The sequence below is a fragment of the Parasteatoda tepidariorum genome, chromosome 8, assembly GCF_982258835.1.
Source record: "Parasteatoda tepidariorum strain Cologne lab strain chromosome 8, Ptep-v5.0, whole genome shotgun sequence".
Taxonomy (NCBI): domain Eukaryota; kingdom Metazoa; phylum Arthropoda; class Arachnida; order Araneae; family Theridiidae; genus Parasteatoda; species Parasteatoda tepidariorum.
In genome coordinates, this window is record NC_141762.1 from 3,772,592 (window position 1) to 3,898,242 (window position 125,651).

Genomic DNA, 125,651 nt, shown 5'->3' on the forward strand with positions numbered 1-125,651 from the left:
AATCTGAGCGAAATCTGACGAATAGTACTCGAGAAATCGAATTTTAAAAATTCAATTTCTCAGTAACTATTTAACCGATTTCGTTAAAATTTTGTATTTTGTTATATAAAATTTACAGTCTTTAAAATTGTATATCTTACCATTTAATTTTTTTTATCACTATTAAATAAAATAATAAAAATTATGCAATACTTACTAAAACTTATTTTTGCATGGAATTATCTTTAAATAAATTATTTTTATAATTTCGTGCAAATTTTTTTAATTCACTTAAAAAGAGTTTGTGAAGTATGGTTAAATGCTCAAAAAGTTTGATTAGCATTAAGGGTTTCAAAATTAGAACCCCTCTCCTAAACAAACTATAGGACCCTATTTTCCAGATTGCGGCTTCCTCCTATATTTTGGGTGTCAGAAATCCAAATCAATCTTTGAAAAGGTATGTTTATTCGTAGATAGTGCTTTTTTGTGTCCGATTTTGTTACTTAAAATATCGTGTGCACTAATTAATTAGCACATTTAAGATCTCCCTTTCGAGTGATTGAGTCCTACAACGTGAAGATCTCATCATTAGATCACGGTGATCCGTTTTTTATTTTGCGCAATGCTCATTGATTAGTTTGCATTCATCAATTAAATTAAAAAATAAACTATATATTTGTTAACATGTAATTTTAAATTTATCCGATAATCTAGCCCATACGATGTATTAAAGAATGTGAATTTTTCTAATGTTGACTGATTTATTTATATTTATACAGACTACGTGTGATAATTTAAGTATCTTCTAAACGTTTATTTTTAAAAAAATATAGAATATTTTTGTCTATTTTAATTATTTATCCAGAATACATTTTAGTTTTTATTTACATTTGTTTATTTGTACCTGATGAAGTTTCTTAAAAGGTTTTATTTTTATAATACTTAATATAGAATTTAAAGTTATATGATTTTTTTTTAAATTTTATAAAATGCACTAATTACATAATTATCTCAAAATGTTTCTAACAGTAAATAATGCAAAACCATTTTAAAGCTTCCACCTTTTCGTTTAATAAGGCAGAGTAAACATTGAAATATCAAATATTATACATAAAATATTAATAGTAAAATTTAATTAATTTCGACACTTAAATATTGATAAATTTTCCATTTTTAATAAACCTCGTCAAAATTTTAACTTCTTTAACGACATTTATCACAACAATTTAAATCATAGATTTTAAGATTCATGCTCGAGAGGGTTAAGCTATTTGTTAGTTATGAAAAAAAGAACATGAAAAAAAAGTCAATAAAAATAGAATATACGAATTAAATCCGTTTTTAAAAAGCATAAAACTTTTTTTATTTATGCAAAATATAATAAATTTATCTTACAATACAGCGTAAGTGAAATGAATACTTCTTTAATTTATAGAAATTCTGCAAATTAACACAAATTGAAATATATAAGAAATTTTAGCGGGAAAAATCAATTATTTACGTAGTTCATTTTCCCCTCTAAAATTTGTTATAATCGTAATAGCTACAAAGTTCCTTTTCAATAAGTTACAAACAATAAATATTGTAAAAACATTATAGTTCATTTAAATCTTTTCGAAATTTTAAAAACTATATGTATTATTCAAAATTAGGAAATATAAATAATTTTAATTCATAATTAGTTACATCCTTGTTGTCCGAAGCTTTTCTGGAGTTTTTACACTATTGAGATTTTTTCTAATTCACTTCAAGGTATGGAATTCGTATTTAACAAAACTTTAATTTACAATTTCACAAAAATAGCATTTCAGTTATGGTAAAAATTATAACTATAAGCAGGATACTGGATGTTAAATAATCTCAAAAAAACTAAAGCGGAAATATATACTTGATATGAAGGCTTCATTTTCTTGAGGAAAAATCAATCTGAAGTTGATTGCTCTGTAAACAAGATTCAGCTAAGTATCTAAACACCAGAGACGTGGTGGCTCAGAGGATAGAGCTTTCGCCTTCCAATGAGGCGAGCCGGGTTCGAATCCCAGCGATAGCTGGTCGATACGAATTCCGCACCCGTCTTGCACCGACCACAATGCTGACGTAATATATTCTCAGTGGTAGAAGGGTCATTGGTTAGAGTTAGTTTCATCAAAAAGTCCTTCATGAAGGCTGATTTGTACCAATACTTGATCCATAAGGCCGGGATAGCCAGGTTGGTAGAGAGCTGGGCCCATGTCCAAGACTTCGTGGGTTCAATTCCCGTCGGCCGAAGTCTCCCCGTGTAGTAAATGGTGACTGATGCACGTTAAATCTGTCGAGTCGCAAAGTCCTCCATGTTCCCATAACAAATCAATACCTCTGGGGGTACTGATCCAGGAATTTCCTTGTCTTCTGGATTGGTTGAAAATGACAAGGCTATGGAGTTGAACATTAGTAGTCGTAAACCCAAAAATTGGGTCGGCTGTTCAACGACGGATATAAAAAAAAGTACTTGATCTAGGTGTTCCCTCGTTTTCTGGATTGGGTTCAAAATGACAAGGCTACGGATTTGAACATTAGTATCTCTAAACCCTAATATTGGGTCGGCTGTTCAACGACGGTAATAAAAAAAGTATCTAACACCAAATGATGATAGAGAAGTAAAGAGACAAACACGTGTAACGAGGATTAACCAATAGGAACAAGATAATGAAAATGAGAAGATAAGGAGACTTCCGAATATTGGTTAGATACTAGAAAGATCATTTACTAAATAATTATAGTATTTCAAATATGGAATGACTCCCAAAAATCAATACTGTTTATCGGCTTCACTTCTCCCCGTAACTAATTAAACCATACGTTGGCAGAACACGCACAGTAGTTAGTGTTAACTCACATGAGGAAAGTCGTAAATTTTAAAAATTTCTTTATTACATACAGTACCAGCCGGTATAAACCTTACCGGCACTTGTTTACCGTTCTTCTAAAATGTGTTCAAATAGTTATCTCCTCAAGAAAGAGCTCCTCTACATTAAAGCTATCTCTGTAGACAGCTGTTTTACTATTCATGTTATTGATATCATCTATAGAAAATTAACCTCGCAATCAACCAAACTCTCTGTTGTTGTTGTTGTCGTAGATCATGGCAAGCAGGGGTGCGATTGCTCTTGTTTTCTAGTGGAGCCATCTATAACCAAGAATTCGCCTTCTGCCACACTTGTACGTCACACCTAGTATATAGGGCAGTATTCACAGATCGTAATTTTGACTTGAACCAGAGAACAATCAATCTCTAATCCAATACCCTCAGAGGTATGATTTGTTATGGCAACATGGAGGACTTTTTGACCCAACAGATTCAACGTGCCCATTTTTCTAAAAGGAGAGTCCTCGTCTGTTCTCCCGTTCTCACGAACGTGAATCCAATACCCTGTCAACCATCCCCCGAACTTATAACGAATTTGTTCGTTTTACTTTATTCGTCAATCAGTTCCCAAATTGCTAAAATTCGGAATAAATTTGAGTTTATAATCCCCCTGTAAGTAAATTAAATTTCACCAACCTTCATTGCTGATATTAATAGTGAGTTACTGTGTATATTGGATAAACTAAACCTTAACTTCGATTTAAAGGAACACGAAAGATATATCCAAAATTAGGACATTAACCGGTCTTCCATCGCTCTGCATAGTTGGAATTCTACTCACAGATTTGATTTTTTATCTTTTTATTTTACTAAAATCATTCAATACTATCTGTGCCGATAATCAATGATTCAGTGTTTAGACTCTGAGGAAGGTTCTTATTTATATTTCTGTACTTCATTTGTGCTTTATTTTTATTTATTTTGCTTAAATAGCACGAAGGATGTTTCAAGGCTCCCATTCTCAAAACTTACCAGATGCGGAAAAAAAGCAATTTGGAAAGCAACGTATAAACTAAAAAGAAAGATAAAAACAATGCAACGTAATGAAATTTCAAAAAAAGCAGACGCTAGTTTTACTCATATTTGCTTGCTAATTATCAATAACTATATAATCGTCATCCTACCCTCTTCGTTCATTGGATCCAAAATTATAGAATTTTTTTCTTGTTCTTGTAAACCAACTATTTTCGTACTTATGCAAACAGTTTCTGGATACAAACCCAAGTGATGGACAAATATCTATATTGCAAATGACACATTTGTTACCACCGAATTGGTTGGTGCGTGCGTACACTATTTTGTTTTTTACTTCCAAGAATTGTCAAAGTGCGACCTGAAAAGATTTCAACCTGAAAAGATTTTCGTTGAAGAAATCGGAACACAAATGACATGGTTTCCTGTTCTTTGTTATTCTGCATATGTAAGAAACACTTATGTACTAATGTCTACGTTTTACGTGTTAGTCAAAATAATGCTAGAAATCTTTTGACCGTTCTTTCAGTTAAATCAATTCTGTTGTATGATTTTTATGCAACATAATAGTGAGTCCGAACACTGTTAAATTAATAGCAGGTTCCAGTATTTGTGTGTCGCTATTCTTACGCTCTAAAGATTTCGGAGTTTTCTAATTCGTGATTTTCAAATCTTTTTCTTTGGTTTAAACATTGATTATCTCCAGCGCCATCGGTCGAAAAAAGGTTTGATTTAAAAGCAGAAATTCTGAACTAGATAGGCTCATTAAAAAAAAAAAAGAGTTCAAAATGTTCGATTTTTGTCTGAAATATCGCTATGTAAAATGAAATAACATTGAAAATTTTCCCTCTGATCAGGCGGGCTTTCATTTTGTTTTCCGGTTTTTTTCCCCCACCTATAACAGTTCGTAGATGAAAGCTTTTCTAACGTAAACTAAACGTAATAGAAATGTAATTTTAGAGATTATTCTCAAATGTATTTAATTTATTATAAATTCATTAAGCTTCCAAAGCGGGGAAAAAATTATGAGTAAAAAAGAATTGAGACTTGATTATTAGGTAAATTTTATTATTTTATAAAAACAAATTGTTACATGATACAAACAAAGTAATTGTATGAATACAAAATTTCATATGAGTAGATTTAAAATTTTTGACAAATGTTATAGGATGAAATGCAACAAACATTTCTTATAGTTCACATTTATAAAATATTTAGGAAAATCGCCGAAAATCAAATAAGAATTTCACTTTTATTACTATATTTTAATAGAGGGGAAAAAAAACAAATTAGATTCACTTCACTTGAAAAAAAGGAGTCCTGTTTTATATCTTCTAATTTAAATTTATACTATGAAATTTTTAATTCACAGGATGTTCGGTAATGATCATTTTTAATATAGTGGGAAAGAAGTGGTGCATCTTAGACAGCATGAGTGTACAGCGGACAACCCCAAATAATTTTTGATTTAATAATTGGACCTTCACCTCTGAGGACTTAATCTTAATGATTCGAAGAGTTGACTTCAAATATGTTTTAATTAGTTTCAATGATATTTTAAGTTAAGAAAACATACATAAAAACGTACTTTCTCTGAATATACATGCCTTTAGTTCAATGAATTAGGATTACTAACCCTCAAAATATCGGGGGGGGGGGGGGTAGCCGCAATCTGGGAAGTAGGGTCCCCATAGTTTAACCAGGAGAGCGGCCGAAATTTTGGACCCCTTTATGTTAATTTTATTTTTGGCGAACTTAAATAGTTGATCAAAACTTTTTTGCCAGCAATTAAAAAATTCGTTAATCCAAAGATCATTCACATGCAAAAAATAGTAAATATTTATTATTTTTTTACTTAATAACAGTCGAAAAAATTTTGAAATGTAAGGTAGACAATTTTATACATCTATTTTTATTTTATACAGGATCTAATTTCAGATGGTGAAATACTAAATTTGAGCGAAATCGGTCTAACAGTTTCTAAGAAATTAAATTTTTAATTTAATTCTCTTTTTAAATTAGATTTCTCAGGAACTATTTGACCGATTTCTCTCAAATTTTGTATTTTGTCATTATTCAGAGAAAGTACGTTTTTGTGTCCGATTTCGTAACTTATACTATCGTATGCGTTAATTTATTTGCATATTTGAGACCATCTCCTGGAATCATTAAGATTAGTTCTAGAACGCAAAGAGTCGACCATTAGATAAAAACTCATTTAGGGTTGTCCGTTAATTTTTTTCACGCACTGTGCAATGAGCAAAATAAAAAAGCACACGTCCTGAATAACTTTAGATCCAACGATCGGATTTCCCGTTATATAATAAATCAATTTGAATCAAACTCAAAAACATGCTTTCTCTGAACCTTTATTCGATGGATTTGGATTATTGACCAACAAAATATGGGGGTTAACCGTACTATTGAAAATATAGCCATTTAAAGTTATATTTTTTATGACGTTGTAAAATCGTGTGTACCTTATAACTCAATTCTTTTACTATTATTAAATGAAATAATAAGAAATAATTATTGAAATTTATTTTCATGCATGGAATTATCTTTGGATAAACAAATTTTATAATTGTGTGAAAAAAGTTTTCGATTTGCTTTAGAAGTTCTCGAGGTATGACGAAATAAGCAAAAAAAGAGAAATCAACATAAGGGACCCGATCTCTCTCTCTCTGGACCTAGCTACTGAGACCTCATTCTCAAGATCGAGGCTATATCCATTATTTTTAGGGTTAAGAATTCGAATAATAGGTATGCTTTTTCAGGGAAAGTAACTTTTTGTCTCTGATATCGTCTGTATTAGTCACTCAAAATATATTTCAGGTTAGTCCTTCGAATCATTAAGATAAAGTCTTGATACGTGAAAATCTTCTCATTAGAACGAAAGTTAATCAGGGTGTTTACTTTTTTCTTTTGCTCATTTTTTTCGGATTGAGTCTTTGCACACAAGATGATTGGATTTTGTAGAGACAGACCTCAAGACAAAAATCAATCGTTGGCGAACCATAGCGTATAATATGATTCTTAAAGGGGGAAGTTTACTGAGACGGTTTTGGCCCATAGTATTTAAAGAAGTATTTAAAGTAACTTGTGTATTTAAAGAAGAAGCAAATCGAAATTTAATAGGATTCTTAAAGAAAGAAGGACCATCCACTTTCGATAGATGATAACATGCGACCACATATGTCCAGGATTTTCTAGAAAGTGAAGATATTCACCGGATGGATTGGCCAGTCACATCTCCAGACCTGAATCAATTGAGAATACTTAGGACTACCCTGCTTTGATACCACTTCGATGGTGGTTACCCGAGCTGGAGAAAAAGTTGCTTCATGGGTGGCTCCCCTTTCGTCCCGACAACTTAAATGGAAACATTCAAAGCTGATGACATCATTTCAGTGCATTACTTACTTTAAAATATTTTTAAAAAAATTTCAGAATACTTTTTCAATAAAACTTTGATAAATTTTTTTTCTCTTAAAAAGGATTTCTGGGGAAAATTGTTTTTTCGTGATAAGTTATTTTGGTGCTTACAATTATATGAATTTCTGTATCGTATTTAATAGAGAGTTGTTGAGAAGACATTTCATGCCTCTATGTTCATTCATTTTTAAATTAGACTCAGAAAACAAGATGTACCTTAATTTTTTTGGAGAACAATGTACGTGAACTATTATATTCTGATATAAAATTCAATGTTAAAATTGGTCCAACATACAACACTCTCCCGTATATATATATATATATATACAGTACAGAACCCGTTATCCGGAAATCAGAAAACCGGAAAACCAAAAAACCGGAACGAAATTCGATAAATTTTCCCGCAATTTTAAAAAAAAAATTTTTTTTTCCTCATAGGATTTTAGGATTTTTCTTTCTTTTTTGAAATATATTTACCTTACCATCATTTCAGAAATAATCATTAGTGTATTACCTCATCGTTTTTTCTTATTTTTAAGATTATTTCCAATTATTTTTTTTTTTTTAGTTTAGTTTAACACTAAAAAAACGGCTTTTTGTAGCGATTCAGAAAACCGGAAAAATCAGTTATCCGGAATAGCGATAGTCCCGATCGTTCCAGATAATCGGTTCTCTACTATATATATATATATATATATATATATATATATATATATATATATATATATATGCCTAGTTTGTCTATGTAACAAACTCTCCTTGCCATTCTTCCGGAGTATCGGCGGTGACCATTGTTACGAGGTTTAACCACTTCAAGTAGGGGTGTTGGGTCATTATTTTAGACAGGCCCGGGTTGGCGAGAGAGATGGAGTCAGGGGAGAAAGACGCTCCCCTTTTTGAAATGCGCTACTTCTTGTTTCCATAGCAGCAGACGACCTTTGACTTCGTTGCTAGGGGAACTCTTTATATAGACAAACTGTAGACAACTGATCTGTTTGGACAGTTTCCTAGTTAACTATCAAAGAAGCCGCCATGGTATTCAGCGAAAACCTTTCCTCAATCAAGCTTAGTAACTACAGAAGAAAGTTTGATATTGATGTGTAAATTCAAATGATTTTATCAGACTTTTCTTGGTTACCTACCAACGGAGAGGAATTAGATAAAATTTCACCTGAACACTTCCATCTTTGACAAGACGGACCCTAAACATGACAGAAAGCTCCCAATAGAAAGAAGAAAAGAAGGACAAAAAAGAAGAATTAGAAACATTTCCCCAATTTTCCTCATCAATATTGGATATCCTGTAGTTGCTAAGCAACCAGGAATACTGATAAGAAATTTTTCGCATTAGTAATCTTGACTCAGACTAACCTTGTAAGTTAGATTCTCGATTAACGTTTCGTTGTTTACTGGAATTCCCATTTCGAGCTTTTCTTTTGTTTGGGTGGGGGAAGAAAAAAACAGCCTCAGGTCGTAAAATTGTGAGCTATAAATCTGGCTTACATGTTAAAATTGGACGACATAAGTGATGGTTTAATCACTAGCAGTAGTATGTTTCAAACGAGAAACACCCTTAAGAGAGAGAATTACAGGCGTACACTTGTTGCACATAAGAATTGCAATGTCATAACCTTCGTGTGATAATGCACAGTCGTAAATGTTGAAGTCTGCAATAAATGTTGCAATGCACGCACCTGCAGAGAAAGAAAAAAAAAACACAAATAAACATGATACACCAAAATTCAGCTTGAAACTTAATGATTTCATAATCTTTTGCGCTACATCATTTTACTGAAAATTTGTTTACAAAGAATTGTTTAATTGGCGTTAGCGACAAAAATGTTATACAGTATTATAAAATGGAAGGAAAAAAAATTTACATTTTCCGAGAAGTCTGTGCTAGAAATTTGTACTTGTTGGAAATTTGTTACATGATAATTATGATATGAAATAAAATGTCTTTCAAAGTCTAGAAATTTAAAGAGAATTAGGCTATTTCAAATAAATACACAATTTATTATTTTTTACAAAATTTATTTTACAACTCGCGTTGGATTTTTTCCGTATTTTATATTGATGGTTTCCCATAGCAGGAATGTTGGGATTTGTCACAGAGTTATCTAGCCATGAAAATATGAAAAACCCAGGCATTTTGGATGGCACCCGCTTTATATTAATATTTTTAACATTTATAAATGATTTTAAATCAAGACTACAAAAAGAAAATTATTGCATGTTTTTACGCAAAACAATTTCACCATATGAGCTAAAAGATACCTTCCAACCTACACACACAACAGCCACATACGTTCCAAAATCTTAGTAACTCCTCTACTTTCTCACTTTCTCTCATTAAAAAAAATCGATGTTATAAAAACTTTTAACAGTGACAAATTAAACGTAAATTTTATTTCTAATAATGAAAAAGATTTTATTAAACATTAAAATGTTAAACCAATGAAATATTTTGTTTCGGTCCTTAAAGATAATGATCTCTATAAGCTTCAAAATACTATTAAAAACTTTTCTTTTACTAATTTACGCGGTAAAATTCTTTGTTTCAATCTTATAAAAGCCAAAATGAGCCAAAATTTATTTAACCTGCATTTTGTTATTAGTTTTCAAAACCCTATTTTTGATATGTTTAAATTGTATAATATATTTCACAATTTAAAGAATTTGTTTTCGTTAAGAAATGAAACATAACTTAAAGCTATGTATCTAATAAAACTCTTGGTAAAAACTATTTTTAATTATAATGATATTAGAAAAAAATTTATGGAATATCCTATTATGAATGTCACTGTGCGGAAGAGAAATATTTTGAATTTGTTGATAAACTTCATAAACGTATTATTAATGGTAATTTAAATATTATATATAACCTACAACGGAGGAATTTAATGTTAATAGTCTGAAAGTTTAGACCAATTATATAAACCGATCAAAATTACATCAATTATATAATGCAATCTTATATAAAAATTCTATGTTGAACTTTTAAATAAGGTGTGAAAATAGTAAACATTTTAAGTTTAGTAATTTAAATAATAATAATATCTTTAAAGAAATTTTAGTGATTAGAGGTTAAAATTTAAAATTAAATATGCAATTATATACAATTTCCATACTTAATTAGTCCAATATTTCATAGAATTCCTATTAAATTTAAATCAATCACTTGTGGGTCTAATACTTACTAAACTGAACCTAGCACTATTTTCTCTAGCTACTTAAATAAAATTATTAACAACACTAAAGAAGGTTTTTCTTGGATTATCACTAATAGTCAACCTATTTTAGAATTTATTAAACCAAATAAAATTAATTCAATGGCGACTTTTGATTTCCAAAATTTCTTCGATAACATTCCCCTTTCTAAACTAAAAGATGTTCTTTGAGTTATTACTACATAATTATAAAAATATCCTTAATTGCAATATTGGTTATTGGGAAATTCTAATTAATATTTGTCTTTTTAATAATTATTTTTGTTCAAATAGATGGAATACAATAGATATCTATTTTTTCTTCACTTTTAGCTAAGTTATATTTACACTTTTTGAAAAAATCTATATTCTTAATATTAAATTTGTTTTTAGATTTATTGCTGATTTAGTTATCTTTCATTTTCAAAAGGAAACAATTTTGGTAAATAACATTTACCGCCCAAGGAATTAATCTTGCTTCGTAATCATGACGATAATTATTAATGTTTAAGTATCCAAAAAGTAGTAAGTTTATTACTGTAAGGTAAGTGATGTTTATTTATCAAAAAAAAAAAAAATCCAAAATTTGATTTTAAAAAAATAGATATCCCAACTGATATAATTAAATTTTGAATTAAATCATTGAGGTTAATTCCATGTTATAAATGTTAATGAATTTACTAAATGTCTTTGTTAACTAAATTTAGATTTTTACCAATTGCAAATCCGATTATTGGCTAAAAATCTAATATTTAATAAAGAGTTTTTTTCAATAAATGTTAATAATTTTCCTAAAAATCATCAAAATTAAAACGTACAAATTAAAATTTGAACTTTCATTAATTATAAACTTTGAATGATCCAGTATAATATAAGTTGGGCACATCCAGTTTCGGGACAATCCAATGTAACTGGCCAATAAAATGCAATTCTGTACTTCAGTAAGAACGCCTCATAAAATAAATTCCACTATTCTCTATTTACGTTTTTATTTTCATATTTTGAAATCTGGCAAACTCATTTTCCCTTCTCAAATCATTTTTTAAAGATGCCGGAAAATGTAAAGACATTTGAATTTACAACTCGCTGTACAGTTAGAGTTTTACTGTGCATTTTTCTTAATTTTTTTTTTAAATTTCTATTACTTGCTTGATATGTTTTATTTTTGTTTCATTACTTCTGGTGCTTCTCACACTCTTTATCTTGTTTTCTTTGTATTTTTAACTTATTTTATAGGTTCAATGTATTTGCAGATTATGCGCACTAAATAAAACTTGGAAGAAACTACAGAACAATGAAAGGAGAAGAAAATTATTGAAATAAAATAAAATAACATAATAAAAAAATTCAAATAAAAATCCCGGAAAAAAAGATGCAATCTCTTCATCAGTTCACACGAATATATATATATATATATATATATATATATATATATATATATATATATATATATATATATATATATATATATATATATATATATAATACATACCCTCCAACTGCTACGGAATTTCCGTAGTTTCAGAAATCTTCTTTTCAGGCGGTAGCAAAATTAATGTCTTAATATTTAAAAAAAATTAATTTTAGCGTAACTTGTCCACTATTACTTATAAAAGTGCAGGCCATATGACTAGATTCTTAAGTTCTGATAAAAGTTTTATGAGAGATCCATTTGCTTTAAAAATTTCTACTTTGGTTCGCTACCACTAGAAAGAATTATTTTCAAAATCCTCATAAGTTGGAGGGTATGTATATATATATAAAGAGAGAGAGAGAGAGGGAGAACGAAAACGAAAATGGGGGCATATAAAATAATGAGACTCTTACCAGTCGTTGTGTCCCACAATTTGAGACTCCTGTCCTGAGACATTGAATCCCAAGTTAGAAATGTTTTATTCACTGCCGTTTCAATCCTACTCACATAGCAGGAAGGATCAAAAATCGAAAACCTTTAAAAAATATAATAAAATACAAAATATTAATTTTTAAAAAAACAAACCTGAATACATTTAAAGCAAGCAATAACACTGAGTGTACCAAATTTCAAGAAAGAAGTAGTTTTGATTGAAAACACAGATTTTTGATTAAAAATTTCGATTTTTTTATAGATTCATAAAGCATAGCAAGCAGTGTAGGGTTATTTATGATACAACGCATGTAGCAAATGGCGTCTACAATTTCGCAGGAGCGTGCTAACTTTATTGTTAAAATTTGTAATGACCTTTTTGCATGAACGTGGCTGAATTTCCTTCATGCAAACTTCTTTGAGTGAAGTTGTGGATGGCATAATATTTTTTTATAGAATTCTCGAGAAAAAAATGTGGGCATTAATGGTCGCCAATTAATATTCAAAAAAGAAAATAAATTAAACTGGTATAAAAGAATCGTGATAGCTTAGGGGATAGAGAGCTCGCCTTTCAATGACGTGAACCAGGTTCGAATCCCAGCGATGGCTGGTCGATACGAATTCCGCATTCGGCTTGCACCGACCAAAGTGCTGACGTAAAATATCCTTAGTGGTAGACGAATCACGGGTTAGAGTCCCCTTGCAGTCAGGCTAATCGTATCAAGTTTTCGTGATTTTCCTCTCTATGTAACGCAAATGCAGGTTAGTTCCATCAAAAAGTCCTCCATGAAGGCAAATTTCTCCCAATACTTGATCCAGGAGTTTCCTTGTCTTCTGAATTGGGTTCAAAATGACAAGGATACGGAGTTGAACATTGGTAGAGATCACCAGTAAGATTGATCCAATTAAACTTAAGATCGGAGTCAAGCGTGTCAATAAGATTAGAAATGGTGGGCATTATTGTGCGGGTAAGCGAGGAGGAGGAAATGGAAAAACTGCGAAACGAAATTGAAAGAGGAGACCTGGGAAAGGACTTTACTTGTGGTAAGCCTAAGAAATGGAATCCAAGAATTATACTATATGACGTACAAGAGGAATTTACTAGGGAAGCATTGATCGAAAAAATTAAGGAACAAAACCCAGCCCTTGAACACGGAATCATTGACGTTAAATTTTCATTAAGGGCAAAGAATGGTACAAACTGGGTTATCGAAACTGATCCAGATGCATTCAGGGTAGTTTTACGATTAGAAAAAATAAACTTGGGTTGGTACAGAATTAGAACAAAGGAATATATACGAGTCATTCAATGTTTTAAGTGCTGCTTCTTTTGGCCATATAGCAAAAAACTGCAAAGAAGAAGAGGCATGCGCAAACTGTGGCAGTAAGGACCGCAAGATTGATGATTGCACTGCCAAAAGTAGGTGCATTAATTGTAAACAATCGAATCAGAGATACAACTTAAACCTTCCTACAAACCATAGCTCACTCTATAAATACTGTGAAACCTATATCTGGGAGAGAGAGCAGATTATTGAAAGAATAAATTATGGATAAAGATATTCACAAACTTTAAATAGCTCATATTAATCTTAACCATTCCCATTTTGCTAATGCTTAACACTCCGCAGATTTTATCTCTAAACAGATTGCTGTAAGTTCATTAAATGAACCCTATTTCAACATAGATAATAAAATTACAGAATTTCAGACAGGAATAGATATAATTGCTGGTGATCATAGGCCAAGAGCGGCAATTCTCATAAATCATAAACTAGCTGACTTTTTACCTATTACTACTAAAGGAGTCTTAATAATCAGTGAAATTAGAATACGGGATTTCAACTTTTACTTTGTGAGCATCTGTGTTCTTCCTTCGGTGGCGATTGCACCATCACTGGATGAACTTCAAATGCATCTTATGCAACTTCCGACCTTACCAATTGTTATCAATGGGGATTTCAATGCTAAGAGTTACTTGTGGGGCCCTGTTGAGGATGACAGGAGTCGAGAATTGGTGGAGTTTGTTATCCTAATGGATATGAATAATGAAAATGACTCTAACTCTCCTCCAATCTTTGACGCAATCACGGGCCGAAGCTGGATTGAGGTCACACTTACCCGTGCAGACGTTGATGTAACAGATTGGCAGGTATCTGACGCGGAAACAATGAGTGACCATAGGCTCTTAATTATGTCAATAGCTTTGGAAAAAACACCCTCTTTAGCTTTGAAACACATAAACTATCATGACTTGAATCTCTTTACTTTCTCATCATCTTTTAAGAGACTTGTGATGGAGACGAAAGACGATCTAGCACAGATAACCACTACATCTTAATTGGACGATTTTCTTGAAGATGTAACTCAGAAGATTACCAATATTTGTCATAGCTCAAAAAAGAAAATCTGTAGAGCCATAAGCATAGCCCTAAATGGTGGTTGATTGACCTCTCTATACAAAGAAAGAAGCTAAGAGCAAGAAGAAGACTTTTTCAAGCTGAAAAGGATCTTCAACTTAGAATTAAAAAACAAATTTAATATAAGAAAGAAAAAGTTATCTATAAAAGAAACATTAAAAAAAAGGAAAAAGGAAAGACTAAAGAATTATCTTAAAAATATTACAACCCAAGAATGCTTTGGTCTTGGCTATTTGATAGCCAGGGACAAGTTTAATAGCCATCATGACTTTAAACAGATACATAAATCAGATGGAACTATCCCCACCACTGAAAAAACCACAATCGAAGCTATCCTGGAAGATAATTTCCCATAGGACCAACTCCCCTCTCCTTTGCCGGAATCTGAAAGTTGTAACAAAGATCAACTATTTACTAGGAATGAAATTACAGCTGTTGTTAATAGTATAAAGAACAATAAAACTGCTGGTTCCGACAACATCCCCCCCGAAGTCATTAAATCCATTTTTTACTTGGAGCCAAAATGGTTCATTGAAATCCTTAACAAATGTCATTCTCTACTGGAAAGGACTTACACCAACCTGAAAACTATCGTTCCATTTCTCTTCTGCCGGTTTGGGGGAAGGTGTTGGATAAATTAATAACAAATCGATTAGTCTTTCACCTTGAATCTAATAACATTCTACGTACAGATCAACACGGTTTTCGGAGAGGTAGATCGACTACCACAGCTATGAAGTCCTTACTTGAGAAAACTAAAAAAATAAAGGATAATGAACATCACGTACTGGGTATTTCCCTTGATATCAAAGGTGCATTTGATGGCGTCCTTTGGAACAAAATTATAGAAGAATTGAATTCCTGTAACTGCTCCTATGACTTGGTTAAGTTGATTTCAAGTTTTTTTGGACAACAGAAGGATTCTGTTTAATATCCAGAATGAGAAGTTGGAGAGGCCTTTAGCAAGAGGAGTCCCACAGGGGTCAAGTCTTGGACCGATCTTATGGCTACTTATAGCGAACACTCTCTTAAATATGAAAAGGGAATTAAATGAGCAAATAATCGCATACGCCAGTGTTTCCCAAAGTGTGGTACGCGTACCCCCAGGGGTACGTGAACAGTTTAGAGTGGGTACGCGTTCCTATGCGAAATATCTTGCAACAAACGAAAATTTCGCAAAATTTTATTTGAAAACAAGGCTATCCATGAAAATTTGCGATAACGTATTTTTCTATTGGCTATTTTTTGCAGAGTTAACAGTTAATAATTAGGGGTGTCAACAGCCAGTTGTGATTTTTAACTTTTGAGCATTTTTTATAGTAAAAATTACATTCATTTTTTTTTAGTGGTGCATAGCGTTACGAAAAATTTAGAAGGGGTATGCAGAAGACATAAGTTTGGGAAACACTGGCATACGCTGATGACTTCCGATTACTTCTCAACGGAACATTTCTTGATAGACTTGGACCCCAAGCCATTGTGATTTTGACCAAATTTGAAAATTGGGCTGCGTCTCACAATCTCCAATTCAGTACCAAAAAAACTGTCGCGATTGTATTCCCCAAGGGCAAACGGGTCTCAAGACGATCAACTATAAAACTCTGTGGAGTTAACATTGCAACGAGGGAAAACATAGATTATCTGGTATTTAGATTGCATTATCAGCTTTCCTGGTTGCCCCACCTTGACTTTATCTATAGCAAAGTTACAAAATTTCAAGCTAAACTAAATAGAATCTCTGGGGTCGACTGGGGGTTTTCCCAACAGGTAAGAATCATCAATAGATTGAAAAAAATGGAAAGAACTTCGTTACTATCTATCACTAAAGCATACAAGACTACATCTACTGACGCTCTCCAAGTACTTGCTGGGACAATCCTTTTAGATATGGCAGTAAACGTAGAAGCTCAACTTAATAATATTTTCCAACATGAAGAAGAACGCATAATCTATAAACCTATACCTACACCTTATATTTACCATCCGGTTGAAGAAGTTTTACTTAAATATCAACTACATTTACCTACTTATAATGGACTAGAATTATTCACAGATGGAACGAAACTTTTAGTTAACAATGAATTTAAGACAGGATGCGCTTTCGTGGCCTATCTGGAGGAAGAACATGTTGAAATAAAAACCTTTCGCATCTCTGATCACGTTTCCGTGTTTAAGGCTGAATTATGGTTCATTTTCTAGTCGATTCGTTGGATTAAAGAGCAAAGAATCACAGATAAAATTTCAGTTTATACCGATTCCCTGTCTAGCCTGCAAGCTTTGGAAAACAGCAATTCTAAAGAGTATTTAGTCCACTTAATTAAACAAGAATTCACAAACAAAATCGTCTTACATTGGATAAAAGTACATGCAGGCCATATGGGCAACGAGGAGGCTGATAGGTTAGCCAAATTAGCCTGTGAGAGATCAACTGTCGATATGTTTGAAGATCCCAGCAGGAGGACTGCAAGAAAAACTTTGGAACGCGAAAAATTGATTTCATGGCAGGAAAGATGGAGTGACAGCTTTGCAAAGGGAAGGCACACATTCGAGCTCCTCCCGAAAGTTCAAACGAGGAAAATCATGGGAAATTTCTTTTTATATCAATTCCTAACTAATCATGGCTGTTGTGGACAACAGCAGGCCAGACTTTTTTGGAGGAACTCAGCTGTGCCGTACCTGTCAGCTTGTTGAGGATTGGGAACATATATTAATCCATTGTCCAAATTTCAAGCACGTTAGAGATAAATTTCTTCATTCAAAAACCACCTATGAGTTTATAAAGCAGCATTGGTCAAACCCTAAAATAAAAAAGGGAATTGGGGAAATAGTAAGAAATTTGTTTAGTAACAAGGCTCCTCCCTGAATTCTGATGACCTCTCGCTGCCTATTGTTAGGAAACATATACTTTAAATCTCTTATTGATTATGTTATGGTTTGATTTTTACTTGAACTTTCTCCTAAACTGTTTTTTTGCGTTTTAATTTCATGCCTTTTGTCAATCTCTGCCCCTATGTGATTCCTCATTGAATTTTTAATCACTCGTGTTCCTAGAGTATATATATACTGGTCTTTTTTTTTAAATCCTGGAATTTGATACCTTAAGTACTGTTGTGCCAGCTGTAATTTTATTCTGAGTTGCAAACATCTTATATTTAACACTGTGAAATTGTTTCCTTTTATTAACTTTGCACCCCTACTGAAGATGCGACATCAATATCTCTTCTGATTGATACTGTTTATATTCTTTGTTATGTTTGTTTGTATTTAGTTTACTTTTAAGTAACGCTGTTTTCTGAATTTCATATTTAATATCCTACCTGTTTGTTAAAACTCTAATTTGAAAATTTTGAATATGTTTGCTTATGTGATTGAACTGTTGCGAGCACTTCGGGGCGGGTCAAGCTAGTTATTGGTAGTGGTAAACCCAGAATTGGGTCGGCTGCTCAACGACGGTTATAAAATAAAAATAAAATGAAATGAAAATGTCTTGAATGACGAAAGTGGGATGAATAATATTAAAAAAAAATGGATTATTTGAGAGCATTTAAACTTTCAGTATCACTTAAGTTCATCATCGCTAAAAACAGAACTCAAATTTTATCTCACGTTATAATTTAAGACATTATCTTATTAGCAGTTGAAAACCAATTAGTAGCATTATTCTTTTTAAATAATAAAAAATATCCTAATGTTTTTTAACTATGTGTATAAGAACTCCTTATGTATTAATTTAAAACTCCCATGAGTAGAGTATTTTTTACATCATTTTAAAACTCTACATGAAAGGTGGTGATTGCAAAACACGTACCCTTCTTCTCCAGTAAACATGTCCCATCCGTAAATGTCACCTCTCTCTGTCGTCACAATGACTCTTTCACTTTCTTGACACAATCCTATGGCTGTAATATTACTGTCAGGTTTTACGTCCCACATAATACATCCCGTAGTTGTATCATAGGTCGACAGAAAACTCGCACTCGGCGTCAATAAATCCTGAAAGAAATATGTATTCATACGATAAATATGATTTAAAAAAATCATTTGAAAGTAGGAATGTCAAAGAACTGCACAATTAGCTGTGTTCTGTTTAGGAAACAAGTTGCAATTTCGCCTAAATTTTGAAATAAGTTTTAGAATTCATCAACAGGTGGCGCTGCTAACTACGAAATCTATGAAAAAATGTTTTTAGCCACGTGGGAGACCATTCTAATTCAAATATAAAATGAGCGTCATTAAATGAAAAATTAAAAAGAAAATCTACTTTTATGATATTAAGACCTATAACATTTAATGGTTAAAAGTTCATGGTTCAAGTTAATTGTTCAGTTTTTAAGATATATTGTATCATTAAATAATTAAATAATACTTTTTAGATTGAATACTAATTATTAAATAATACTTTTTAGAATACTTTTAAGAGATTTATTTCTACTGAGTAGCAAACAGAGTGTGCCAAACATTGCTGTTCTGAGAGACTCAGGATGTGAAGTTGACTTTTTTTAGGATCAACTTTGAGAAATGAAACTTTATTTTGATCAGTTAATCAATAGTACTTGGATCAAATTACTAACTGTTCTTAGTTCGTTAAGGGAATTTAAAAGCTTTCTTTGAGCGTGAATTTAAAAGCATTCTCATTCGTAGAGCTTTAACAAATAAATAGTTACATTGAATGACTGATCCTCACACGGCAGAAAAGGTGAATTTTTTTTCTAATAGCAACTATTATTATGTTTTCAAATTTCATTTTAAACACTGATTCCAACTGAATGGCTTCAACTAAATTATGCATACAACTTTTTCAGGTGACATCATAAAATCGAAATTTTTATCGAACAATGAAAATCGAGTGACTTTTTCGTTTGTTAAATTTGATTTCATAAATATGTGTTAAAAAACAATAGCTGAAAATGATGATTATTTATAAACTGAATTTAATGCTATATATATATATATATATATATATATATATATATATATATATATATATATATATATATATATATATATATATATATATATATATATATATATATATATATATATATATATATATATATATATATATATATATATATATATATATATATATATATATATATATATATATATATATATATATATATATATATATATATATATATATATATATATATATATATATATATATATATATATATATATATATATATATATATATATATATATATATATATATATATATATATATATATATATATATATATATATATATATATATATATATATATATATATATATATAAGTTCAAAATGAAGAAAAAAACAAAGAAAAATTATAGACATATGAAAAAAAGGGGGTGGGAAATAAAAAGTAAAAGAAATAACAAACAACATTTTATATTAGCTATTTTATATTTAATATTAGCAAAATGATACTTATTGTTTTTCTTAACTTTCTTAGTGTTTTCTTGTATTTATTTATTTATTATATATATATATATATATATACACAAATTAACATGAAAAACATGAATAAAATAAAAATAAAAAACTAAATGGTAGAGAAACAAGAATGGTATAAGCAAATAGTCGTTGTCAAGACACATCTAATTGCCATAAATAATGCGATATTTCTGAATAAAGAATAATTATCCTAAGATAAAAATTATTCTTTATATGTGTCGATATCGATATATATATATATATATATCGATATATATATATATATATATATATATATATATATATATATATATATATATATATATATATATATATATATATATATATATATATATATATATATATATATATATATATATATATATATATATATATATATATATATATATATATATATATATATATATATATATATGTAACAGGCTGGAAAAAAAATGCCATCATGGTTAAAGTAATCAAAGAATCAAAGAACAAAGAAATGAAATCCTTATTATCTATATTTAAAGAATTATAAAAATGAAAATTAGGATGAAAGATATCAAAGAAAATGTACAGTAAGTAAAACAAAAAAATAATAAACGGACCACCCAGAATAATTTGTGATCTAGTGATCGGATCTTCATGTTTTAGGACTTTCTCTCAATGATTCGTTGGGGTGACCTCAAATAGGCTAAATAATAAGTGCAGACAATATTTTAAGTTACGAAATCAGACGGCTCCCCATAGCTTGCTCAAAAGAGCTGTTCAAAGTTTGGACCCCTTGACGTTAATTTTACTTTTTGCGTATATCTAGCAAACTTTCTAAGTGAATTGAAAAGTTTTTGTACACAGTTATGAAATTCGTTTATTCAAATATAATTCCATGCAAAATATAACTTTTGATAAATATTTATTATTTTGCATAATTTTATTTAATAATAAACTAATACTTAACAAAAAATGAACTAAATCAATCGTGGGAAATCAAATCTGAAATAGAATCCTATATATAAAGTTCAATTTCTCAAGAACTATTCGTCCGATTTCGTTTTAATTTTGCATTTTGCTATATAAAAGTACACTGTTTGAAATCACGTAAAAAATTTTATATTTTGCAATTCCACACTGTTTCGACTATTATCAAATAAAACAATGAAAAATATTTACTAAAAACTATTTTTTGCATGGAATTATATTTGAATAAGCGAATTTTATAATTGTGGGCAAAAATTTTCAATTTGCTTAAAAAGTTCTCGAGATATGGTGAAATGCGCAAAATGTTAAATTAACATTAAGGGTTCGAACTTAAAACCGCTCTCATGACCAAACCATTGATAAGAAGGTATGTTTATTCAGAGAATGTACGTTTCTTTGTATGATTTCGTATTTTAAAATATCGTATGCACATATTAATTAGTATATTTGAGGTCAACCACTCTAACCATTAAGAATGAGTCCTCGAACGTGAAAATCCGATCATTATGTCAAAAGTTACTCAGCGTGATCCTTTTTTTGGCGCATTGTTGTACATGACAAAAAGCAAATTTAGTGGTACACATATAAATGTTTATACATATATCAGTTTTATATGTTGTACTAAAAGTTTCGAAGCAGTCAAATTTCCATCGGATCAAAAAAAAGAAAAGAAAATAGAAGCATTCAGTATTTATTTTTTCTTTAAAATCAATCACCAAGAAGATAGTAATTGCAATGTTTGATATCAGCTTTGTATCAAAAATAAGGCCCAGATATGATTCAAATCGCAAATTATAAATGACAAAGTCTTAGCGACTGTACCCCTTATGAAACAAAGCAGGTTGTAAAAACATTTTCTGCATTCATAGTTGTCGATAGCCACAATGAATTCAGATTTGAGGAAAAAAATAGAATTATAATTTTTAAGGAGAAACTTCTTTATTTTTTTGTTTCACATTCCAAAAACATAAAACAGAAATTGAATTTTGAAATCTTTATTTAATAAATTACAATAAAAAATAGCTTTTGTTTTAAAATTTTCTAACGCATTACTAATAATGAATGTCTACAATGGGTAAAAATTAAAGTTGTTAACGAGACGTTTACAAACACGTGATTTTGGCAATTTCGCTGATTTTCCCCATTTTGAATATTTGGAATTGCGCTAGAATCCGCTATTATCGCCACTCTTATTCACGTGATTTTAAATATCAAACATTGATGTCCGTATTTACCTAATTTAAAAGTTATACGTTGCGATTCGTATTCACGTAGTTTAAAAATTATACATCGCGATTCGTATTCACGCTATTTGAAAGTTCAATATAGAGATTTGTGTTTACGCTCTTTTAAAATCAATTTCGCGATTCGTATTCACGCGAAGTAAAAATCCAAAGTCACAATTCGTATTCATGCGTTTTTAAAAACCAATACCGCGATTCTCTTTCTCCAGATTTTAAAATCTAATATTGCGATCCATATTCATGCGATATTAAAATCCAACATCGCGATTCATTTTCACGCGATTTTAAAATGCAATATTGCGATTTTTGAAAGAACTAAGAGTTTTCTTAAATTCGTTACTATAAAGGTGCGATATTCTTTACTGGTAGGTAATTTAATTATAAATTTTAACTCTAAAAATTATGTTAAATACGAAACATGTATGGTATATAAATTGATGCATCGCACATTAAATTTTGATGGTTTTTCACTTTCAAAGGTGACATTGACCTTTTTGACATTAAAACTTATGATTTTTTGTACAGAAGAAAGGCTTTATTTCTAAATAAATGAAAGGCTGACCTTTGAAAGAGCGAAGAGCAGTCTTCCATCGTAGTTGATCTTGCTGTTCCTCGTCATGAACTCGTGGTGCGGAAGAGAGATTTGTCGTAGGAGAATTCCCGTCTGATGAGAAGAGGATAGGGCTTCTGAAAAGTGTCGCCACAAACACACACTTCCCCGTTGTCACTGACAAGTAGGCAGTGCAATTGCCTGTGTACAGAGAAGGACTCATGTACCTATAGAACCATAAGATCGCACTTATAAATGCAAACTGAAATGAGTGTCTACTGTCATCAACCTTTCATTCATATTTTGATTCATGTTATGTTATTTTAACGCGATGTAAGATACCTAATTCTACACGTGATGCAAATCCCTTTTTAGATAAACATAAAATTGTGTGAATTAAGGATATAGAAAATAACTAACATTCTACCAACATTAAGCGACCATCTTTGGCCACCTTTCAAAATGACGATGGATTGTTTCTTAAGTCAGGGCCGTTTGAAAATAAGAACCAAACTGAAGGAAATTTTCATGAAACAAATTTATCTTTTGATTCTACATACGTTTCTCTTTTTTTCAAAACAGTTGCCAAGTTTTTTTAAACACCTATCATACATTACAACTAGAGTTAGAATATTCTGTTCATAGTAACTTGCCGATTGCTCCGATAACCAAGAGGTCACTTGTTTTCACTTCTTTGTCATCGCTGTACTGGTTGCAACCAAAGTGATGTTTGAAACAAAGAGGAAAATCACTTAGCGCAAGGTCTGGGGTGCATTGAGGGTGGTCGAAAACTTCCCAGCCTAAAGAGTCCAATAAAGCTCGGGACTGGGCGGAGGAGAGAGTCATGAAGTATGCAGCAGGTTGGTTTTTCTGCCAACGCATTACTGACCGTATCTCATACGCATTTCTTTAACTTGAACATTTTAAAGACTCAGAGCTGACAGTACAGGTTACCTACACAGCTGTAACTGAGCACAGTTGTTCCCAAGGCATGTTAAGATACGACGCAACCACTCGTTGCGACGCACGATAAAGCGGCCCTTACTTTAAAATAAAAAAAACAGCATAGTACTTGTACAACATAGAAACGTTAATGGTAGCCCAGAACAGCACAACTATATTTAAATATACTATTTTTAAGGAAATATTTCATTCTTCAACCCCTCCTACAATCCGGGCACTTTTAATTAGTTTTAAGCAATATATTATTTATTAATTTCACCGTCTAACTGTTGCCTGCCAAGTATATTAATTTCAATTTTAACTAATATCAAGAAATGTCTGCAATACTATCAATGTTCTTCAAGAATTGAATTTTAGTAATGAGTAAAAATTTGTCCGTCAGCCGTTAAATGACACAAACCACCGTTTGGGATACTTCAGCATAATAGGCAACAGAAATATTAAAACAATTAAATACGAAAAATATTAATAAAGAGGAAAATCTTGTAATATATTCTTATACAACTGAGAAGGGTCAAAGGCATGGAACAGGTGTTCTCCTCAGATTCAAACGTTGCGAATGGGAATTAAGATTGGATTGCGTTAATTTATTATCAGTGTTTCAAACTTTTTTCATATTGTGCATTTATATAGAAAAATAAAATTTTCTAATCAATTTCATATCTTTCATTCTATTTACTGTTGTTTATTTCAGTTCGAAACAGAGAAAACAAAATATATAAATGCTTTACACAATTAATTTTTTAGTTTAAAAAGAATAATAATATATGTAACTTTTAATATGTATTTCATTCAGTATTGAAATAAATTTAATAAGAAAAAAAATAAGAAGAAATTAAAATATTTAAAATAAATCGTAATTTACTTTGCAAAATGCATTTTTGTTTTCATTAATAAACGACTTTCTTAACGAATTTAATATCTTTGCATTTCATCGAACTAAATAAAACAAATGACCAAACGGTTGTAAAGAGCTTTATAAATTCAATTAGAAATAATAAAAGAAATCGATAAACTTATCATTGAATCAATCTAACCGACAGTTAATCTTTTTACCGTACGTGGCGCTACAAACGATAGGGCCAGAGTGTTGCCATTTAGACGCGCAGTGATTAAAAAATGCGTCATCTTTATATATGCTCTAGCATCGAAGCAAAACCTCTTTATATATTTCGCCGTAATAAAATCTTAACGTATAACTAACTATTCAGATCTACTTAAATTATTACTTAAGACAACCTAACAAAATGAATGTTTGTAAATAAGTTTGTTTATATTGTATTGTGAATGTTTGTATTTCTTATAGTACTTAAATTATTACCTAAGACAAACTAACAAAATGAATAGTAACTACAGTGTTGCCAATCGATAGAGAAATACGCGAGTTTATGGCGCCACATAAGAAAAATATAGGTATGTATAGACGATTCTTATTAATGAGCTTGTGCTATTACAAAAATAGTAAGAACACATTGAAGATACGTGAAAGAAAATATTAAGTGAATTATGTAACCCTTTAGTAAGTCTTTAACTCTTTCTCATTTTGATTCCAGGTATTTCCTGATATCTTGGACATAACTTTAAGTATTTTCCTGCTTTTGTTTAGTTTTCTTCTAAGAGAGAAAAAAGCGTGTGATAAATTTGGAAAGTTAGGTAAATGATTCACCTTCGCAACCTCTGAAAGTGAAAAATTTGTTATAGGTACAGTTCGTTCATCAGGAGTTGGCACTTGGCTCCATATCCTCGGATACAAAATTCATTTCAGTGCGAGAGAAGAAACATCTCCACGCTTGAAATTAAGGCAACCCTTGATGCGCGCCAAACACAAACAGTGAATTCTTTTTCAGTCATTTACTTCGCTTTGTCATCTGTTAATTTTACCTTTCCTTACTCTAGGTAATTAAATATATTTTGAATTTAAAAACGGCTGCTTTTCCAGCAAAATGTCTCAGAAAAGACAAAATATTCTCTCAAAAGAGAGAAACATCATAAAAAATGCAACCAAATTTTGAGAAGATGTAGCCAGAGCGGGAACGTTTTCAATTCCGATTTTACAAAATCAGAAACGTGCTGCTACAGCTACTGACGCTTCGTTTCGAACAATTAAGCCAACTAAAAAAGAAGATATCTCCAGTTATCTTCACCGGGAAAACATCGTTAGCTGCGTCCTGGTTGTAGAAACGCAAATTTTAGACAATTTTGATCTCTGTGTTCTTCGAAACACAGTGAATGAGTTTTATGTTAAAAAAAAATTCCATCTTTATCCCGATTGCTTTCAGAACACAGGCAGAGAACACAGGCATATATCAATGGAACGATCACACATTGTAAGATGGAATTTCTCAGAGAAATAAGAAAATTTCGAGAAGAAAAAAGGAACATCATTTATTTAGATGAAACATGGCTGGACAGCAATCTTTCTTTCGAAAAATGTTGGACAGATGAAAAAGCTGCTGTTACTATCAAAGATAGCGCAGGATATCGCCTGATTGTGGAACATGCTGGCTTCAAATCTGGTTTCATCCCGAATGCCGGCTTGATATTTAAAGCGGGAACTGCTTCTGGAGATTGCCAGGGACAGATGAACTTTGAAACTTTCGAAAAATGGAGAAGCTGTTACCAAGTATTCCTCCGAATTCGATCATCGTTATGGATAATGCAGCTTTTACCAGACAAAAGTGCTGAATCTTGTACCAACAAAAAGTTCAACAAAAGGTAAAATGTGAGTCTGGTTAGAGAAAAAGCAAATTATACACAATTAAAAAATGCAAAAAGTTGATTTAAAAAAAAAAATAATTACAGCAAATGCACCAGCGGGAAAATTTTTTGCATTAAAGAACTTTTATAAGAACAAGGCATGATGTTTTGAGACTCCCCCCTTAACATTGTGACTTAAATCCCATAGAATTAGTTTGATATATAACGTTAGTTAGAGAAAGAAATGTGACCGCTCATATGAGCTTACAACGTCTTTAAAATCTTGCTTCAGAAGCCATGCAAGATATTGGGATTGAGAGATGGAAAATGCATTGCACACATATTGAAAACATTGAAAAAAATTATTGTTAAATTGACGGAATTGTCGAAGAAGTAGTGGAAAATATTCTTTTTCCATCGATTCTGATTCTGGCACTGAGAGAAATTCTAGTAGTGATAGTTTTGACGATGAAATTTAACTTCACCTTGTACCTCGTAGATAAATCATACATTCTTGCAACGTTCATTTGACGATGGGGTCTTTTGGATCTGGTGTAGGCTTTCTTACACCAGGAGGATGAGTAACAACAACGCTCATTTTTAAGCAAAGCAAAGTATGTGCTGAGCAAAGTATGCAAAGTATGTACTGAGTGTTTTTTCTCTCCATTTTTTAAATATAAATAAGCTATAACATAATTAAGCAATTCAAATAAGTTTCTAATTGATATTTAATTTTTTACAATCCATGCATTGAAAAAAAATTAAATTTTTATTAAATAATATTTTTATTAATGAAATAATTTAAACCAGATTTCTTCATTATTAGGAAAAATATATCTTTCTTTTAATATATCATATTTATTTTACTGAAGAAAATCTTAGTAATAATTTTTGTAAGTAGTACGTAATGTTAATGATGATTTATATTTTTGTTTTTAAGAAGCCTTTATAATTTGTTAAATCTAATACTATTAAAAATATCTTTGCAGGAGTTTTTTTTAATTGTTTTTGTTTTTGTGCTTTACTATTTTCTTAAAATTTAATAATTTTAGGCAAATTTTAATTTTAATTTAAGTACAGTAATTTTTTTTGTGAAAATATAGTTATTAAATAGGGTACTAGGGACGAATGAATGAAGTTCATGATGGGTACAGTTAAATGCAAATACAGTAGAGCGCCGATTATCCGAACTGCTCGGGACGGAACATGGTTCGGATAATGAAAAGTTCGGATAATTGGAAAGTTGTTTAAAATCTAGTGTAAATGATTATTATTTATGCACTAACTTCCCTTCGCACCTTTTGTAGGCTTATGACTGGCAGTACTATCTAAAGTAGCTTTAGCGTGTTTAAAAGTTGTTTTTTTCAATTTTTAAATATTTTAAATTAATTTCTTTTTAAATTTTTTTTCATTTTGAATTATTTTTATCATACATATTTCAGTTTTTTATAATTTTTTTGTCAATTGCTGATTTTACCACATTTATTTTATTTTCCATTGTGAAAGAAATTCAGCAAAGATTTCGTTTCAAAGAAGATGCGTTTTTTTTAGCAGTCATATATCCCTTATTCTTTTTAAATAAATCAACTGAACTGGATCAACATCATTTTTGACGTTCTAGCCAATTCATTGCTAATGAATTGCGTGCAGTTCCGATTTTCATTCAAAATTTCAGCAACAATTTCATCATTTTCATCCGAAAGATCTACTGGTTCAGAAACTTCAGTTTCGTTTGTTTTTCTGTTAAGAATTTTATTCCAATATTTAAGATTCCAAGCACTGTGAACACTAATAATTAACCATGAGTGACAACTACCCACTCCCCAATTATAGAACTTCACTTATCTATTCATAAACTCCTTCTGCATTCCAACCATTGTAGACTATCAAAATGAAGCTCGCATTCTTGGAAGATAATTTTCAGTTGTAAAGGGCTAAAGGGTTATGTAGGTTTAACTGTATGACAATACATGCATGTACGGCTACTACAAGAAAACTGCTAAAAAGGTTGTAAATTAAATATAGTCTTCAGATGTAGGGGATATTACTTATTCTTCTTAATTTAGAAAAATTGTCGATAGGTTAAAAAGTATTCTAAACTTTAAAAAAAAAAAATGAATTCAGACATAGTTCGGATAATTGGAAGTTCGGATAATAAGGGTTCGGATAATCGGCGCTCTACTAGTTATTTTAATCAAGTTTCATTACCGTGTATTCTTGTAAAACTCTATTTTTATAAGAATTTTATTGAATGAAAAAATAATTAAAATTTTTTTTGTAAAATAACGAAAACGATTAAATTTTTTACTTTCAAGCGTGAAATTACAGAATTAAAAAAGAGTTAACGATTCGCTTGTCAAAATTGTTAAGTATTGTGCTAGTCATTTACTGTTATTCCTAGAAAATAAATGAGAATTGTACATTTTTATTTTTCAATTTTCAATTCTTTTTTCCTTAAACTGATTTGCAGCAAAATTTACTGGAATAGTAAATTTGCAATTAAACTAGAGAGAAGTTATCACATAGCAGGTGTTCACTATCACATAAAAAGAATTATTAGTACTATATTGATGATGTTGCTGTAAGATCCTAAATATTACTAGATACTTCTAAAAATAACTTAATATATATATATCGGCATTTAACAAATATTAAATACTTAAGAATCAAATTTATGAAATATTAAAAGTTAAAAAAATGCACGTAAAGATTGCGAAACATATGTTTTATTCAGACGAATGCCAAATAGCAGCCTTGTTCAGGATTGTTCACATCTCTATCCCAAAAATAACGAGATAGTATCGTCGGGTACCACGTGATGAAGGCGGAACCAAGTGCCAACTCCTGATGAACGAACTATACAAGGTTTGGGGGTTTAAAATAAATAAATTTAAAAAAACTTTGTTGTCAAAGTTGAAAACAGTTATGAAATTCGACTTCAGATGTCTTTAAAGTTGTACGTTTTAATACAAAATTTCGTTCAAAGAAGTTGATCAAACTTCAAAACATATTAACCCATTTTAGGCCAAGCATGGAAAGCATCTACATATTTTTTTATGTCTTTTTTAAAAAAAAAAAAAATAGCAAATTCAAAATATATTTGCCACCTTGGCGATTGTAGTTGGTATGACGAATCACGATACGGAAATATCCCCAAACATATGATTAATTTCAAATGGAATAAATAGAGATTTTCAAAAAAAGTCGAGTTTTTTCAATAGCAGTTTCAAGTTATAAAAGTGTAATTTAAAATTTTCTCAATAGGAAGGGTTTACATCAGTTCAATTACTATTATTTTATAGATATCTTCAAAACCCTTGACAATAGTACAAAAATAATCACAATGTTAATAAAAGCATTTATTGCGGTTACGCATCTTTGACCTAAAATGAATACACTGGCGCTCTTTTGAGGTGTTAGATCTGGAATGCACTTTTTATTAAATGTAAATAAATATCAGTGATGTACCTGTGCTCTCCAGAAAATATTCGACTTCCGACATGGCCGGAGTTTGTGTCGAACCTCAGTATTTCCTCGTGTCCTTCAGATAGAGCTAAAATACTTTTCCCGCCATCCACAACTTTCACGCCTTGAGAAACATCAATGAGTTCCTTCATTTGGGTTTTCACGATTCCTCTTGCGAGGTCCACAATTTCTATTCGGCTGTGTTTCAGCACAACTATTTCTGCATTCCTTCCCAGGGTCAGTATCCCATCTATGCACTCCACCTCTTTGACGGACGCCATTTTCTTCATCAGCGATGCGTTCCAAGCTTCTAGCTCAGTTTTTGAACTTGAATAGGTCACTAAGTACACTTCCTCACTGTTTAACCACGTGACATAATCCAAACAATCACTGTCTTTGGAAGACGGAGGGAATACCTTTTGCAAATCTGCAAGGGTACGAAAACAAGGCCCTCTCACTTGGAAATAGGGCGTCGAGTTTGACACACTTTTCACCCACAGTTTAACGGTAGGAAATTTAATATGCCTTTCTCTCTCTAAAAAGAAACCTTGCGAACGACCAGTTATTTGGGTACACAGTTGTCTGTAATCAAGCATCAGGGAATACGAAGATAACTGCAAGAATTTTCTTAGAACATCTATTTCTCTGTCATCCGGATTTTTCCGTTTGTAGAGTTTGATTTCTTCTAAGAGCAAATAAGGATCACCATATGTTACACGCTCGAGTAACCACTTACAGTTAAAGAAGTCATTTCGAACAGATATATTCAACTTGATTTTTAAATTAGTTGATTCCTCCAACTCCCGCCATCTTTGATGTTTGTAATTTGTTTTGATTTCTGTAGCCGGTCTTGCATCATCTGAAGCCATTTCTTTATTCCCCTGAACGTAGTCTAGAGTTCTTTGTAAGCATGCATGTAAACGGTCTTTTCCTAAATAAGTTCTAAAGAGTTTCCGGAAAATTTGGCACCTAAAATGGGTGAAGGCGTGTCCCTTTCTGTTGAAAGTTCTTAAAAGAGGGGTAAGATGGTGCTTTAAGTATATGAACGCCAGGCATTGTTCAAAAGCAGAACTTATTTCAGTTTCCAACATATCGAACACTTCTGATTTCATCACACCATGTTTAAAAGTTGCTAAGTTTAACATTAACAGCTCTAGAGATTTTATTCCCAGGGTACCGCTGAAATGGCTAATGTAATCAGCAATGACGTCATACAAAGAGTGCCTGGCCCAGAAGTGTTCCGGAATCGAGAGGGTTTGCCACGAACATGCCACGTGAGCAAATACATGGGCGTATCTTGGATATGAATTATCAGTCACACATATGCGAGTGAAACTTATCTGTGCGTCCGTTAAACGGCGTCCTCTGCTCAACATGTGATGTTCAATTATCGACAGAGTGTCATCGGCATCCAAATCGGGAATTTCTAAAAACGCTGATACATCATCTGCGAGTCGCTCCTGTAAGAAAAAAATATATATAAGGACCTATAAAGTAAATACATTACGTTTTTATTAGAATGTAGATATTTAAGTTATTTTCTAGTTTGATTAAATTTTCTTTACCTCAAATCATAGTGGAAGAAAGATGCTAGTCTTATAAAAATAGTATTTTCGTGAAAATTAAAATTATAAATATATTTGATAAACAGACTAATTAGGCATCGAAGTTGCCAGGTACACAAAACATATATAATGTTTATTGTGGCATCACAATATATTTGATGCCACAATAAACATTACATATTTCTTAGCTTTTAAAATTTCTTTAATTTTTAAGCTAATTTTTTTTAATCATTTTTAACCGAATTTCAATTAAATAAAACCAAATATTTAATTTTTATTACATTTTAGGAAAAGCGAAAATAAAATATTTTATTGTTTTCTTAACAATCAATGTAATGGCTAACTTTCTATTTCAATGCTAATGCAATACTCATTAATTCGTTCGATAAGTCGCCAACCATGGATCTCTTCCCATGCTCCTAGCGGTCCGTTGGGAACAATTCATTTTACTTTCAATTCTGAATTAAAGGCGATTGAACTGGGGAGCTTTTGAGCCTCCCAGTCTCAACTGTTGAATATATATCTTTAATATTCTTGATGAGAAGAGAATAATTTTTTTTATCCCTTTGAGGGACTTCTTCTCTTTATTTTCATAATTTTTGAATGGAATCACATCCCACCCCTTCTAGTTACAAGTGTGAGTATGGGAGATCTTCTTCTTGAAGTGCAAATCTACGCATCTTACTAACGAATCGTCAAATTTCGATAGCATTTTTGTCCTGTCACTTAAATAGCACCTCCAATATGAACTTTTTTGGGGATCATTTCAAATAGGTGATCTGTACATGACTCACCTGTATTTCTTGCAGCTCATTACTGCCGTCACGTAGTGCAAGTATCAACTTGACGTGCTGAGGTAGAATTGTTGGGAACCATTTGAGGGAACGACCGCTGTACTCTTCCACCTGATCCAGTCCGTCCAGTATGATGAGAAGAGGTCTCTCGGAACAGGCTCGCTTCAGGAGATTGGCAAAGAAGGAATTGTGTTCCGCAATACTCTGAAACACAACAGTTATACATTTAATAGAGAGATTTAGCATTCCACAAGAACGCGCACTGGAGTCGCCTTCTATTGAAGTGAACCGGGTTCGAATCCAGCGATGGCTAGTCGATACCAATTTCACAGCCAGATCGCATTGCCCACAGTGCAGACGTAAAATATCCTCAGTGGTAGACAGATCACGGGTTAGAGATCCCTTGCCATCAGGCTGACCGTGTGAGGTTTTCGTGGTTTTCCTCTCCATGTAAAGCAAATGAGGGTTAGTTTCATCCCAAAGTTCTCCGCGAAGGCACAATTTCCCCCAATACATGATCCAGGAGTTCCCTTGCCTTCTGGATTGGGCTCAAAATTACAAGGCTACGGAGTTAAATATAAGTAGTCGCAAAACCAAAAATTGGGAAGGCAGTTCAATTTACGTATTTTTGATTTTTCTCCTCTCAAATAATAATTTTGTGACTCGCTATACATGTTTTATACTCTTCATTTTTCATTACGTCTCTAAAAATACATATATTAAGGGTAGTAATTACGGAAAATTTTTTATACACGCGTTCTACATACAACTTTACTATAAAAAAAATTTTGAAATATATTTGCTTTCTAAAAAAAAAAATCAGATAAGCCCATTTCTCCTCTGCAATCTGGGGTCTTCTCGTGATGATTGAACAGTATACTGTTTAAAACAGGCTATAGCAAGTATAAACTCTACGTGTCACAATGGAGTGATTTTGGACGTAGCTTTCAGTACGTAAGCTCTGCGTATGCTCTGTAGGAGACTGAGAGTAACTGCGCTGCGACGTACTTGCGTAAATGTAAAATCTCTTTACTTACTCTGGATGCTAAAGATGGGTGTTTTCCGTATAAAGCAGCTATTTGTTGGCAGACACTTCTTAAGACTCGTTCTTGCGTAAAGGATTCAGTTGACACGCCAACCGATCTCAGTATGATGGGCATATTTGGAAATACTGCGCCACTCAGAACTGCGGCGACCGCCAAGAGGGCACTCTTACCCCTTCCTTGGCGACCATGCACTACCAGAGCGTGATTTTGAGGTCCTGCGACATAATTCATGACTGAAGACAGTAGATCAGGGCGATCTTGGAAGCTCTTCAGGTGTGAACGCATTTCGTTTTCCTGCTGAGTCAGTTCATCAAAAAGTTGTTGGTCTATACCTGTAAAGTCAAAACTAGTCATTTCTTTTTTCTAAAACTTTAGTATACAAACAGATTCGTTAAGGAGAAAAAGAATATATCTCTATGAATGGTTGACCGTGCAAATTTAAGCATAGATGGCGCTAGTGGTTAAATTTCGTCTTAAGACTTTTGGTTACGACTTCTGATTGATTTTGACCCTTCAGCTAGAAAAAGTGAGCCATTCAATATTATTATACTTGCAGTGTTTACAATATAACACGTTCTTTCAATCTAACTTTCAGTGAAACAAACAACAAACGAATTCGGAGGAATCTACTATCTTGCTACGATGCTACCCAAAGAATAACGAACTATACTATTTTACACAATATAGCCGAATAAGGACCGGGATAGCCTTTCTGGTAGGACACTGGGCCCATGTCCAACAGGTCGTTGGTTTGATCCCCACCGGCGGGTGGTGACTGATGCATGTTAAATCTGTTGACTCACAAAGTCCTCCATGGTTGCATAACAAATCAATACGTCTAGGGTCACTAATCCAGGAGTTTCCTTGTCTGCTGGATTGGGTTCAAAATGACAAGGGTACGGAGTTGAACATTAGTAGTCGTAAACCCAAAAAATTGGGTCGACGACGGTTATTAAATAAAATATGTATATAGCCGAATAAGAGATAACACTCAAAACATGGCTAACCTTACTGATATTAATTTTTCTTAAATTTGTTTCTGGCTATAGACCTGTTAGAAATGACGGGAAAACTCTTATGAATTGCATCTAAATTTAAACACAAAAATAACAATAATAAGTATTCAAAACATTGAATTACTTTAAAACAGGTAATTCTGGGTCTATTTCAATCATGAACATAAAACAAAGTCATGGACATAAAACAAAGATTATTTATGTAAATATTTGAACAGTCCAAATGAGCATGGATAGACCAACACATAAGGAGGTGTCCCCCTAGCGAAGGTCATTTCTGGTTATGGGTTGCAATACAATTCTCAATCCTTTTGTTGAGTTCTCCTTCCTAAGTTTATACATAGGGTTAAGAAAATCAACACCTGTATGTAAAATATTCAGCTTTCAATATGAAAGAATGTGCCGTAAGCATGTTGTCAAGTCTTAAGAAGATGTTTTATCACCAATAATTCATGTAAAATCTGTTTCACCTACTTTAGTAATTTAAAATACCAAAGGAAAAAAAAGCTTTCAGGTAAACTCAGAGAAAAGCATGAAGTTTCGGAAGCTTAAAATTTTTTTTTATTTACTCAGGATTAAGCAAGAAGGAAAAAGTCATGGCATAATTTGTTTGCATTTTGAATTTTTTTTTCTAAACTTCATAGTTTACTCTAGATTTATGTACACTCACTTTTCTCTTGAGCAGTCTGCGTAGGGACCGAGGGTGCGGGGTATCGGTAAACTGCTCTACCGTAAAGTGCTCGACTTCGCACGCAGGTCGTCAGGATACTAAAGCGCAAGAGCCATCTCCTCTGCAGAGAACCAAAATTGCGATTGCATGTCTTCGGATCATCCTAATGGATGATTCTCATACAATCACCAATAGCTCACAAAGAGCCACGGTGGCTCAAGGGATAGAGCGCTGACTTCCCAATGAGGTGAACCATGTTCGAATCTCAGAGATGGCTGGTCGATACGAATTCCGCATCCAGCTCGCACCGACACAGTGCTAACACAAAATATCCTCAGTGGTAAACGGATCATGGGTTAAAGTCTCCTTGCCATCAGGCATATCGTAGGAGGGTTCCGTAGTTTTTCTCCTCATATAACGCAAATGCGGTTTCGTTCCACCAAAAAACCTCCACGAAGGCAAATTTCTCCCAGTACTTGATCCAACTCTTAATCCCCTTGTCTTCTGAATTTGGTTCAAGATGACAAAGCTACGGAGATGAACATTGGTAGTCGTAAATACCGAAATTGGGTTGGCTGATCAAGGACTGTTTTAAAACAGCCCATTGTGCAGCTCTAAGTACGAGTCTTTAACATTTAATTTCAAATTACTAATGTCGGTAAGATAGAATTTGCCTGACACTAAAGAAACGAAAGAAAGCAACTATTTGAGTGCGTTAAATTTGAAGCAAAGATTCAGACTAAAAGACAGGCATTTTTTTTCGAATTGTCGTCACAGGAAAAAACAACTTTTTGCGAATACGATGCAATTTTCTAAACTGATGAGCTTTAACATTTATTTATGGCTGTTAAGTCAATTTCATTCTAATTTTAGCTACCACCCTCTTCGTTAATTCTGAAAATGGCGCAAAACATTAATCTGATAAAAAGCCACGGTTTCGTAAAAATAAAAAGCGATTTTGATCTAAATTTTTAATATTTAGAGGGTAACTTCAACGAATCTAAGTACGAATAAAAATTGAGAATTATTCATTGATTTTGTCAAACTGGAAAAATCTCGACAAATTGGCGACTTTTAAAAAAATTGGAAATTTTAAAAATTTTTAGATGATTTGTCGGTTTTGAAGTCCAAATAATTATTTACTTTAAAATGTTATTTATAGTTTAAAATTATATCCTAGACGAGGTATTTAAACTGTGGCTTTTTTATGTTTCATTGGCGAAAGAGCTTTGAAAAAAGGAGTTTTCTACAAAAAAAAATTTTTTTCTACTGTTTCTGAAGGACAAAAGTGTTTTTTTTTTCTTCTAAAATTCAGTAAAATGTTAATCAAAACATTTTTCTCACATTTCTTTCATGACTTTTTTTTTACCTTTTCCTGCTATTTTGGAGAAGTATCTAGTTCCGCTATCTTTATTTGCAGACAAAATTATTTCTTTGATTTTTGCAAGAAGATTGGAATAAGCTCCGGATTCTTTCGATTCATTCTCACCGTTCCACAGTTCCTGCCACTCAATTCCTTTCACGAAATGGCAACAGTTTTGATCGGGCAATTTCTCCTCCAGTTTTAAAATGAGACGATGAAGACGTTGAGAATTCTGGAATGGATTTTGATTCGTCTCCGTCGGCATTTCAATATGAATCATGAAGATTCTTTTCATGAGGTCAGCATCTTCAGAGTCCTGAAGAAGCTGAAGAATGTCTTCGAATACTGAAGAGAGAAAAAACAACAAATTAGAAGGAATATTTTCTGTACTTTAAACCTGTTAAGGAATCGCGTATGTTATAAAAATAATTCATAGCAAGGTGTGTTATAAAATACAAGATGAAAGTTCGATGCGGCAGTATTGTCAAAAGCTTATATCTTCAGATTTTTTTTTTTTTTTTTTTTTTGCAACTTTCATTGTTAATTCTAACAAAATCACACCTCATTCTATAAATGAAGTGTGCAAAATAAAAAAATACGTAACTTTAAATAACTTTTGTTTTAATTCTTAGATTTTCGTAAAACTAAGTGGCAATCTTAAGGATTCAAAATATGTGATTTCAACTACGCTAATTAATTAGTGCAAGCTATTAATTAAGCTCCAGAAACAGACAAAAAAAACATACTTTCTCTGAATAAAAGTACCTCATTTTCCAATGAATTTGTATTTTTGACCGAAGTATATATTCATACATACTATAAAGTATGGTGGCTAGCCCCATTCCAGAAAATAGCTTCGGCCCTTTCTGCATATTTCATATCTCGAAATTTTTTTTAAAGTAACCAAAACAATTTTTGCTCATAATTATAAAATTCATTTATCCAGAAATAATTTCAAGCAAAAAAATATTTTTTATGAACTTTTAATTATTTTTCATAATTTCATTTCATATAGGTAGGAAACATATTGAATAGTAAGTAATATAAATTTTCACACCATTTTAAACTCTGTCATTTTAAATAACAAATTACAAAATTTAACTGAAATCATTCAAACAGTTCTTGAGAAATAGAATCTTAAAATATGAATTTTTTTTAAAATTTTATAAGTCAGAAGTTACTAAACTAACGTAAAAACTTGTATACCTTACAATTTAAAAAAATTTCGAACCTTTTTAAATAAAATATGAAAACACATTGAAAATTATTTTTTAAATGGAATTATCTTTGGACAAAGTAAATGTATACTTATGTAAAATTTTTTTTCAAATCACTTAAATTCCCGAGATACTTCGAAATACGCAAAAAGTGACATTAACATTAAGGGACATCAATTTTCGACCGTTGTCCTAACTAAACTATCAGGACCATATTTTCCAGATTGCGATTACCCCTCCCCCTATTTTGATAGTTAAAAAACGAAATCCGTCGAAAAAAGGGTATATTTATACAGAGAAAGTACGTTTTTGTGCCTGATACTTATTAATAGTTGTTGGTATTATAATACATTAATTCATACTTAATTAACTAGCATTATTTCATGTTGCCCTTTTAACCATTATGATCAATTCGAAATTATATAAATCATTTAAACAAATAATTAAATCGGTAAGTCTCCCATCATTAGAATAAAGGTAATTTAGGGTGATATTTTTTTTTCTAATTTTGAGCTCTATATACTGGTAGAAACTTTGGAACACGTTGAGCCATGCTATAGTTCAAATTCGCATCAAACTTAATATTGCATCAAGTTGAACCATATTATTGTGCTACTTAAAGTTGGTTACTCAATGATGTATGATTCATCTTGAACAGAACATGGTTCAATTTAAAACGCCTTACTAAGGTTGCTGGAAATAAAGCTTTCTAGTTTTAAATGAAGTTACTTCATTTCATTAGAGAATTTGAACATTAACTTACCGTGTAGTACCGTCCCAGGTAGCAAAAAACAATCTATTTTATGCCGAAATACGTATATTTCCCCTTTAAATTTTACTAAGCATTCGTAAAATTTACGTAAAACTGAAAAGTTGAATTATAGCAGAAAATGGATAATTCAAAGCACTTAAAATTTACGTAAACAAATCCGTTTGTCTTGCGAATATTTTGCCAATTACTTCTTACTTGGTAAGAATGAGTACCCTATTGCTACATACTATTTACGTCAATAATACTTCAAAATTTATGTAAGTTGAAACGTTGAATAACATCAAGAAATGGTTATCCAAAGAACGGAAAATTTACGTAAAATTTTACACAAGCGAATTCCTTTCTTTTACGAATATTTTACCAACCACTTTTTACTAGGTGAGAATGAGTACGCTATTTTAACACATTATTTAGCCCTACAGTCCGTCAAAATGTAAGTAAGTTGAAACGTCAAATTATAGAAAGAAAGTGATTATCCAAAAAATTTTAAATTTACGTAAATAAATTCCTTTCTTTTATGAATATTTTACCAACCACTTTTTACTAGGTAGGAATGAGTACGCTATTTTAACATATTATTTAGCCCTACAATCAGTCAAAATGTACGTAAGTTGAAACGTCAAATTATAGAACGAAAGTGATTATCCAAAAAATTTTAAATTTACGTAAATAAATTCCTTTTTTTTACGAATATTTTACCAACCACTTTTTACTAGGTAGGAATGAGTACGCTATTTTAACATATTATTTAGCCCTACAATCAGTCAAAATGTACGTAAGTTGAAACGTCAAATTATAGAACGAAAGTGATTATCCAAAAAATTTTAAATTTACGTAAATAAATTCCTTTTTTTTACGAATATTTTACCAACCACTTTTTACTAGGTAGGAATGAGTACGCTATTTTAACATATTATTTAGCCCTACAATCAGTCAAAATGTACGTAAGTTGAAACGTCAAATTATAGAACGAAAGTGATTATCCAAAAAATTTTAAATTTACGTAAATAAATTCCTTTTTTTTACGAATATTTTACCAACCACTTTTTACTAGGTAGGAATGAGTACGCTATTTTAACATATTATTTAGCCCTACAATCAGTCAAAATGTACGTAAGTTGAAACGTCAAATTATAGAACGAAAGTGATTATCCAAAAAATTTTAAATTTACGTAAATAAATTCCTTTTTTTTACGAATATTTTACCAACCACTTTTTACTAGGTAGGAATGAGTACGCTATTTTAACATATTATTTAGCCCTACAATCAGTCAAAATGTACGTAAGTTGAAACGTCAAATTATAGAACGAAAGTGATTATCCAAAAAATTTTAAATTTACGTAAATAAATTCCTTTTTTTTACGAATATTTTACCAACCACTTTTTACTAGGTAGGAATGAGTACGCTATTTTAACATATTATTTAGCCCTACAATCAGTCAAAATGTACGTAAGTTGAAACGTCAAATTATAGAACGAAAGTGATTATCCAAAAAATTTTAAATTTACGTAAATAAATTCCTTTTTTTTACGAATATTTTACCAACCACTTTTTACTAGGTAGGAATGAGTACGCTATTTTAACATATTATTTAGCCCTACAATCAGTCAAAATGTACGTAAGTTGAAACGTCAAATTATAGAACGAAAGTGATTATCCAAAAAATTTTAAATTTTCGTAAATAAATTCCTTTTTTTTACGAATATTTTACCAACCACTTTTTACTAGGTAGGAATGAGTACGCTATTTTAACATATTATTTAGCCCTACAATCAGTCAAAATGTACGTAAGTTGAAACGTCAAATTATAGAACGAAAGTGATTATCCAAAAACTTTTAAATTTACGTAAATAAATTCCTTTTTTTTACGAATATTTTACCAACCACTTTTTACTAGGTAGGAATGAGTACGCTATTTTAACATATTATTTAGCCCTACAATCAGTCAAAATGTACGTAAGTTGAAACGTCAAATTATAGAACGAAAGTGATTATCCAAAAAATTTTAAATTTACGTAAATAAATTCCTTTTTTTTACGAATATTTTACCAACCACTTTTTACTAGGTAGGAATGAGTACGCTATTTTAACATATTATTTAGCCCTACAATCAGTCAAAATGTACGTAAGTTGAAACGTCAAATTATAGAACGAAAGTGATTATCCAAAAAATTTTAAATTTACGTAAATAAATTCCTTTTTTTTACGAATATTTTACCAACCACTTTTTACTAGGTAGGAATGAGTACGCTATTTTAACATATTATTTAGCCCTACAATCAGTCAAAATGTACGTAAGTTGAAACGTCAAATTATAGAACGAAAGTGATTATCCAAAAAATTTTAAATTTACGTAAATAAATTCCTTTTTTTTACGAATATTTTACCAACCACTTTTTACTAGGTAGGAATGAGTACGCTATTTTAACATATTATTTAGCCCTACAATCAGTCAAAATGTACGTAAGTTGAAACGTCAAATTATAGAACGAAAGTGATTATCCAAAAAATTTTAAATTTACGTAAATAAATTCCTTTTTTTTACGAATATTTTACCAACCACTTTTTACTAGGTAGGAATGAGTACGCTATTTTAACATATTATTTAGCCCTACAATCAGTCAAAATGTACGTAAGTTGAAACGTCAAATTATAGAACGAAAGTGATTATCCAAAAAATTTTAAATTTACGTAAATAAATTCCTTTTTTTTACGAATATTTTACCAACCACTTTTTACTAGGTAGGAATGAGTACGCTATTTTAACATATTATTTAGCCCTACAATCAGTCAAAATGTACGTAAGTTGAAACGTCAAATTATAGAACGAAAGTGATTATCCAAAAAATTTTAAATTTACGTAAATAAATTCCTTTTTTTTACGAATATTTTACCAACCACTTTTTACTAGGTAGGAATGAGTACGCTATTTTAACATATTATTTAGCCCTACAATCAGTCAAAATGTACGTAAGTTGAAACGTCAAATTATAGAACGAAAGTGATTATCCAAAAAATTTTAAATTTACGTAAATAAATTCCTTTTTTTTACGAATATTTTACCAACCACTTTTTACTAGGTAGGAATGAGTACGCTATTTTGACATATTATTTAGCCCTACAATCAGTCAAAATGTACGTAAGTTGAAACGTCAAATTATAGAACGAAAGTGATTATCCAAAAAATTTTAAATTTACGTAAATAAATTCCTTTTTTTTACGAATATTTTACCAACCACTTTTTACTAGGTAGGAATGAGTACGCTATTTTAACATATTATTTAGCCCTACAATCAGTCAAAATGTACGTAAGTTGAAACGTCAAATTATAGAACGAAAGTGATTATCCAAAAAATTTTAAATTTACGTAAATAAATTCCTTTTTTTTACGAATATTTTACCAACCACTTTTTACTAGGTAGGAATGAGTACGCTATTTTAAAATATTATTTAGCCCTACAGTCAGTCAAAATGTACGTAAGTTGAAACGTCAAATTATAGAACGAAAGTGATTATCCAAAAAATTTTAAATTTACGTAAATAAATTCCTTTTTTTTACGAATATTTTACCAACCACTTTTTACTAGGTAGGAATGAGTACGCTATTTTAACATATTATTTAGCCCTACAATCAGTCAAAATGTACGTAAGTTGAAACGTCAAATTATAGAACGAAAGTGATTATCCAAAAAATTTTAAATTTACGTAAATAAATTCCTTTTTTTTACGAATATTTTACCAACCACTTTTTACTAGGTAGGAATGAGTACGCTATTTTAACATATTATTTAGCCCTACAATCAGTCAAAATGTACGTAAGTTGAAACGTCAAATTATAGAACGAAAGTGATTATCCAAAAAATTTTAAATTTACGTAAATAAATTCCTTTTTTTTACGAATATTTTACCAACCACTTTTTACTAGGTAGGAATGAGTACGCTATTTTAACATATTATTTAGCCCTACAATCAGTCAAAATGTACGTAAGTTGAAACGTCAAATTATAGAACGAAAGTGATTATCCAAAAAATTTTAAATTTACGTAAATAAATTCCTTTTTTTTACGAATATTTTACCAACCACTTTTTACTAGGTAGGAATGAGTACGCTATTTTAACATATTATTTAGCCCTACAATCAGTCAAAATGTACGTAAGTTGAAACGTCAAATTATAGAACGAAAGTGATTATCCAAAAAATTTTAAATTTACGTAAATAAATTCCTTTTTTTTACGAATATTTTACCAACCACTTTTTACTAGGTAGGAATGAGTACGCTATTTTAACATATTATTTAGCCCTACAATCAGTCAAAATGTACGTAAGTTGAAACGTCAAATTATAGAACGAAAGTGATTATCCAAAAAATTTTAAATTTACGTAAATAAATTCCTTTTTTTTACGAATATTTTACCAACCACTTTTTACTAGGTAGGAATGAGTACGCTATTTTAACATATTATTTAGCCCTACAATCAGTCAAAATGTACGTAAGTTGAAACGTCAAATTATAGAACGAAAGTGATTATCCAAAAAATTTTAAATTTACGTAAATAAATTCCTTTTTTTTACGAATATTTTACCAACCACTTTTTACTAGGTAGGAATGAGTACGCTATTTTAACATATTATTTAGCCCTACAATCAGTCAAAATGTACGTAAGTTGAAACGTCAAATTATAGAACGAAAGTGATTATCCAAAAAATTTTAAATTTACGTAAATAAATTCCTTTTTTTTACGAATATTTTACCAACCACTTTTTACTAGGTAGGAATGAGTACGCTATTTTAACATATTATTTAGCCCTACAATCAGTCAAAATGTACGTAAGTTGAAACGTCAAATTATAGAACGAAAGTGATTATCCAAAAAATTTTAAATTTACGTAAATAAATTCCTTTTTTTTACGAATATTTTACCAACCACTTTTTACTAGGTAGGAATGAGTACGCTATTTTGACATATTATTTAGCCCTACAATCAGTCAAAATGTACGTAAGTTGAAACGTCAAATTATAGAACGAAAGTGATTATCCAAAAAATTTTAAATTTACGTAAATAAATTCCTTTTTTTTACGAATATTTTACCAACCACTTTTTACTAGGTAGGAATGAGTACGCTATTTTAACATATTATTTAGCCCTACAATCAGTCAAAATGTACGTAAGTTGAAACGTCAAATTATAGAACGAAAGTGATTATCCAAAAAATTTTAAATTTACGTAAATAAATTCCTTTTTTTTACGAATATTTTACCAACCACTTTTTACTAGGTAGGAATGAGTACGCTATTTTAAAATATTATTTAGCCCTACAGTCAGTCAAAATGTACGTAAGTTGAAACGTCAAATTATAGAACGAAAGTGATTATCCAAAAAATTTTAAATTTACGTAAATAAATTCCTTTTTTTTACGAATATTTTACCAACCACTTTTTACTAGGTAGGAATGAGTACGCTATTTTAACATATTATTTAGCCCTACAATCAGTCAAAATGTACGTAAGTTGAAACGTCAAATTATAGAACGAAAGTGATTATCCAAAAAATTTTAAATTTACGTAAATAAATTCCTTTTTTTTACGAATATTTTACCAACCACTTTTTACTAGGTAGGAATGAGTACGCTATTTTAACATATTATTTAGCCCTACAATCAGTCAAAATGTACGTAAGTTGAAACGTCAAATTATAGAACGAAAGTGATTATCCAAAAAATTTTAAATTTACGTAAATAAATTCCTTTTTTTTACGAATATTTTACCAACCACTTTTTACTAGGTAGGAATGAGTACGCTATTTTAACATATTATTTAGCCCTACAATCAGTCAAAATGTACGTAAGTTGAAACGTCAAATTATAGAACGAAAGTGATTATCCAAAAAATTTTAAATTTACGTAAATAAATTCCTTTTTTTTACGAATATTTTACCAACCACTTTTTACTAGGTAGGAATGAGTACGCTATTTTAACATATTATTTAGCCCTACAATCAGTCAAAATGTACGTAAGTTGAAACGTCAAATTATAGAACGAAAGTGATTATCCAAAAAATTTTAAATTTACGTAAATAAATTCCTTTTTTTTACGAATATTTTACCAACCACTTTTTACTAGGTAGGAATGAGTACGCTATTTTAACATATTATTTAGCCCTACAATCAGTCAAAATGTACGTAAGTTGAAACGTCAAATTATAGAACGAAAGTGATTATCCAAAAAATTTTAAATTTACGTAAATAAATTCCTTTTTTTTACGAATATTTTACCAACCACTTTTTACTAGGTAGGAATGAGTACGCTATTTTAACATATTATTTAGCCCTACAATCAGTCAAAATGTACGTAAGTTGAAACGTCAAATTATAGAACGAAAGTGATTATCCAAAAAATTTTAAATTTACGTAAATAAATTCCTTTTTTTTACGAATATTTTACCAACCACTTTTTACTAGGTAGGAATGAGTACGCTATTTTAACATATTATTTAGCCCTACAGTCAGTCAAAATGTACGTAAGTTGAAACGTCAAATTATAGAACGAAAGTGATTATCCAAAAAATTTTAAATTTACGTAAATAAATTCCTTTTTTTTACGAATATTTTACCAACCACTTTTTACTAGGTAGGAATGAGTACGCTATTTTAACATATTATTTAGCCCTACAATCAGTCAAAATGTACGTAAGTTGAAACGTCAAATTATAGAACGAAAGTGATTATCCAAAAAATTTTAAATTTACGTAAATAAATTCCTTTTTTTTACGAATATTTTACCAACCACTTTTTACTAGGTAGGAATGAGTACGCTATTTTAACATATTATTTAGCCCTACAATCAGTCAAAATGTACGTAAGTTGAAACGTCAAATTATAGAACGAAAGTGATTATCCAAAAAATTTTAAATTTACGTAAATAAATTCCTTTTTTTTACGAATATTTTACCATCCACTTTTTACTAGGTAGGAATGAGTACGCTATTTTAACATATTATTTAGCCCTACAATCAGTCAAAATGTACGTAAGTTGAAACGTCAAATTATAGAACGAAAGTGATTATCCAAAAAATTTTAAATTTACGTAAATAAATTCCTTTTTTTTTACGAATATTTTACCAACCACTTTTTACTAGGTAGGAATGAGTACGCTATTTTAACATATTATTTAGCCCTACAGTCAGTCAAAATGTACGTAAGTTGAAACGTCAAATTATAGAACGAAAGTGATTATCCAAAAAATTTTAAATTTACGTAAATAAATTCCTTTTTTTTACGAATATTTTACCAACCACTTTTTACTAGGTAGAAATGAGTACGCTATTTTAACATATTATTTAGCCCTACAATCAGTCAAAATGTACGTAAGTTAAAACGTCAAATTATAGAATGAAAGTGATTATCCAAAAAATTTTAAATTTACGTAAATAAATTCCTTTTTTTTTACGAATATTTTACCAACCACTTTTTACTAGGTAGGAATGAGTACGCTATTTTAACATATTATTTAGCCCTACAGTCAGTCAAAATGTACGTAAGTTGAAACGTCAAATTATAGAAAGAAAGTGATTATCCAAAAAATTTTAAATTTACGTAAATAAATTCGTTTTTTTTACGAATATTTTATCAACCACTTTTTACTAGGTAAGTATGAGTATACGGTACGTTATTTACATAATATTTACCGCAGCAGTACGACAAAATTTACGTAGTTGAAACGTTTCGAATTAAAGGAAAAATTGGTTCCCCAAAAAATGGAAAATTTTATGTAAACAAATTTATTTATTTTAAAAATATTTTACCAACCACTTTTTTCTAGGTAAGATTGAGTACGTTATTTTTGCTCGTTATTTATCTCAACAGTACATCAAAATGCACATAAGTTGAAACATCAGTTATAGAAAAAAGTGGTTATCCAAAAAAAATCGAAAATTAGCGTAACTAAATTCGAATCAAAATTTAGCAAAATTTATGTGGTAAATTTTCTTTGTCAATAATATGTAAAATACGCAGAATCGCTTTTACTATATCTAAATAGTAAATATTCTTCTGTCAATATTTCGTAAAATATACGAGAACAGTCTTACAGGAGGGTAATTGGTAAAATCCATTCCATTAATATTACGTAAAGTACATCAAAGCTTTTTTTACCGATTATCTCAATGGTAATAACATTCCGTCAATATTGCGTATAATTTAAGTATAAAGGGAATTGAATTTACCAATTTTTACTAAAAATCACGTTTAATTTACATATCATGCTACATGAGGTGTCCCAAATGAAATTTGACGAAGTTCGGTGTTGACAGTAAAGAAACAAAATCAAATCAAAAATTTTTTAGATAAAAAAAAAAAATTGCAGTTTTCTTAACGGCAGCTGTTTCAAAGCTTAATAATGTTTCTGAAGCTGGAAAAAAATTATTTAACTATTTTCTTTATTCTTGTTATTGCTGGAGCATTTTCAATTTCAAAAACCCTGTGCCATAATATCAACCAATTTTTCAGTAAATGATTTCGAATATAAAAACCAATTTTATTTCTGTACGAGTTGCTTAGGACGATCATAGTAGACCTTGTAGACCATACCTCTGGTTGGTGACAAAGTTTAATGACACAAAAGCTTCAAACGGTATTTTATAGGGTGGGAAACGTATACCATATTGCAGAACGTATACGTATTTAAGATAACAAGCTAAAAAAGACGTTAGAAACTAAATTTGATTGGGGGGAAGGGATCAATAATTACAAGATTTTGGCGAAAAGTTCATTTAAAAAAAGCTAATAAGCTGAAGTGAATGTTGCTCGTGAGTTATAGAGTTGTGCAACGTAAGGGTTGTAAACACATCTTAAGACCATCCAAAAACTGTCATTAAAATCATGATACAAGTCATTTGAAATTTGTTAGTTAACGTATCGTCAATAACAGTTGTTTTTTCTCCAAATATTGCGCGCTATTTTTTTGTTAAATAAATGAAACGAAATTTTAGTTATAAGAACAAGCTTAGTGTTATTAATATCCACATAGGTGGTACGGAATGTTTTCAAATCTAATGTAATTCCCTACACTTTTGCTTGAGATAGAAAAAGATCTGAGATAAGATAGATAGATGAGATCTTTAGAATAAGTTCTACACTTTTTCTTGAGATAGGATAGATAAGAATGATAAGATGGAAAGTTTCAGAAGCAGACTTTACACAGAGAGAGATTAATTTATTACTGAATAATTATGTATTCATCCTTTCGCTATTGAGGTAGCAATGAAAACTTCATTAGTTCATCCATTCTACAATACTTTGAATTAACGGCGGAAATTTCATTAGATCGCTCATTCACATTGTGATTGAGTTAACAATGAAAACTTCATTACTTTTCCCATTCTTTGTTAATTAATAATGATACTTCATTAGTTTGATCATTTGCATTCAAGTTAGCAATTGAAACTTCATCCAACGATTCACCTCCGAGTTAACAATGAACACTGCACTATTTTAATTCACCAATTTAATATTTCATTAACGGTGTAAATTTCATTATTTAATCCATTCTCCATTGAGCACACAGGAAAAACTTTATTAGTTCATTCATTCTCCATTGAGTTAACTGTAAAACCTTCATTAATTCACCCATGTTCCATTAAATTAACAAAGAAAACCTCAAGACTTTCTGCATTCTTTATTTCGTTAACAATGAAAACCGTGTTAGTTCATTCGTTTACCTTCGAGACAACAATTAAAACTCCATTTATTGACCTATTCTCCATTGAGTTAACAATTAAAATATCATAATACACCCATTCGCCTTTCCGTTAAAAATAAAAAATTTGTTATTTAATCCATTCAGTAAACAATAAAAACTTTATTAGTTTACCAATTCCCATTTAATTAACAAAGAAAACTTTATGACTTCTCCCATTTTCTCATTGTTAGCACAATGAAAACTTCATTAGTTCATCCGCTTTCATTCGGGTAACAATTGAAACTTCATTAATTCACCTATTCACCATTGAGCTAACAATTATAACTTCATTACTTCGCCAATTTGTCCTTTCGTTACCAAAGTAAATTTGAATGGGTCGTTCACTTTCTAATGAGTTTACAATGAAAACTACATTAGTTAACCTTTTCTCCATTTTGTTGACAATGGAAACTTCATTAGTTCATCACTTCTTAATTGAGTTAACAATCATATCAACTTCAATATTTTGGTTTCATACACTTAGGTTATGGTCATGTATAAAAAATGCATAGTGATAACAATAATAAAAAAGTTTTAAGCTCTATATTTTACCGCTTGTTATGTAACATTCTATTTGTTTTTCGTTGAATGCAGATTTCAAAATTGCGATAATTTCCTCTTCGTTTAATGGCTTCGATTCTGATGAATCCGAATTGTTCTTCTGCAGTCTGTAACAGGGTGATGTATCATTTATATCAGCTAAATAGGAGCAGTGGACAAGTTCTCTGTTGTCAATGGATGGCATTCGACGGACAGCTAAGTCAAAGTCCGATTGTTTTATGACCTCTGGTGGTTGTATTTCAGTATATTCCTGGCCACTAATGACCTGAAGCAAATAAACAAATAAATAAAACAATGTATAATAAAGAAGTATATAAAATAATTATTATTATTTAATTAACTTGAAAATGGAAACAGTATAAATTCCCAATTATTCGCTGAAATTCCACAGATAATCTTCAAAATGCCCTCTTCTAAATTTATAAAGGTCTCATTCACAGTTCAATCATTGAATAAAAGACTTGATCACCAACAAATGAAATTAAATAGAAAATCATAGTTTTGATCAGGTCAAGATATCGTTGAACAGAATTTTGCGCCAGGAAAATATCGTAATACAGAATCTCCCCCGGACAAAACATCGCGGTACAGTTGTGGGGTTCTTTTGATTCGAATAGGAAGAAAAGATGGCGATTAATACATAAAAAATATTTATTAAAAAGAAATCAAGATAAAATGTGTACAATACAATTAAATCATCATTCATAACATAACTAGAGCGTTTACTTATGTCTGCTCATATCCGTATCCCCCGTCAATCTGACTGAGATTCGGACAATGCGAGGGCGAGCAGAGGAGGGGGGGGTTGCTATAGTTACCCGACAATAGTTCTCACGTGGACAAATTATCGTGGGTCAGAACAGGGCCGCCTCGAAAGAAGCATCATTTGGCAAAATCTCACAAGGTTTAAATATCATTAGATCGAATCCCCTGAAGAAAAAATATCGTAGGACCGAATCTCACATGGAATTTGAAAGAATCTCATGTGGATGGAATATCATAAGGCAGAATCACTCGAGGATAAAACATCGTAGGACAGAATCTTATTACAAGGATAATATATTGTAAGCGATTTTCACGTGTTTAAAATGAAATGGAGCAAAATCTCCCGCAGATAAAGAGCCAAACATGTCATATTATTACAGTAGTGAAGAAAGGACAAAATATTAAAAAAAATCTTGGAATCAGCATGAATCGCAACATTTTGTAGCCTCATCATGACTGTACAGATAAGCGGATAATCCAAACATGGATAAACAGGTGTTTACTGTGAATGAGTTGAGAAAAGCAAACGCATATTACAATCACAAATGTATTAGTTAGCATTGAATAGCTAATTTTTCAGTTGTTGGAAGAGATGAAAGTATTACACAAAATTATTTATGCATTGCAATAATGATATTTTGGAAAAGTATATTATTAACGTCTTAACTATAATTATTGAACACGCTTTAATTATTGATAATATAATGAACATTATCGACAACAACGAATACGATAATGGTGAGAGCATTATCGATAACTATCAAGCACCATAAAATCGAGAGTGTTATGAAATGCAATATTACCGTAAATGCTGTTAAATTTCTTTTATATAATTATAACATTAATTAAAAGTAAAAATTAATATAAGTGAAAATATCGTGATATATCGTGAAATACCGATATTTCCTGGGGGATTAATATAATTACGATGCCGCTCAGCCAGTTCTGATGCCCGACATTGTTTCTTTTTTTACTTATTTTATGTATCTGACAGGGATATCATTTCAATAATGCGTAAATAGAATTTTTTTTAGTAAATTTTCTAATGATATTACAACATTGAGTATTAGAATAGGACAAATAGGTAAGAAAAAAAACTTGACTCTGAGAAAATAAAACAAACAAGTCCTTACCAGGATAATGAGCCTTTTTGATTTAAGAAGCTTCTTAATAAAGTTGATAATCAGGAAGCGATAACCATTCCCTGAAGGAACTTTTGGATAACCAAAAACGAGACTGTTTAAAGTAATACCAATCTCAAAACAAAACTCTTTCAGGACATTCAGAAGGGGTTCTTTGGACTCCTCTAGAAAGCAAAAGCTCTCTGCAAAAATAAAACAGATAATAATTTAAGCAAGAGCAACCGATGGGTGAACTATTTGTCCTCCTATTCTATATATATATATATATATATATATATATATATATATATATATATATATATATATATATATATATATATATATATATATATATATATATATATATATATATATATATATATATATATATATATATATATATATATATATAGCATTAAAACAAGGTTTATTTAATTATTATTAGAGAAAGAACAATCATCCAAGTGACACGTAATCGAAGTGTTCCTCAATGAAAGTTAGAGGATAAAAGTTGCTCTGGGGATCGAGCTTTCACCTTCCAATGAGGTGATCCGGGTTCGAATCCCAGCGATGGCTGGTTGATACGAATTCAGCATCCGGCTTGCACCGACCACAGTGCTGACGTGAAATATCCTCAGTGGTAGACGAATCACGGGTAAGAGACCCCTAGCCGTCAGGCTAACCGTGAGAGTTTTTCGTGGTTTTCCTCTCCGTGTAATGCAAATGCGGGTTGGTTCTATCAAAAAGTCCTCCACGAACGCGAAATTTCTTCCAATACTTGATCCCGGAGTTTTCTTGTCTTCTGGATTGGGTTCAAAATGACGAGGTTACGGAGTTGAACATTGCCCTAGGTGTGTTTTAGGAGAGGGTGGCGAGCTTCAAATACACCGCATGTAAGACATGCTTTAAGGTAGGTTGGTACTTTATTGACGCCGCCTGAAAATGATCTGAAGGCATGCCATAGCAGCTATGATCCACTGCAGATGGCTCCCCTTCTTTGGCAGCCCGATGACCTGCTCTTTACGTTAGAACAATTTAACGAGGACCGAACTCACGGTCTCTGAGCAGACTGATCAAAGTTGCCACCCATCCGCCTACTTGACTTCGGTGTTCTCCTGGGAAACGTGTCCTTACAATCAGTTCACTGCGGGGCTTTAAGGTTGCCCAATCTAATTTTCGAATACCTTTGACATAATGAAATTCCGCGACCAAATCAGTCATGTGTTTAAGAAATCTTAAAATTCCTTTAATATCCGTTTAAACACCGCTGTATCTATAGTGTCTTTAGTTCTAGGTATATTTATTATTATTAGGCTGTATATTTAGTTCTAGGAGCCCAGGTGGCTCAGGGGATAGAGCTCTCGCCTCCCAATAAGGCAACGCGGGCTCGAATCCCAAAGATAACTAGTTAATACGAATTCTACACCCGGCTAGCACCGGTCATAGTACTGACGTAAAATATCCTTAGCGGTAGAAGAATTGTGGGTTAGAGTCCCCTTGCAGTCAGGCTAATCGTATCAAGTTTTCGTGATTTTCCTCTCCATGTAACGCGAATGCGGGTTAGTTTAATCAAAAGGTCTTCCACGAAGGCAGATTTCGCCCATTACTTGATCCAGGAGTTCTCCTGTATTCCGGATTGGGTTCAAAATTACATTAAACATTGGTAGTCCTGAATTCAAAATTGAATCGGCTGGTCAACGACGGTAATAAAATGAAAACAAAAAAAAATGATAATAACTTGCCTGGTCCGCCAACTAAAGCCAGTAGGTCCACTTCCTTAAGACTTTTCGAATCATTCGTTTTATGAGAAGAGCAGCGTCCCATCAGAAGGTTTCGTACGGTGTCTGGATAAATAGTGAGTTCTGGGAGTGGCTTAAAAGAGCCCAGATCTGATAATTCTTCCATTACAGGTGAAATGCTCTGAAAAGGAACATTTGCAGTTGAAGAGTACAGATATTTCACTCTACAAAAACGATTAAAAAAAAAACGTTTTTTGCCACTTTCTGCTTTGGAAACGTGATGGTTTTGACTCACCAAGTACTAAAAATTGTTACAAAGATTGTCGACAGATGGTGCCAAGAAAAAAACAATCAAACAATGGTTTCCAAATCCATTTGTAACAACGATGAGGTGAAGTCCGAAACTAACAAACGCCCGTGCAAATATTTATATTGGGATGGTCTTACACGCAGTAAAAAACATTACTTAATAGTTTTTGTCGGTTGCTTAAATTTGATGAAAATAAATATCTTAGTTTCCTCAGTTAAACGTAGAAAATTTTAAAATTTATCATTTAATTTTTTTAATTTTCTTTAAAAACGAAATTTAAAAAGCCTAGAAAGAAATGTAAAGTAATTTATAATGTGTTTCCACATCTTCAATAAAAGGCAATGAACCTAACTAGCATACTGTAGTGCAATAGAAAAGTCAACGTGACAAAAAGTTCGAAATTGAGATCTTCAGAGATTTGGCATTTTTGTATAATAAGCTACCTATTGCAAAAGAGTTTTTCGTCAAAATTAAATTTGTTTTATTAGTGTTTTGGAATTCTATAATAGCGTTCATGGTGTTAGCAATAGAAATAAAATAATTGCCATGACACTTATCTCAAAATCTATAGTAAAGCAATTGCGTTTTTTTTTTTTTTTTTTTTTTTTTTTTTTTTTTTAAATTGCACGACAGCATACCAATGTTACCTTTTATTAAAAATGATTGATGATTTACGAATATGATCGATGAAAATTAAATAATAGATTCAAAAAATAATTTCTGAGAAACATGACCGAGTTTTACAATACGGTGCCAGTAGAGCTCGCTCCGAGCATCTTCAATTTTCATGTAGTAAGCATTCGTTCGACTACGAACCTTTCGAACAATCTAGATCAGTGGTTTCCAACTGGCGGCCCGCCCCGCGAAGCCTTTTCTTTTGCAGCCCGCGAACTAAAATATATTAGTTGTCAGTTTTTGCGGACAATTTTCGTAAAAAATCTGCAAGGGTTTAAAATACTTTTCTCGTTTATAAAAACCTAATTTCTTCGTTTCTGTGAAATGTATCATACCAACGGTGCAAAAAAAAAAATTTCTCAGGTTTTGCATCCAAGAAAATATTTATTCAAATACAACAATAATCGTGTATGTTACTCTTTTTTATTTCATTTTTTTTGTATTTAGTGAATATAATTTAGCATGTGTGTATCAGAAATTTTCTCGAAGAAATTCTCCGATGAAACCATTCCTTTTGGACGAAAATATTTACACACACATTTGTAAATTTTAAATTTTAAAATGTTCTATTATTCTATTCTCTGTTGGTTGCAGCAGACAAACCTCAATTTTGTCATTGAACATTTTGGGTGCTACTATGTAAGTTTTAATACCAACCTTTTTAAAGTTTTATATCTTAACAATTAGATATCTGTTGCACATTAATTGTTAAATACATGGGTGCACATTAAAGTTATTGTAGCCCGAAGTTTTCAATATGCAATTAAATATTTTTAAAAATCTACTTCTTATTTTAATTTGTAATTGAATACTATTGTTTTGTACAACTTGGTAAAAATCTGACGGTAATATTTAATGTTACTTCAAACATAAAAGAGTCCTACTTAAAAATTTGATAAAGTTGCTGTCCGCCATTTGATTTGTGTTTTTAAGTTTTTAATTGTGGCCCCCGGCCTCATGTAAGTTGGAAACCCCTTATCTAGATCATAGTTTCCCCATGACGTCATAATTCTTTTTCGGGTAAACAATTTTTGTTTCAAAATATTTTAAGTTTAAAGTTACAAAGAAAAATGTAGTTGCAAATGTATATATATATATATATATATATATATATATATATATATATATATATATATATATATATATATATATATATATATATATATATATATATATATATATATATATATATATATATATATATATATATATATATATATATATATATATATATATATATATATATATATATATATATATATATATATATATATATATATATATATATATATATATATATATATATATATATCAGTTGAAAATATAGAGCATGGAAAATAATAAAGGATAATGAAAAGACAAAAAATTCTAAAATAGATTATTTTTAAAAAAAATTCAAAAATAATTTTCATTTAAAAAAAAAGAAAAAATTTTTTAAAAAGAATTAAAAAGCCGGAAAATAAAATAATGAAAAGATATTGTCTCTTCATCAGCTGACACTTATTATAGCCTCAAAAAGGATTGTTTTCTAATATTCAAAGCAAAATATATCAACAAAAAACTTATCACCCAACAAAAAAATAGAAAGAAAAGAAAATGTAAAGAAAATACAGTACAAAACGCAAAACGAAATCCATAAAGCGAGAGAACGATATAAAATATTTTCATTATGAAAATATTTTAAATCATTCTTAAAAGATTCCGGTGCGTGTAAGTTCACTTAAATTCAATACTCGATTTGTGGATTTTGTTTCGTACTATATTTTATTTACATTTTATTTTCTGTTTTTAGCTTGATAAGTTTTTCGCTTGCTATATTATATTCCGTACATATTTTTATTTAATGTGTTCTATTTTCGTTTCAAATTTTTGAATGCTCCTCACACTATTGTACTGATATATTTTGCTTTAGCAATATTAGAAAGCACTCCTTTTTGCGGCTATAATAGTGTGAGCTGATGAAGAGATTACATCTTTTCATTATTTCGTTTTCAAGTTCAAAATGTAGAGAAAACATGGAAAAAATTACAAAACGATGAAGAAGGGGGGGGGGAAGAAAAATAAAAATAACAAGAAACCGGAAGAAAAAAAATTCGAAAAAAGGGGGGAAATTAATAAATATCCGGAAAATAAAGGATATAATCTTGTCTCCCTCGACAATGATTCGCTATCTTTCGATAACGCTCTTTTTTTTTCAATGGATACACGTCTTCAGTAGTTTTGTTGAGAATGAATTTAATTTATGTAGTTGTCGAATGTTTACGTGTATTAGTAGAAATGTGTATAAGTAGAGTGGTTAATCAAAAAAGATTTCCTTTTATTGTATTTAATCATAACATCCACTTAATTAAAAACATGTATTGAATATTAATTGCGTGTGAAATAAAACTCGGTTTTTCAATATAAAAAATGAACTTTAGTCAGACAAATATTTTTTGTTCCGTTCGATGACCTTTTGCAATGTTTCTGACAACTTCCAAATCCCCTCGCTCAGTAGAACTTCCAGTTCTCATAAGCAAAAAAACTCAACCAAGTCCGATTGGAAAGTCATCACTATTTTACTCACATTTTTTACGATTTAAAAAGTAAACTTCAAAATAAATGATAACTCCGTGATGCAAGATCAGAGCAAAAGAATCGTGCACTACAGGACCGCACTCAAAATTAGCACAACATACGGAATTATAGGAACTTTGTTGGGAATTGATGTGGCATGCCTCCTATAAATCCGACCTTGCATCATAGGATTTATTTTGAAGGCAACAAAATTCTTTAAACGATACAAATTCTAATCAAACGATGACCTCAAATTACACTTTATTGTTGATGAGAACCGGAAGTTCAATTTGAGTGTAGGATCAAGAGGTCATTGAACAGAATGAAAGATATTTGATTGATTGAAGTTCATTCGTTGTATAGTAAAAAGTGAGTTTTATTTCATGCGAAATTACTTTTTATCCAATCCAATTGTTACAATACCTGTCCAAAAAAAATCAACAGCCTGATTGTTTATCATTCGACGCTTAGTTTCAAGGTCTTTTTTGTGTTTTCTTTGGATAGAAAAAAAATAATTTTATTTCATACGAAATTACTTTTTTTTCCAATCCAATTGTTACAATACCAGTTTAAAAAAGTCAACAGCCTGATTGTTTTTGATTCGACGAATAGTTTCAAGGTCCTTTTTGTGTCTTCTTTGTGTAGAAAAAAAAAGTTTTATTTCATACGAAATTACTTTTTTCCAATCCAATAGTTACAATACCTGTCCCAAAAAAATCTGCAGCTTGATTGTTTTTGATTATACTCTTAGTTCTCTTTTGTGTACCAAGATGAGAGAATACTCACTATGCTTGTTCCTGGAAGTACGGTGACAGTGGAGGCAGCTGAAACTGTCCTTATCTCCTCAGGTGCCAGTTTACTCGTTGGACTTAGAGCATCCAGTTCATCATCTTCTTCTTCTTTGCTTTCTTGATCTTCTTTTGAATCTTGAGATGAATTCATTCCATTCTCCCTGTCATGAAAGAGAAGGGATTTCAAACTAAATTTCTTTTCATAATCATGATTTTTACAAGCAAGGAAGTTTGCCCACGCATGCAAAAAGCATTGTAAAAAAGAGAACACCCTGAATAACTTTTCATCTATTGAGCGAAAATGCACTCACTAATGGTTCGAATGCCTCACCGAAGATAAACGAATTAAACGAAATCGGTCGAATAGTTTCAGAGTTATTCAATTTTTAAAAAGCCGTATGTTTGAAAATTAAATTTTTTGAGAACTTTTTAACTAAAATCGTTCAGATTTTGTATTTACTCTTTTAAGCCTTTTTACTCTTTTAGACCTTTTTTGGTGGTTAACGCTACGAACTGAAAAATTTTAAAAATTGCAATATTCGACAAAATTGTGCTATGTGAAATTCGAGTTTCAGTAATCACTTTTGATTTGAAACTCTTTATTTGTTAATCCAAGTGAAATTTTAATATATTTTTCGTAGGTCCCCGAAATCATTTTTATACATATATAATAATGACTCGCGAATTTGAGAATATCGCGAAATAAATTTCATTTTAATGTGGTAAGTTAAGTGGATACAATTTAGTATTTTTCTGAAATCAGCCTTTCCATGGTAATTAATTCCTTATTAATTAAAATGAAAATAATTTAAATTAAAATATACAAGTTAAAATTTATAAATTAATATAAATTAAAATAAAATGAATGATTATAAATATCCAAATATATCTTCATAGTATTTTGCTTCATATTATAATTTAAAAAATAATAAAATCTAAGACGGGGCACATGTATAAATCTTGCAGGGGCGCACAATAATCTACGTGCGCCACTGATTTCTTTAGCTAACGCCCTCTATATACTCATTCTGAAAAATGGTACAAAACGTCAATATGAAGGAAAGCCATATTTTTAAAAAAATAAAAAGCGTTTGTGATTTAATATTTCAACAATTAAAAAGTTAGTTTAACGCTGCCGAAATTGAAAATGTTTAATTGATTTTGATAGTTTTCCGGGGAAGAAAATTCTCGTCAAATTGGAGATTTTTAAAGATTTTAATTTCTCTACAAAATCAAGTTCTTTTCGCCCTAATATCTTTTTACGATATATCTGTCCCGTGGTATCTTTTTTTAAAATAATTTGAAATTATAGTTCAAGTATAAAAACCGTTTTTTTTCCATCGCGACAGAACTACGACAAACACTGTTTATTAAAAGATAAATGGATCTGAAATCATGCAAACATTAATCTTAAAGGAAGCTAACAGAAGAAAATATTCACTTCGATTAAATATAATGGTAACACTATTTCATACATTTCTCATCACTATATATATGTCACACTTTATAAATTTCTCATCACTATATATATGTTTCACTTTATAAATTTCGCATCGCTATATATATGCTACACTTCATAAATTTCATACCACTATATTTTTTATACATAACTGTATAAAAAATCGGACATTAATGGTTTTAGAATAGAAACAATTCAAAGAAAATAACGCTACTTACAAAGATTTCAAACTTTGCTTGAAGACAATGTTTCTGGGTATTTTCTTTCGTACACGCGACACTCTGGAGCAACCGCTACCCATTATTAACAATCAGTGCTAGAAAAGACATTTCATTATTTATGTTTCTTATTTCCAATCAAAATCAAAATGATTATGCATTAAAATTTCATCAAAAATGAAATGTTAATGCATAAATTTGAAGCCACTTTAAATAGTGGAAAGTTGGCTAATATGATTTTCGTTTTATTATGGTAAGTATTTGTGGTTAGTAATGAGAATTTATTTTTTGAAAAGACACGCTGGGAAATGTGTATTAAAGATGGGTAAATACCATTTTATTTGGTATCAGATACTGATACAACTAGGTATGTTGTGGTATACAACTAGGTATACAACTGTGTACAGGTGCATATGAATCTTGATTTAGTTCAAATGAATAAAGAACTTTCTATTGCTTAGAACTTAGAAGTTTATATTGAATTTATATGCTTATCATAAATTTCAATGCACTTAATTTCAGATTTTAAAAAAATGACGGTTGTAAGACAAAACTAAAATTTATTTAAATCGAATACAAATTATACTTTTGAGTACTAAGTACAAATACCAGATAAGCTGATATAAATCCATCTCAAATATGTGTCCACCCTATTATATCAGCTTATTAACTTCACCCTTTAATTTCATGTACTACCAGATCACCCCCCATCTACCATATACGTTCAAACTCGAATTTCAGATTGGGATAGCACTGAGGCTATGGAAATGACTAAAAGGATGGTAAAAGGAAGGTAAAGGATTTCTATGTTCAAAAATGTACATGGTTTCCTTTTGTTTAAACTCAAATGCTTTGAAATAAACATTATTTTTAAGAAAAAATTCTTTATAAAAAATGGTTTTTTTAACGCTGAAAATTGTTTTCAAACTAATATCTTTACATATCTTGATGTTTTTGTTTTTAAAAATGTCAACAATTAACTTTTTTAACAATTTTATATCAATATTTTACGAAAAACATGATTATTAAACTGAATTCCTATCGCTGCACAAAGTAGCCCCACTTGGGGGCTACTTTGTGCAAGGTATGTTTTGACTTATTATTTGTAAATATCACATACAAATAATGCCAATATTGATCAAATTCACTCGTCTGAGTCCAGTTACGAATATAATATCGATAAATTTTACTAAAGTTTGAATTAACATAGTTTTTTTACATGTCAAAGTTCAAAAACTGCGAAATCCTGCACAAAGTAGCCCCACATGACGGTACTCAATTGTTCAATGAATTTTACGATTATTATTATAAAACTGTGTATAATGAACATTTCAACTAAAATAATTAGTACGAAATAGCTGCTAAAAATTCTCTTAAACATTTATAAATATTTTGCATTTATGAATTTCAGCTTTTTGACATTATTGCTAAATAATCTCTACGTCGAAAAATATTTTAAGAATTCCATAATAACTGAAAATTAAATAAAATTTAAAAATTTTTTAAATGGTTATCAAGCAGAACAATTAAGTTTAATTAATGAATATAGAATTGGAAACAAAGTCTCTGCTAAACAATAAAAAAAATCTTAATCCTTTAAGTAAACGAACTTTATTGTAATAATCATTTCATTATTAATTATTAAAGGTTATTGTTAAATTATTAATTTTAATTAGTGGATGAGAAGGTAAAGAAGTTCGCTACTCGAAATACATTTAATGAAAGTTATGAAAATATAGAAGGGGTTATGGAGATAATAATATATAATTTTTTTTATCTTAGTTTTATTACGACCTTCTAAAAAACGCTTGAAACTCTGAAATGTCTCACCACTGTAACTTGGTACGTGATACCGAAAACAAAACAAAAACATAAGCACACAGCTGTTTGGCGATTTGCAAGAACGCTCCTTTAACGCCAATAGAAATTTTCGCCAATCCTTTTATAATCTATGGTATGGTTTGGCAATTCGCGTTCGGTACATCAAAAATATGGAATATCTCTCATTTGAAATTAAATAAATCAGCTTCGGAAGAGGGTACATCAAAAATACGGAATCTCTCATTTAAATGGACAGTAGAAAATTTATTAGTCAAATTCTCCTGCAACATAATTCATCCAGTATCTTCAATAAAAAATAAATTCTTCAATCATCAAACTTTTTCTTTATTATAAATCAATTTCCAACTGGCGGCCCAGGGGCCGCATCCGGCCCACGAAGCCTCTTTTTGTGGCCCGTGAACTAAAATATATTAGTTGTCATTTTTTTGCGGACAATTTTCGTGAAAAATCTATATGGTTTTAAACTACTTTTCTCGTTAATAAAAACCTAATTTCTTCATTTCTGTGAAATTTATCATATCAACGGTGCAAAAAAAATTACTTCTCAGGTTTTGCATCCAAGAAAATATTTATTCAAATACAAAAATAATCATGTATGTTGCTCTTTTTTATTTCATTTTTTTTTGTATTTTGTGAATATAATTTAGCAAGTGTGTATCAGAAATTTTCTCGAAGAAATTCTTCGATTTAACTTTTTGAAACCACTCATTTTGGACGAAAATATTTACACACACATTTGTAAATTTTAAATTTAAAATGTAAATATCTATTCTCTGGTGGTTGCAGCAAACCTCAATTTTGTCATTGAACATTTTGTGCGCTACTTTGTAAGTTTTAATGCCAACCTTTTAAAAGTTTTATATCTTAACAATTAGATATCTGTTGCATATTAATTGTTTAATACATAGGTGCACATTAAAGTTAATGTAGCCGGGATATTTTAACGTGCAATTAAATATTTTTAAAAATCTACTTCGCATTTTAATTTGCAATTCAATACTTTTGTTTTGTACAACTTGGTAAAAATCTGACAGTAATATTTAATGTTCCTTCAAACATAAAAGAGTCCTACATTAAATTTTGATTAAGTTGCGGCCCGCCATTTTATTTGTGTTTTTAATTGTGGCCCCCGGCCTCATGTAAGTTGGAAACCCCTGTTATAAATGATACCTACGCCCAGTGGAATTTAACGATCATCGACTTTCCTTTCGTGTATGCTGCATGTTATGTCTATGTTCTGAAGGACATGAAATTCGATCTTTTTCTCCCCTCTTGGACAAAAAAGAAAATCTGCATTGGACTTCCTGATAGACATTAAAAAGTTTATTTTTCACGTATCCTTTGTGTTAATTTTTTTTACAATTTCTTGAATTTTTATTGATTAATAAAGAAAAAAGCACTCATGTAAACAAACAAAAATCATAGATTATGATTTTAAATTTTTTTCTTCTCAAACTTGATGTTTCCATTGAAACAATTTTTATTTATTGATCGCATTTACTGTTGAAATGTTTTTTTCTTTAAATTTTTATTTGGCATAGGAACTGTTTAGAAAAATTATTTTCATATTTATTGTTTTATGTGTTACAGTTTCCATGTATTATTGATTAGTAGAATTTATATTTTTGTTTTACTACAGTGTTTAGGGTTAAGATAAAAACGCCTTTAAAAAAATTTTTCTCTTCTTAATGCAACTACAATAATTATTGAAATTCAATTTTAATATATGAATGCAATTACGGTGTGGCAGAAATTAAATCAAGAAATGTTAAAACTAATACAAATAATTTGGAAAAATGAATAAAATACTTGTTTGTAGAATTTGAATTGAAGAACAACTGGACGTAACGCTCGAGTCCAATGTTTGTAATTAGTTCATAGCTCAGTTCTAGCTCAGACATCTCATAAACAAACTAAGTTTCTTAATACTGAGTGTCAATTACAACATAGAGATAAAGTGACCCAACACAAACTTACAATGTACAGTATCCGATTACATACAAAATATTTTCAAATTAAAAATAGAAATGAAAATGTTTGAATTTCCTAACACTCGATTGTGACAAATTAAATTACCAATTAAGATCTCCGCACAAAAATTACTTTAAAAAAAATATACGAACTGAAATTTAAAAAAAAAAAAGTTATGTCCAAAAAGAAAGAAAGATAAGATATAAATGAAAATTAACAAAAGGCAATTTGCAAATTAACCAAACTTGCACTTCGGGTTAACAATAAGGAAAATAGCTAGGTCAGTCAAATTTTAAAAACTGATTTACCTTAATACCATATTAAATTTGAAAGCTTGTTTTGGATTTCAATTAGTGATTAATCGTATTAAATGGGTTGTAATGTAAAATCTAAGAAGACTGATCACCTTTTCTGATTATAAAAGCAATTTATCCTTACACATTTTTCCTGAAATCCTGGTTAATGATTGCAATAAAATACCAATAAAAAGAAAACAAAAGTAGAAAAAATGCAGAATGAAAAGAAAAATAAAAGAGAAAAAGAAGAAAAAAAATGTCACAGAAAGCAAATTTTGGACATAAGAAAAAGAAAAAAAATTTTCCTGGATATTTTGCTATTAAAGTGATAAATATGATAGGTAAATAATAAAGTGAAATAAAGATAATACGGAAATCTTGGACTTCACAATAACAACCACTGTGTAATTTTTTATTTCATTTTGTTTTCAAGCAAGGTAAACAATACTCAAGTGTAATTCCAGATTGAAATTTTTCCTGTAAAATTGTTTTTTGTATTATGTGTTACTTACATTTTAACTTACACATTTTTAAAAATGTTTATAATTTTTTATTACGTTTGAAGAGTTAGCTTAAATTGTGTTATTATGAAGAATACATCTTATAGTGAAAAAACTTTGTTGTGATCAAACTTTGCTGTGAGCAAAAGACATGGAACTGAAAAACGGCTAATTCATAATAACTGTTGAAAATGAAAATCTTAAATTTGCTGATAATGCTACCACAAATTTTTAATCGTGTTAAAATTTTTACCATGAGTACATATATAAATGTTTTATAATTCATATTACTTTGATATATTGTTAATATTACAAATTTGATTATTTTCATTTTAATTGTGCTTCTATCAGAGGAAAGATTTTGCAAATAGATAATTTTTAAAATTTTTGGTTTGCAATTAAACATTTTTGGCGAGGGGGGATGTAACATAAAAAGTTTCAATTAATCTTTTTATGTTATCCTAATTAATTATTCTAATCGAAATACTTTCTCACACTTTTAAAAGTCACATCCTGTTCTTAAATCTATTTTTGGTTCAAGTGTGCATTTAATTAAAAGCAGGACATTTTTCCCTTTGCTCTCCGTGGGAAACGCTCGATCTATTTCATAAACCAATAGCAACTATTAAGCAACTAACAATAGCAACTAACCCATAGCAACTCCCTCTTTCCCTAAATTGAAACATATTACGGATTTACTTTGCAAGAATTTCCCTAACATATAAGCGAGGAGCGCAACTTTTCATGTTCACTTTTTACACACCTTTCATGACTGCTCTCTCTAATAAGTAATAAATAAATTTTGTACCCTCCTTTCCGGCCTAAGACCTGTTTTAATCCTTCAACTCGGCAACGACGTTATATATATAATTTCGAAAAATACGCTCCTTACCCCATAATCGGAAGAAAAATAATTTTTTTTACCAGAAATATTCACAAAAATGACATATTTTTCGCTGAGTATAATTAAGCACCATCAGACTTAATAGAATAAGAAAATGGATTGAAATTTTTTTTTAACTATCACTTTGAATGCTTTTTAGACAGTTTTTTTTTTAAATTGGGGGGGGGGGGATCTCCAAATTTTGTTTTTCAAAAGTACACTTCATAAGCAATTTTTTTTTAAAAAATAAAATTTTTATTATTGATCATGAGATTGTATCTTTTCGTTATTTTGTTTTCTGGATTGTAATTTTTTTTTTTTTAAATTTTTAAAATTTTTTCATTGAATAGAATAGAATAGATATTTTTTATATGTATGTAAATTATCATTTTATGTATACAAATTATTTGTCCTCACTCTTAATTGGCTGAAAATTGCGTATAATAGCATCTTCCTTTAAAATGCGAATCGAAAGAAATTTAAGAACGAAAACAATACCAAGTTAAGCACTTTTATTCATTTTTGTTCCACCTTCATTTCGAGTTTTTGATAAGTGGGCAAAAATAGGTAACGCCTACTTATCAACTTAAAAGCGGTTATTATTACGAGTTCATACGGAAATTAGTTGTGCCTCGCGAAAAGTAAAAAAAAAAGTAAAAGTTTCAAATTCTAAATGAAAACCTATTTTTTACGTCAGTTTTACTTTGAGAATTAATGGCTTGTGCATAGGGGTTGGTTCCTTCAAACATTCTATTGCTTTTGTTCAATGTATAATTTATATGAGATGGCTTCGTTAAATCATATGGGAATACGGTGTGAAATTTTAACCATAGCAACGCGTGCAACAATCGCCATTTTTAATTTAGAAATAGCTTATACTACAATTATATAGATGAAATGAAGTAGTTAATGCCTGTATAGATCCGTCTTATTAGAGAGAAATGTTTTCCTAATTATCCCCGATAATTAGTAATTCCTTAAAAATTCCCTTATTTAGAAGCAACAGCAAAAAAAAATTTCTAAAAAAAGTGTTAATATTAACATTGTAGCATTTCAGAAGCACTAATAAGAAATTATTTATTATCATAAAAAATTATTTACGAAAACTATTTATTAAAACTATTGTGAAATGAATCGGTTATTTAATTCAATTGTACTCAAATTATTTCAGATATTCAAATAAATTTTTTTCCCAAATTCAGATATTAAAAAAATCGCTTAATATTAGTTCGTTTGCAGAGTTATACAGAGTGCTCCATAATTTCCGCATAAAAAATATATTTTTACAACCTTTGAGCAGAATAAAGTTTGATTTCCCCAAAAAATGAAGTAAAGAAAATATACACAAACAGGGGACGCGAATTAGTATTTAAACGAGGTAAAAAAAGACATAAAATCATCAAAACTAGTTTGATTGCCTGATGAAACTTGGAGATGGTCCTCCTGCCCCAACAGGCTAAATATTTTTTTCATCTCGCCCTTCTCACTAGTGATGCGATTGATTCCGATAGAATTATTGAATCTTTCTCGCTTAAATGTTAGTTTGTAACCCCTAAAATGTAAATATTTTTTTTTTTAATTCGTGTCTTTTTAAAATATATGAAAGGGTGGTCATTACAGAACACCCTGTACACACATCGAACTATTTATCTAATTTTTAAATCTATATATATATATATAAGAAAGAGACAAAAAAGAATTAAAGAAAAGCGAGATAAACAAAAAAAGAAAATAAGAAAAATTAAAAAAAAAATTAAAACATTGTTGAAATGAAAATAATATTGTTTTGACTTAATTCGCTTGGGATATATTAATACAATATAAGAAAGCAATCTAATTTGCGGATAAAATCGGGTGAGCTGACTATGATAAAATCGTTATCTTTTCGTTGTCTTGTTTTCTGGCAATTTCATTTTTTTTTTTAAATACTTCAAAGTTTAATTTTTTTTAGTAATTTTGTTTTGAATATTTAATTTTTTGTTTTCTTGGAGTATATATATACATACATACACGCACACGTGCACGAATGTATGTTTAAAAACATTTCAAACTGTGAGAAAAATATTTCCTTTTACTCGTGAAATTATATGTTTAAACGTTAAAAGAAAAACAGCAATGTGTTTTTTTTTAAACTGGAAATATTTCAAACTGAAAGCAGAACATTTCATTATGTGTTCAAAGAACAATTTTTTTTTTTTTTTTGTAAATAAAAGTATCTGAAAATCGTCTACATCAGCATTTGCTGCCTAAATACTATAATAAAACATATTACGGAATTAAGGTTAAAGATTATTGTATCCAAGCTGAGCAAACTTATCATAAAATATCTATAACTGACATGCTTTTAACAATAACTCTGACAGATGTTCCGTAAAAATGATTTTGAAACTCAGCTTCTCGATTCATCTATATATATAAAAATCTCTTGTCACAGTTTTAGTGGTTAAACTCCTCCTAAACGGCTGGATCGATTTTGATGAAATTTTATATGTATATTCAGTAGGTATGAGAATAGGTTTATAACTAATTTTTTTTTCATTTTTTGGACAGATTTAACGTATATTTTAAATATATCTTTATTTCATCGTATTCCAATCCAAGCTAGACATAGAAACATAACAATTAAAAAACAATATTCACGCACGTTGCAACAAGTCATATTAAACTCTAATACTTATGCTCGCCCTTAAAAGAAGAGCATCAAATATATTTGCAAGCATGGCAGTATTTCGAGTTGAAAATACCAATGTGACTGCTCTTCCAGTGAATAACAACGACGAAATAACGCTGTACCAAATTGGCCGGTGCATCAGCTCCAATGAAGCTGTTTGGCGCATCTTTGTATTCCCAATTCATGAACGGGATCCAACCGTTATTCATTTAGCCGTCCATCTTGAAAACGGTCAGAGCGTATATTTCACGAGCGAGACAGCGATTGACAGAGCTATAAATCCACCAAAAACTACACTCACAGAATTTTTTTTTTAATTGTGTAATCGTGTGGATGCTTTTGGTGCCTTTGCACGGACATTACTCTACTCAGAAGTACCACACTATTTCACATGGTCTCAAACAAAAAAAATGGATACCCCGCGAGCAAGGCACGCCGGTTGATGCCTGTCCCGGTTTATTCGAATCAAACGCCTTGGGGAGAGTATTTAAAGTCAATACAAGGCAGACTGAGTGCTTTTATTTTCGACTGTTGTTGGTTAATGTCACCGGCTCATTGTCATTTCAAGATATACGTGAAGTCAATGGACATCAGCATCCAACGTATAAAAATGCATGCCTTGCATTCGGCTTACTGGAAGACGACAACCAGTAGGAATGTATGATTGCTGAAGCAGCATTGAACTGTACTGCAAAGCAAATTCGTCTACTATTCTGCATCCATCGAAAGCATCTGATTCGAAATCAAAGTGCATCTGATTTATTAAACACTGACATGAATCGTGACCTTCAATACAATACGATAGAAATGGCAGCGATTGTTACTCGCAATATTCCACTAATGAATGAGGAACAAAGGAACATTTATGACCGCATTATGCTCGCAGTTTCGACAGGACAAGGTGGATTTTTTATTGGATGCACCAGGTGAAACTGGTAAAACATTTATTATTTCGCAAATTCTAGCTGAAATATGATCAAATAATGGCATCGCGTTGGCCGTTGCATCATCTGGCATTGCGGCAACTTTATTGGATGGAGGCAGAACAGCTCATTCAGTATTTAAGCTGCAACTAAATATTCAAAACAACCCAGATGCAGTGTGCAACATAAAAAAGCAATCGTCTATGGCCACAGTGTTGAAACACTGTAAAATTATCATCTGGGAAGAATGCACTATGACACACAAACATTCGCTTGAGGCGTTGAACAGGACATTAAAAGATATAAAAAACAATGACAAATTATTTGGCAGCACTCTATTACTCCTTTCAGGTGATTTCAGACAAGCACTTCCCGTCATTCCGCGTTCAACGTACGATCATGAGATCAATTCCTGCTTGAAATCATCTCCACTGTAGCGTAATGTTGAAAAAGTTCAACTAAAAGTAAATATGCGAGTCCAAATGCTTTATGATCCATCTGCTGAAACATTCTCAAAACAATTGTTAGATATCGGTGATGGAAAAACTACTAAAGATCAGACTGGATGCATAAAATTATCGGACGATTTCTACACAATCATTGATTTACAAGATGCTCTCATTAACCTAATATTTCCCGATATACACACGAAATACATTCATCATGAGTGGTTGGCTGAAAGGGCGGTCTTAGCAGTAAAAAATGTGGGCGTCAAAGAATTGAATCTGAAGATACAACAGTTATTGCTAGGTAACGTGGTGACATACAAATCCGTTGATGCAGCTTGCGATCCCATTGAAGCTGCAAATTTTCCAACAGAGTTTTTAAACTCATTGGATTTACCAGGCATACCACCGCATAATTTAGTACTCAAATTTGGATCTCCAGTTATTTTGCTTTGTAATTTGAACCCACCACGGCTGTGCAACGCAAGCGATTAGTCGTTAAAAAATTAATGAACAACGTTATCGAAGTCATTATTTTAAATGACAAATTCCGGGGTGAAAGTATGTTACTTCCACGAATCTCTATTATACCCACATATGTGCCAATTCAATTTAAACGCATTCAGTTCCCCTAGATTGGCATTTGCAATGAAAAGGCCAAACAATGCCTGTTTGTGTCTTAGATTCGAGCACACCATGCTTTTCACACGGACAATTATACGTGGCATGCTCTCGAGTGGGCAAATCATCCAGTTTATTTGTGTTAGCTGGAGATGGAATGACAAAAAATATAGTACACTCCATTGCACTAAGAGATTAATATTGTTGACTAATATTTTCAGAATTCGTTGTATATATAATTTATTAAAAAAAGTTGACATAAATTTAAAAAATTATTATTTGGTGTGTTGTTATTTTCACATTCCGTCATCGTTCACCGCGCTCCATGGCTCTTCCACTCATATACCACATACGCAAGCACTTATAATAAATAAAATATATTTTCATACTCTAGAAATAATTCATATAGCAAAACAACGTTTGCCGGGTCAGCTAGTAATCTACTAAAAATATGGAATGACTCTTTTTTAAAAGCAGGCTCTAAAGATGTTATTGTACTGGTTTCATTTTATGGTGTTTGTCATTGGCAGTGTAAGTAGTGATGTGGAATACAGTACCGTTGGACATTGGATTCCTGGAGAGGACAATGATTTGGATAGTAGAGCCGATTTTTTTAAAAGAAAGTGGGGAGTTGAACATGTTATGCGTGATTTGGAGTAAGTTATAATGATATTAAATTAAACCTTAATTCATTCAGAGACAATTCCTTTAAGGAAAAAAAAATTCAGCTTTGTGTTATTGTTATACGCGAATTGGAATAAGTTAATAATATTATAATTAAACCTTATACTAAAACCAATTTCTTTAATAAACAAATTGTGTGTTGTATTGGGCGAGATTTTAATGATATTAAATTAAGTTTTAATTAAACCAGAGCCAATTTCGCTGTGAAAAAAAAATTGAGGACTGTATTATGCGAAATTTGGAGTAAGTGAATGATATTAAATTAAGTGTCAATTAAGCCAAAGCATATTTCCCTGTGGAAAAATTATGTGTTGTGTTATTGTTGTGCGAGATGTAACAAATGTATGCAACAAATAATGGCACATGTTAAGGTAGAGAAAAAATAATGGCACTTAGCCATGGTAATAAGTAACAAATAATTGAATGTACAGAAAAGTTCAAAACGTATTTCAAGAAGTAGGAAAACAAAAATTACACGAAGGAAAAATACTTACAAAAAATGGGAAGAATTAACAAATATTCATAATGAATAACGTTAAGATTATTAAAAGCTTCATTAACAAAAAAGTGTACCTCTGTTAATGTAGAGACCGGACCGTCCTGGTTATTACCACTTGTGTCGGTTTGCTCTCGGATAAATCTCGTCCTGATCAAAGGGTAAAAGTAACCTCAATAATGTTTGATAGCTTATAGCTCTCATGATTTAAAAAAAAAGTACTAACTACAAGTTCTTTGATAATTAATTATTTATTATGTCAGATAAACTAAATAATTAGTGTGAACGTGTTAGAATGGGCAAACTACTTTACCCAATTCTTAAGTTACTTGAAACCAAGTTTATGTTATGTTTATAGTCATGCTTTTAAAGTGTGGTTCTATAAAACTAAATAATTTAAAATCAACGGTAATTGAGATTTTTAAAAAAAAGTTATGCACTGAAAAAGAAAGAAAAGTGAATAGAGAAATGACCTCTTTACCACTACTTTCACTTCCCCCAATTAAATATCCCACTCTTGTCATAAGGAGGGTTGGGGATGGGATAAAAGATATCATCGGACCCTCCTGTCTGTCACCCAGATCGAAAAAGGGGTCATTGTGTCATTTGGCCAGCATGTTTAAAATGTATCCTTAGCAAGCAACATATCGATCTTTTTCAAAAAGCTGTTGTCCTATGTGACTCAAGAGCTGCTTTGCTTGCCATTGCATCCTTAAATAATCCCTTAACTCAAGACATTTTGGATTGCCGCCTCCAACTTGAATACCTAGCATCCCTTAGGAAAACCATAGTTCTCCAGTGGGTTCCTGCCCATTGCGGGGTTACGGGTAATGAAAATGCAGACTACTTAGCAAAAAAGGGGGCCTTCATTATTTAGACTTCTGCGCACATTATGCCCTTCTGTTCCATCAAACAGCTTATTAAGAGGACCTTTAAGACCTGAGCTCACGAAGAACTTATCGACCGTACTTCTACTAAGTCTTGGAGGGCTACCATCCTAAATTTGCGAAGTGGCCCAAGACGAAGAGCGGTGACTGAATTCCGCTTGGCCACCGATCATGACTGTCTGCGGAAACATCTGTCTAGATTTGGTGTCGTTCCTACCCCGGTATGCACTCTTTGCAGTTCTGGTGAGGACATGGACTCCACGCACCGTCTCCGCTGTCCTGCCCTTTGCAGGAATTCTATCACTGAACGCTATTGGGAAGCTAGAAACATGTTGTGATTAATAGACTCTGTTGCAGAATCTTTTGTTTCTGTTCTTATTTTCAGATGTTTATGTATGCTGTTACTGTCTATAATCTGCCATTGGAAATAAAATTAAAATTAAAAATAAAAAAATTCCAGTACGCTTGCGTCAGTTCTGATGAAATGCGATATCGAATGATCATATCAAAAGAGAAATATTAGTTTGTTTATTTTCTACGTGCCTTCAAGCCTGTCTTTGTGAAATAAGAAATATATAATGAAAGAATTGAAATCTTAATGTAAGAATTTTCGTGTAAGAACGTAGATTAACGCCACTTCCCATGTCCAAATACATAAACAAGGAATAAATTTTAGTTAAATAAAAGTCATAGGCGAGAAAAATTTATATTTCAACAAGATCGATGCTCGATACGGCACTGTATTTATAACTTCACGTTAATTATAATTCTGACTTATGTGGAGAAATTTAGCTCAACTTTAACAAGCCATTTTGCTTATAAACGTTCAGCTGGAGTTGATGTCATAGGTCACATGTGTGGGTATCTGTGATATTCTTCTTGAAGTGCAAGCACCCAATTGCTTACGTTGGATTATTTTAAAATCTGATTACATGCGGATTACATGAATATCTAAAAAACATTTCAGAAATTTAACTTACCAAAAGGGAAATTAACTACACATAGTATTATTTAACTTGTGTTTGTAAATAGGAAGAAAGTGCTTTATTCTATTAAAACAGATTTAGAATCACAAATTTAGTTCCATTGCGAAAAAAATTTAAACCTAATCATTTCGCTTGCTGATCATTGCAACTCCATGTACCATTTTGATTAGTTGTTTTAATTACTATTTAATTTTTGGCACCGTAAAAAAAATTTTAAAGTGTATTTTGCCTTCTTATTTAGTAAGAGTACTCACAGTTAATTCCTAATAATGTTTTATAACGAGAGTAAATTAATTGTTTGATAGCCGTAAATGTATCTATCAATATGAGTATTCAGCTATAGCAAACAGCAATACTTTATTAGAGTATTGCTGTTAAAGAGAGTCTATAAAACAGTAATGGCAAACAATTTGAGAATAGTAACTACTCCTTATCTAGATTTGGAATAATTTAACCACTGTCTGTTTGCTCTAGTTCGAAGCAAATTAACAATATATTAATATAAATTCAAAATGTAGTGAAAACATGGAAAAAATTACAAAACAATGAAAAAAGGGGAAAATAAAAATAATAATAAAACTCCGGAAAATAATAGATATAATTTTTTCATCAGCTCACACGATTATAGAAGCAAAAATGAGTGCTTTCTAATATTGTATCAATATCGCCAAATACATATAGAACGAACTCTTAAACTAATATTAGGCAGTGTAAACAGAATTAATTTGTTATCCTTCTTATGTTTCAGACACATAAAACATGACATAAAAGAAATGATGGACTTAAAAACCACGGGTAAACTCTCACAACTGGAAATGTTATTCTACATGATTAGGTACGTAATCAATTTTTTTTAAATACTTAAAATACTTCAAGTATCCTTTTTCTTTTAATCCACTGCTTGAACTGAATCAATTAGGAGGCCTCAAAATCAGGAGATGGTATACCTGATAACAATGCTTGAAAGAAGGACAAGCTTCTTTCATTGCTTTGTGCGAGGTTACTGAAAATCCAATGCATAATAAGATTAAAAAATCGAGAGTCGTGAAGCCTTCTAAATCATTAAGAGTAAAGTGGGAGTCTTGGTGGCTTAGGGGATAGATCACTCGCCTCCTAATGAGGTGAACCGGGTTCGAATCCCAACGATGGTGAATCGATTTGAATTCAGCAACCAGCTCGCACCGACCACAGAAAATATCCTCAGTAGTAGACAAATTATGAGTTAGAGTCCCCTTTGCTGTTAGGCTAACCGTGGGAGGTTTTCGAGGTTTTCCTCCCCTCGTAAAGCAAATGCGGGTTAGTTTTATAAAAAAGACCTCCATGAAAGCAAATCTCTCCCAATATTTGATCCAGGAGTTCCCTTGTCTTCTGGATTGGGTTCAAAATTACAAAGCTACTTAGTAAATAATTCTAAAAACATATTTTTCATGTGGAAATATTTTTGGATAAAGGAATTTTGAAATAGTGTGCAAAACTGCTTCCTTCACTTAATTCTTCAGATAGGGTGGAATTCTCAAAAAGTAAAATTATTATTAAGGGGTCTGTCGATCGCTCTCTAAGGGGGCGGGACAATCAGAGACCGATCAAGAGAAATTCAGGTCCAAGGATCCCCAAATTTTCCGAGCCCCTTACAAAATATTTTGATATTAAATTACTGAAGAGTAGTCCTAGCAATAAAGCAGAATCTACTAAACTGTATGATTCAAGAGAAGCATTCTAAGAAATTTGGATAGCAGACAATTGAAGATTATTTTTCTAAGATAAAGTTCACGCATCTATAATTTAAAGCAAAATATTAAAAAAAAATAATAATAATAATGTTATATATGTCAATTAAAATTAATGATTTTTGCTAAAAATCAGTGATTAGCTGAACTATTTTTTATTGTAAGCTGTAATTATTTTTTATTTAGTACTTAAACCAACACAAAGCTAGCCCACCTTTCATTAGATGCAACGATAAGTTCAGCATGTATGCTAAGGTATTTATATTAAAAATTACAGTTATAATTTATATACAAGGTTATAATTTATATTAAAAAATACAGTTCAACACGGAAGAAATATCCAGAAGAACAAAAATTATATCTACTCATAGATTATTAAATTACGTTTGAATAATAATTTATTTAGATATAAAATATTTTAAAGCATTAAAATTCATATTCAATGAAAAAGTTATATTCAAAATATTGGTACATTTTAAACTTTCAGTGAATTCAATTTAAACTCTCAAACAAAAAATTTAATCAAACTCTCAATGAGAGCAGCTTCATCAGAGACAGAGGACTCCACTTTATCAACAGAGAAGTATTTTGATGACGAATTTCTTTTCTTTTTTTTGTTAGCCTCATCATTAAAGCTTTTTTTCTTTCATTTAGCGCTACCAGAATGATTATTAGGTTTCATCGCTCAAAAACTCTCAAATAAATCAAACTTTTTATAGTGTAGGAGTATGCTAATTAGTTTAAAACATCAACAACAAGGATCGTAGTCTTCCGTCTACAGCTTTACATATTTGTTAAGAATAAGCATATAGCTCTTGTTGACACTCATCATTTATAAGAAACTGCGAATGTACATTCTCGTTGCATTCGCGTAATCCGCTTGCGTAAAAATTGCGCTAATTGAAATTCAGCTGTACTTTCGAATTAGATTAGTGCAATATTTGCATGAGTTTGGTTGTATCAGAATATAAAGAAAATTTGAAATTTTTTAAAAAAAACCTTTTTTTTGAGAAAAACTGTTTCTTTCAGTATTTAAACGAAACAGTAATAATGAGGACTTTTTACTAATTTCTGAGGCAAAACAGAAATTGTGGGCCCTAGGCCCATGCCTAGTGGACCTAGGGGATAATCAGGGTCTGGGGACCTTATTTCCCTGATTACGGCAACCCCCTCTTTTTTGAGGGTCAGAAATTATAATCGGTCGAAAAATATATGTTTAGTAGGGGGCCCCTGCTTGTTCCCACTCACCTTCCCCGATAATTGATTCCCAATAATTTCTTGTCATGAAACAGTTGAAATTATTCAACTAAGAAGAACACTTGTGCCTCCAAATATTTCACTCCCTTTACTATTACGATATTTAAGTGAAATCATTTTTTTAAGTAATCATTTCTTGAAATAAAATTAAAAGTATAGTGTTATAACAAATTGGGTGAGTTCACAACTGCAATTTAATATTTTTACTTACAAAATGAACGGATGTATATTTTAAATACAATTATTACATTTATCACTTTGCGCATGAAGCTGAAAGTGAAGTTCCAAATCATTTAACGAATCTCTTTAACAGTCATTCATAACAGTACATTGATGTAATTTGCACGAAAAAGAAATAATTGTAAAATGGTTAATAAGATCAGACACCGATTTAATAATATCTAACAATAATAAAGAACAACTATAACGATAAAAAAAATCTGACAATAATAATAATAAAAAAAATTTCTTAAACTCTTAATTTAGAAAACAAACAAAATGAATGCAGTACAGGTAATAACAGTACAGGTAAATACCTTTAAATGAGGAATGCAAAAATATTTATTGGAAAACAATAACTTTAAGACTGTTATTCATTTTATGCTGGTGACAACCAAACCAATATGAAAATGAATGTGTGAAAACTGGATCCTAACAAGTGATTTTCCCGCCAATAAAAATGTATTGACAACAATAGAAAACTGCGACACCATCATTACATTTTTTTATAGAATTAGATTAAGAGATTCTTTGTGTTTGATTTCGTAACTTACAATAACGTCTGCTCTAACGAAACAGTATATTTGAAGTATCAACCCATTAAGATTGCATATACTAGCACGTAAAAATTAGATTAAAAAGAGTGCTTCGTTTATTTATTTATTTTCGCGTAATGAACAAAACGGTCTCTGTTTTTTCACAATGATCGGGATTTAAAGATTATTCCAGGTAATTTGTTATAAATCGGGGACAGTCCATAAATGCTTGAAAGGGGTGAAATAGATTGAGACAAGAGGAAGAAAGAGGGTTAACAAGAAGTGTGACAACGCATTTTTCGGCTAAAGTCGTCGACCCAATTTTGTGAGCCTACGACTACTAAAGTTAAACTCCATAGCCTTGTCATTTTGAACCAGAGGACAAGGGAACTCCTGGATCAAGTATTGTGAGAAATTTGCCTTTCCCAGAGAGCTAAGTAGAGAGTGAAACTCTCTTTTTATAGCCTCTTTTGAGAGGCACGCAATTTTCATGTTGGAGAAAACCTTTTGGAGAGATCATTAAAACCTCTCCCAGCAACCGGGCAAATAAGGAAACACACATCCCTCAGTGTTAATTTCACTTTGCGTATTTCGCTATAAATCGAACACTTTTTAAGGGAATCGACATATTTTTTTGCGCACAATTGTAAAAATTTTTTATCCAAATATAATTCCAAGTAAAAAATAATTTTAAGAAATATTTATTACTTTTAATTAATTTATATAGTTACAGTCGAAAAAGTTTAGAATGGTAAGGTATACAAGTTCTTATATCAATTGAAAGAATGTATCTTTAAATAACAAAATAATTTGAGAGAAATAGGTCGAATAGTTCTAGAGAAATTAAATTTCAAATGAATCAAAAGTTTTAACAAAAAATTGGATAACTCAGAAACTATTCAATCCATTAAGTGAAGCACTTTAAAGATTGAATCTAGTACGAGAAAATATAATCATTAGTGTAACAAAAGAGATGATCGGCTATATTTTTAAATGTAAGAAGAGTCATTAAACTAAATTAATCGAAATCAATAGTAATTACAAGTATTTTTTCTATCAGGCACGTGATTAAAATAAAAGTATACCATAAATTTAGTGGTAAGTACAATTTCTGATTGTTTGGCATAACCCAGCCGATCCGTCGCAATGAGATAACCTGCAAGAGACTTAGTGAGGGTATCTCGAGGGGTTGTTGAAACGTTTCATTTGTTTACGTTAGCAACTGTTCTTTCCATTCTATTTTGGGTATGACAAGCCCGTCAAGTATCAATTCTCTTAACTGAATATTCTTTCACAAGTCTTTCATTATATATTTCTTACTTAACACAAAGACAGACATGAAGTCATGTAGAACATAAACTAAATAATTATGTATCAAAGGTGCACAAAACAAAAATATATCACGGTTGTAGTAAAAGATGCAAACAAATAATAAAGAAAAGACGTAGACGAGAGAGAATTATATTTTGATGTGCTTTACGGAGCTGTATTCATTTAACTTCACGTTAATTAAAATTCTGACTTATGTGGAGAAACTTTGCTCAACTTTAACACGCCATTTTGCTTATAAACGATTAGCTGGCGCTGACATCATAGGTTACATGTGTGGGTATCCGTGATCTTCTTCTTCTTGAAGTGCAAGCACCCAATGGATCAACTGTGTTTAATAATGTGACTTCAAAATTATAATCCATAGTACAACTAACGAAAGATATACCTAGTAATGCTCGCGAAAAATCTAATGAAATGAAAACAATACGACTCGTCCTTTCATTTTCAATAGTAGTCGACGTCTGGTCAACAACAAATTGAGCATGACCAAAATGAAACAAACAATTTTATCTCACTGCTTATTTATTTCGATTTAAGAAAGTAAGAATGCGACACGGTTTGTGCAAATTTTGAATGAAACATAAGTTACTATTTTGAATTTAGTACAAATATAATTAAAATACAAAATGAGCAAGGAATCAATTCAAGTTATTTTTATGTAACAGAATTTATTTAAAACTTATGTAGATTCAAAATTAAAATAAATTAATCTTAATGAAAATTACAAATAAAATTTGGAGTTTGGGATAGTCAGCATAAAATGTAAGTTAACAAATTGGTTCTAATAAAATAAGTACTTTGATTAGCACGTTTCTTACTAGAATATAAAAATCTGATGATGATGTCACAGTTTTCCATTGTTGTCCGTGCATTTTTATCGGTCGGAAAATCACGTGGTAGGATCCAGTGTTTCCTCATTCATTTCCATATTGTTCTGGTTGTCATTAGAATTAAATTAATTAGGAGTCATCAAGGTATTGCTTTTCTATAAATATTTTTGCATCTCTAATTTAACAATTAATACGCTTTTAATTCATGAGTTTAAAACTAAGAGAATTGTTATTTTTTAGTATGATTATTATAATGTAATTCTGCGACAAATATTTTAAGAGAAAGTTATTTGAAAGGTGGTCTAATATTACTAACCGTTTTACAATTATTACTTGGGTGCAAATAACATTAAACTTTTATAAATGACAGTTTTAAGAGATCTGTTAAATGATTTAGAACTAAGCGATCAGCTTCATGCGCATTGAGATGCCAGCAAAAATAGTATATTTAATATATCCGTCCGTTTGGAAAACGAGAATATCAAATTACGGTGGAGAACTCATCAAATTTGTTTAAACAATATAACAACATAAATGTTATTTTAAGAAATGATTACTTCCGTTCACCAATAGATCTAAATCTTTATAATGCCAATAGATAATAGTATTTGGACGTGGGAAGTGGAGGCACAAGCAAGCGGAATTCCTTTTAGTACATACATGTTAAGTGAATAATTTTAACTTCAGTAGAGAGACTGTTTTCTGCCAGGAAACAGCAATTATTGCATCGGGGTCTGTGAGCTGCAGCGAAAGAGGGGCTTAGCCCCCTTGTATTTTAATACAAATGAAAATAGCATGTTTCCTTAATTTCAAAAAGTAATATTCAGATTTGAACTTGAAATAAAAAAAATGTAAGGTTGTTATAATAATTAGATCGAAAGTAATTAAAGGACTCTGTACATTATGATATTTTAAGGATGCACGACTTTGATAACAATGGCGGACTGGATGGTATTGAATTTAGAGTGGCGCTCTCTCACAGTTTAGAGCATAATACTGATGCAGTGAATGAAGAACGCACGGCAGAAAAAATAGAAGGTATGAAATTTCAATACTACTAATTTTTGAAGGGTTTTCTATCTTTTTGTCATCTTGTCCATAAGCATACATCCCTCTGCAGAGGATCAAAATTGTGATGGCATGTCTTCGGATCATCCTCAGGGATGTTTCCCAGACCGTCGCCAATAGCCCATTGTGCAGCTCTAGTGCGACGTAAATGAACAACAACAACATAAGCATATTGTTTAAAAAGTTGAAAATTTGTATGAGGAACATATTTCACTTTCTTCACATAGCAATAAAATGGATGGTTTACTTTCGGGTCATTCTACGCAGAAAGCAAAATTACTTAAGACCGTTTTCAGAAGGCTCCGTCGCTATATGTAATTATGCTCCTTTTCTTGCGCATAATATGCTATTTTCAAAACAGTTGTGAGTCTGCAACAGACTGTTTACTGTTCAGTCAAGTTTAGCCAGTGTGTCTATGCTTATTTTGAAAATGGCGCAAAACGTCAATATGGAGGAAAGCCACAGTTTTGCGTGTGTGGTCTAATTTTTTAAAATTTAAAAATTTACTCTAATGCTACCTTATCTGGGCTCATAAAAATTTTTAAAAACTGGAAAAAATACAGTGATTTTGAAAATTTTCATGTAGGTGAAAAAATGTTACCTAATTAGCGATTTTTTAAAAAAATTTCATAACTTCTAAAATATTTGAATTATTTGTCCGTTTTAAAAACTAGATAATTCTTCACTGCAGGAAGGTATATATAGTTTGGAACCATCTTTTCACTTTCAGTGTAAGACACTTGAACAGTGGCTTTTTTTTATTTTCCTCGGCGTGAATTAACCTTTGTTCTAGAGACAGAAACTCTTTCGCGGCTTACATGGTGGAAAAAAGAATGAACAAGGCAGTTAGTAGGTACTTCAAAAATTGCTCCTCCATTGAGCTTAATATTTATTTATAAAAAGATATTTGAAAATAAGATGTCAAAATTGTTTATCACTATCTCTTTAGATATGGAAAAACAAGATTCCAAAAGTATACGATTTGAAGTAAAATATAAAAATAGGAAAACAAGCTATCACCGAACAAAAAACAAAAATTCACTTGAACTGGATACCTGCAAGTGACGTACTGTGGGTAAATCGATCCTGATTGGTTGTTGAAATGTGGCATTTGCTTACGTTGCCAACTGTTCTTTCCATTCCATTTCGAGTTGTTAAATGAGTTAGTTTAACATGTTGTACATAGATGGCAGCACAAATGCTGATATAGATGGCAGCAGTGCTGTCATAAATATAATATCTAATCTATAATAAAATATTAGTTCAGTTTCAGCCTCCAGCTAGGTATGTTGTTTTATATCTTGTGACCTGCATGCTTGATTGTTGGGTTAATTGTTCACGAGCAAGCCAAGCCCGTCAAGTATGTATCAATTAAGTGACACATTCTAAATTCTTTACAACGATTTCAATTCCTTCACTATATATTTACAAAGAGGCTTAACGCAAAGACAGGCACGTAGCCACGTGGAACATAAACTAATTATGCATCGGAGCTTCCAGGTACACAAAACACAAAAATATGTTACGGTTACAATAAAATAAATAAACAAATAGTAAATCTAAATTAAGTAAAAGAAGTGGACGAGAAAGAATTCGATCTGCGATACGTATTTAGTTAACCTATTGTAAATTAACATCCCAACTTATGTAGAGAGCTCAACTTTAATGCGCCATTTTGCTAATAAAGAGTGGCTGACGTCATAGGTCACGTGCATGGATATGGAAGGTCTTCTTCTTGAAGTGCAAGTACTCAATTCTCTACTATCATGGTTGTAATATTGGCTAGTCAAAACTGACTTTAACCAGAACAATAAAAAGAGTAATTTTAACAGTCTAAATGATAGAAAGTGTTGATTCGTCAAAAGGATTTTAAACAGTCTTAATATTTTGCAATTGAGTATGTCCTAAGTCTCTCTATTTAAGTGAGCAATATTGCTCAAATCAGTATGATTCTTCACTGTAGCGAATACGACAGTAAAAGGGTTAATATATTTTTTGTTCTTAACCAAAATTTAAAGCGATTCATTTCATTGTGATATATCACCCCCGATGATTAATACCATTTCGGTCTGTAATGAAGTAACTTTTAAGTTAAAGAAAGATCTTGTTTCTAGACCAGAGATTCCCAAAGTGGTCTATATCGACGACAACCTGAAAAAGGGGTCCATGTCAAGTGGGAAAGAAAAATTGGGGGTCCGTGAAATGAAAATGGGGGTCAACGATAGTGGATCTCATATAAATAGGTCGTACCTTTTAATTTTGGCATTTCATGACTGGAATAATCAACATACACTGATAGTATTTATTTACTTACATTATACTACCTTATAATAAAGACATATATCTATCTACATTCTACATAATTTATAAAAGTAGTTATGAAGTAAAAATTTTATTAAAATTTAAGTTATTAGGATTATTGTTTGATATATGAAACTGAATTATTATAAACCAGGGCTAAAGAGAATAGAAGGGCTAGTTCATTCCGCTCTTAGAGCTGAAGCTGCGATTTTCCTCCTCATGACGTCACGCTGCACATAGATCTCGGTGATCGCAAGCGAAGATATTATGAAAACTTAGTATCATTTTCTCTGTAAAAATAAGTTCGACTTCTTCTTGATATTAGCTTTCAAACTTTATGCAATTAATATATTATTTTCTTTCAAAAACATAGTTTTCAAAAATTTTCTTGGCCAAAATATTAAATTAAATACCATTTTAAACTAATAAAAATATTTTATTAGGTGTCGTAAATTACGCTATAAATACTTTATTTTAAAATGTTCAGTTTTAACTTTTATTATTAAAAAAAATTTAATGCATATATCAACAATTTTTTAGCTGCATATTGTTCGATAACAATAATTTTTAAAGTTAGGTTAAATTTAGAATCTTGATTTTAAAATATGCTATTAATGGAAATTTGTTTATACTTAATCATTAGGAAGCAACAACCTTAAACGCTAATTATTCTAACAGAATAATAATTTAGGTTCATGAAAATATTAGAAATCTTACAATTGTTTATCGATATTTAAATTTAAAATAATATAATTATAATAAAAAATAATTATATTATAATTAAAAAAATAATAAATGTTTAGAATAACTACATTGAAACCTACTTTATGAAACTAGGAAAATTTTAACTATTAATTATCTATACTTTTCATTTAAGTTTTTATTTTCCTTGACTTATTCATTTTTTAATTTTTTTGTCTGCCTTTTTCTTTTTTTTTTAAGAAGCTGGGCGATTTCAATTTAGATGGCGAATTCTTTTAAAATTTCTGAAATTTAAAATAAGAGTATTGCTGTTTTATTCACTGTGGGATATCGTCCCTCTAGTTCACTTATAAATTCTTTGATGGCACTTTTTTATTTTCTGTCCCATGCACACTTTAAAAAAATATTCTCAAATTCCTGACACACTTCCATCCATGCTGCTGACGGAACAATTAGTCCTCCCTTAGATAAGAGAGCACTTGGTAGAGTTAGAGCAATTTTAAAATCATTCTAATCAGCAATCCAAGCAAGCGATTTCTCATATCATCTTCATAATCTTGCTTTAAGAAATGCTTACAGCATATTCGTGCATATTTAATATTAACTGGGTCGCTTCGTTTGTAATGTTGAAGCCATTCTTTACATAGTTGCTCATTTACTTTAGGGAACACGTGGAAAATTATATATTTTCCTTTTGCGTTTCTATCAGAATTTTTGTAAGTTGCAATCGCACAAACTGGCATTTCATTAATAATTTTAAATTTTTGTAATTCACTTCACAAAACTGAGAAAAATCAGTATAGAAAGAAAAATATCTTGGAATATGTCACAAAAATAAATGCTTCAATATTAGTTAAAGCTAGTTAAACCGAACGCATCGTTCTTGAAGTAAAAGAGCAAGCTATGCGCCACCGTGACGTCACAGGCGAAAATCGGATGTTTGGCGTGGCGAGAGAGTTTCTTCAAAGGAGTGAACTAGTCCTTCTATTCTCTTTAGTCTTGTTATAAACTAGCAGTTGCCTGCAGCTCCACCCGCTTACGTTTTTATTTTCTCTGCGGATAAGGTTTTATTTTCTAACAAGAAAGTATTTTTCCGCGGTAAATTGTAGCCTATCCTGTGTCAACTTAGACCTCCAACTTTATCTACTCACAAGATCACTGCTTCAGGATCACTTGCTTAGTTCAAGGCTGTCCAACTGGCGCCCCGCGGGCCGCATGTGGCCCGCCAACTTCTTATTCAGGCTGATCGGCCTCAGTTTTCCCATTAAAATGTAAGCAAATTGTTTTATAATCCTTCTGTTCCATTGTTTTATAATTAATAATTCAACTATTAATTGTTATTGTATACGAGGTAAGAGGGTATTGTTCAACTTTTTCAAACTGCGGCCTGCCAGGTGATCAGTGACCGGAATTCTGGCCCGTGGGCCCTTTGCAGTTGGACAGCCCTGGCTTAGTTTTTACGTGAAAACGTAATAAACAGACAGACAATACACTATTATGGTTTTGTATACAAACTTAATTCCGCTATTATAATATTACTAGCGGAGTACTGGTTTCACAGTACACTATTTTATTCCATTTACATATTGATTAAATTAAATTAGTTTCAATTTAATTAATAAATGTATAAAATTAACATGTGTTTTTTTTTTAAAGTTTTTCACACTACACTTCACTACAGTTAAAAATTTAAATCTTTCACAGCGAGTAGCACTGTACCAGCTGTCAAAATTACATTTGAAGTTGATAAATTTCCAAAAAATCAATATCAGGTAAGCAGGGGGTCTACCCAAACCTAAAAACATGGCAAGGGGTCTACGAGACAAAAAAGTTCAGGAACCACTGTTCTAGACCTTCAAAATTAAATCCTCGAATGAAACATGGCCATGAAAATTAATTTTTTTTAAAAATCCATTTTTATCATTGATTATTTTTCTGTATTTTTTTTTAGAGATGATTGAAAATTTGATGAAGGTTGATGACAACAATGATGGTTTTATAAATTACGGTGAACTTAGGTCTCATTTGCAACAAGAACAAAGAGAAGCTGAGATGAACAAAAAAACAGAAACTTAAAAAAATCACGTGTTTCACAAATATTTTTTTCTTCTTCATATGTTTCAACTGTTGTGTTCCATCAATAATAAAAAAGTGTGTTTGACTAATCCTTAGCAGGAAAAACTTTAATGGTTTGATTTTATTAAAACAGTTATTTATGAAGGTTTTTATCCCAACGATAATATTTAACTAACAATAAATTGATTCTTGAATGGAATGTTCGAGTTTTTATGACGTCTGAAAAGTTATGCGATTTCCATACTTTCCTTTCTCCTTTACTATGGTTTCGGCAAATCTTACTTTTATCGCACCAGTATATTCCAACCAGTGCCGGATTACCCATTAGGGCAGACTAGGACCCCCAATGATTAGGGGCCCCCTTAAAATGGATTTTTTGAAAATAAATTTTAAAAAATTAAGATGTTCTCCGTGAAATTAACTTTGATAACATTATAGATGAGTTAACATTATAGAGATTGATCACAAGAGCAGAAAAAAAGATTTTTGAATACCAGTTTTATAGTAGCGTTGATTTTGTAAAGTGTTAATAAATTTCAGTTTCTTTCAAAATGTTATGATTATTTTTTAATTCTAATTTAACAAAATAAAGTAAAATTTAATTTACTATTATTTATTTTTATGCTTTCTTAAATGAAAAGATATATAAAAACTTTTATATTTGAATAAATAAAAAATATACGAGAAAAAATTTTTTTATTTAAGGGCCCCGCGTACTCTCAATCCAGCACTGATTCCAACACCATACTGTAACGTCCTAGAGAGGGGAAAAAGCAAAGAATTAGAGCCGAGAAAGAAAAAACAACAAATTTTAGAAAAGAGTAAAAGGGGAAAAGAAATAATGAGAGGAAAGAAAATTTGCGGAAAAAGCTCAGTGGAGAAATAGCGTGGTGAAAAAGCAAAATTTGTGGAGAAAGCAAATGGGAAAAGAGACAGAGTAGGGAAAAAACAAAATTTGGAGGAAAAGCAAAGAGGAAAAAATAGCGTGAAGAAAAAGCAACGGGAAAATGAAACGATGGACAGATAGATGTTTATGAAGTTTGGATTAATTCGATTCATTTCCGTTGGTCGAAGTTTTCAATCACAATTCAAAATAATGAAAAAAGTTAAGAGATTCGTTACATGTAACCTCATGAACAGTTTTGTGGAATACATAAATATCTGACTATTTGAGTCGAGTGGATTTTGTTTCAAACCAAAATCTGAAGAAATGAACTATTAAAATGTCCTGCAATATGCAAAAAATGTTACAAATTAAAATTTATAACTTTTTAATATAATAGTTATAAATAACTGAAGTTATCTTTAAAAAAATATTTATTGTATTTAGGATTTCAATTTTCTTTTTAAAGCAACCCATTTTTGAGACAAAATAGTGTTCCCTGGTATTATTTATAATTCAGGTCTCAGTTGGATATTTCAGTTAGAAAGCATCAATTCAAAACTACTTTTTATATTTTATTCTGACGAACAAAAAGTCGAACTATCGACACTGAAAATCATAGAATAACGCAAGAAAATGTATCTCACATTTTGTAATTTGTAAATGAAATATTTAATAATAAGAAAAATTATAATTATCCCTTTTTTAAGTGATTCTTTTCAAGCTTAATAGTGATAAAATCTTAATCTTTATTTTGTTAAAAAATTAGCCGTTACGTAAGATGAAAAATGACTGAAAATAGAATCTTTGTTTGGCACCAATCGATTTTGTTTCAAAGAGCGTTTACACTATTTATTATTACAAAAGAATTTTCGAAAAACAGCCTTAATTATTAGAAAGCGAAAAAAAAAACTATAACGAAACTCATAGTTTCCTTAAAATAACAAAGAATAAAAAAAATGCATTATTGAAAATTTTCCCCAATTATTGGATTTCTAGATTAATATTTATAACTCCCGTTTCAAAAGTCGGAACTAACATTTCCTTTGCTTTTTATAAACAAAAAAAGATAAATAAAAAAATATATAAATAAAAAAAACTTAAAATATATGTAGATGGAACGATTTCTCGTTAAATAAAAACTGGCTGTATGAATTTTTAAAGATAAAGTTCTGATTTCGTGAGTATCCTGAAATTAAATGTTTCCCTTAGAAATCAATAGTGTTTCAGTTAGAAACGAATTGACATTAACTCAATCCATCGATTAAATGTATAATTCCATGTTTCTGCAACAACTAGTTTTTGTTAATAATAATAGTATTTGTTGTAATAATAATATTTCGCAATTTTACAATTTTGAAACATTTAAACAAGTAAGTATTAGTCAACGATTTTTATTATTTTAGACATAGCTCTGAATTTCAACTTTTAGAAAATGGATGTATTGTTCGTTTATGACGATGAACAAAGACCGAAATGCACATTAGGAAAACTGAATGCTGGTCGATATGTGTTCGGAGAAATGATGGAAAAGCGGGTTTTAGAAAATGGAGCTTGAATGCGCTTTTTTAAAAAAAAAAATTAATCTAACTTGCGGTTAAAGAAATGGAAAGAGCTCAAAATATGTGATTTAGAAATGAATACAAACTAAAGATGCGCGTTTGAAGAAAATCTCCATGGCTCAAAATGCTCTTTTGAAAAAATTAATAGCATGCGCACCTAAGTTTTAAAAAGTTTCATTATTTTTGCTCACATTTCAATAAAAATGTTTTATCCTCATGGGCGTGAAACATACCAGGGCTCGAAAAAACTCAGAAATTTTACCCGTCCCCGAGGACGGCTTGTCCAACTATGTACCCGTCCTCCTTTGAAACTAACCCGTCGCTTCTAAATAAATAAAAATATTATTTTTTCTTATTTATTACAAACATTTATATAAATTACACAATGAATTAGTAGCTACTAGAATTACATTATACAGTAATAAAAGAAATACTAAGTTACTAATAGTGAAACCTAGTATTTCTTTTATGAAATAATTTATTTCTTTTATGAAATAATTTAAATGACAAAGGTCAAGCTATCTGGAATGTCAATTTATCGGAGGGTACGGCGTTTTTTAAATGAATCAAATATGACGTTTACCAGTTCCACAATCAAGCCTATGATTTACAGAGGTTTCTGCACAGAAATCTGAAAGGGGTTTTCCATTTAGGTGGATGTTCATAATTCCGTTTAACGCTTACGTGATGTGATTTTTTGTAAGTCCATTGCTGAAAAGTCCCTTTCAACTGCTGCAGTACTCCCAGACGGAAAAAAACATCAATCCACCATGCGCAGTATGTTACTGTACGGGATTTCCAGATTAGAGGGTCATTTTAGAAGTGAGGCGCTAGACTCTGGTAAGATAACAAAAATTGAAAGTGTATCACGAACATTAACGGGAAAATGGCCGTCCGCGGGAAATTTTTGACCGCCGAGGACGGGCGGTTTTTCGAGTCCTGAAACATACACTACCTCTTTAACAATGGAAGACACGCTTTCAGTTTTTTAATTTTTTTTTCCCTTCAAAAGTATCAAGATAATAATTTCTAATTTTTGAGGTGTTTATTTCATAAAATTTCTTATCAAAGAAATTTAAATCTTTCGGAGGTTTGATGAAGCGGATAAAAATTACAAATGAAAAAGAATGTTTTATATCATCTTATACCAGAAAAAATAGCAATAAGTTTGTAACTTATAAGGAATACTTTGAAAATTAGTTCTTTTATAAAAATGTTCGCATCTCTATGAATATAAAAACAAGGCTTACGTAGAGTTCCTGCTATAGGGATGACATTTTCTGATGAGTCGAGAGCCGAAATTTACTGAAATAAAACAAAAATGTTTTCTTGTAGACACAAAATGATGGCCGGACAATATGTCTTTATCGGGTGGAATCTCAGAATTATATATATGTATAATTTTTCTTTGCTTTAAAATTAGTCTATTCAAAATATCGATTATACGCAAATATAATGTAAAAAACCTTTATTTTGAGAAATAATTAGATTAAAAAAATTATTATAGCTCCACCTATCCCTTTTATCAAGTAATTTATGTTATCGTATGTTGAATAAATTGTTTTTTTACTTAAAGGTTAGTTTTCTTCGCAGGAAATTATTTCTACTAGAAAAAAATGCAAACAAACAAAAAATAAAGTTTTTTTTATATTTAAACAGTTGCACATCGCTATTCTTTGTTTTAGTTTATTGTCTCCTGAGTGGGAGAAAAATACGATTGTTACTATAGCAACAAAGAATTCGTTGTATATCTATATATAACTGTTACCGTTTAGTGACCGAAATCAAGAGAACGTCGACTTTCACCGGTAAATGTCAACAATCACACAGTCGCTTTGCTGAATGTCCGAAGTGTTTGTTATATCCGATATGATATTCATTTATTCGTTGATATTATTATATTTATTTGATATTTCAATGTTCTGTTGAGGATATATTAGGAGTAGGACTGGGCTATAAATCGATGTATCGAGACATATCGATTTAACGCATATATCGGCAAGACGATACAGTGACTTTCATTCAAGGCGATACATCAGAAATTTGATTTAAGCCGTCGAGTAAAGACAACGAGCGCGAAACGATATAGCGATATAAGACACGCAAGGATATAAGAAAACGATATAGCGATATAAGACTCTTCTCTTACGTTCCGATGTCGACTCGCGCTGGGAAGACGATGTTCGTTTCGTTATGTTGAAATGGCCTTGATTGGTGAACTGTAGAATCAGAATCAGAGTTTTGAGAACATATATCGTAGTAATCTCGCATGTTCGTTTTCGCAGCTCTTAGTTGTTTTTTTTTTTTTTTTTTTTTTTTTTTTTTTTTTGTAGCGACTTGATATTGTTTCTTGTAGATTATTTTCAGTGGGAATAACCTCGTGATCGATGTTACCTTGTTCTGAAGGCGATCTATTATTTAAAAGAAAATATAAAGAGGAGTTTCTTCATTAATTAGATAAGTTTTTTTTTTTAACAAAACTTTTTTTTATTTTTAAATGAGAAAATTATCGGAAATCTAATTTAAGGCGCCCATAAAGAATTAAATTTGTTTGGTAATTTTTTTACTTTCTTTTAATTTATTAAAAACTTTTTGGATAAAACTCTTAATAATTTAATAGGTTTTTATTACTGATTTTAAATTTATAAATCTTGTTGTTTTTATTTTTAGAAATAAAGTTAAAACAAAACTTTTTTTTTTTGTCATTTGGATTTGGACATAAATCACTCAACTTTGTTTATTCAAAAAAATTTGAAAGGTTTGCGTATTTTATTCATTTTTTTAAATCATTTAGCACTTCGTTTTATTAAAGAGTATAATAATTTTTTTTAAAAATATTCTTTTCATATTATTTGTTAATTAGCTAAATATATTATCGAATATCACAATTCTTTTGTTCTTATTTTTAAGAAATTAAACCCTACTTTGTTTTTCGTTCATAATTCGGTCATTATTCAATTTAATCTAATTATTTATCTGAAATAATAACAATAAAAAATAGTGTTTTAAAAGCGTTTTTTTTTTAAATTTATTTAGCACGTTGTTTTAAACATACAAATAATTTTTAACGAACTTATTTTTTAAATTTTCTTTCTATACTGTTAGGTAAATATTTTTATTTATTTTTTAATTATTTATTTTTAAATTAAGAAATATTTCATTTATTTCATTTTTAGAAAATGTAACAAAACTTGCATTTACTTTTTCATTTAGAAATTGAACATTGCGATCAAACTTAATAATTATGTAATTATTTATGCATAATAGTACAAGAAAATATTAATTTGTAAAAAACGCTTTAAAAAAAGTTTTTAACACTTTATTTTAAGCGTATTATGAACAAACATTTCAATAAATATTTTAAGTAAGATTTGTACATTGTAGTCAATTTATTTAATATCTTTCCTAAGGAAAACATATACAGGGTGATTCTAAAAAGATGGGCAAAATTTTAAGAAGTGATAGTACACACCCAAGCAAGCAATTTTTATCAAAGAATGCATGGTCGAAAACAAAATGCAAAGATGCTGGCGCATTTGGAAAGTTGTTTGATGCAAACGTGAAAGCTCCATTTCTGTTGCGAGTTACTGCGCTGCATTACTTGTCGCCAAGCTTTCGTCCGTTGCAGGGAAAGTTCGTGATATGCCTGGTGTGTTTAGAATGTTCGCTTATCTTTTCTTCGCCATTGTACTGCGTGCATAGCCGCTGCCGGCCACTGTTTTGAACACTTATTGTAATCGCATGCCATTAAATTTGCTCTTATAACTTAACTTCATCGTTCTTTGTGTGTTTTTGCCTCATATAAGAACATAAACTTTGACGCCCTCTAGCGGTTTTGCGTTTTGTTTTGGACCATGCATTCTTTGATAAAAATTGTTTGCTTGGGTGTGTACTATCATTTCCTAAAATTTTGCCCATCTTTTTAGAATCACCCTGTATATCTTCAAATTTATAAATTGATTTAAATCAATCTGAGTATGGAGTTTTGATAGAAATCTGACTTTCTGTGCCTTAAAAGTAAATGAAATTCAAAAATACTATATCGCGATACATCGCTATATCGCGATGCAAAACTGACGATGCATCACGATATATAATTTCTAATATCGCCCAGTCCTAATTAGGAGTAAACATCAGTGTTTGGAGTTAAATGCATACTGGGAGGTGGCACTTATCTAGACCTAGTATAAATTTCGGACATTTACCAAAGCTGCGATGTGATAGCCAACATTCACCGGTGGAAGACAACAACCACCGATTTCGTTTATTCACAGTAATATATATATATATCGGCCTACAGAATTTCAAAAAATTCTGTCTATTAGCTAATTTGAACTAGTTACACTAATTTCTCATCGTTTTGATTTATGCATTGTATTTATTCTTGTTTTTATTTTCCTTTGAATAGTTTTGGAATTTCAGATTTTACGGACTTTCTCGATGTCTATGCGTTAAAATTAATCTAGTAGATTTTTTTTTAAATGTTATTTATTTTTAATGACTGAAATTTTAATTGAAAATTTTGTCTTTTTGTAGAAAAACTAGTTTTTTCAAAAAAAAATTTTTTTTTAAGTTAAGCCATCATATTGAATTTCGTATATATTTTTTATGTACACTCTATAACAAAAAAATCGACGCACCAAGAAACAATCATCCGATTGCTTTGAAATTTCGTATGCATGAATGTTTTGAACAGATATGGCTGGAATGATGCCGACTGGAGACGTATAGTCTTTAGCGACGAATCCAGCTTCCAACTGTGTCCTGACGATCATCGAAGACGTGCTTGGAGACGCACAGGGCAGAGGGGGGATCCTGCCTTCACTATTGCACGCCACACCGGCCCTCAACAAGACATTATGGTCTGGGGTGCCATTTCCTTTGACAGCCGGACCCCCTTTGGTCGTCATTAGAGGTACACTTACTGCACAGCGGTACGTCGACGACATCCTAAGACCTGTTTTGCTACCGTTCCTTTTGCAGCACCCTGGGCTGGTTTTTCAGCAGGACAATACCAGACCACATACGGCACGTGTTGCTATGAACTGTCTGCAAGCTTGTCAAACTCTTCCTTGGCCTACCAGATCACCAGATCTCTCTCCCATCGAGCATGTCTGGGATATGATGGGAAGGCGATTGCATCTGGCACAGAATGTTGATGACCTCGTTAAACAATTGGATCGAATTTGGCAGGAAATATCGTAAGAGATCATCCGGGAGCTTTATCGGTCTATGCCACGCCGTGTGACAGCTTGTATCCAGGCTAGAGGCGGGTCAACACCTTATTGAACTTGTTACTGTAACTCTGCAATAAATTATTCAATTGCTCTGAAATTTTAATCATTTACTATTCTGTACATTGTTTTCCTATCCACCAATTTTCGTTTCAATCGGACAACTCCTTCTTGGTGCGTCGATTTTTTTTGTTATAGAGTGCATTTTCAAATAGAAAAGTGCTGTTTTTCATTTTGAGTGCAAGTTGAAAATAAAAATCTGGATTGAGTAGCAAAATAGGAAGTTCATAATCGGGTGTCCCTCTTATTTTGACTATTTATTATATTCTTACAGAAAATAGGAAGAATTATTTAACAGGGATATAAATTCTCTAATCCTATTTAATCAAGATAATGGAAGATTTTATAAGCAAAAGTTCCAAGGTACAATACCCAATCCAAGGAGCACTTTATAATACACTCTTACTGCAAGATATGCCGTGAAAAAAACATGGAAATATAGTATTATTCTCCTTTATCAATTTCAAGATTCTATTGCTCCAATGGAGAACTATTTTTAAGCTGATTCTCCAAACGTTATAAGCAACTTTTACACTATATCAAAAATTATACACGCATTATTTTTAGAGTTACTAAAACTCCTGAATACAGTTCTATTTAGTATGCACAATAATTATATTATGAAGTAAATAGCTTGCTTGCTACGAACTTTTGCCTAAATGGTCAAAATGATAGTAAATTTTCGATATGCTATACATAATATGAAATGTATTATACTGATACCTTTCACGAGAGGCTTGGCCAACTTCAAAAATGGCAACATACAAACTTCAATAGTAATCAAGCTGAATGTGTAACACAGCAATACTGCATTTAAATAATTTAATTCTTCAACCCCATCTTCCAATCCTAACCTTTTAAAAATTTTGAGCAATGTATTAACCAAATTTTTCAGCATACAGCTATTTTGATTTCAGTTCTAACTATTTTTAAGAGATATTCACGATATTGTCAGAGTTCTTTATATATTGAATTATAGCCATAAAATCACACAAACCACAGTAAGTATAAGTTGGGGATATATTTCGACATAGCAGAAGTATTAAAACCCTTTCAATCGTGAGATAAGATAGAAAACTTACCCCGATTCTACGTTACGCGCTGCACTACTTCCTTGCGTACCCCTAGATCCATAACTTGAGTATCGTATAATACGTATTTATACTATCGCTCGAAAATGGCAATCGCCATCACCAATAATTGGCATGATAATATGCGGCATCGTTTATGTTTAAAATTTCGACCGCCATTTCAGAAAGGATCAAAAATAAATCTAAATAATTACTTCGTAGCTAAAATTGTTCTAAATAAATGTTACTCAATACTTGAATTATTATTTAAGACAATGTAAAAGACTTTACCAGATATAGTAATACTCGGATTTACGGTGCCACATAAGAGAATTCGTGTTTCACTGAATTTAAAAATTCATTATTTTGACATTATTCATCATATTGTTATTTAGCATTATTTACCTAACAAATAAAGTTTCCTAACAGTCCACTAAATAACAGTACCTTATTCAGAAACAGCCCTACATGTAAAACAATAGTTTCATTCACAAAAAATCCTTCCCTTTTCCAGATAAAATAAAAAATATGTGACTCATTATTATATTACCTTTACATATTTCCTTTTAAAAAATTTAAACACATAAACTGTTCATTATAACACATAAACTGATAACAATAGATAAAAATAGATATTTTTACCCTTTAAACTTGAATGGAGTGATTAGTTTATATTTAGTAAATGAACAAAACAAATTGTCATTCATTATAGTCGACGTTTGGAAAACATGTTTTTCGTACTATTTAAAAACCTCTTCGCCAAATGATCACCCTAATATTATTCCGTTATTTCGTGTGAATTATCCTAATGGTTTTACTCAAAATACATTTGCATACAACAAATTATTTTTAACCACTGAATGATAAGTTTAATAATAAAATTCTAACAAAACAGATTTGTTTGCTAAACTTTGCATGCTGAATCGATAAAATTAATAGAATTTGTCTCAAATACTCTCCCAATATTGTAATACTACTTCCACTTAAGGTAGGTAAAATTACAAAAGATGCAATCATTAACTTTAGCGTGAATGAACAAAATAAAGTGGCTTAGCATTGGTTAGCAACAAAAAAATAAATAAAATAGGAAAAGAGCAAAACAACATAATTTTTTTCATACGCTTGTACATTGACGAGTCTAACCTTAAAGCTTACTCTTAAAAAGGATTTTTATAACTTATCGTTATTAATATAACAATATTTCATTTACTGAATAAATGAATGATACCATTCAACCTTGTAATAAATTAATTAATTGAAGGGCTTAATGACACAAAATCCAAAAACGGACACGCTGCTCTTTTTAAAACAAATCGAAAGATACAAACAACGAATTTATTTTCATAAAAATAATGAAACTGATTAAACAGTGCATTCGAAAGTTAATAAAAAATATACAAAGCACAATAAATGGTGTTGAAATGTTTTCAAAATAATGCGACATGAATGCAGCAATTTTTTTAAAAAATTAAACGGGCAGTTTACGGATGACATTAAAAATAATTTAACATAAAGGAGAAATAAAAAACAATTCTAACATCAAATTGCTTAACACTTTTCAGGAATAAGTATCATAAAAGTTTTTCTCTCCAGTGGAAGTACGAATAGTTAGACTTCAGTAAGGAGAACCAGTTAAAAATGCCGATTTTTAATTTCGAAACCTTTTTTCCTAATTAATCCATACTATAGAAAAGGAAGCGCTTGACTTAATGAGTAGATTCACAAGCATACTTCGAAATTAACAAAATGCGATAATCATCACCTTGCCCGTGTGCATAGCCTTATGTACTTTTTATTTCTATTTTTATTTGAGTCACAAATTTTCAAACATTACAGCAAAGATTTTAATTGCACTCCGTTGCAAGTTAAGAAAAAAAAATCCATTGCGGTTTAAGTAATCATCCGCGACTGCTTGAAGATCCGTTTTTATTTCGTTGTCAAATTATGCAAATATGTTTTCAAAACAATATAAAAGCTTTTAATGGTTAAACAAGAAATGTAATTCGTGCTATCTTTTTAGATATATATCATAGAATTATTAAAGAAAGGTAATGGTTTAGTAGTCTTATTGAATTCTAGACTTGGCGACGTATTTTGATACATATGACCATTAGTTCTTGTAAAAGATGACGTCCATGACGTTGCAAGATCACTGGATTTGATTGGACCTCACTAAAAATGGCGCGTCTTATGCTAACATGCTCTTAACAAATCAAAAGCGAGATATTCGCTGTAGAAGAAAATCATCTGCAAGTCAGATTATTTATTATTCCCTCATCAGCTTATTTAAATGTGGACAGAAAAACGTATATTGGTTACAATTTTTAGATACCGTTTTTATTAATTCTTATTAACAAAACAATAAGTTTTATTTTCTTCATTTTACCCGATATAAGATAGCAAGCAAAAAGAAGACAGTGCAACGTCGTTTCAAGAATTGGCAATGCTGATATTCGTGCGAGCTGGAAGCTTAATATCCATTTGATGTGTACTTGGATGCAAACAGGTTCTCTCCATAGGGAAAATGGGTTTTTTTTAAAAAAAAACTTCCAACAGAGTATAAGTCACCTTATATACCCATATTTAGCATCACAGCGAATATTAGAATTCATTAAAATGAAGAACAGAAATTGAACATTCTTTCAAACTTCGTTTCGTAACAATTTGGCAGCAACAGAATACAGCTCTTATACAATCAACTAAATTAGGCATTTACATTGCCTTACACGTAAGTTCTGGAAATCTTTCTGAAACTACCTTTAAATTCCAGAATCTAATTGAGTCCAAGTTGTAACACTCGGTACTACTCCATTTTGGGAGCAGTGAACTATCTATATTAGTATATGAGGTAAGAGCCTATTACCACAATTAATTTAGCATCGCGAGTGTTATCAAAAGTTTGGACATTTTAAAACGGTACGGAGATACAGAGAAGTATCGAACATTCTTTTAACTTGGTTGTCGTACAAATAATAAGTAAGCACAAAAAGAGGTTCACGATTTGCTTACTTTTGCTGGTAAGATGAGAGGAGGGGTATGAACAATGCTTACGTGAGACTCTAAAAACCACTTATTTTCAAAACTTTTTTAAAATGTAAAAAATGGATGGTACATAAATGTTTGAAAAAAACTATGCTACGAAAATGCTTGATTTTAAAACAAAAGTTAAATTTTAGGGAAGAAACAGTAAGAAAAAAATATCTTCAAGAAATATCAAAATTTCATAAAATCTTTTAAAACTTACATTTCGTATGATGTAAAGTAACATTTGAATTTAATCCTAAGATTCTTAAAATTAGATGACTACAGTATAAAATTAATGTTAAAACGAAGAACGGGACACAACATAAACATGAGAGGGAGTTAATAGATTGCTTATTTTTGCTGCCAATGGGAGGAAAAATAGTGCCAAAAACATGCTTCTTTTTAAGCAGTGTATGCTGCAAAAAAAAAAGAATAGAAAAGCAAGATTATCAAAGTAAATGAACTAATTTTATTGGAAAATAAAATTATGCGGATATTTCGAGATGAGGGAAACAATTGTAAATGATGAGATTTGTGTACAGTTCGTAGGGCCTTTGTTATAGTTGGTTTATGTTTAGCAAATTAAGAAAACTAATACATTAATGTATCTACGTTGCATTATAGCAAAACACGTTCTTCTTTCTTTTAAAATATAATTCCAGAACTTATGACTATATCATCATTATATTATGCCAATATTTCATGTGAGCAGTAAATTATCCTAATGGCCTCATTCAAAATCCATTTGCATACAACACATTATTTTTAACTCCTGGTTGAAAAGTTTTATATAATGAATGTATTAACAAACAAATGCGTTTCTTCAACTTACCGATTGGAAAACAAATCAATAAATTCATAAGTCGAATATTTTCACCGAAGTACAAAAGATGGAACCATTACCTTTGGCGTGAATGCAACAAATGATTCGGCGTAAAATGCGAGGCAAAACTCTCTTAATATCGATTAATCGAATATACTCTTTATAGATGCCAAGTACATAAAGAGAGTGAAAAAATAAACTAAAAAGAAAATGACGGACAGTAGGGGTTGGAAATAAAATAGACCGCACCCGATTATTTTTATCTAAGCGACGGCTATAAATTTTGGACAATGACAGGTCTATGTCCGAGTTACAGTTTCGGATCATAAACATGTAGGGTTGAACGAGGTATGTGGTCATCAGCTTGTCACATTACTTGGACATGTCATTAGATGTTCGTTTGTCATGAAAATAAGTGCAATTAATCAAAATAGTGAGAGAGTTATTGATGATTTTGACGATTAAATAATAACGAGTCCTGAATCAGAAGGTGAATAAATATTTGACTAGAACGAGAACATCAATGAAAATCAATAATCCTCTTATTAAATTAATCTCGCTAAGTTATTAAACTCTGTAGGTTCACTGAAGTTATTTGTAACTTTTTTTCTATACAAAAAATAAATAAATAAAAGAACGCCAGTGCTATCTTCTTAAACAATAAAATAAATTGAAATTTTAAACATTTTTAAATAAAAAACTACAAATTTTCAATCAGACTAAACAGAAAATACATGTAATTTTTGTCACAACAAAAGGGGCATTTAAAATATGACGTAAGCGCCAAACGGTGTTTTTATGATTTAATTATTTTTACTGTCAAGATGGTATGAAAAATGCTTTTATAAAACTTTAAAATTCCCTTATTTTCATTTTTTTTTAAATGCAAAGAATAAAAGAATCACGCATAAACAAATTTAACGCGTAAGAAAAAAAAAGAGTTCGGAAAAAATTTCTCCGAAGAGTTTCAGGGCTTTCAAAATGGGGCCACAGAAGGTTAGCCCAAAAGATTCCTAAGGAATATTCTATTCAAAGTTTTATACAATTAACGAAAACGTAAATTTTAATTTGTGTAAAATGTGCTTTTGTGCGTAATTTTAATTGAAATTTAATTCTGAAATTAGATTACTATAAAAAAAAAGTCAAAGTTAAAGCAAAAACAATTGCGAGTTTCTCTTACAAGCAGGGAATAGGTTCTTGATTTTCTTAATTTTGCCAAGGAGGGGGAGGGGAGTCCAAGATTGCCAAAACCTTAGTTACGCAGTGTTTGAACGGCCCCCAAAGCGTAAGGAGCATCCATTTCAAAAGATATGGCAACCGCGATAATATTATGTTTCCATTTTAGGTCTGACAAAAATAAAATTTTATTTTCTCCTTCGGTCCGACCGGCCTGCGTAAAGGTTAAGGAACTGCCCTTGCATCAGAAAGATTCTTGGTTCGAATCCCGGGCAAGGCATGGATGTTCTTTCCTTCTCTGTACTATCTGCCCTTACTGTGGGAGCAACGTTGGCCCACCTAATAGGGTCCCCTGAAAGAGTGGCCAACAAATCTGCCCTTCGGGTGCCTGTATGACCTAGTTCATTACCCAGGTGGGCATTGGAGGAAAAAAAATTCTCCTTCGTAGTTTATTTGGAAAACGTAGTTCTCCATTTAATTTTATTATTCTCTTCTTTTTTAGTGTCTAGTTCATCAAGTCGGGAAAAAAGTCAAAGTTTTTGTAAACGATAAATTTTTTTGTGGCGATAAATTTTGTTTAGTAAACATTTGTGGCTTGAATCGTCACCAGATACAGAGCACCAGTTCAGCTTCTTATTCTTAAGAAAGTGATCGCAATTCGGATTGACGATACATTTCTTTTGGCGATAATAGGGTGAAACATTTTGCTTTTAGCGGTTAGGAAATGACTAAAACTTGTTATTGCCATCCTGTACGGAAAATTCAGTTTAAATTTAAGCATACTCAGTAGTCCGAAACGGGTTAAAATTTCGATTTCAGATAATACGGTGATAAATGCCATTTCTATGAGTTCAGGAAATGATTGAAACTTGAATTGCCGTTAGACTCATATCTCCAGCGGAGGTTTAAGAGCTCTAGTTAGTTGGTAAGTGTTCGGAAATTTGTCGAATGGTATAATCTGTTTGGCGTTAAAATGATGATAAATTCAACAGTTTTTTAATAAAAATTTCAAGTGAATAAAATAAATTATGTCTGTAATTGTGCACTAGGGGGTTTCGAATTTTTCGAGGGAGGCATCTGAAAAATGACTTTTTAAGTTTTCATTCAATTGATTTGTAATGACATGGTGGTATATTGTTTGAAAAATGTTTTTAATATAAGAATTTCATTCTTAATCATCTGATAATTACAAATATTACTTATGTAAAATGAGATCACCTCACATCTCATACTGTCTTAAACTTTTCGATGCTTGAAATGATTTTTATTTTATTACTAATGTTGAACTGAAGATTCATACAACGATTTTGATCCCCTTGCTGTTCCGATCTAACTTTATGTTACTTTTTCCATATACTATTCATTTTGAACCCTCAAAAGATAAAATAACTTCTGGATCAAACAGAAAAGTAAGAGATAAATTTGCTTTTCCTGTGAAATTAATGAGCACTTGTTTTACACGGAGAAAATTATTAATAAGATTATTAATGAAATTCAATACTTAGAGAATATTGACAATGTTCGGGATAGCCTGGTTCGTATGGCGTTGGGCCCAGGGCTCGAAAAACCGCCCGTTCCGCCCGTCCTCGGCGGTCAAAAATACCCCGCGGACAACAAATTTCTCGAATCCAACGTCCGCGCGGACGGCCATTTTCCCGTTAATGTTCGTGATATATTTTCAATTTTTGTTATCTTACAAGAGTCTAGCTCCTCACTTCTATAATGACCCTCTAATCTCGAAATACAGCAACATACTGCGCATGGTGGAATTGATGTTTTCTCTGTCTGGGAGTACTGCAGCGGTTGAAAGGGGCTTTTTCAGCAATGAACATAAAAAAAACACGTTACGTACTGGTCTTAAACAACAAGCGTCAACCGCAATTATGAACATCTACCTAAATGGAAAACCTCTTTCAGATTTCTGTGCAGAAACCTCTGTAAATCATTGGCTTGATTGTGGAACTGGCAAACGTCGTATTTGATTCATTTAAAAAACGCAGTACCATCGGATAAATTGACATGATAATTGACAGATAACTTGACCTTTATTATGTAAATTATTTCATTAAGGAAATACTAGGTTTTACTATTAGTAACCTAGTATTTCTTTTATTACTGTATAATGTTATCCTAGTATTTGTAATCCTAGTAACTACTAATTCATTGTGCAATTTATATAAATGTTAGTAATAAATAAGAGAAAATTATATTTTTATTTATTTAGAAGCGACGGGTTAGTTCCAAAGGAGGACGGGTGCATTGTCGGACAAGCCGTCCTCAGGGACGGGTAAGATTTCTGAGTTTTTTCGAGCCCTGGTTGGGCCCATACGAACGGGAAATGAGTCGTGAGTTCAATCCCCGCCGGCCGAAGACCAAGTTCAAGTAGTAAATGGTGACTGGTGCACGTTAAATCTGTTGGGTCAAAAAAATCCTCCATGTTCCCGGAACAAATCACATCTCTGGAGGTATTAAATTTTAGATTGATTATTCTCCAGTTCAGGTCAAATTTACGATCTGTGGATGAATGAATGGATGTATGAATGGGTCTGCCTTTAAAACGGGTTGTGACGAGTGTGTGGTTGAAGTCGAATTCTTGGCCATAGATGGCGACACTGGAAAATAAGAAACGCAACGCACCCTATGCCTTAAATACGCTTGGTTTCATTCAGCAGACCTGCTGAATTGGAATGTTGCATTAGGAACAACAACAAAATATTGATACTATCGTGGACACCTGTTGAAAATAGTTGAAATTTAAAGTTAAAAAAAACACGATCGTAAATTTTTAAAGAATAAAAGAAATTGTTTCAACAACAAATCATCAATGCCTGTCTAGTGAGGTTTAACTGCATAGTAGTTAAAGTAGGAACTAGACTTGATGAAGATGTACTAAATAGATTAAACAAAGCCCGAAGTAAACTCCTGTTTGTGAAAATTGCAACACCATGAAGGAATCGCCATAATTGAATGAAATTTACTACACAGTTGAGTGGTAGTGGTACAAATAAATGATTAAACGTTCAAAGCAAACAAACAATAACAAGAGATCGAAATCAGTATTTCGTGTAACCACCACGCACCGCAATAAGCGCTGCTACACGACGTGGCATGGAGTCAAGCAAATTTTGAATGTCTGTCTGAGGAAGAGCATTCTATATAGTTTGTATGCGTACCCAAATTTCGTCTGCAGAAGCAACAGGACAAGGATCACGAGCGAGTCACCGACCAACGAAATGACACACATGTTCCATCGGTGACATATGTGCGGAATACGCAGGCCAAGGAAGAAGCTGTACCTGTCGCAATGCAAGGAAGGATTGAACAGTCCTAACAATATGAGGGCGGGCATTGACTTGCTGAAATACAGCGCCTGGCAAGGCTTGAAGGAAGGGAACAGCTTGGGGCTGTAAAACTTCACTGATGTACCGGTTGTTGTTCAGATTACCCACAATTCGTAGCAATTGAGATCGTCCATGATATGCTATGGCACCCCAGACCATAACTCCGGGTGTTCGTCCACTGTGGCTTTCGATAATGCACTCCGGAAGGTGGCGTTCACCGGCATAGCGTCTGACACGAATGCGGCCATCATGGAACTACAAATTAAAGCGGGATTCGTCAGAAAGCACGACACGCTGCCAATCAGCACGCAAGTCCCGATGCTGATTGGCCCATTGTAGCCGCAGGTGGCTATGGTTTAGCGTGATGGTGATCCTGTATAAAGGAGTCCTTGCGCGCAGTCCACGCTGCAGTTGACGTCTACGAATTGATGAAGTACACAATGAAACACCTGTAACTATTGACCACAGTGCTGCCAGCTGTCTGGAGGGAGCCGTACGGTCTGTCAGAACCATGCGGACAAGGTGTCTATCATCGCGAGCTGACGTGACATTTCGAGGTCCACTCCCGGATTTCCGAGTTGTCTGACACTCGTCCGTTAACTGCTTCCAAACACGCATCACTGTGCTTCTGTTACGCTGCAGACGAGCGGCTACTGCATGATAAGGCAATCCAGCTACACGAAGGCCGATGATTCTCCCCCTTTCAAACTCCGTAAGTTGTTGAAATCTCGCTCTCTTTTGTCGATGAGGCATAAGTAAAGTCTGAGCTAACGTTAACCACCAGCAGATAACCACCGATAACCATAAACGCCTCGCTACAGCCGTCTATTTGTTCGGATCCATCCGCCGTTCATAGGGCGCTGTTCAGCATACGCATGCGCTACGGGTCTGAAATTCTAATCATTTGCATATTATGCTCTACTTTGCATATCCTGAAAATTTCAGCTCACTCGCGTAAGTCCTTCATGGTGTTGCAATTTTCACAAACATGAGTTTAGTTACGCTATTCTCAATAAATTCTGGAAAAACAAAAACATAACCAACAGAAATTGGAATTTTCAATACTAGTGTTAAATTTGCCTAACTGTATTAACCTGAGACATGGCAGTGAAAAAAAAAATAACATGAAAGGTATTTATTTACAAGTGTTTTAGAAGAATCTTGCGGATCAAATTCCATAAAATTTGAAATCGGCAGGAAAAGCAAAACTGAAAGCGAAATTTAAAAAACGTAAATGGATTGGAGTCATGTTCTACATAAACCTGGTGCGTTTTGAGTGCGTGACAAAAATAACATACACGAGCAAAGTATTGCTCAATTATAATTCCATTCGATATTTTTATCTTAAGCAACACAACAGTTGACATCGCAATAAAACAAAAGATATAGATCGTTTTAGTATCACTATTGATTCATTAATGTCAGTTCATATTCGGGTTTTTTTTCCGGTCTAATCTATAATAACATATAAAGGTACAATAGGCAATTTGAAAGCAAAAATACTTACCATATTTTTTTTCGAACGTTTTAACGTTAAATTCAATTAGTAAAAATTACTTAAAATTTTGTTACTCCCGATTTACATGTTACCTAATGAAAGTAACTCAACTCATTCCATTCCATATTTTTATGTCAAGCGACACAACACTTGACGTCGCAATAAAACAAAAGTTACGGATCGTTTGCTCAAGATCGTTTTCTGTATGTCTATTGATTCATTAAACTATACAAACCAGAATGTGATCTGACGTGTCATTCGCGAAGCACAGAATGTGCAAAGACCACTTCAACACATCGTAATGTAAAATTTTTTATCAGGTCACGGAAAACGATGCACGAAAGCAAGATCTATAGTTACGTTTAAATACATTCATTTCTCAGGACTGAATCGATTCAAGATAGGATATGCATACATCTTTTTCTGTACATTAAGACGAATGTAAATCGATATCGGAATCGTTAAATCGATACCAGTTGCTTTAGCGTGACAATTCTACATTAAGTTTCCTCTTTTTCAAAAAAATAAGTTGTTTAGTACAGAAGAACCAACGAATTTTGTTTATGCCTAGTTTACAAATTGCAACGAAACTGCTCTCTATAAAATAGGGTATTGCTTAAAATTTTTGGAGCCACTTACAGTATTTAATTATTTATTCTATAAATCTTGTTTATTAAATAGACAAAAACGGTTTTTAAAAGTAAATATGAATTTCTGAGTAACTCAAATACAAGGAGTATTAAATTGCACTCACAGATATAAAATATTTGTAAAAAGAAAACACATAAATTTAAAAAGGAAAGAAAAAAAATTGGATCTATACAAGTGGCGTCATCATGGATATCGATCCTGATTGGTTGTTAAAACGTGGTATTTGTTTATGTTATCAACTGTTTCTTCTATTTTATTTCGAGTAGGCCTTGCTCGTCTCATATGATTTGGAGACCAGCAAGCGGCGTCATCGTGTATATTGGTCCTGATCGAATGGTGCTGAGGTCACAGGTCAGGTGGTTGAGTATCAGTGGTCTTCTTCTTGAGTTGAGTTATTCCCATTTTTGAAGCAAATTCATGTGACAGGAAACGCGTTTCCTCCAATAGCTACTGGTTTTAGTTCCAAAATTTTCCGATAGAAAACGCTGTGAGTCCCTTCTACAATTTTTTTTCCAATTGCTTTTTGATGTATGCAAATTTTGTGCTCTAATTGCGGCATGTGATTGAGACTAATAGTGGACATTTTAAGAACAACGTAATGTGATATTTCTTTCAATAAAGTATTACAAAAACTTGTAATGTGGTTTTCAGTATCTTTGATTTACAAGTTAGCCCCACTTGCAGCGTTACCTGTCGAAATATCTTTGAACAGAAACTGAAACTGTGAGAAAGGAAATGTATGCCCTGGAAATTTCAGCAAGGACTCTTTTTTAACCTTAAATGCTTTCTTGTTATAAAAATTTAAAAAAAAACTAGCCAACAAATTTTGGATACCATTTAAATTATTTTTTTGAAACATTTACTAGCAATAGTAAGGAAATACTTTAAAAGGAAGTTGGAAACAATATGTTCAAGGCCTTCAGAGAATATATCATTTATGTCTAAGGAAAATTTAAACAAAGCGTCTCAAAGGCCGGTTTATTCCCGGAAATAAACCGGCCTTTTTCCCCCCTCAATTCAACACTATCTGCTGGGAACCGCGTCTAATGTTATTTTTCAAAATATACTATTAATATTAAACATATAAGTAATGCAGAACAGCTCAATTAGAAAACACAACTTGTTCCAAAATCGAGTGCCCTTCCAAAATAACCTCAACAAAAATATAATACGTTTAAATGTTTGTCATGTGAATATTTTAAATTGCAATTCCTCAAGGCATTGTATGGATATTTGACCGTGTAAAGCTAAGTGTAGATGGCGCTAGGGTTAAAATTCATCGATTTGATAGATGACGGTTGGCATGGTCGATAACTCCGCCCCCACATTGGTGATCTCCGGATGTGATCTGATCATGCAGTAACGCTCTTTTTGTAACAACTTAACTGTAGTAACGTCCACTTCGAAGGATGATCCACATTGAACAGTTGACTCGCTACTTGTGACTGCAAACTGCAATAATGACCGCTTTCGAGTGATGTTAATAAACCTCTCACATTCAGCACACAAGCGACTACGACCATGAAGTACGACCAGGGCTGAAAGCCCTTATATAACAAGACGGAAAAGAGTGAAAACTGGTATGAAAAACTTTTCATTCTAGCATTTTTTTCGAGAAAAATAAAATATATGTAACTATCAAGATTTATTTTATAATTTTAACATACATATAAAACTGCTTCGTTTTCAAGATAAAGAAGATATTGTTGAATAGTTGGAAGAAATGAATAAGTAAACTCCTCCCAAAAACTAGCTATAACTGAAATGGTTTTGCTACCAGCCTTTTCTCTTTTCCGTCTCGATTTCACCCCTGAGTACGACCTCTCACTTTCATCACTCAAAACATTAAAAAAAAAAAAAAAAAACGGTGACTCTCTCTCCCGGTTTTTCACAAGTATAGCAACTAGTGGAAATCGTTCATCAAATTCTATCTCCGATAAAATTCTGGTGGGAGTATTGTGGCGTAACTACCACTACGAAATACAAATATCGATTCACTGGTATATAAAAAGGTGCGTAGCGTTTTAAAAAAGTACTTAAAGGTGCTTATTTTCGATTTTCGTTTTTTAAAAGCCCTTAAAGGTGCTTATTTCATTGGGTGTTTTCAAAAAGTGCTTAATTTTCCCTTTTTCAAAATGAAATTTTTCCTTTTCCATGTTGATTTTCGCTACGAAATATGCAAAAAGACACAACTCACATTGTTCTATTCAACGTTTTCACAACTCATTCAACCCCAATCTATTTCGGCGTATTGTCAGTCCGTAGCGTATGAAAATGCCATTCGTTTTACACGATTCAAAATTTCATGAATTTTGACAATTGTCAAAAACAATGCCAAAAGGTTTATTTTGACATGACGGTTAAAACAAGATAAAACCGTCAATTGTCAATAACTTTCCAACCCTGCCTAATTATGATATTTTTTTAAAGTGCTTAAAAATATCTTTTGAGTGCTTGAAAAGTGCTTAAAAGGTGCTTATTTTTTGTTGAATAATTTGGCTACGCACCCTGTATAAGACATGCTAACTTGAATCAATCTTGAGGTGGGTGGATGATCACTGACTGAACTGAGAGTAGGTCGTGTTCACTTAAGCCTCGTTTTCAGACTATGCCCTATTATCGAACTGCACGAGGCGGTAAGGCTTCGCCTTCCGGCCGTCGTACTCCCACCTTCGACGATATCGCCGAGCTTCGGAAATCCGTCGACGCTACTATTGCTCATGCTAAAAGAATAAACATCACACGACTACTGGAACCTGCAGTTGAGTCGTCGCCTGTTCCTGTTCCTTTGCCTGTTCCTGAGACACCCAAGCCCGAAGCAGCAGCCCCCGAGGAGATGGATATCCCTGTAGAAGACCCTCCCGCATCTGAGCCTGACGCCCCCGAGCAGTCAACATCCCAGAACGCAGTGACTTCTACCCCGGAGCCAGAAACAACGGAGCCCACTGCCGAGCCGACAGAAGTGACCAGCCCCTCCGAAATCACGACAAAGACCAATTCTGACTCAAAAAGACCGGAGAAGTAGAGAAAAAAGAAGAAGAAGAGAAAGCTCTCCGAATCGACTACAGAACCTCTCCCGGCTCCAAAACTTCCTGAACCCACGAAAGAGAATCCCTCTGATGTTGCACCTGATCCAATTAAGAGAAACAGGAAATTTCTTATCCGTGGTCTTCCAGTGAACTTCGAATGCAGAAAAATTTCTCTGGAAATAGAGAAACTCAATATAGAGACCCTCAAGATCTTTCAATTTAAGAAGCGGGTGGGCGGGGCCTATAGGCTCCTCCCACTTTTCCTTGTGATCGTGAGGGAAGCAGCCAATCAGCATCTCATATTCCTCATCGAAAGTAGAGAGATTCCGCGGCGGAAGAAGTCCACTCCAATGCTACAGATGTCAAGCCTACGGCAACGCACAAAGTGCATGCTCGGCGCCGTCGAGATGCCTAAAGTGCGCCGAAAGCCTGTTACTCCTATGAATACCTCAAGGAAAGGACAACTCCTCCGAGATGTTGCAACTGCAACAAAGAGCACACTGCAAATTTTTCTGGGTGCGAGGCCCGCCCCAGGAAAAAGCTTCACCTTCATAAAAAAGACTCCCCAGCATCAACATCAATTAGACTGGTTAACATCATCAAAGAGCTACAGGAGCTCTTAAAAAACGAAGAAGCAGTCTCGCTTCTCACCTCCATTCTCAGGGGCAAAACCCCTGAACTCTAATGATTTCTACACACAACAAAGACTCTCAACTTCCAGTTCAAGCTGCCTACACCTAATATTCCACGAAATATCTCTGACCCCACTCATCCCTTATTGTTTCATCACCTTCGATGGAGAAGTAGATAGCCCTTTGGGCTAGGAACTTCGTTAAACATAATTTATATCAGTATATCAGTATCAATCTTGAGGTACCTTTTGATAGATGACGGTTGGCATGGTCGATAACTCCCCCCCCCCTCAGGCAAAAGCCATGTGTTGTGTCCTCAAATTTAGCATGATGTTGTAAAATGTAATGAAAGAGGGTCATAGCAATAATGTAAGTAGAAGTAAAGTTAGTACTGTAAAATTAAAACAATATTTTTAATCAATGAGCCAAGTTCTTCAAGAAGCAGTTGTAGAAGTAGCTGGATAGAAGTTGTTTATTTAAAATTTTTTGTAGAATTTCTTTAAAAACACAGTTGTTAATTTGGGCATTAGGCGATACAACAATTATAGAATTGAAGGATTTGTTACGTCAAGCGCTCAGGTATCTTAATTTTGATCTAGTTGCGCTTCTATGTCATTTTGATTTATGTTGCTAAGTTAAGTTTCAAAAAATTCCATGGCTGGCAACAGCATTTTTATTTTTTAAGTTGTTTACTTTTATTTCTTTTAGAATTCATTCTTTTTTCAGCGAAATGTTTTTTTAACCTAACAGAATTCTTTGCCGACTGTTTTCTCTATAAATGAAGAAAATAAAGTAAATATTTAAGTGTTGCGAAAAGAATCTTATTTAGTTGTACAAAGTACTTCATTAAAAATGAAAACTGTTGCCAACGCGAGAAAAGAAATATCATCGGTTTTATTGATACATACGTACGTATTAGCGTTTTATATAATATAGATTATTGCATGAGAAATTTAATTATTTCGATTATAAAAACATATTTTAAAATATTTCAGGTCAAAACATGGTTTTATCCATTTTAATTTTGTTTAAAAAAGCTGAAAAGAAATTTAAAAAAACCAGATCTAAACTGAAATATAAAATTTAGTACCAAATTTATTTCGAAATCATTCATAAAAAAAATTGTTGTAGTTGGTATTAAGCATATGCAAATTTTTCTTATTTAAAACTTTAAATCGGTAATAGAATTTGTATAAGCATTAAAAAAATGTTTCCGAAAAACAATGTTAATCGATGCACGCTTTTCTTAACTAATTATCCTATAGTTGAGGTTAACGTAGTTTGTAGCGATAAGTTGCCAAATCTTGTAGCTCTTCATTATTGGAAGAAAAGCTTTTGCTCCAAAATAATTGATTAGTCGGCCTGTCTAATTCAGGGGCTCTACTCGTTACTAGCATCAAGTTTAGACCCGCAACTAATTTACATAAATCTGTAATAATCTAAGCCGAAATATTTAATGTTATCGGCAGTACAGAGATAAAAATGTAGTGTTCTCTAATCTTAATTTAAAGGTAAAAAGCGAAACATTTGGTCTAATCTTCTTATAAACAAATGTGATATTTCAACTAACAATATAAAAAAATATCTACACTTCAAAAGTATTCAAATTTCTTTTATCGAAAATGTTTTCAAGATTTTTTTAAGATTCAGAGTTCACGTATTGTACAGTATTTTTTTTTTTTTCTTAAATAATCCATTTACAGTTATTTACTGAATTTTTGTACCAAGAATTTGTAAATTGATAATCATTTTTGTTTTAACCCAGATTTAGTATCCGATGCTATTGGAAAAAATTCTATTCAACACAGCTTTGCTTGTCGACAGATAATTGCAACTTCATCAATTACTTGTTTCAAAAATCCTTTTTTGGTTTTGGTATTTAAACTGATTAAATATTTATCGCCATAGATATTATCATTAGTACGAAAAGTTAATTCTTTGCATTGCTTTCTTAAAGAAAGGAAATTTATAATGGTACTTATTCGTTTTGGATTCCGCAATAAACCTATTACCGTAGTGTTTTTTACCATAGTATCATTTGTATTATCAATGTTAATAAAGCATTCCCGTCGGGAATAATAGTTAGTGAATTTTTCTCCCAAAATAAGAATAAATAAATGAATGTATAAGTTAACATATTTATTAAAAAGTAAATATAACTTAATTTTTTGTTTTGTTATCAAAAAATAGACACTAAAAATCCGAATGATATGTTATATAAAAGGTATCATCATATGACTACTTTTGTAACATAATAAACGAACAATTTTAGTTTAAAATGTTTAATATTTATTTAATTCAATTAATTTAAATATTAATAACAATAAATAATTATTAATATTTCCGGAAAAAAACTGGTTTCTGCTAGGTATCCTATAGAGAGTAGTAAGTATACATCGTTAAATAAAGGATAAAGAAATAATTTGCCAGTAAAATATCGTTATAAATAATAAATCGTTGATGAATCGAAAGTTATATGGCATAAAATACAGAAAGAGGAAGAAAGATACATTCAGACTAACGCTGAATATCGAACTAACACCTCCCAGAAGAGAGAAGGCCTTCGCACAGATCACTTGAATAGTCAGAAGGAACGGTATAAACTGCACAATGAGGGGGGGGGCGGATAAGAGAGATGTCACAACTTTTGAACTGCAAAAGGATCGGATTTCTCTTTCTCTTCTAAGAGGTGTAGATCGAACCTCCTAATCCCATGGTTCAAAATGTTTAACGGATCGTATATCAGGTGCGTATATTAGGACCATCCACATAATTTTTTGAAACCTTTAAATTCGTTTGTAGATTTTGAGGGTTTTTGTGTGCATGTGTGAGATTGTGTCAAGATGGGCTTATAGGAGCATTGAGCAATCAAACCCACAGATTGATGTATTGTGTTTAAATTTGTCATATTTCAATCAATATTTATAAACTTCACTCTTGTAAATGCCGAGTCTTCTCAGATCATTGAATTATGGTTTTCTCAGTCGTACGATACCTCAGTTTCTCACGCACTTTAGTCCATATGTTTGTGATGAAAAGATTAAAATATTTTATTATTTGGAAGTATAAGCTTGGAATTGGCCTCTCATTCTAGCTCTATCTCGGCCTCTCATTCTAGTCGTTAAAATTAACGTATGCTTGGGGGACTGAGGAGTGTGGTGCAGAGGCCGGGTAATGACAACCACCATCTTCTCTCCTATTTTAATTGTAGTAGTTTAGTGTGTACATGCACCATTTTGTCTTCGGATCATTATTAAGGATGAATCCCAAATCGTCACCAATGGCAACATGGTGTAGATTTACAGCAACGTTAACAACCAAACCTAACAACCGTATTTTTAAAGTTCAACTTTTTATGAAGGGTACAGAGTGGGACGTACGAGAGAGTAAGGTCCTGGACTGCGATGTAATAAAAAGATTGAATTAGGACCAACTTTATATCTTGAAGTGCTTGTTTGTTATTTGTTTGCAAACGCTGTATATAGTACATGAACCTGTGACCTTTCTGCCTATCACAAACCACATCCTTAGTCTGATGTTCACATCGACCTTTCTCAAATTGATAGTTTGGATGCCATTCTATTTATTCTCTACAGTGAGTTTTATCAGTCATTTCTTGAAACGAACTCGCGACTATCCTTGTCGTAGTCTGGGATCTTAAATCAGCTACTACTTCACTTGCAAAAAATATCGGAAACTTTATTAAGCAGCACATGAAAAGAAATTGAAATGAGTTCACCGGGATCAGCGATATCGCCCTTCTGCCAAACGCTCTAAAGTGTGAAGGTAGAGGGTTCGTATCTCCTCCTATAAATGCCCACATCTTTGCGCTCTCTGTAGAAGGATTTCTAAGCTATATTTATACTAAGCACACACGTTTGTTTATACATGTGAATAAATAAAATAAAAAAGTAAAAATTTTTATTGAACAGATGAACAAGCAGGAAAGAGACAATAAAACTCCGTTTACTTTGCACCTGGTTTTTTCGGGTTTTTTTAAAATATAACATCGAATCATTAAATTAGGATTCGACTAGAAAATGAAAAGAAATAATAATTCCCCTAAAAAAAAAAGCCGGTCTCCATTGGCCCCTAAAATAGGCCGTATAAGTAAACGTCGATCAGGAATCCACCGGGATGGTATTATTAAAAAACGACAAATACCGAGATTTCTTTTTAGTGGCTTAGTTCAAAACATGATTGAAGATGCTAAAGGCGATATTAATTTGAGTTCAACGGCACTTATTGTGCTCCAAAAAGGATCCGAAAACTACCTACTAAAAACACTCAAAGAAGCTCGTAAATGTGCAGCAGAGGCCAAAAGAATCAAGATTACACCGAAGGATATTAAATTAGCACGAAGAATTCAAGGAGCTCATTCGTAAGTTTACCACCTTGATACACTGCAACAGTAAATTATTTAAATTCTAATCAAACTTGTATCATTATTATAGATAAATGTTTTTATTTGTAGAAAATATAAATTATTCGAATTTATCACAAACTGTCATTCGATGAGGGTACAATTACGATGTTAAGATCGTAGCCAGACGCAGATCTAAAAAGTAAATGTTAAAATCAATCAAAATTTTGATTACCCGTTTGTCATTGCCTAATTTATTTTCTGTGTTGTCTGCATCGCATTGCGTTACATCAGAGTAAAGTTTTCGATCTATTCTCTATATCAGTGATTCTCAACCTTTTTTTTTGTCGCGGAACACTTTTAACGATTTCAAAATTTGGCGGCACACAAAGAAAAAGATTAGTTTAAAAGTTGTTTACTTACCTATAATACACTGTGTAAAATAGTTTATGATAATAATTTGGAATGTAAAATAAAATAATATAATATGTTCTACAAAAACAACTTTTATTAAAGGACAAATGAATAATAAGAATACTTTTATTGAGACATTTGATGTTTCCTGATAATTTCATTTATCGTAAAAATTATGTTACTCTCGTATCGTCTTCTACATTTAACAGTCCCGATTTTTTTCCCGCTTATATGCTGGTGAATACTGAAAATCCGAATTCACGCAAATAAGATGTAGATGTCCAAATATCCTTCCTGAGCTTTATTTTTCCATAAAGTTATTTGTTTTTGGAATCCCACCAGTTTATCTGTTGATTTTGATATATTTTCTTTCGGCCCTTGCAAACTTGAATTTATGTTATTAAAAATAACAAAAGTGTCTGATAAGTAAGCTAGTTTAGCACACCATATTTTATCTTCCAACAAATGAACAAAATCATAATTTTTATTCTGTTCGAAGAATATTTTCATTTCGTCTTTTGATTCCAATATAGGAGATATACAACCACCTTACCTCTGGACAACCACCTTACTTCCGTATGCAGTAGCAAGGATTCGTACTTAGCTTCCATAGCTTGACATAAATTACTAAATAAGCGACTTTTTAACGGTGTTGATTTGATATAATTAACAATTTTAATACATTGTTCCAGAACTATTTTCAATTCTGATGGCAAATATTTTGTAACAAGTGCTACTCGATGCAAAAAACAATGTGTAACTAATATATCCCCATTCAGTTCCTTAACATGTGCAACATATCCTTATAGATGTCCAGTCATAGCTGGAGTACCATCAAGAAATATGTGATGAATCGGTGAAAGTGAAAATTTTTCGTTACAATATTCATGTATATCTATAAGTACTTTTCGTTAATTTAAACTTTACTCGTAATAAAAAAGCATTATAATTTTAACTATATGCATTTCAAAAATTTGGGGGCACACAAAAGTGCCACGGCACAGTGGTTGAGAATCACTGCTCTAGATTGTCCAGACCGACTTGAATTTAACAAATCAGTACTTAGTTTTTCCCCTATGTTTTACTAATTGAAGTTATTTTTTGACTGAAAATTAAGTCTTAAGTATTAAGAAGTAAGCCTTTTTTTACATTTTATAACAATTTAACTTAATATTAAAATTTTTCAATTCATTTATGATACTAATAATTTTTAATGAAAAGCAAAGGGTGGATGAAATTATTAAAAAGAAAAAATTGCTCAATTAAGGAAAAATAGGTTCATAAGTTTATATGTCGTTTTTATGATTTTTAATGAAATGTATATAAAAATAATTTCAAAAATTGTAATTTTTTGTTCATACTTATAAGGGCATCAAAATTTTCGATGTTCACGATTATTTTCTGATATTTTATACATCTTAAACAATTCTGGAGGTGTAAAAATAGTGTGCCTATTATTTTTTATTATTTTTTTTATTATCAGAAGTTAAAGGTTTTTGAGATCTGTCCATATGTGAAATAGTTCTTGTGTACTTTTCTAGAAGTCAGCCAATAAAGATCGCCCATTATGTATTTGAAGCTGCCGGGGGAAGCGACAACAAGAAGGCTCCAGTAATTTTTTTGCACGGTCTATTAAACTCAAAAGAAGTATGGGATACTATTCCTCAACGAGTGGCTGAATTAACAAAGAGAAAGGTATCCATATTTTAAAAATAATTTGACTAAACTTTAACCTTAAAATGGCAATGGTATAAAAAAATTTTTTGTGTTTTTAAAAAGGTTAACCGCTTTGGCTTACTATAAATAATTTCTATATTTCTAATTCGTGTAAGCCTCTTATGAATAATCGTATAGCTTATCCAATGGGTTAGGAGGTTCGCCTTGAGTTAGAATTGATTCATTTCATATTTTACATGGATTGCGTAACTTTTCATTAAGACAATTTATTAGATTTCTCTTCACTGCCATTTTGCTCGAGTAAACTCAAAATTAAACTTGATTAAAAAAAAAATCCATTGAACTTTCATCATGCAAACTTGCATTGAAGATTTACAAAAAATTTTTTCTTAAACAGATTAATTTTCTAGTCAAAGTAACTAATTACAACACTAAATTATCAAATCTTTATCGCACTAACTGTTTTTAATAAAATCTGAATAAATGGCGAAACTATTTATTTTAAATGATATTTTGATTAGAATTCTAGTGTAGAAGTAGTTAAGTTTTAATGTAATAAGCAGTATTATTCTTCTAGGTCTTTACTTACGATGCCAGAAACCATGGCGAGAGTGAGCATACAAGGAATTCAAGTTTCAATAACAATCTTCAGGATCTCTACTCTTTTATGGATCGCATGGATATCCAAGATTCTATTTTAGTGGGACATAACTTAGGAGGATTGACTACCATCAGTGCAGCACTACAAGAAGTAAGTTACACAATAGATTGATTTATTCTACACATAACAGGCTTGTCTTTTACACTTAATTTCCGACAAGTCTGGCAAACAATGAAAAATTATATTATTTATATTACTTCAGCTGTTAAGTTGAGACAAAGTATTGTATCCTTAAATTTTAATTTGATCTATAATATGCTTTAACATGGTAAAAGTACTGGTTGTGAAGTACTTCACTTAATAAATTCTCTTTCTAATAAAAACTCCTTTGACTATGACGGTATTAATGTAAAATTAATTAAACTATTTGCTCTCAATAATATAAATTTTATAACTAATTTCATCAATACCTCAATCAAGTCATCCATATTTCCAACTTCTTTAAAAAGAGCAACCATAACTCCTATTTTTAAAACCGGCGATAAAAACTGCCTATCAAACTATAGACCAATTTCAATATTACCTGTTTTTTCCAAAATCATTGAAAAAGCTCTAGCTGATAAAATGTACAATTATTTAAAACATACAAATTTTTTCTCTGTTAATCAACATGGATTTATTAAAGGCAAAAGTACAGAAAAAGCTCTTTTGGAATTTTCAAAATTTATTCATAATAGTATTGCCGAAAATAAGACAACAGTAGCTATATTTCTTGATATATCAAAAGCTTTCGATAATGTCAATCACAATCTTTTAATTAAAAAATTAGAATTTGCTGGTTTCAGAGGAATTATGTTAAATTGGTTTGTTTCATATCTTTCAAACAGAGAACATAGAGTTAAAATCCGAAGTAATTTTAGTAATTATATTTTTTCAAACCGTGGTGTTCCTCAAGGATCTATTCTAGGACCCTTATTGTTTATTATATTCATCAATGACTTTTGTCAACTCAAACTTTTTGGTAAGATAATAACGTATGCTGATGATTCCGTAATTTTGTATTCTTGCACTGATTTAAATCAACTAATTTTTCAAATTCAATCTGATTTACGCATAATTTCAAAATGGTTTACAATAAATGACTTAAATTTAAATCTAAATAAAACTAAATATATTTATTTCAGTTTAAGAAAATCAGAATTTAACTTAAATTTAAAATTTCACTCTCTCTCCTGCAAAAGTACTAATGAAAATTGTCAATGCTATATTCTACAATCTGTAAACAATATCAAATATTTAGGACTATATATCGATTCTAATTTAAAATGGAAAACACATATTAACAATTTAGTTAAAAAATTGCGTTTCGTTTTGGTTAAATTTTATCACCTTAAGAATAAAATTCATTTTAATTTTGTGAAAGCACTCTATTACTCCTGGTTTTATTCTTTAATTAATTATGGTGCGATAATATATGGCGGTGAATATAAAACTAATTTACTTCCCTTAATCTCAGTTCAGAATAAATGCTTCAAGATTATTAATTCTCTAAATATAAATAATTCAAGTGTAACTACTACCAATATATATACAAGAATTAACCTATTACCATTTCGCCATAATGTATTTTTTCGTATTTTACTCTATTTACACAACAATAAATTAATATGCAAATTAAAAACTAATGTGTCTGAAAGGAGACCAACTGAAATGTATGAGATTCCCTTCTTTACAAAAGAAATTTCACGAAAACAGTTTTTTTACTTAGCACCTAAATTATATAATAAATTACCATTTCAGTTGCAAAACATCAAAATATATTCTTCTTTTAAGCGTGCTTTATTTAAATTTGTGATGAACATTGACGATTTAGATCTCTATTTTTCACTTTAAAGGAAGCATTTGATTTTTTATACCAGTCTTGTGCCAATCCAAATGAATTTCTTATGTTACCTTTGTTATTTTTTTTATTTATTTATTTATTTTTTTACATATATAGTTTCATGCATTTTTTTTTTTTTTTTTTTTTTTTTTTTTTTTTTTTTTGTTTTCTATTATTACAGTGTTCAACAATATATGACGTCTTATGATGAGCAAAATAATTTATGATTGTATTTTTTTTTTTTTTTTTTTTTTTTTTTTTAAATTTCTATTTTAAATTTATTGTATTACTTTTCTTTGTCGCCTGGACAGGATTTTCCTCTTGACGACGAATATATATTCTTTGTATTTATGTGTTTTTGTTCTCAATAAAGTTATATTTGTTTGTTTGTTTGTTAAAAAAATGTCAATGATATCTTTCTGTGCAATGCTATATTTAAGAGGGAATACAAGTTTAGCGGGAATTAAATTTATTACAGCTGATTTCAGTTGATACTTTTCATGTGAAGATACAGTGTCAACATATTTAACTTAGTTTGTTAAGTTGGGCAAACCAAATTTTTATCATAAAGAAAAAATTTACTTTAGTGTTAGTTCGGTTTACCAAAAGCCTTCAAATGTTTAAAGGTCTCCTTATATGTGTTGAGTTAGATGGAATTTTTATTTATTAAATATATTTTGCATGTATCTTAGCAAAATAAAATGTTAAACATGTTATAAAATGTTAAACATGTTTCCCCAGTTAAACAATTCTTTATGAATTTATTTTTAGCCGAAGAAAGTTAAGAAAGCATTCATTGTAGAAATGCATTTAAATAAAATACAGCAAGAATTGGTAGACAGATCCTTCACAATAATGGAAACTTGGACAAATGAAATTAGAAGAGTTCCCAAAGACACGCATGATGATGACATCACTAGAATAAGTGTATCACTTATGTATGAAAACTTACCTGAAGAAATGGTTAGTATTCCGTATTTTACGTGAGAGAAACTCTTTTTATTTATGTCAAAGATGTATAAATTTAACTTAATCTTATAAGTCCGATTGTTTTCGAACTTAAGGTTTCGAGTTATTCAGTAGTTATTCGTAGTATAGTCATAAATAATCCACGACCTCAACTTCATTTCGTGAATTTTTTTTTCTATAGCAATTAACCTATGTGTTAGGTTATAGCAATTAACCTAACCTCTATAGCAATTACGTTTTAGCACTTTAGGAGTGTTTTAAAACAAGGTGGAATTTAATGATATAAGGTTAATAAATTTTTAATGGATTTTGGCAGATTCAACTACAATCTTTTGAGGTAGATGCTGGGTTTTTAAAAAATTTAAATTAAGGGAAAGTGTATAGATATAATATTATACTTTTTTCACGCTTTATCAGAATGGATATCTTGGATGGCAATTGTCTTGTCTCTGACAATCTCAAAAGAAGTTAAAATAAGAAGGAAGTATTTAAATTGACCATGACAATTTTAAAAAAATGTTGAAATAAGTAGGAAATTTAATGACTATTAAAATTATTAATTAACAATGAAACAAGCTAAATATTAACTTTCAAACGGAAATAAAAGCTAATAATTAAAGTAAGCTATATAAAGTTAGTTCTAAAACAAATTAACAAAGGACAACTAACAAAAAATTAAGCTAACAATTAATAATCAGCAAAAAAACTAGTTAACAAGAAATCACAAAAAATAGGTTAATAGCTATGGAAAACAAGCTAACAATTAATAATTAGCAAAAAAAATAGCTGTTACTAGCTAATAAAAAGTTAGTCTAATGAGATAATTAATCTCTTAATAAACGTGCTTTTGTAGTACACATTATTTTATTTCACTATAAAAATTATTATCACAAAAACTTTAACACAGGTAGGTAAGTGACAAGGTGTATAGGTAAGTAAAAAACTTTTAAACAAATTTTATCCACTGTGTGCCGTCAAATTTCGAAATCGTTAAAAGTGTGCTGCCCCCCAAAAACTGTTCTAATGTATGACGTTCTGTGCAGCCTCTCCTACATTCTTCCTCATTTATGATAAAGATGGATTTCGTTGAAATATTCTGTAATTTTCAACTTTTGAAAACTCCATTTTGTAAATTTGCTGTACAATTTCTTTTAAATAGAAACTCCAATCCGAGAAGGAAACTTACCAGAAATCGAAATTCATCTACAAAAGAAAACCAGATGGAAGTTTCCGTAACATGCTTTACACTGAAGCTATTTCCGAAAGTCTAAAACTGTACGAGAAATCTCCCATTATCCACAATGGAAAATATGAAGGAGCAGCCTTCTTTCTTTATGGATCCAATTCATTATTGAATGTGTAAGTAACCATTATATCGTAAACCCAAGAAATAAATCATGTAATAAAAAAAAAACTCTATCAATCATCTAATAATCATGTAATTTAAAAATTATAATTTAAAAAAAATTTAAACACAAAACTAAAAAGCAGAAAATAAATAATCTAAATAAAAAAATACATTTTTAAAAACAACGTTTTTTGTAGTGAAGAACAATAATTGAAAAATAATAATTTAAAAAAAAATATAAAATAAAAATGAAAAATTATAATTTAAAATAAAAAAATTCAAAATAAAAAATAATATTTTTGAAAACCACGTTTTTGTAGTGGAGAATAATAATTAAAAAAAATTTGAAAAACGGAAAACGTGAATGCATGAAACAGTAATGTTATATTAGTATACTGTTATGTATTTCATTAACCCCACGTTTTTCGTTTTTCAAATTTTTTTTTAATTATTATTCTCCACTACAAAAACGTTATTTTTAAAAATGTGATTTTTTATTTTGAATTTTTTTATTTTAAATTATAATTTTTATAATTTTTCATTTTTATTTCATATTTTTTTAAATTATTATTTTTTAATTATTATTCTTCACTACAAAAAACGTGGTTTTTAAAAATATATTTTTTTATTTAGATTATGTATTATGTAATCAATTACTTAAATTAGGAATTTTAGAATAATCAAATTGTAAAAATCTAAGGCTAGACAAACCTCTTAAAACTTAATGGTAGTATTAGAATCATTCTTGTCAGATTTTTTATGCATGTCTAAAAAATCTTACAAGAATGATTCGAATTTTTGTTAGTTATAATATATTTGCAGACTTAAAACCACTAAAACTTATTTATTATAACTCTCAAATATAGCTTTATTATATGTGAAAATTATGCGTGGTACTATATGCATAATTTTCACATACGTTAAAAATTAGTTGGATTTTAACTTTAGTTTTAATTAAACCATAAGTAACTAAGGTTATAGTCAATATTAAGTTTTCACTTAAAGTCATTCCTCCAGTTCAATATATAAAATACCACTGCAGCTTTCTTAGAGTTTGTTCTAAAAGATCGTGTGAAGTTCGTAAGCTAATAACTTAGTTTCAAATATTTCATTAAAATTCTCACTTCATGCTGGTAAATAATATCTTAATCCAAAATGTGGCTCAAACTAAAGCTTGGATAGTAAAAACATTAGTATATTTGAGAGTTTTAGTTTATTATTCCTTAATTTTGACTCTATTTATACTGCACAGAAATATTTTAAACTTTTTTTTAATGTAGAGGTTACGAGGAGGCTAACATCAAGAAACATTTTCCACTAGCAGAGATGATAGAGTTTGAAAATGCTTCACATTATCTATTTGTAGATTTCCCAGACAAATTCGTGGACACTCTTGTCCAACGAATGAAATAAGGATTCATTCGTTGTATGCATGTAAAATAAGGAAATGTAGATATTATTTTTACTTTGTGAAGAGCACAGCTCCAAGGATGTTTTCGATATCTATGTGTTAAAACTATCGTTAATAAAATTGTCTTTTTGCATATTCTAGTTTTGTGTAATCTCAAATTTTTAATTTTTTAATCTATTAAAATTTTTAAAGCTAAGAATTTGTGAAATTTTTTTTCCTTAACTGGTATTCTTGCAGCGAAAGCAATATACTTTTAAAATAATTATCATATTTCTTCAAATTAGTTAAGTTTTAATTATTTCCAAGGTAGTAAGCGAATTGTAGAATTCAGAATAAGTATTGTGCAATTATTCATTTTTAAAAACTTATTTTTATTTAGTATTTTTATTAGAGCATCCTCTAAACATTCTCTAAATTAAGCTTGTCCAGCATGCCCTAAACAAGCTCAAGTAAACTAGATTCAGTGTTTAAGAATTTCTATATGTTTGAAATCTTGGTTGTAAAATTTAGTGCGGCGTAAACAAGATATAGCATATTGTTTATAAACGTCTTTTTCTGTGACATAAATTGCCAGGCCTTTTTCCCCCGATTAATGTATTATAACTAAAAACCTCATCGTAAATAACTATCGTAGAAGTAATGTCTCGCTGCAAAATTTAAAAGGATGACTTGGAGATAAAATCTAAACAAAACGTGAAAACGAACTCTGTATATCTCTATTTTTTTTTTCTTTATATAGTTACGAATTTTCTTCACGACAAGGAATTTTACCTCTTGGGATTATGTAAAGTTTTTACAAAGGTTTTGACAAAAGAGTTTTTAAATTTTTTAACGCATAATGTTTTTAAAATTTTTCCGCATAATGTTCAGTACAATGTTTTATAATCAAAAGATTTGTAACGTTCGCTACACAGCAGTTGACTTGAAACTAGAAGAAAAAAAATCAAAGTTTTAAGCGATCTTATAAATGAACAATTTAGAATGTAAAACATAAATATGAACACTTAAGTAGGTAGAAATATTTTATGCATAAACTTGAAATATTTTAAGTGAATTTTCAGTTTTTATTTTCCATCAAAAGCGCAAAATATAGATTTAAATTTCAATTTTAAATCTAATGATAAAGGTGTTGAGAAAATGTTACGCGTCGTAAAACTTACATTACAAAACATATTTAAAAGTGAAATGTTATACAATTTGTTACAATCATTTTAAATAAATCTTATCTAAAACTCAAATTCCAACTGTCAATTGATATACTAAAATATGTTGGAATACTATGTTAAAAATGTTGACTGTCATTAATTTTAAAAACTATTTCGATACGCTTACTGCTTTCAAGCATTTTTAACCATCTGTTAAAATTTTTTTCACTTTGACATTTCTTCTAATATTTAAAAGCATTAGACCACAATTCAGGAACATTTTATATGCTGGTATGAATTACTAAATTCATTTTCAATTATCTTTAAAGAAATTTTAATTGTATGTCCGACCATTACGTTTTCTGATTAGTTTTTAGAGGATTCTAAAGTGTTTAGAAACAGCTTCAATGATGAAGACAAAGTATGCGGGTAAATAGTTAACCAAAGTTATAATAAGTTACAATAAGTTATTCTTTCTATCGTGTACACGAGGGTGTATATGCATGTGTTGCAATAATAAATCAAACCATTCAAGTGAACTATTGTGAAGATTTGGATAGTTTGTTTTGAGAATCAACTATCGCCCTTCTCTTTAGTCTGAGACCTAAAGTGACTTCAAAGAGGAAATAAAATTATTCCTTCTTGAATCCAGCAAAGTTCGGCAACACATCACCCCATCAGATTCCTGTTTTCTCGGATCAACTGGAATCAACATTGCACAGATGTATATCAATTATGATAAAATCGCGATCATTAATGATGCATAAGCAATTATTATTAAAAACTATTGTAATCTAATACTATAATATAGCAATCATCAGTACCATCTTAAAAAGAATCATAAATTATTTACCTAATGATAAGTATTGAATATGATACTTTTAAAAACGTTGATAAGTTTTTTTTTAACGGTAACGAAAATATTGATCAATAAAAAAATACAAATTGCTTAGATTGCAAAAATATTGTACGCATTATTAAACATAGTCGTCATCTCATTGCTTTAATAAAATTCTACGCTTTTCGGTAACGGAGACCACTGCTAGTCTTCGTGATAAATCGGTAAAGCAGCCCCCAACACATCAGGGCTAAAGAGAATAGAAGGGCTGGTTCACTCCTTTGAAGTATCTCTCGCCGCGCCGATCCTCCGACGTCACTCTAGTGACGTTACTTTGGCGCAAAGCTCGCACTTTTACTTCAAGAACGGGGCGTTTGGCCTTACTAGCTCTGACTAATATTGGATCATTTCTTTTTGCGAGATATTCTAAGACATTTGTTATTTTCTATAATGACTTTCCTCAGTTTTTGCAGTGAATTTACAAGAATTTAAAACTATTATCGAAATGCGCGAATATTTATTATCGAAAACTACTATCGCGATTGCAACTTGCAAAAATTCTGATACAAAAACAAAAGGAAAAAGTATAATTTTTCGCGTGTTCCCTAAAGTAAATTAACAACTATGTAAAGAATGGATTCCGAAATGACACAGTTAATATTAAACAGCAATACGTTTATCTGTCGTAAAGAACTTTTATAAAAATTCATTATCTAAATAGAAACCGCCTCGTTACTTCATAAAGAAAGGCAGGTGAAAAGAATTAAAAAATGGATAAAGTCAAAGAAAATTAAAATGTAAATAAAAAGTATATATAAAATATATAGTATATAGTTGAAATTCTCCTAATTTCATAACATATTTTTTAATGTAGTTATTCTAAATATTTATGATTTTTTTAAAAAAATTATATTCTCTTCAATTTAAATATCTATAAATTATATCATCGTAAATTTAAATGTCTATAAACAATTGTAAAATTTCTGATGTCATTATGAACCTAAATTATTATTTTGCTTCAGTAATTAGCGTTTAAGGTTGATGTTTCCTAATGATTAAGTATGAACAAATTGATATTAACGACACATTTTAAAATCAGGGATTCTAAATTTAACTTAACTTATCGTTATAAAAGAATATGTAGATAAAAATAGTGTCGATATATGCCTTCATTTTTCTTAATAGTTAAAGTTAAAACTGAACTTTTTAAAATAAAGTATTTATCGTGTCATTTTCACCAACTAGCAAAACATTTTTATAAGTTTAAAATGGTATTTTTTTTAATATAATAACCAATAAAGTTTTTTTTGAACTATGTTTATGAACGGAAATAATGTGTTAATTACGTAAAGTTTGAAGGCTAATAACCAGAAAAAGTCTAACTTATTTTTACAAAGAGAAAAGTGCAAAGTTATCATATCTTTGCTTGCGATCTCCGAGATCTGTGGACACAGTGACGTCATGAGGAGGGAAATCGTAGCTTCAGCTCTAAGAGCGGAGTGAACTAGCCCTTCGATTCTCTTTAGCCCTGCCAACACATGGTCATTATGACATATAAGCTTTTTTTTTCTAAATCAGCTTTCCACATTTAGCTTAAAGTCTTAAACAATGAAAAGATCTCAGACCTTTTATTAAGTACTGCCGCTATCTAAGGGAGAGATGATCTGAAACTGATTTGCGGAGAAAACTAACTCAGTTTATTGGCGTTAATGTTTTTATACAAATTTCTGGTACTCAAGCATTTGATAAAAAAAATTAAGTGCTTTTTTGCTGTAAAAGGTGGTAAAGGTTTTTTTTGCTTTAAAAGTTGGTATTTTGATATCCTATGAAAAATTGATAAAAAAAAATAAATAACGCTTAGGTATTGAAATGAAATTCCAAGTAAGAAAATCGTCTACCAACAAATAAACTTTTGAAGATCATCATTTATATTAATGTGGATATAATGTGTCCTACTTTAATTTTACATCATATAAACTAAATTTCGACGAAACTTTGTTTATAATATTAGATTATGAAATAAAAAAATATTTACTCTTTAGAGAATGCTCAAATGTTTTTTTTTTTTTTTAAGTTTTATTTATATTTGAATTTCATATATTTTTGGTTTACACTACATTCCAAAGCCAATTTTTTACAGAATCTCAACTTTTAAAAAGATACAAGCCGACGTTATAGGATGACTCGAACCCACTACCAGCAAACTTTGGAACGTTTGGTGGAAAGGACAATACCTCACTGTACTGAACCTGATATTCTCATCCTTAATATTCATTTTAGCCATTATTGAGCATAATTTTCTTTCTTTTTTATTAAGGATTCAAGAAGCGTATTTTTAAGTATGGGAATTACAGGATACCTTTTGTAAGCAAACTAACTAACTTTTAATTCTCTGGATCAAAGGTTCCGCAGTGGATTGATCGTTAAGGCATGGTTTCCAGCAGATTACTGAAGTCAAGCATCACTGGCTGCGGTCAGTGTGCGGGTGGGTGACCACTTGTATCAGTCAGCGTAAGGACCGAGGGTGAGCGATATTAGTCCTCGTTAAACTGTTCAACCGCAAAGGGCCCAACTTCACTTGCAGGCCATTGGACTACCGAAGCGGGGAAGGGCATTCCCTCTGCAGAGGATCAAAATTATGACGGCAAGTATTCGGATCATCCTTAGGAATGTTTTCAGACCGTCGCCAATAGCCCATTGCTCAGCTCTAGTGCAACGTAAATGAACTACGACAACAACTCTCTAGATCAAAATTTTAGAATCAGGTTCAAAATCAAGGTTTGGTTTTTCACCGATGGAGTTCGAATATACTTGAAATTTTTGAGCTTCTCCATTCGCTGTTATGAAAAGTATTTAATCAAAATATAATAAATCCTTTAAAAGTAATTTAAATAATTATCCGCTCTTAAAAAGTCCCTATATATAAGAAGAAAAACCGCCCTATGTAAAAGCTCACGTTTCTCCTTTTTTATATCCCTTTGTGCAGTATTCTGTCTTTCTTTTATTGTTACATTTGCACAGTTGATTTTTAATTTTAGCAGCAAATTTACTGTTCATAAAGTTTCTTTCACAAAATTATTTTTCTCCAAGTCTAGGTCAATTCACATCTATTTTAAAATTCACTTAAGGATACTTCAAAATTCTAGTTTTAGTTTATTTTCATCACATTTTATACTCAGTTGTTTAAGCTAGTGGCGACGGTCTGGGAAACATCCCTGGATATGTTCCGAAGACATACCATCGCTGTTTTGATCCTCTGCAGAGGGGATGATCGAGCACTTAACCGAACAGTTTAACGAGAACCGATACCACTCAGCCTCATTCTCACCCGCTCACTGACCTCAGCCAGTAATGCTTGACCTCGGTGTTCTACTAGGAACAGTGTCTTTACAGTCATTCCACTGAGGAACTCAATCTTAATTTGAAAATATATTTAAAAGCCAGGTTTTCGAGAGACTAGGTTCCAGTTCAGCGTAATGAAAGTGTCCCAAAGTCACTGACAACTAACAGCGCTTTTAACCAAGCAATTTATTAAGTTATCGTATAAACTTCACGCGGACAACCATAATTTACGCTTACTACTTTAATTGGCATACATAGAGTTAAATATCATTTCGCTTACGTTTTGCTAGCATCATGTGTCACCTACAAGTTATGAACTTTTGTCATATACGTATATAGTTCCAGGGGTCATGGTAGTAAAGTGGTCAGTGATAGTTGCTTAGCGGTTCCGGGATCATGGTAGCCAAGTGAAACTCCGGCCCGGAGGTACCGGCGTTCGATTCTCGACTGTGCTCAGACCCATAAGTACATGCGGTATAAGTATTAGTGAAATCTGTGCATTCGAAAGACCTGTGGTCAATCGTTGAGCAGTACCCATAAGCTGCAGGGATCTGTAGAAAATTGGTCATCATTTTAGTTTAGTTATACATAAATATTTATTGGAAAATTTCTTTTAAGTCCTGATCTTCGAGAGATTGTGGACCAGCTCAGTATAAATAAAAGTGGCAAGTTCAGGTCCCAAAGTCACTGACGAATAACAGCGCATTTTACCTAGCATTTAATAAGTCCCGCAGTGGACTGATCGTTAAGACACGGTTCCCAGCAGATCACCGAAGTCAAGCATCACTGGCTACGGTCAGTGTGCGGGTGGGTGACCACTTGGATCAGTCTGCGTAGGGACCGAGGGTGTGCGGTATTGGTCCTCGTTAAACTGTGCTACCGTAAAGTGCTCGACTTCGCGCGCAGGTCGTCGGGCTACCGAAGCGGGGGTGCCATCCCCTCCGCAGAGGATCAAAATTGTGATGGC

At 31.2% G+C, this 125,651-nt stretch overlaps 3 protein-coding genes across 3 annotated transcripts; 2 read left to right on the plus strand and 1 right to left on the minus strand.

Moving 5' to 3' along the window:
• Positions 1-4,949: 4,949 nt before the first annotated feature.
• LOC107452393 (uncharacterized) lies at positions 4,950-96,689 on the minus strand. Its single transcript, XM_071180770.2, is given in 15 exon segments — positions 4,950-8,985; positions 12,328-12,449; positions 18,575-18,759; positions 22,968-23,074; positions 23,077-23,156; positions 30,084-31,540; positions 32,440-32,643; positions 33,477-33,817; positions 36,541-36,879; positions 48,815-49,088; positions 50,722-50,908; positions 52,448-52,629; positions 56,776-56,941; positions 58,458-58,555; positions 96,377-96,689. Coding segments are annotated over 14 exon segments (3,888 nt in total). The 5' UTR covers positions 58,541-58,555; positions 96,377-96,689; the 3' UTR covers positions 4,950-8,824.
• On the plus strand, positions 66,286-83,802 carry LOC107452394 (longistatin). The gene is made up of 5 exons (XM_016068857.5): positions 66,286-66,354; positions 69,047-69,266; positions 72,412-72,498; positions 78,481-78,602; positions 83,587-83,802. The coding sequence occupies exons 2-5, from the start codon at positions 69,097-69,099 to the stop codon at positions 83,709-83,711; spliced, it is 504 nt and encodes a 167-aa protein (XP_015924343.3). The 5' UTR covers positions 66,286-66,354; positions 69,047-69,096; the 3' UTR covers positions 83,712-83,802.
• Positions 96,690-110,689: 14,000 nt separating the features above from the next.
• Positions 110,690-119,484, plus strand: LOC139425552 (sn-1-specific diacylglycerol lipase ABHD11-like). The gene is made up of 6 exons (XM_071180769.2): positions 110,690-111,075; positions 113,013-113,166; positions 113,726-113,899; positions 116,403-116,594; positions 117,760-117,959; positions 119,229-119,484. The coding sequence occupies exons 1-6, from the start codon at positions 110,735-110,737 to the stop codon at positions 119,359-119,361; spliced, it is 1,194 nt and encodes a 397-aa protein (XP_071036870.2). The 5' UTR covers positions 110,690-110,734; the 3' UTR covers positions 119,362-119,484.
• Positions 119,485-125,651: the final 6,167 nt, after the last annotated feature.

What these genes read in the sequence shown, in the direction of transcription:
- LOC107452394 (XM_016068857.5), top strand. Translation starts at nt 69,097, where the DNA reads ATGTTATTGTACTGGTTTCATTTTATGGTGTTTGTCATTGGCAGTGTA. An exon ending in ATGTTATTCTACATGATTAG is followed by an intron (nt 72,499 to 78,480) that starts GTACGTAATCAA and finishes TGATATTTTAAG; the next exon opens with GATGCACGACTTTGATAACA. An exon ending in CACGGCAGAAAAAATAGAAG is followed by an intron (nt 78,603 to 83,586) that starts GTATGAAATTTC and finishes ATTTTTTTTTAG; the next exon opens with AGATGATTGAAAATTTGATG.
- LOC139425552 (XM_071180769.2), top strand. Translation starts at nt 110,735, where the DNA reads ATGAAAAGAAATAATAATTCCCCTAAAAAAAAAAGCCGGTCTCCATTG. An exon ending in AGAATTCAAGGAGCTCATTC is followed by an intron (nt 111,076 to 113,012) that starts GTAAGTTTACCA and finishes GTACTTTTCTAG; the next exon opens with AAGTCAGCCAATAAAGATCG. An exon ending in TCCAATTCATTATTGAATGT is followed by an intron (nt 117,960 to 119,228) that starts GTAAGTAACCAT and finishes TTTTTAATGTAG; the next exon opens with AGGTTACGAGGAGGCTAACA.